Genomic DNA, 127,500 nt, shown 5'->3' with positions numbered 1-127,500 from the left:
TGACTGATAGCTCCGCCCTAAAGGACTGATAGTTCCGCCTTAAATGACTGATAGCTCCGCCCTAAAGGACTGATAGCTCCGCCTTATATGACTGATAGCTCTTCCCTAAAGGACTGATAGCTCTGCCTTAAATTACTGAAAACTACGCCCAAAAGGACTGACAGCTCCACCTTAAATGACTGATAGCTCCGCCCTAAAGCACTGATAGCTCTGCTATAAAAGACTGATAGCTACACCCTAAAGGACTAATAGCTCCACCTTATATGACTGCTAGCTCCGCCTTTAAATTTCTGATAACTCCGCCCTAAAGCACTGATAACTCAGTTATAAATGACTAATAGCTCCGCCTTAAATGACTGATAGCTCCACCCTAAATGACTGATAACTCCACCTTAAAGGACTGATAGCTCCGCCTTAAATGGCTGATAGCTCCGCCCTAAACCACTGATAGCTCCTCCTTAAATGACCGCTAGCTCCGCCCTAAATCACTGATAACTCCACCTTAAAGGACTGATAGCTCCGCCTTAAAGGACTGATAGCTCCGCCCTAAACACTGATAGCTCCACCTTAAACGACTGATAGCTCCGCCTTAAACGACTGATAGCTCCGCCCTAAAGCACTGATAGGTTTAAATTTCACGGTGCCTGTAGCTCCACTATTGACTGAACTGAAGCACTTGTAATCCTCATATGAGGCTTCATCATGACTGAATAAATGTCCATCTGCAGGGGATGAACAACTCCTCAAGCTGTGATACAGCACTCATTCTAGTCTTCAGAGCGTTCTGAAGGGCTTTGAGGATCCGGCTGAAATGTTGACTGCTGTAAACGTCTGTAAATGAGTCTGCGGCGGGGTTGGAGACAGCGCTGAGTTAAAGCACACAGTTCACAGCGACGTGTTGCTGATTTATCTGATGGAAGGAATTCGGTGAAGGGCTGAGATCTCTACTGTAACCTTTTACCCCCACCAGATGTTCCTCTGAAAACAGCGTCATGTTCATCCCCAAATCCCCACGCAAACATATCGAGTGGCCGCTGTGTGTTTGTGGCAGGACTCCTGCCACATGGGAAGAGGTAAAAGCTCCTACAGTGTGATCAGACGCTCCCGCTGCTCATATCAGCAGGATTATTAATACAGGACTGTGTTCCCTTACACAAACAGGAGCAACTGAAACATTAAACACTACAAGTGTAGGAAATGGAAATAAACTCACGGTAATAACACTTTCCTTACAGTTTCAGTGCTGTTACAGTCCAAATAAGTTCTGAAATCAAGAAGCATTTCCCAGACGAGTGAAACAAATCTAGTGTTGTGTTCAGAATAATGAGTCACAGTTAAACCAGTTCAACATGAACACCAGCAGAATAAGTGAACGCTGAAACCCTCACATATATGCTGCTGATGAACAGCTCTCCTCACTCTGACCCTGTGTCTGAACACAACACCACACTGTATTATTGTGCAGAAAATGCGTCAGGATTTCACAGTATTTACACATTTGGACTGGAAATAAGACTAAAACTCAAACTAACTAACAACAGACAGTTCTTTCTTTGTTTGTTCTTTCTTTCTTTCTTCGTTTGTTTTGTTCATTCATTTGTACGTTCGTTCGTTCATTCATCGTTCATTTATTTGTTAATTCATTCGCGCATCCTTTCTTTCTTTCTTCCTTTCTTTCATTTTTTGTTTGTTCATTATTCGTTTGTTCATTCTTTCTTTATTTCATTCATTTGTTTGTTCATTCATTCTTTCTTTCTTTCTTTCTTTCTTTCTTTCTTTCTTTCTTTCTTTCTTTCGTTCATTCATTCGTTAGTTTGTTCTTTCTTTCGATTGTTCTTTTGTTCTTTCTTTCTTTCGTTCGTTTGTTCGTTTGTTCTTTCTTTAATTTTTCATTTGTTCATTCTTTCTTTATTTCATTCATTTGTTCATGCATTCTTTCGTTTATTCATTTGTTTGTTCATTCATTCTTTCGTTCTTTCTTTCGTTCCTTTGTTCTTTCGTTCTTTCTTTCTTTCTTTCTTTCGTTCGCTCGTTCGTTCATTCGTTCTTTCTTTCTTTTTTTCTTTCTTTCATTTGTTTGTTTATTCTTTCTTTCTTTCTTTCTTTCGTTTGTTCTTTTTTTCTTTCTTTCTTTCTTTCATTCATTCGTTCGCTTGTTCATTCATTCTTTCTTTTGTTCGTTTAAAAGCCACGGATAGCTTGGAAGTTTTTTTTTCTTCCTATTCCGTTATCTTTAATGTGTCGTCTGTTTTGGACGCTATCAGATGACTGAATTGTCTCCAACTCAGGCTGGTAGTGAAAGCGTGGCCCGGTCCACATTTCTGGAGATGGTGAATGATGTAGTCAGAGGTGTGTATGGCTGCATTTCCTCTTTAAAGCCAACGCTACGGGCCGGGATGACGACGCTCCTCTACACCATACAGGGGTACATAATCAGAATAAGCCTGGGTTGATTGTCTGATACTAACTAAGAGTAGAGCTGAGAAGAGCGGTGGAGAAGGCCAGTTCCCCAGAGAGAGATCAGATCAGGGCTTTAGTGAGATTAGATTTAATGTTGAACACATCATTAGGCAGAACCCAGGAGCACAGTTTCCCACACACACACACACACACACACACACACAGCTGCTGAATAGCTGAAGTAGACACACACACACACACACACACACACACACACACTCAGTCCCGGTCAGTGTTTGTCAGTTCAGAGCGCATGAGTTCTTGATCTGATGTGGGTTAATTGATGCATCTCTGCTCAGACTGTCTGAACTCTGTCTGCAGGAAGGTCGTGACCTCTGACCTCTGCTGTGACCTCTGCCAAAACACGAAGGCTTCAGGACACAGGTGAACGATTGTGTCCTGAAGCCTTCGCCTTAGTAACTTTTCATATTCATAACTGCATGACTCAGTGGCTGATGAGTGTGAATATTAATATCACTCTAATAATCAAAGATCAAGATCTCACTGCACTGAACTCTCCTTTATTATCACCAATAATCCTTTATTTATTTTTATTTAGTAATGACTCATTTATTCCACTCGCAGTTATCATTCTGATTATGTACCCCTGTACACATTTCTGGAGAGCGCCGAATACATCTCAGGAGCTGCGTTCTTTTGCAGTTTGTGCCCAGCAGACGGCGCTGTCCACTGACTGACTGACTGACCCACCCTCCTCCTTCCCTAAACCCAGCCGACAGTGTTTTGAAAAGCAGTCCAGCAATAGAAAAGTCCTGGCCTGGTTTTCAGCAGGTTTTCAGATTTCCCTCGTCCTCACTCTGTTATTTACTTCTTTATTTTATTTTTCAGCTTCTGTTTTTGTCTTTCCTGCTTTCTGGAACCGTTCTTCACCAGACTCGACCCCATCGTCATGATCAACTCCTCTCTGCGTCTCAAATCCTCTGGCGATCCACTGGACAAACCGGTATCAGCAGTGAAGCCGTCCATGTGGAGGTGAGCGGTCAGCTGGTATGGTGTAGAGGAGCGTCGTCATCCCGGCCCGTAGCGTTGGCTTTAAAGAGGAAATGCAGCCATACACACCTCTGACTACATCATTCACCATCTCCAGAAATGTGGACCGGGCCACGCTTTCACTACCAGCCTGAGTTGACTATAGTAATTTATGTATTTTCGTATCTCTTTGTGTCGTATTCTTTCTTAATTTGTACTGAAATTATTCATATTTATAGCATGTTCACATTCTGGTGAAGGTTTTTATAATCTGAACACACACAGGGTCTGAGAGTAACGTCTCATTTCAGGTCTGAGGAACACTTCACTTGAAGGAGTGTTCATAAGACATAATGAGCTGTTGTGCATGCTTATAACACTGTTATTAAGTGTCATTGGCTCAGTTATGTCATTTAAAATGCAAAGATGACATTTGTTATGACAACTTGACATAAACTAATACATCACAACCTGTTCTCGTAGTTTTCATGACAGTGTGACTTTACCCAGACAACAAAACCTGTCATAAATCTGTCATCAACATGATGTTTCTGATCATGTTTTCAGTGGAACAAATGAAGTATCGTCATTAATATTTAATGTAATTGTATTGACTAACTCAGCCTGTATCCCTGTAGTTGAGGACGAAACACTTATTATCGGTGCTGGTGTGAAATGCATGCCCTTTATAATGCTTCATGACACTCACGATTATGCGCTAATCAACAACTAATGAGCAGTTGATATCTTAATAAAAGGCCAGTGTGAAGGGTGTGACCTAATGTAAAGTGTCAGCGTGTCGCTCAGATAATGCAGTTCTCCAGAACACACACTCGTCAGCTAAATCAGCTCCTCTGTATGATGTCTGCATGTTTCTGAGTAATAAACCGTCGTTATCATCTCGGCTCGGTTACTATGGTTTTCCTACCAAGGCTGGCGCAGGGCTTTGTGGACGCGCTTGCGTTCAGACATTGTTGTGCAGAATGAAGGTAAAATCCGTCATTTACCTTGGTGTGTTGTGAAAAGCAAACCCCCGTCCCCAAATTGATCGAGTCCTGCATCTGACAATGAGCTCTTATAATTGAGCAGCTCAGCGGACTGACCCTCCATGAGCAGAATGTGAAGGACAGTTTCCCCAATCTTCAGCAGATATAAAAATAAAGAGTTAATCATTAATCCTCAGAAACTTCAATGAGCTCCGCTGTCAGCAATGAAGAGAGGCTTTCTGTGCTGCAGAGAACAGGGGAGGAGGATAAAGAGATCTGCTTTCTGTAGATGTGACAGAGCCTTGGAAAACCAAACAGTTTTGGAGGAAATTATCCGCTCGTCCTGAAGAGCTCCTTATTATTATATTCAAGTGTGTGTCACTTCAGGCGCACGATACCGTAATCTCACTCCACTTCATCATTAATCCACAACCACTGATGGAGAAGAGCTTCTGTGTCCAGTGTCTGCTGTAAATATCTGCAGATTCCTAAATCAAGACAAGAAATAATCAGACATGACGTGACACTCCATTAAATCTGACAGAGTTCAGTAAGATGAACTTATTTCAGACGGCACAGTCTCTTAGTGGTCAGCACTGTGGCCTCACAGCAGGAAGGTCTCTGGTTTGAGTCTCAGCTGGGTTAGTTGGTGTTTCTGTGTGGAGTTTGCATGTTCTCCCCGTGTTGGTGTGGGTTTCCTCCGGGTGCTCCGGTTTCAGTCCAAACACATGCGCTATAGGGGAACTGATCAACTACACTGGCCGCCTCTGTGAAGTTGGCAAATATTCCCCAAACTTTGCCATTCGCTGGTGCTGATTTGTGCTGCAGAAATAAACGTTTGTGCTGGTTTGGGGTCTGAGATATTAAGCTTTGTGTTTCTGACCGTGTGACGGCACTCTCCACCCCAGTTCCTCTAAATCACACCAATCTGGTGTCATCCGTTTGCGCTCGACTTATGCTGGTTTGTGCTAATAAAGCAAACACTTTGGTAAATCCCAATTCTCCCCGTTAGCGCTTCCCCCTGGTTTTGTGCGTTTCCCGTGAAGGGGTAAGGTTGTCCCACTTCTCTTTAGCGTGAAGTTGTAGGGCTGAGGGGAAATGGTGAATAGCCATTACAATGAAGATTTTTCAGGAACACACTCGAAAGGGGTAAGAAAATTTCCCAGAATACACCAGCCTCAACGGCAGGATTGCTGCACCCGACAGTCAGGAGATGCACAATTAGTATTTTTGACATTATTAACATTTTTACAACAAACAAGCACATGTTTTAATATATTCACGTGTTTTACTGTCAAAAAAAACCATTTGGCGATCTATAATCCACAATAATAGCTCCTGTACAGCAGTCCCACAACATGCTGTAATGTTCATGCTGTTTTTGGTGTGTTTGCACAGATGAATATGGCCAGTGTAAATGCACAGTACAGCTGTGATCTCACTGTCACATTAGATCATTATGATAACATGACCTTTGCCTTCAGTCATTTCCTGATGATAAATACAAACAATAACACATGGAATACCTGCGCTCTCAGATATAACGGTGCGCGAGCTGTCACATTTTCAAAGGTACACATTTGTATTTAAAGGCTCCATATTGGTATCCTCAAAAGTAAATTTTAAGAGGAACAGTTTTGTACTTTGTAGGTACTAATAAGTGCACTTGAGGCATTAATATGGAGCTTTTTGGTACTAATAAACATCTTTTGAAATGGTACCACCCCGGTGACAGCTCACGTACCTTTAATTCTGACAGTGTACAGCAGTCGCCACCGCCTGATCTCCTGTGAAGTAAAGATCTCACAATGACGTATGATGGCGTGTGCAGGTGCTGTAGTGCTGTCCATTTCTTAGGGGTTAAACTTGAAACCCTTTTCCTTCACACTCATTGAAGAGCCAAGTGGAAGAAGACGGGGTAGGGGTCCAAAAATAGAATTGGGATTGGGCCTTTATCTGTTTTCTTTGTTTACACATAACCAAAATATTTCAGGAGCCATGACATCACTTCACCCCAGCGCCTCTAACTCGCACAGAAAAGGCTGTCACTCGGTTGTGCTGCTGATATGAACATTTCAATGCACAGATATATTCCTTTATTAGTTTGCGCGTGATTTGTGCACGTTGCTGCAAAGCAAAAATGTTTGTACTGCTTTATTATTAGTAGGCCTAATAAAATAATATCAGCTCATTCTCTCTGCCCCCGTTGCTCCATATTTACTAAAACCGTCTCGTCTGTGTGCTTCATTTGTGCTGGGTTATACCTATGAACGTTTTCTTAGTGCTGCTGGTATTCAAATATTGCACATTGAATCAAAGACAACAGCACAAACCAGCACAAATGACCTGTGCTGATTTGAGCAACATGGGGTGGAAAGTGACGTCACACGGTCAAAATAATAATGCTTAATATCTCAGACCCCAAACCAGCACAAACGCTTTCTTTTGCCGCACAGATCAGCACAAGACAATGGCCTAGTTTTGGGGATTATTTATTAGTAAGGGGTGCCAACATCACAGAACTAAACTGGCCGTAGTGTATGAGTGTGCACGTGTGAATGAGTGTGTATGGTTGTTTCCCAGTACTGGGTTGCAGCTGGAAGGGCATCCGCTGTGTAAAACAAATTCTGGAAGAGTTGGTGGTTCATTCCGCTGTGGTGTCCCCTGATAAATAAGGGACTCAGCTGAAGGAGAATGAGTGAACTTATTTCAAACTCAGTGCAGGATTCTTCTGCTTGTTCATCTTGACTCTCAGTCTAAAGGAAATGTTTTGTAGTGTATAATACAGCAAAACACACACATAACTAGACTCTTTTTAATGTGATTGTACCCAAGTCTGACTTATTCTTCCCAATGCACGAAGCAAAACTAAAAGAATTCATTAAATAAGATGAATAAAACATCCTGATGGAGCTGGAGCAGCTCCTCCACATCTGATCTAACGTCAGGTTCCGCTTGTGAATATCAGAGCTGAACTCTTCAGCCATAATTGCGTCTCGTTCATTCGCACTTTGGAAACTCAATGTGATCAGATAAGAGACTTAGTGGATGAAAAATGGATGATTGTCCCATCAAACTCTCCGTTCAGCCAAAGTTGTTGCTAATGTAAAAGTAGGAAGAGATGTTAAAGTCTTCTCGTCGTCCACTAGAGACCTGATGCTTTATTCAGCACGAGCCTTTTTACTCCTCTTGACCCAATCAGGAAATGCTCAAAGCTCCATTATTGTTGATTTGTTTGTACACAGTCACATCTGAAACGGGGAAAAACATTAAAAAGCAATTAATACAGCCAAACGCAGCTGAAAGGGGTCTCCGAGGGGGAGCGGGGTCTGCTTCACACCCAGACAAACACGGAAAATACGGCTTTTAGGGAAAGTCGCGCTGGTCCCAGCAGACGCTCTGACCCGGGACAAACAAAGGCAGTTTAGCATCAGCATAATCAATGTGACATTAGTGCGCACGTAATGGACGGCCGCTGGAGCGCACGCTTCACCAATCTGGCAACCCGCTCCGTCACAGTTTCGGGAGCTTTTAGCGAGCTTTCATCCACACCTTCATCCCTCAGAGCAGAACTGGAGGTCTCTGATGATGTGATGTGCTGTTTCCACTCTCACGCATGACCAAAATCTACATAATCAGTGCTGTTGCTGTTTATGATGCGGTTAGAGATCTGCACTGCACACTTCTTTGAGTTTTAGTCTGGATTTTAGTCTAAATGTCGAAATATTACTAAACCAAGAAGCATTTTCTAGACAAGCAGACAATATTGACTTGCTTGAGTCAAAATAAAGAGAGTTAATCAAAAACAAGCAGAATATTCAGACAATAGAGAAGCAGAATAATCTTAATTCAAAGAGAAAACAAGATTATTTTAAATCATTTTAATTATATTCTGTATTTTTTGGCATTATTCATTAATTCATTCATTTTCCTTCAGCTTAGTCCCTTATTTCACCACAACGGAATGAACCACCAACTATTCCAGCATTTGTTTTATACAGTGGATGCCCTTCCAGCTGCAACCCAGCACTGGGAAACACCCATACACACAATCACACACTCCGGCCAGTTTAGTTGATCAGTTCCCCTAATAATATTCATGACCCTTCCAAATATGGTCAATACAGACGTTCTGACTGTATGGGTGTCTTAAGGGAAATAAATGAGCACTTCTGGAGAGACCTGCACCATAACCCTACTCTATAGACATCAGGGAATAACTCATTGAATCAGAGTTCCTCCTCACTCTTTCACTGCTCGTGCATTGCTGATGTGCTCTTTTAAATAGCAGACTGCGTCTGATCATCAGCCATCGCAGATCAGACTGAGGGCCTGAATCAGTATTTGGGCTTGAGTTTCACGTCCAGCATCTGCCGTCCGGACATCAGGCACCAGATTCATCACATTCTGCACAAACAGCCTGAGGAAATGAAGTCTGAGGGCCAGAGCAGAATAAAATTAGCCTGATGACTGAGTTCCTCCATGGGGAATAAGAGCCGCCATTAGTTTTCATTAGTTCTCTGCTTCAGAGCATCAGTGTGTGTCGCTGTCTGAGATTCTGGATCATCACTATACTACACCTCCATCCAGAACTGCACTGCCGATTTCCCCATTTTGTGTGTTTTATGTGTATTTATGGATGTGAATTGTATTATGGGATGTTGATCTCTGCTCTGTCCACTTCTGATGTTGAAAATTCAACTCTACAGTTGAACAAAGTGACTTTTGCTGATATTTTAGTGGCGTGAAATAAAATCAGGAATATTCGATATCTAGAGGAATAAGTGTGTAGAATAGCAGGAAATGTGCTGCAGTTTATTACAAGGTTTCTGTAGAGTAATATACAACACCAGCACACACAATACAGCCCTGCACACCATTATAAATGTTCATGAAAGTCACTTTATTGAACTTTTTAAGGGTAAAAGTTGTTGGACGAAAGATCCCATAATGCAATTAAAAAGCAGAAATAAATGAGAAATAATTAAGGAAAATAATCGTATGTCGAAAGTGATCATTAATATTATAACTAATATATTTCGTACTTCATAGGCAGATTATTTTGCTTGTTTTAATGACAAACTCTCTTCACTTGACTCATTGTTTCTGAACACAACACTATATTTTAGTATTGTCCTGTACATGCTTCTTGATTTCAGAATCTTTGGATATTTGGACTAGAAACAAGTCTAAAACACAGCGTATTCTGCAGTACACAAGAAGTTATTGGTTAGTGTTAGGGATGTACTAATACTTAATAAGTGCTGATAATCTGTTAATATCCTAATAATAGGCAGGTAATAAATAGTGTGAATGTTTTCAAACTACAGTGAAGTGTAGCTTGGAACAGAAGAAGAAGGCGGTCAGGAAAATACACATATGAATGTTTAGTGAATGCGGGTCCTGCTCCAGTAACACACTCCGCTGACCCCACACACACACACACTGTCGCCATGGTAACTGGGTTAAATTACATTAGAGATGAGCGAATGCGATGGTCCGTTTCTACAGATTACATTCATCATGTCCAGCAGAGGAAGATAAAGACGTCACACATCAGGACGAAGACCTCAGTGTGTGTGCGGAGCCAGCCCGATCTATAGCAAACACTACAGAATACACCAGCGGGCCACTCGTGTAGATTTGAATAGGGAAATGTGTTACATTGATATGGTGAAAGAATCCCCGCCTACTAGTACAGGAGCCAATCAGTGATTACTATAGAGTGATTATTCTTTAGGGGAGGGGCTTGTTCCTGACGTGTGTGTGTGTTTAGGACAGTTTCTGCAGCTTCACTGTTATGAGTCATGTAGAGTTTCAGCCAATACCTGCTTCACACACATGAGGAATATATCCACAGACAGCTTCAGATCTCTACTGTTTAACCAACACAGGCTCCTTCTGGTTATGTATGTCACGTTTAGCGTGTTCAAAACAATAACAAAAACAGAAACAAAAGGTTGCGGATCCAAGTGCAGATTTGAATAATAAATAGTGCAGCGACAGTGAACAAAAATCCAAAATACCAAAGTGCAAAGTAACAAATAAACAGCAAAACAAGAAACTATGACAGAAAAACACGAACTAGACTTTAACAGGATACTAGAACAAGGTCAGGAACAACAACTCGGAATATCAGACTTACTGGGAACTGCGAACAAGAAAGACAAGGAAGACAAACGACGCAATGACCAACCGTGGTTGAATGACTGAATATATAGTCCTGGTAATCATGGAGAATGGCGACAGCTGTGGTTGTAAATCAGTGTCCATTGAACTACAACGCCCTCAGGTGGTCACTGACAGTCGTGACAATGTACCCCTGTATACATTTCTGGAGAGCGCCAAATACCCAGGAGGAGTGTTTCCCTGCAGTGTTTGTTTTGGTGAATCCACCAGAGGGCGCTGTGCACGCTTTTACACATCTCAGATTTCTCTCGTGAGTGCCTCTTCAAGCCTGCTGTTCTCCCCCCAACCCACAATGTTTTCAAAAGCACCGATTGAGCAGCGCCCACCCCCTTCCCTTCCCCCTCCATTTTTACCACATTTTACCACATTCTCATTCCAACAGGATGTTTATTTACTTGTTTATTGTATTTTTTAGCTTCTGATATTGAAACTATTCTCCTCTCCTGCATCTCAAATCATCCAAGGTATATGGCGAACACTGGACAAACTGGTGACCACAGTAAAGTCGTCCATGCGGAGGTCAGCTGGTATCGTGTAAAGTTCCAGCTTCATACCGGCTTGTAGCGTTTACTTTAAAGAGCCATACACACCTCTGACTACATCATTCACCATCTGCAGAAATGTGGACAGGGCCACACTTTCACTACCAGCCTGAGTTGATTGAAATGAACCAACTACACTTGAAAACAAATGATCTCTGGTTATGTAATCTGCATGAAATGAATATGAGGGACAGTCTGTCCGGGTCCGTCAAGTCGCCTTGCCTCCATCACTCGCTGCAGAAGTTATAAACGTTCAACTACTCAAGCACCAACAGAGTCATCATCCAATCAGATTGCTTTAATCAAACACCAGTGCAGACGCCAGCCAATTACATTCATGCAGTGCCAGAGAATAGCAGTCAGAATGAAGACAAAGCTTATTATCATGGTTAAATAAACCAGCCGCGAACTGCCGGACGTGTCATAGCAGAGGGAAGGATCCTGACGGTGTTAAAGCAGAGGTCTGGATTTACAGCTGCTGCTCACCGCTTATTTCCACTGCCAGATAAAACAAATTACACTGATGCTTCAAGCGCAGCTTTCCTCCGAGATACTACAATGTTATTGTTCCGTAAACGCTCTGAATTACTCCTAAATAAATACTATTACAGCAGGGATCAGCCCAGTCCTCTCTCTGCAGTGATTCAGATCAGGTTAGTGTCACACCGCAGACAAACTAAACAAACAGCTCCATTATCACAGTAATCCTCATCCTCACCTATCTGTCTGATAATCTAACCTCTGTATCGTTAGCAAATATTTGAGTAATGCAGTGAAATGACAGCTCGTGTGTGTTCATGGACTAAAACGTCATTTTCCAAAGTGTGCATTTGCACCGTCCACACCGCATCATGATTCAGCTCAAACCAGCAGGAAAAGTGTGCCTTTTAGAAAGAAGCTAACGGGAAACGCAGACGTGTGGGCATGGCCACAGCACATGAGGCGGGAGAATACAGCGGGTTGACTGTGACTGTGTGTTTCTGGCCGCTGGTAACCTGAGACGGGTTGAGTCGGACTCCACAGGGACCGGTGGTCTGTTTTTTCATGTTAACAATCAGAAACAGATGTGTTGGGAAATTACAGAGCTGCGGGTGTCATCACTCAGACTGCACTGGACCTGCCAGATACACGCCGTTAATAAACCTCAAATGATCTCGGCATTTCTCAGATGCATTGAGTCCAGGAGAGCAGAACGACTCGATGCAACTGCTGAAGTGACAGAGGCTTGAGTTGAGCTCCGACCGGGCAGTGCACACCTCCATCTGTGACAAATGAAGAGGCAGCGGAGACACGCTCTACTGGGGCTTAAGTGGACATCAGGCCCAGGACAGCTCAATGCAATCCTATTTATTTGTACACCAATATTCCAAAGCAGCTTTACAGAAAGTGCATGACAGAAAACCGCGGTCAAGACCAGAAGAGCTCAAGTGGTTTGAGATTCATTCATTATTCTGCTGTCGCTTCTCTACTTAAAGATCGCCCAGACTGAGATGACCATGTTCATTCTGTAAAAGCAGGTGTCCACAAATAAAATAAGTGTTTTGAATGATGTCTTCCCTCTTCTTTATGACCAAAATGACCAACCCAAGCTCATTCTCAATAACAGACGAGTGAACAGGCAGTAAATCGCTGGTTCATCACTGTCTCCGTGTAATGTGACGGGACGCAGAGGTGCAGATCCTAATCCAGGTTTATTAACATGAATGGTCAGGCAGGCAACAGTCAACAGGGTCAAACAGATACAGGGAATCCAGAGTCCTGGTCAAATAACAGGGGAACGGTCAGTACAGAAGGCAAGCAACGCATGTCAGGGGTGTCCACACTCGGTCCGGTGGGCCGGTGTCCTGCAAAGTTTAGTTCCAACCCTAATCAGACACACCTGAGCTAGCTAATCAAGCTCTCACTAGGCTTTAGAAACATGTGTGCACGTGTGTTAAGGTTGGTTGGAGATAAAATCTGCAGGACACCGGCCCTCCAGGACTGAGTTTGGACACCTCTGATATAAACAAACAGAACAAAGCGAGGGTCCAGGAGGCAAAGGAAACACGTCATAATCTTCACAGAACAGAGAAACAAGACTCAGCCAAGATCTGAGTGTGTGTGTGTGTGTGTGTGTGTGTGTGTGTGTGTGTGTGTGTGTGTGTGTGTGTGTGTGTGTGTGTGTGTGTGTGTGTGTGTGTGTGCACTGTATTTAAAGTCGATCTCATCAGTTTGTAATGATCCTCCAGCAGTGTGAGTGTGTAACCACTGGAATGAGGAACTGGTGTGTGTGAGCGGTGCATGACTGGATCTGTAGTCCTTGTAACAGTGGATTTGTAGTTCTTATCTGCGTTATTATCAGCAATCTGCATGGATTAGATCATTGGTGATTGTGACACACAGAGAGTATTTATACATTTATTAATGAGCAGAGTCGTCAATATAAACATCACAGCTGTTGTATACTTGTTTCCAGTCGGGCTGATAAAGATTACATTACCAGAGGAGAGATGGTGGAGCGCAGCTGAGTCTGGTTTCTCTCCTTCACTTTGGTCAGCTGGTGAAGTTTGTTCCTGCACTGTCCTGCTTGGTTTGGGCCATGTGGAGCTGTGCATGGATGATTTTGCTCTGTAGTGAATATTAAAGCACACTGAACTGAACTGATCTTCAGCTCTGAACACTGGCCTGACACAGCTTCAGTTCACTAGAGCTTCTACATTGTAGAACATTTCAACTCCTGGAATGCTGTATGTTTAAACCCATCAGCGGACGATCTGCAGAAGTGTTTTCAGAAAAGTGTGCCGTACGCATCAGACGTTTATCTACAGATCCGTAGGCGGTGCTCGGCGTGACGTCTGATCTCTGAGACTAATGCTTTCTAAAGCGTTCCAGCCCCAGCCGAGCCTCAGGAACCGTGGCATTGTGTTCTGGCCTTCAGACGCTGGTGCCAGGAAGGGTGTTGCGCTCGACACACACTTGGAAACACAGGCTTTGTCCGGCAGCCAAAGTTTATTACTAGTGACAGGTTTCACACTGGGGCAGTGACAAATCCCACCGCTCCTGACAAACAAGCAGACAGATTTGTGTTGTTGGTTTTTTACCGTTTGCTGACAAACAGAGCAGTAGGAGAGGTCATGCGCTGACATTTCTAGCCTTAGGTTGGTCTTAGCGAGTGTGAAGTGTGAGAATGCGGCATGTTTCTGGACGATTCTCGGAGCCTTCGACACTGAGGAGGTTTTCCAAAGCAGTGTTATTAATCTCACACACGTCACATTCAGCTCAACCAGGGTGTAGACTGTAAATATATATACATATACATAATAATAAATCAGGACAACTTATGTTTTTACCTTACTTTCACTCGATTAGCCATTTTTAACTTGTTTTTCTTCAGCCAGTTGATGCAAGATAAATCATTGTGAAGTTAAATTGGTTCGACTCACAAATTTAGTTAAGCAACATATCTTTAACAGTGTAGATGCAGCTTCACTAGTGATAATAATCCCTGATATTACATCAACTATATGTCTATATGTCAAACTTTGGACATTAATATTAACATTTAGACTAAGTATTTAAGATTAAAATTCATAATGTTTATTCCAGCAGAGCAATCTAAGGTCTTGTTGCTGTTTAAACAAATCTTCTGCTTATTATTAATATACATTCCTGTAGCGTACACCAGCACTATCCACACTGTACTAATCACTGTTGTATTGTTTCATTTGCTCATGTTTGTTGTATTGTATTGGGGCGGCACGGTGGCTCAGTGGTGTCGCACTGTGGCCTCACAGCACTCAGGTCGCTGGTTTGAGTCTCGGCTGGGTCAGTGTGTGTTTCTGTGTGGAGTTTGCATGTTCTCCCCGTGTTGGTGTGGGTTTCCTCCGGGTGCTCCGGTTACAGTCCAAACACATGCGCTATAGGGGAACTGATCAACTACACTGGCCGTAGTGTATGAGTGTGTGTGTGAATGAGAGTGTATGGGTGTTTCCCAGTACTGGGTTGCAGCTGGACGAGCATCCGCTGTGTAAAACATATGCTGGAATAGTTGGCGGTTCATTCCACTGTGGTGACCCCTGATGAATAAAGGGACTAAGCCGAAGGAGAATGACTGAATTCTGTCTCTGGTGTCTAAAGCACAAACTGACCCAACACAAGACGGCAGTGTTTGTCAGTAGCGGTCAGACACTTCCTACAGGTAGGTTCAGTTCGCAAAACTGCTTCTTTGGAGAATAACTAATGGCTTCCGGATGTTTCCAGACACATGCAGGCTGGCCAACAGTGCTCAAAGCTGCTGAAGATTTAAAGGTTTTTTCGCTGGCAGAGAGATTTTGGAGGATCAGCGAATAAAAACCAGGAAGTTCAGAAAGTCCTCGGCCAGATGAAATATGAAATTCATGCTATGACCAATTTCAGATGACACCTTTTATCTACAGTATATGCATCTGATTATTCCCACTGACATATTGAACTGCATCTGGGAATAATAGCATCACCTAAACTGATAATACTAGATACAAAGCAGTACAGAGCTCCACAGCAACCCAACATTAACCAGTGATTTATTGTTCACTAAAATTGTAGTGTTTGAGTTTAAGATGCTTTGACTGCACTTGGTATAATCAGAGTTTTACTACTATTACCATGATAAACCATGGTTAGATTTGCTAAACTATTGATAATTTGTGGTGTCTATGGTCGACTGTGATAACCCCAGATTATTAATGGTTGAAACACCAACCATAATTTTATCATGGTATTTGTAGTAAAATTGTACAAAAAGAAGTCAATACATAAAAAAAAACATGCATCCTACAGTATTACTACCAAAAAACCTTGGTTAGTTTGGTGTTACGATAGGTCAACATGGAAAAACATGGTTACTACTATTTTACTATCAAAATAACATGATCACTACAACTTTAAAACAAGAAAAACATGGTTAATTTGGGGTTAGCGTAGGTCAATGTGGAAATATATCATGGTTAGTACTATTTTATTTCATAAAAACATGCGTACTACAATATTACTACCAAAAAAACATGGTTAGTTTGGCGTTACCATAGGTCAATACAGCAAAAACATGCAACTGCCATTTAAAAAAAATGGTTCATTTCAGTTTTACTACCAAAAAACATGCTTACTACAATATTACTACCAAAAAAACATGATTAGTTTGGGGTTATGATGGGTCAATATGAAAAAAAACATGGTTACTGCTATTTTACTATCAACAAAACATGTTCACTACAATTGTACTACCAAAAAAACATGGTTAGTTTGGGGTTACCATGGGTCAATTGAGAAATCATGGTTACTGCCATTTTCCTATCAAAAAAACATGTTCACTAAAATGTTACTACCAAAAAACATGCTTACTACAATATTACTACCAAAAACACAAAATTAGTTTGAGGTTATGATAGGTCAATGCAGAAAAAACCAGGGTTACTGCTATTTTACCATCAAAAAAACATGTTCGCTACCATTGTGCTACAAAAAAAAACATGCTTACTAAAATATTACTACCAAAAAACATGGTTAGTTTGAAGTTACCATAGGTCAATACAAAAAAACATGGTTACTGCCATTTTCCTATCAAAAAGCTACAATTGTACTACCAAAAAAACATGGTTAGTTTGGGGCTATGATGGGTCAATACAAAAAAACATGCTTACTACAATAGTACTACCAAAAAACATGGTTAGTTTGAGGTTACCATTGGTCAATACAAAAAAACATGGTTACTGCCATTTTCCTATCAAAAAGCTACAATAGTACTACCAAAAAAAACATGGTTAGTTTGAGGTTACCATTGGTCAATGCAAAAAAAGAAAAGAAGAAAAAACAGGGTTATTACAATTTTATTACACAAAAACATGCTGACTACAATTGTAGGACCAAGAAAGCGGTTCATTTCTATAAGTGGAACTCTGCAACAAGTGTGTAGGGTTTGTCTGATTTGAGCAGCAGTTGATGGGAACGGGGCTGTAAATTAGCGTCCGTGTCATTGTGTCAGAGAGTAAAAATCAAATGAACCTTCCGCTCTGTAAAAGGGCCGTAAATACATGTGGTAACCCAAGGACACGTGAGCTGCTCTTTCGCCGGCGCTGTTCCTCTTTAGTGATTTGGGAATCTGGACATTCGCCTGTGCCTGTCCTTTCAAAGCCGCAGGAAACAAGAGCCACCTAAGATCGTGCATTTATTTGTAATTTGTTCTCAATGCCGGTCCCCTTCACCTTTATTCCAATCTATATTTCACATCTGGTCCCTCCCAGGCAATTAACCTTGGAGGAAATCAGCAACCCTAGCTCTGGAGTGTTTTTCCCTCTCCGCTCCTTTGCTCCTGCATGCTACTCTTCAGCGATTGAACCGGGGGTAATGACTCTGAAAGGAAAAAGAATGTTCTTTCAATAGATAATTAGGCAGATTGGTTTACCGGGCCCACTCCAGAGCCTTTCAGAGCCGGGGTCTGAGGACGGGGTCTCCGGGGACACATTCCCCACGGCTTCATTTCTCAGAGCAGGTGCCTGGCAGGTACTCGCTGGAGCCACAACTCAGAGGCCAAGTGGAGAGGTCAGAATCACAGGTCAAAGGTCAGGAATACAAGGTCTTAGGTCAACGGTTACGGCAGCGCACAGATGACATGCAAGAGTCTTGTGACATCTCTGTGTGGTAATGGATTTTACTGCAGGAAATTCCATACAGAGGGGTTTTCTCTGTGTGTGTGTGTTTTATTCCTTACCAAATGTCCCCATAAGTATAGCAACACCAGTAAATTATTAACCTGATGAGGTCATTGGTTCCCATGAGGAAAAGGGCTCATAAATCAGCCAGAATGAAGAATTCTGCACGTGTGAAACTGTTGAAAAAACTGTTGAAAACAATATATAGTCTGTACATTTTAAAGTCTGTGGTGGCATGACGGCTCAGTGGTGTCACACTGTGGCCTCACAGCAAGAGGGGCGCCGGTTTGAGTCCTGGCTGGGTCAGTTGGCGTTTCTGTGTGGAGTTTACATGTTCGCCCTGTGTTAGTGTGGGTTTCCACTGTGTAAAACAAATGCTGGTATAGTTGTGGGTTATGCACTGATGAAGCGCATGCGCAGACTTTATTCTGTAAAATTAGTTTATGCACATCTTTTCTCATCATATAAAAATTCATCCTACTCAATTTCAGAAGTTTATGTACATCTTGGTGTTTCCATTAAGCCTTTTTAATGCAATATTCCCAAATGAAAACAGGTGGAAGGAAACACAGCTACTGTAGCACCATCTCATGCACAGAGAACCGGAGACCTCCTCAACACTACTGCCAGCAGGAACATCTCTACACCCAACACAATCTCACAGCAATTCGTAACTTTTTCATTTAGTGGCTAATTCGTACAAATTCGTACGATCTAATTCGTACATTTTAGTACAATTTGCGTATCCCCCAATGACGGTTGGGTTTAGGGGTGGGGTTTGGTGCCACGCCTCCTTTTTAAAATCGTACATTTTCTTACGACTGAACTCGTACGAATTCGTACGAATTAGCCACTAAACTGCCAAAACGTAAAATACTTCTCATTCTGATTATGCACCCCTGTATAGATTTCTGGAGAGCACCAAATGCTTCCCAAGGATGTTTTTGCAGTGTTTGTTTTGGTGAATCCAGCAGAGGGCGCTGTGTACACGTTTACACTTCTCAGAGTTCCCTCGCGAGTGCCATTCACACCTGCTGTTCTCTCGTAAATCCAGCAGAGGGCGCTGTCCACTGACTGACTGACTGACCCACCCTCCTCCTTCCCTAAACCCAGCCGACAGTGTTTTGAAAAGCAGTCCAGCAATAGAAAAGTCCTGGCCTGGTTTTCAGCAGGTTTTCAGATTTCCCTCGTCCTCACTCTGTTATTTACTTCTTTATTTTATTTTTCAGCTTCTGTTTTTGTCTTTCCTGCTTTCTGGAACCGTTCTTCACCAGACTCGACCCCATCGTCATGATCAACTCCTCTCTGCGTCTCAAATCCTCTGGCGATCCACTGGACAAACTGGTATCAGCAGTGAAGCCGTCCATGTGGAGGTGAGCGGTCAGCTGGTATGGTGTAGAGGAGCGTCGTCATCCCGGCCCGTAGCGTTGGCTTTAAAGAGGAAATGCAGCCATACACACCTCTGACTACATCATTCACCATCTCCAGAAATGTGGACCGGGCCACGCTTTCACTACCAGCCTGAGTTGATTAAGCTCCTCTATAAGTGTCTTAGCTTGTGTAAGCTGAACATCAGATCCAGTTTATTCTCGAACTGTGTCTGATACAGTTGATGTGATGGTGTTGGTCCACTGGGACGCCTCATCGACGAGCTCTGCTTATAAATGTCCTGAGCATCTCGCCGGAGCAGGCATATGCCGCTTATAGGAATCCGTGGCCTGCGGAGGTCAAAGGGCCCTGAAGGTCAAAGGTTTCGTCCTCCCTCATCATAAAGTGCATTATCATCTCCTCTACGCCGCCGCTTCCAGATGGCGGAGATCATCCAGACGGCTGCGTTAACCATCTTGGGAAACAAAATTGCCATAGAGCATATTTGATCCGTCATATTTCAAAAAGGGAATCGTTAGCGGGACTTCTGAGCCGCGCCGTTCTGGAGATCAGCTTACCAAGGCAATTATTGGAGCAGTCAGTCGGAGTGAAGATGCCTGGTTATGTTCTCCAGAGTAAAGCCTCCACCTCTGTGTGTTATTACAGTGACGAATCTCACAGAGATGAAGCGCTCCTGCTCACTCGCTCACACACAGGGCAGCACATCTACAGCAAGAAGCTCTCTGGTTTGAGTCTCGGCTGGGTCAGTTGGTGTTTCTGTGTGGAGTTTGCATGTTCTCCCCGTGTTGGCGTGGGTTTCCTCCGGGTGCTCCGGTTTCCCCCACAGTCCAAACACATGCGCTATAGGGGAACTGATCAACTACACTGGCCGTAGTGTATGAGTGTGTGTGTGTGTGTGTGTGTGTGAATGAGTGTGTATGGGTGTTTCCCAGTACTGGGTAGCAGCTGGAAGAGCATCCGTTGCATAAAACATGTGCTGGAATAATTGGCGGTTCATTCCGCTGTGGTGACCCCTGATGAATAGAGAGACCAAGCCAAAAAAGAAAATGAATGGATGATGTAATCTCCACTAAAACATAAAGAGGGGGCGGGGCATACAGTTGCTCCCCCACCCGTTTTTTAAATCAGCCAATAGCGTTTTGTCACAGCTCTGCCAGTGGGAGTGGTCGGGCTCAAACACATCAAATGAACAGCCAATGATAAGAAGGGGGCGGGGCATGTCAGACACTAGAAAGCATCTGATTGGTCAGCAGGTTTGCTGAGAGACTGAAGTATGAGGAGACGCCAGTGAAGATCAAACTGCAGACTGATGATGATGATGATGATGATGATGATGATGATGATGATGATGATGATGATGGTGATGATGAAATGATGATGATGATGATGATGATGATGGTGATGATGATGAAATGATGATGATGATGATGATGAAATGATGATGATGGTGATGATGATGGTGATGATGATGATGATGATGATGGTGATGATGATGATGATGATGATGATGATGATGATGAAATGATGATGATGATGATGATGAAATGATGATGATGATGATGATGATGATGATGATGATGGTGATGATGATGAAATGATGATGATGATGATGAAATGATGATGATGATGATGATGATGGTGATGATGGTGATGATGATGATGGTGATGATGATGATGATGATGATGATGATGATGATGATGATGGTGATGATGATGATGATGATGATGGTGATGATGATGATGATGATGATGATGATGAAATGATGATGATGATGATGATGAAATGATGATGATGATGATGATGATGATGATGATGGTGATGATGATGATGATGATGATGATGGTGATGATGATGATGATGATGATGATGATGAAATGATGATGATGATGATGATGAAATGATGATGATGATGATGATGATGATGATGATGATGGTGATGATGATGATGATGATGAAATGATGATGATGATGATGATGATGATGATGATGATGATGATGGTGATGATGGTGATGATGATGATGGTGATGATGATGATGATGATGATGATGATGATGGTGATGATGATGGTGATGATGATGGTGATGATGATGATGATGATGATGAAATGATGATGATGATGATGATGATGATGGTGATGATGATGAAATGATGATGATGATGATGAAATGATGATGATGATGATGGTGATGATGGTGATGATGATGATGGTGATGATGATGATGATGATGATGATGATGATGATGATGGTGATGATGGTGATGATGATGATGGTGATGATGATGATGATGATGATGATGGTGATGATGATGATGGTGATGATGATGATGGTGATGATGATGATATCAGGGTTAGATCTGCTACAGGTGAACACTGTCAGCTCTGGAGGATAGAGACCCTGAATATCAGCACCGTGACTCTCTGATAAACACTCATTCTCAGAGTGTGTGTGTGTGTGTGTGTGTGTGTGTGTGTGTGTGTGTGTGTGTGTGTGTGTGTGTGTGTGTGTGTGTGTGTGCGTCCTCACTGTGTTTAATCTCATTACGTGCTGGTAAATTTGAGCTAGTGTCTCCCTGCGCTGGCTAGACGTCTGATTAGCATGCTAACCTCAGCGCTGGCGTAGCAGCAGGAATGTGTGCCTGTTCTCCAGGATAGCTTCAGCTCCTGCAGACTATATCAGCACCACTGATCAGCACAGAGCCTGGGGCCCGACACACACACACACACACACAGGACACTCCATCAAAACACACACATGCTGGACATTCTGTCTAAACAAACACACTCGGAGAGACAGTGTGTGTCCACTGATGACTCTTCCTCTTCTTCAGAAAGAGAGAGAGGGTGTGTGTGTGTGTGTGTGTGTGTGTGTGTGTGTGTGTGTGTGTGTGTGTGTGTGTGTGTGTGTGTGTGTGTGTGTTTGAGCTGCAGCAGCAGATTTCTTTGAGCAGCAGTTCTGCATTAACAATACGGTCTGCTCTGCGCTCCTCCGCCGCCGCCGCCGCTCCGCTCGCTCCACATTGTGCCCAGCGCTTTTGATTTCACTCGGCTTTCTCGGCCCCTTGTTCAGAATGGCATTAGGATCGATCGGGCCCCGGGGCCGCTCCTCCATTCAGACCATTCAGACACTAAAGAGAATTGTTTGCCCTTAGATGTCAAATCTGCTGCGAGACCAGGATGTCGATAGCAATTAGAGTGTGTGTGTGTGTGTGGGTGTGTGTGTGTGCTGCGGCGGCGGCTCTGTGCTCGGACAACAGCGTAACTGCATTACCTGCAACAGCGTGGACACACACACACTCGTGTCTGATGAAAGGTCAACTGAGTAAATGAGAGAGAGTGTGTGGATGTGTGTGTGTGTGTGTGTGTGTGTGTGTGTGTGTGTGTGTGTGTATGTGTGTGCTTCTATGTTTGTGTGTGTATGCATGTGTGTTTTACTTTTAACCCTACATTGGGTCATATACGTACAAACCCAATCATAGGTACACCTCACTAGTATCGGGTTGGACCCCTTTTTGCCTTCAGAACTGCTTTAATCCTTCATGTCAGAGACTCAACAAGCTCCTGGAAATATTCCTCAGAGATTTTGCTCCATATTGTCATGATAGCATCACACAGTTGCTGCAGATTTGTCGGCTGCACATCCATGATGCCAATCTCCCGTTCCACCACATCCCAAAGCTGCTCTATTGGATTGAGCTCTGGTGACTGTGGAGGCCATTTGAGTACAGTGAACTCATCGTCATGTTCAGCAGTCTGAGATGATTGAGCTTTATGACATGCTGCGTTATCCTGCTGGAAGTAGCCATCAGAAGATGGAGACACTGTGCTCATAAAGGGATGGACATGGTCAGCAGCAATACTCAGGTAGGCTGTGGCGTTGATGCTCAATTGGTACTAATGGACCCAAAGAAAATCTCCCCCACACCATTACACCACCACCACCAGCCTGAACCGCTGATACAAGGCAGGATGATCCATGCTTTCATGTTGTTGAGGACAAATTGTGAGCCGAGCATCTGAATGTGTGAGCAGAAATGGAGACTCATCAGAGCAGCAACGTTTCTCCAATCTTCTATTGTCCAGTTTTGGTGAGTCTGTGTGAATTGTAGCCTCAGTTTCCTGTTGTTAGCTGACAGGAGCGGCACCCGGTGTGCTCTTCTGCTGCTGTAGCCCATCCGCCTCAAGGTTGGACGTGTTGTGTGTTCAGAGATGCTCTTCTGCAGAGCTCGGTTGTAGCGAGTGCTTATTTGAGTTACTGTTGCCTTTCTATCAGCTGGAGCCAGTCTGGCCATTCTCCTCTGACCACTGACCCACAGAACTGCCGCTCACTGGATATTTCCTCTTTGTCGGAGCATTCTCTGTGAACCCTAGAGATGGTTGTGTGTGAAAATCCCAGTAGATCAGCAGTTTCTGAAATACTCAGAGCAGCCCGTCTGGCAGCAACAACCATGCCACGGTCAAAGTCTCTTAAATCCCCTTTCTTCCCCATTCTGATGCTCAATTTGAACTGCAGCAGATCCTCTTGATCATGTCTACATGCCGAAATGCAGTGAGCTGCTGCCCTGTGATTGGCTCAGTAGAAATGTGCTTTAATGAGCAGTTGGACAGGTGTACCTAATAAAGTGGCCGGTTGGTGAGTGTAAGATTTAAAAGATCCCATTTTTATAGGTAGTTGCTAAGGTAATACGGATGGTTGCTAAGCAGTTCCTACAGTGTGAATTTAACATTTCAAATGTAAAAAACTGATAAAAGGGAATAAAACAATGACTAAAACACAGCTATAGGCAATATTTAAGGGCCCAATAGCGCTGAGGGAAGACGCTGACTCTCCTCAAACTCATGCGTATGAAGACTGATCTGAGCTCCGGCGAGGTCAATATTTGGGCTGATCATTTAAAAGCTCTAATCACGACAGATTCAATCATCATAAAGAGCGCTGCGCAGACTCGGACGCTTGACGAATTGATCATTTGCTTAATAATGTGTAAAGTCAGAAGAGCTGGAGGCAGGCGCAGTGAGAGCGGGCTGTATTGTAAAGATGCCCGTCTGCTGATTTACTGCACTGAAGCTCTTTTCTCTTGATCTGGTTAGTCCTCATCTGCTGAATCAGAGCCCGGGACTCTCAGAGCGATTGCTTTCTGCCGCTAAACAAACCTTTTTCAGCTCACTCACAATCACAGAGGAGGAAAACGCATGTAATCTCACGCTAACATCTGGAGTTCACTGTGTGTGTGAACATGTGTGTGTGTGTGTGTGCGCGTGTGTTTATGTGCATGTTTTGATGCGGCTCATATTACATTACAGTCCTGAACTAAACACTAATGTGAATTTGGTGTCAGTCCTGATCAGTGTGTTCTGCTCTTTCCCACAGTGAAGTCTGAAATCCCTAATTTCAGCTCTGGACTGGTTTCTGCACAGGAAAGTGAAGTCATATGCGTGATTATTCCTCCAGAATCAGTGGGCTGCGCTTTGTTTTGGGTCGCTCACATTAAAGCCATTAAAAGCTTGGGCTGTTTGTGGATGAACTCGGTCTACAGGTGACCCTCAGCAGAGTTCTCTGGATTATTGTGGGTGCAGCGCGTCTTTGAAGCCTCTTCACCTCCTGAAACGCACAGAAACTCCAGATGTGAGCTTCTGTCCAGAGACGGCCGCTCTGTGTCTGCGCATTAATGAAGCTGGACATTCATATCTGCATCTGATGGAGACCATATGCAGATCCGTAACACATCTGACATTCACCGAGTCACATCTGGACACAATATCGAGACCGCGCTCTGCGACACACCAGACTCCGGAGCCGGCGGATTACTTATGAATGTAGTCCGTTACTCAGGACAAAACTGGCAGCAAGTAATATAATCAGTTAGATTACACATTTATCATAATGCAACTGGACTACTTTTAGATTACATTTAGATTACTTTATGACAACGCAGTCAGTCTACATTTAGATTACTTTTATGGTAGCAAAATCTCTACTTTTGGATTACATTTAGATTACTTTTATGGTCATGTAATTAACTATTATTGGATTACATTTAGGTTATTTTTTTGGTAATCTAATGTGTCTACCAATAGTAGACATATAATTGAATATGTCTACTACTGGATTACATTTAGAGTACCTTTATGGTCATATAATCTGACTATTTTTGAATTGCATTTAGGTTACTTTTATGACAATGTAATCAGTTTACATTTGGATTACATTTAGATTACTTTTATGGTCATGTAATCTGACTATTCTTGGATTACATTTAGCTTATTTTTTATTATTTAATATGTCTACTACTGGATTACATTTAGATTACCTTTATGGTCATGTAATCTATTTTTGAATTACAGTTAGGTTACTTTTATGATAGTTTAATTAAACTTCTTTTGTATTACATTTAGATTACTATTATGGTCATGTAATCTGACTATTTTTTAATTAACTTTAGGCTATCAGTTTACATTTGGATTACATTTAGATTACTTTTAAGGTTACATAGTCTGTCTACATTTGGATTACATATAGATTACTTTTAGGGTAACATTATCTGACTATTTTTGGATTACAAATAGATTACTTTTAGTGTACCGTTATTTGACTATTTTTGGATTACAAAATAGATTACTTTTAGGGTAACATTACCTGACTATTTTTGGATTACAAATAGATTACTTTTAGTGTACCGTTATTTGACTATTTTTGGATTACAAATAGATTACTTTTAGGGTAACATTACCTGACTATTTTTGGATAACAAATAGATTACTTTTAGGGTACCGTTATTTGACTGTTTTTGGATTACATATAAATTACTTTTAGGGTAACATTATCTGACTATTTTCGGATTACAAATAGATTACTTTTAGGGTAACATTCCCTGACTATTTTTGGATAACAAATAGATTACTTTTAGGGTACCGTTATTTGACTATTTTTGGATTACAAATAGATTACTTTTAGCGTACCGTTATTTGACTATTTTTGGATTACAAATAGATTACTTTTAGGGTAACATTATCTGACTATTTTTGGATTACAAATAGATTACTTTTAGCGTACCGTTATTTGACTATTTTTGGATTACATATAAATTACTTTTAGGGTACCGTTATTTGACTATTTTTGGATTACATTTAGATTAATTTTATGGTAACGTAATCTGACTAGATTACATTTAGATGACTTATGGTAACATAAATAACTACTTTTAGATTACATTTAGATTCTTTTATTAGGCATAAATTCAGGAGATGTAGAAGACTAAATGTCTGATAAATGTCGATAAACACTGTTGAAAAACATGTATTATCACTACAATATCAACAATAAAGCACTATCACTGCAATGTTAAATATTTAATATAAAAACATTAGTAGAGCAGATGACAGAATTAATGTCTGTAATAATGAACGTAAGTGGATATACGGTAAATAAACGGTAAGTGGCAGGTTTATTATGAATTACACTGCAGAAAATATTTACAAAGTAACCCATAAACAATAACTGTAATCTGCAAGTATTTTTAAAAGTAGTTTAATAACAAGTACTCGATTTTTGGAATCTGATTACATGATCCAGATTACATGTAATCAGCTCCTACAGCTCTGTGAGTCTTTCAGAAAGCCTGAGCTCAACAAACAGCACTGAAGCATCCCAGTAAATTATGCAATCATTGGCCAAATGGACTATAAGTGTACGTGTGTGTGACTGATCCAGCTCTTGCTCAGCTCATCATCAATGCACTCTGCTCTCGGACTAATAAAAACACAGCTTCAGAGATCTTGCATTCATTCAACCCCTAATTATCCTCATCAGATGGACGGAGACGCCGCGTCTTCACAAATAACGCTGTTTTATCAGGAGATGTTCCTATAGGTTTCGATAATGCACAGCGCAGACAAACACACACCTGCAATCAGCCGGAAAACACACACGGCTTCTGTGCTTTATTACTGAACTAAAGCGGCTCTTGACAGCGGAGAGCTCTGGAAGAGAAAAGAAAACTGCACTCATCATTTCCACAATCTCGAGAGGCTGCAGAGAGATTTTACTGCTGTTCAACACAAAAGAAATGTAAATCAGAGCATTTACAACTCTGTGTTAATAAACGCTCGTGTTGACTACAGTGAACTGATCAACTGTGATAAATACTGTAGTACACTTCAGATTTTACTACAGTAAGCTGTTGAGTATTGCAGTATAATATACTCTATAGCTGTACAGAACTACAGTACATTGCTTTTCATACAACATGAGTAACGTGAAAAGGTAGCTAATAGTGTTGCAGTGAGTCCCCTCATGGAAAATAATGTCTACAGTAACACAAAGATGTGGCGTGGCACTCTCAATAATGCTGCTAAATCATCAAACAAAAGGAAGAGCATTAGCGGATCATATATTACAGGAGAAGATCTCAGCATACCTGGAGTAGATTAATCCAGCCGTACAGACGGACTCATGTTCAACAGTGTCCTGTACAGTGTTTTATAACCATCTACAGTTATTATAACCATCTCTGAGTCTGGCGCAGCGGCTCATCTCACATTCACAGAGCAGTAAAACACTTCATCCACGTCTCACGTCAACTCATTCTTCATGACAGTAGCTCAGCAGACTCTGCAGACACACGCAATCACGGCTCGGTCAGTTTACAGGAGTATCTTCACATTACAGCACCACATGACCACGGCGTCTGCTTCTCAATGGGCTTTAACTCAAAACACTAAAGCTGTGAAATGTTGATGCTGCAGGACCAAACTCTTTTTGTTTAGTGGAAAAGGCCGTGCACATTTCCTCAGGTCTGTGTTCAGATCACTGTTCATGCTTAAATGAGATAGGGAGAGTTTGATTCTGTTGTAAATGTTCTTTAATCTAGTTCAACCATATCTGAGCTGACAGTAACTGAGTTGAGATTTTCCAGCATGTTGTGCAGCAGACTCCACCGGGCGTATATAAAACACAACCGTACACATTTTCAGCACATTATTGCTCTTAAACAGTGAATGATAAGTTGACTGAAATATCACAGTAACAGAGAACACATTTAAAATCCTAAACATTTTACACAAGTTAATAAGAGAAGAACAGCTCACTCGCATCAGTGCTTTACAGACGGTCTTTTATAAGTGATGGATATGGGCCAGACAGAATCTCAGCACATATTTTATTATTGCTTTGAAGGATTTTGCAAAAAATCTGTGGATTTATGCGGAATGATTTCGAAATGATTATAAAACTTAATATATACAAATGTTAAAATAATATCTTTTTAACTGTTATTTAATGTTTGCAAAGCAAATCCATCTAGATCCACAACAAAGCAGGTCTATCATATAATACATGAAGCAAATGACAGAAAACATTACTGCACAAACTGCACTGTAAATAAATCAAATCTAACAATTTCATAACAGTCAGTATTATTGCTGAAATTCATTTAAAAGCTGAACAAATGTCATTTTACACTCATTTACACGAGTAAATACAGACTCAATGATGGGCTGAAAATCTGCAGATTTCTGCGTGCACAGATTTTTATGTGGGACCACCGACGCAGAGACACACACTACATGTGTTTTTATTATCACTGAAGTCATAAATAACACAGAAAAGCAGCGGTTTATTCCAATAAACAGACTAAAAGATGAAAATCTGACTTAATTATTGGATGATGAAGCTGAATGTATGATTCAGGAGACAGAAAGAGTCAAAAACAGGTATACTGGATATATGGAGGAAAAATATGTGGAAATAGTTTAGCAACATTTTAAAATACTCTTTGTATTTCTGTACATATTTTTTTTGTTGTTGCATTTATTAGATTTAGCATTTAGTAAATCAAAACATGAACATGTGATTAGTGTAGACTGCCAATTATCAGATTTCTATGACTGCTGGAGGTTAGATTTCTGCATTCCGTCCAGCAGGAGCAGCAGTGCTGAAGCTGAAAACCATCCAGCCCGCTCTCCACATCCATCACACACACACACACACACACACACACACACACCACTATACCTGAGCACTCCAGTGTGTGTCAGTTTAAACTAGTCACAGAATATGGGCTGTTTTTACTCAAATTTGAGTAACATACTAAAATATGGAGTCATGTATGAAACACTGAATTTACACTCGATAAAAATGTTGGAATATTTCAACCCAAATTTGGGTAAATGTGGACAAATAAACCTTTGGGTTATACACAAAACTGGGCCCCACTTTATATTAAGTGGCTTTATTCACTGCACTCTCAGGAAAAATCATACAATGTTGAAGACACAGACCCCAGTCACTGGGGCAGCACCTTTTCATGGGCCAGATTTGTACCTTAAGACAGAAAAATTGTATAAAAATGTCCACCACTGCAGTTTGTACCTTTAAGGACATGATTTGTACCATTCTAAATGCATTGTACCTTTTCATTTGTGGCTTCATCAAAGGTACAAATCTGATCCATAAAGGTGCCACCACAGTGCCAAGACACGGTATACCATAACAGAGTCAAAACAGCTGACCAAACGTTCATTTAAAATGTCTTAAATGTTTAGTTTATAACACCTATAGTTCTGTTTTATCTGTTGTTCGGTATCAGAACTTGATAATGAATGTTGATGAGTTTCTTTAAACACATACTTTTAAATGAGGATTCTTGTTTTAATACAGAAAATTATTCATAGATATCTTTGTCTTTCCAGTCATATTTATTTTCATAGATTTTGTAATAATGAAGTTGTCCAACACTTATGCACCTTTAAATGGGAACAGTTGAGTATCTTCATTTCAATTGTACTATAAAAGGTACAGAACAGCATCATAAGAGCTCTTCATATCATATAAGGTTTCATTTCTAAAGGTGCAAAACTCGAGGAACCACTGTGGTATTTGTACCATGTGTACGTGTTTTCTGAGACTGCATGTACTTGCATCAGAAAATCAGAACAATACACTTATTGTGTTCATATAGTACAGTTGCACAACACTCCTGGTGCTCCTGAACTTGGATATGGGTACGGTTAGGGATGGGTATGGGGGCTTGGGTAGGTTTAAGGTAAGGATAACCCAATAGTGTAATTACAGAAATGAATTACAGATGTAAACAAGCAGATCCTTTAGAAAATATCATTACAATGTAAAAACATGTATGCTCATAATGAGTGCATTGTACTAAATAATTAATTTAAATGTAAATTCATGGTACAGTATAAATACAAACTATATAAAGATATATATATACAAAAAATGATGGGTTGTTGTTAGCCAAACTCAGCCAAATGTGAACAAATCCAATCCATTTTGGTTAATTCTAGATTTGTATTACATTAAAATGAAACCCACATTTAATAACCATTACCCATAATAGACCAAACCTTAGGGTACAACAACCAAGCATTTTTATAATTATTAACCCAGAGGTCAAGTTTGTCCATATGTGACCCAAATGCGGGTTGAAATAACCCAGCAGTTAATATGCAACAATTTAAACTAATCATTGAAGGAAGCGGTCCATATATATAAAACATTTTACTTTTTAATCTTTAATGATTTTTTAAAAAGTAACTCATCAGTTTTATAGTATATATATTTATTATTATTATTATTATTATTATTATTATTATTATTATATTTATATATTATATTTATGTGTACTATATTATTATTATTATTATTATTATTATTTTTATTATATTTAAATATTATATTTATGTGTACTATATTATTATTATTATTATTATTATATTATTGTAATGTAAAACTTTAAACATTTAACATTTTTAAACCCATTCAGCATTTATAGATTTTAGATTTGTTAATCAGATTAAGCACTCTATTCTACATTAAGATTACATATGTATATAGGTATATAAGTAACCCAGCATTTTTGTTGCAGTACACACTAACAATATATCAGTTGTTTTAACCCAACGCTAGGTCAAACATGGAAAAACTCAACATTTGTCTTGAAACAAATGAATTGAAGACATGAACCCCACCTTGAGTTTGGCCATGTTTGACCCAGCGCAGTGTTAAATCAACCCATTGTGTTTTAGAGTGCAGTGTGGGTAATCAGGCCACACTGACACCAGATCTCCGGTGTTTGCTCCTCAGTCTCAGGGGCTGCAGCCGGGAAAGAAGCCTCGCTCTGGAGCATCAGATCAGCTTTCACTCAACCCTGAATATTTCATGCAGCAGGTCTTACAGTAGTAACCCAGATGGGCTGTTGCAATGGAAAAGCTACATGTCCATAACTCACACCCCTCCTTTCACCCAAAGGGACAAGTTTCAAGAATGATGTCTGGATCGTGTTTCTGGCCACAGCAGCCATGTGGTTTCTGTAACCGTGTGTACAGCGGTAAAGTCAGGGATGTGATTATGATGCTTATGATGCTCTGGGTCATTATAACAAATCACAGCCGTGCAAAACTAGCCGATCCCAGAACAGCGCGGGAGTTCTGACTGATTAAAGTCAGCATGTTAGTGTTATTGATCGATATACTGATGATCATACAGCAGAGATATTCATTGTGTGAACACTCTTTTAAAATGCTGGGTTGTTTAAACACAATGTTGGGTCAAATCGACCAGCTAAAAATATCACTTAATTTAATTTAATTTAATTTAATTAACCCAACGTTGATTTTGTCCGTATTTGAGACGGTTTAAACAGCCCAGCATTATTGTGGAGTGATGTGTTGTATTGGCTCGCTGTAAGGCGTATTAATACATTACTGCACGCGTGTAAAGTAGAGCGCGGGCTTTACAGAGATCAAACAACATCATTAAACTATGAAAGCTTTTTAAGTATACTTTATTTAAATGTCCGCTTAATGAGCTGGTCGAGAATTAACACATCGATTGTTAAAGATTGCACAGAATGTGTATTATGTGTATTATTATGTGCGGATTAAATGTGCGGATTAAATGTGCGTGAATAAATGTGCGATCTGATTCACTGATGCGGATGTAATGAGTGGATCCATCAATCAGCCCTATAGTGTAGCTGCAGGCCATGCATGAAGGCGAACTGAACTGCATATTTCAGATGCACGCGTTCATCAATGTCTGAAACCTGTTGATCATTGAGAAAGGAAAGAAGAGCAGCTGTTTGCTGTTCTACAGTTCAATCCGCGATAACTGAGTCAGCTCACATACAGAACAGGTTTTAAAATAAATTCTGCATGCATGTTAATAATCAGATTTGCTATTTAATTAATGAAATACACCTTCCCCTTATAGTGCTATTAAATTAGAATAAATGTATGAGTTTTAATGCTGAAGTACTACAGAACTAAAACGCCAAGCAGAGGAGGTAATGAGATTAAATTAAATACTGCTCTAAAGTTAAATGAAAGGGAAATGCTTTGTGCATCTCAGTTTCCTAATTGTAAATCTTTTTAATGTGCAAAAAAAAGTATGTATTTCAATGCCTGTGACAAACAAATGATGAGTTCACTTAAGATGTAATATTCAAGCTGTATTAAAATAAGTTGGTTTTATTGTTAGGCGACCTAATGTTTCATTAGGCTAATTAATCATAATAAAACACACGTGTCAAATAAACGTTATAAATATGAGCGATTTCACTGGAGATTAGTGTAAATGAAATAGGGAAATTAGCATGACCTCAACCTGATGTACATGATACTGAAGATTGGAAGCGTGGAGCTTTTGCACGGGTTATTAAATTAACTTTGTATTTTCCGCAAGGAGTCATTCACAGATTAACTTTATTCTCTCTAAAACAAAAGGCTAATTAGAAAAAACTATAGTTTACTATAGTAATCAATAGTAAATAGGGTTATTAAATAGACTATTTATAAGTGTATTGTTCTTTAAAATGTTGTTATTTAAATACAAATTAGGCAAAATATGGACTAACCCAAACACTCTGTACATTATTAATTAAAGTGAACTCAATCATAATGCTGAATTTAGTTTCACTGTAGTTTACTAAGTCAATTATATTATAATATACACTATAGTGCACAAAAGTAGAGTATTGAGTCATATATACACTGTAAAAATCATCTGTTACCGTATTCAGTGATTCTCACGTGTTTTCCCATTATTTTCGGTGGTGAATTGCATTCTGCCCACTAATAATGTTGGAAATTCAACTCTACAGTTTAACAGTTTAGTTTTAAAGCTGTTTTAAATTTTAGCAGTTTAAAATAATAAAAGAAAACAACATCCAGAGAAATAAGTGTGTAAAACAACAGAAAATATGCTGCAGTTTATAAACATACAGAAATATACAACACCAGCCCAGAGAACACAGCACTGCAGATACGACTAATGTTCATGAAACTCACTTTTAGGAAGTTTTCAAGGTTAAAAGTTAACGTAAGAAAGATCAAGATCATGCAATTTAAAGCAGAAATAATCTACATGAATCGCGGAACACTGCAGACTATAGACGGATATTTCTCCCGCATGTTAGTAATGCAGCATGTGCTGTATCGCCGGCCGGCGTGTTCGGGGGGAACATGGGGAAGTCTGTCATAATACGCCTTCGCTTGCCAACTTAAAAGGCTTGTTGAGCAATGACTGCCTCTAACCGGGAGTGTCTTGCGTCCAGTGACCCGCATCGGACTGGAGCCTCGTATAATCTCCCGACATAAAACACTTTCCTGCGGAGCTCCGAGAGAAACGCGCGCGCGCTCATGTGGTGTTCCTGCTTCAGCTGTTCGGCGCAGCTCCGCTTCATTCTGCATGTAAGAGCGGCGTTTTGCTGATCATTTTATCATGTTTAATCCGGATTTAGGCTGAAGTAGCTCACGGGTTCCAGACAACCTGGCTCCAGCAGTCTAATCTATGGGCTGAAGGGCTGTCTGTTCGGGCAGAGAGACAGGTGTAAATCTCCTTGACAGTCTGCGCTGTTTGATTGCTCGGCTCATATCTGCAGGGTGTAGGGGACGCAGCGCGCAAATCAGCTGCTTTATTTGCGATATCTGTTCGCGGCTCTGTGCACTCTGGATGCAAATATGATGGGTTGATGGAGGTCAGTGTTGGGTCAAATGTGCACTAAAGCAACCGGTTGATTTCAGCTTTATAATAACTTTAATTATTTTATTTAATTAATTAACCCTGTTGGGTTTGTGCATATTGACCCAGCTTTGTTTAGTGTTATACGACAACCCAGACTTATTTTGATTCGTGAGAGAGAGAGAGAGAGAGAGAGAGAGAGAGAGAGAGAGAGAGAGAGAGAGAGAGAGAGAGAGAGAGAGTAGGTGTATTTGTGCGGGAGAGCGAGAGACATTGTGTATGTGTGTGTGTGAGAGAGAGAAAGTGAGTGTGTGCGTGTGTGTGAGAGTTTTTGTTGTTGTAACCCAGTGTTGGGTCAAATATGCACAAACCCAACCCGTTTGATTTAAAGTTGCAGTTTAATTTAGTTCTACAAAGCAAACCCAACTGTTTGGTTTCAATGACCCAACTTTGTGTTAAACGACAACCCAGCCTTTCCAGAGTGTGCTCTGCTGTATTCGTTGACATCAATAAATGCATTCATTAATGAAAAGCTATTGTGTGTTGATTATCATTCATAAGAGTTCAGTCTTATTTTCATCACTCATCGCTACACTAAATAAGCTGGCTTGTTTTAACACAACATTATGGACAAAAACAATCCTGGTTTAATTTTTTCAACCTAATTCTGTATTTATCCCAGAGTTAACCCCCAAAAATTAAACATCGGTTTAGAAATATACACGTGTTGGACAAACCCAACATTTAATTTCTAAAATTAAATCTAAATTATATTTTGCTGAAACTTTAGTTTAGTTCACAACTCACAGTATTAACTACTGGCTTATTACCTTAAGTTAACTGCTCATTAGTAGTTATAAAGTATAATTCTGCATGCCTAATCCTACCCAAAACTTAAACACAACTAATAGCTTATTGACTATTAATAACAGTTAATTATTCATTTATTAAGCTATTAGTAATAGTTAATTGTGTGTTAATACCGTGAACTGTGACCTAAACTTATAAATGTTGCCTGTATTTTAATCTTACTGTTGAGTTTGTCGTATTTGACCCAATATTTGGGTTAATATTATTAATTATCTGGTGTAAAAGTGTGCAACAAATCAATTTTTCAGCATAGCTTGGGTTTTTGGAGCAGATTTACCAGCAACTGTATTTTACGACTCCACAGCAGCAGTTTCCAGCATCCAGCGTGAATTTCAGAAGTTGTGGAGGATTAGAGAGTCGCGCTGTTTACGGCTGCTCATTCCGCTTTATGGACTCCAGCAGACACTGCGCTCATTCACTGATCTCACCGTGTGTGTGTGTGTGTGTGTGTGTGTGTGTGTGTGTGTATGTGTGTGTGTGAGAGAGAGAGAGTTTGGTGCCATGCCTGATTAAGGCTCTCCCCCTAAAGATGGCGGGAGAAATGAGATAATGAGCTCCAGTGCTGATCGGGTTTTTCCCATGGACCGGAGCTGCACAGATACACACTGTACACCGGCTCAGCGATACTCACTTCTCATTTAACACACACAAAAGCTGATCCCCAACACCACACTGGGGACTGGGGACACACCATGTAACGCTCAGCCTTATCCAGTCGCGACTAATTAACTGGGATCCCACCTTCCTCGTTAATATAGCGACCAATTAATTTCCATGTATGTCAGAGGGGTCCAGAGGCCGGGCCGGGTCGCCGCGGAGCTCTGAGCCTCTTTTGGGGCATGGATCTGATTAGATGGTGACCCCGGAGCGCGGAGGTCACGGGCTCTTCATGCCCTGCTCTCAAAACCCAAATGCTCCCTAATCGGATTTTAATTGGGGTGTTGAACGGTGCTCTCGGTGCTTGAATGGAGTGTATGCTCGCAGAGAGTAAGAGTGTGTTTGTTTTGGTTGGTCAGTCAGGATGTGTCGGAGGTAAACCCGGATTCTGATGGATGATACTGAAAGCTGGATAATAAATCAAGGCTGTACTGAACACAGCAAAATGGAAGCCTGTCTGTCTGTTTATTTATTTATTTATTTATTTATTTATCTATTTATTTATTTATTTATTTATTTATTTATTTATTTATTTATTTATTTATTTATTTATTTATTTATCTATCTACTCATCCATGAGCGTGGTTTTAAAGGACGGAAATTCTGAGTTCGTACTACAAGGATTATGCAATCCAATCGCAATATGGTATATTAGTAACATTAATTGTTTTTAATTAATTATTATGATGATGATTAAAACTAATTTATGTTTGTTACAGTTTGCTAATGCACTCTATGGGTTGCGTTTTGCAGCGTCCTATATTGCGTCTATATTTGAGTGTGCACATTAGCACAATACCTGAACTACACCTCAATCTCAAGATAAACGGGTTGCACTTTACATTAAATTCGTATCAGTTAATATTAATGTGTATACTAACATCAACAAAAGTGTACATTTATTACAGCATTTATTCATGATTGATAACGTTAATAAAATACAGTCATTCATTCATAATTGATGTTAACTCACAGTGCATTAACTATCGGTAACAACCATGCGTTTGGATGTTAATAATGCATTAGTAAATGTTGAACTATGTTTAATTAATACAAGTATTGTTTATAATTATTTCATGTTAGTAACATTAACTAATGAAACCTTATTGTAAAGTGTAACCGACAGGACCGATATAATCACCTTAATTTGATATGATCTGGTTATTTTACGTCATTTCATGGGTTGCAATTCGTACGAAAAAATAAATAACCCCACCCCAAGCCAAAATAAACTCATGTGCATGCATTTATAAGCAGGTGAAGGTTAAATGTATATATATAAGGATTACCCAGACAGTTTTGATGAGCCTGTTTTGGCTTTTTCCTTTTGGAGCGCTTCTGGTAGGCTGTTTTATGTAGTCAAGCAGCTGGAAATGCATTTAAAGCGTCATTAAAACGTTTGTTTTTACTTGATGCTTCTAAACAATGCAGTTGTGTGACTTTGAAATCGCGATGATGTGATGATGATGGTGTGTGTGTGTGTGTGTGTGTGTGTGTGTGTGTGTGTGTGTGTGTGTGTGTGTGTGTGTGTGTGTGTGTGTGTGTGTGTGTGTGTGTGTGTGTGTGTGTGTGTGTGTTAAAGACATTAAAAGGCGCTGGTCTGCTTATATTTACACGTTTAGACGAGTGAAGATATTTCTCCATCTTATTTGTCGCGTTCTGCTCCAATCAGCTGCTCTGGCTCCTGAAACACTCCCCCTGTTCATGCAAAACATCTGTGGTGGGAACTTTAATAGATGAAAGCTCCAAACCGCAGTCGACTTCCTTTTGTTTTCAAGAAGTCACTTTGCGTCAGTCTGTTTCTGAAATCAACCTTCCAAACCTTCAGCATGCAGTCCGCGTTTGATGTCAATCACCTTCTCAACACGCCTTGCAGCACAGATCATCTGACGTTTATCATAGAGAGAAAACTTTACCAACATTCAGACTCAAGTCACGTTTAAACAATTAAAATCTAAAATGCCCAAAGCAGCTTTCTTTAATGACATGACAGGACAGCCTCCTCAAGGCTTCAAAGTTAATATATTATACCTGTCCTTTAGCAAGCTTCTGAGAGGACAGTCACACTGCTTATAAACTTACATTTATAATATAACCATGACAAATAGAAACTATTAATATACCTCAGCCTAAAAGAGAGGGTGGACAATGTACATCTGGAGAGAAAAGAAAAGCTAAACTGTTCTAAACAGATTATTCGATGAGAGCACTAAAGCTAATGGTGTGGCAATGTGTTCATGTTTTCATTGTTAGACACACACTTAATGGAAATTTACATGTGGCAGACTCTAACACATAAATCTAGAGTTTAGACTACAGCAGGCTGCAGTGAGTATATGTATGATTGGGTTATTATAGCTTTAAGAAGCTTGATGAGCAGAGCAAATATTTACCCTTTAATAAACGACCCCATCAACCCAATATTGGGTCAAATATAGACAAAACAGGCTGTTTGGTAAAAAAAAAAAAAAAAGTAATTTAAATTGAATAATACATTGTTTTGTCCATATTTGACCCAACTCAGCATTAAAGCATACCAACATTTGTACAGTAAATATTTACCCTGAACATATACATGAAAAATTAACCCAATATTGGGTCAAATAGGCATATCCAGCTGCTTAATTTAACAATGTCATTTAAATTGAGAAAAACATTGTGTTTATCCACATTTGGCACAACACAGTGTTAAAACAACCCAACATTTCTAGAGTAAATAATAACTCTGAACATATACTTTAATAAATGGCCCCTATTAACCAAATATTGGGTCGAATATAGAAAAAACACGTTGTTTGGTTAAAAAATAATATATCTGATCAAACACAGTAAACACAACTCAAGATTTAAAAACAAATTAAAAATCCCCCTTATTAACCCAATGTTGGGTCAAATACAGACAAACCCAGCTGTTTAGTTTAAAAATGTCATTTAAATTAAGTAAAATGTTGTGTTTTACCCATATTTGGCCCAACACAGAACTCAAGCAACCCAACATTTTTACTGTAAATATTTGCCCTGAACATATACTTAAAAAGTTTAAAATAACAAAATGAACCCATGATTGGGTCAAATAGGCATATCCAGCTGTTTAATTTAAAAATGTTGTTTCAGTTGAGTAAAACATTGTGTTTATCCACATTTGGCACAACACAGCGTTAAAACAACCCAACATTTCTAGAGTAAATAATTACCCTGAACATATACTTTAATAAATGGCCCCTATTAACCCAATATTGGGTCGAATATAGACAAATGCTGTTTGGTTAAAAAAAATAACATAACTAAGCTAACACAGTAAAAACAACTCAAGATTTAAAAAAATAAATATAAAATCCCCCTTGTTCCACCCAATGTTGGGTCAAATATAGACAAACCCAGCTGTTCGGTTTAAAAAAGTCATTAAAATTGAGTAAAACGTTGAGTTTGTCCATATTTCACCCAAAACACTGTATTTTTAGAGTGTGTAGTTCATATGTAGAACTTTACTGTTATTCTCTTTGTAATTCTCCGTAATTTACTTTTCTTGATCAAGCTGTTCATATCTGAAGAGTAACATTATCAACATTTGCAGTGGATCGAACATGTTTAAGAAAAACGTCTAAAACTATTGAACAACTTTCATTTTGATCTTAGGAGAACGTTGATTAACTTCTTATGATCCATTTCAAATGTTGACCACTGTATATAGTGTATACCATAAACTTCATAAACTGCACTCTGAAGAATGCCGGGATCCACACAACTCATTCATGTTGTCTCAACACAAATTAATTGAGGTGATTGTAACAAATTGAAGTGTATAAAGTGTATAAAATAATTAGGTTGTCCTAAAAAAATCAGGAATTGTGTTGTTTCAGCTCATTTTAAATTAGTAGTTTGAACAAGCAGCAAAATTCCCTTTTTTAATGTGTACAAGTAAATTATGCAGAACAAAAAGCAACATGATGTGTGTTCTTCTTTTAAAATGACCCCGTGGAGAAATCAGCAATAATTACACACCAACTCAAACATCAGCTGAACGCATATAGAGAACAAATGTGCATCAGCTCAAACGGGCATCCTCAACACAGCAGTTCTGTAGAATTTATCAATGCACAAAAATCAAATCAAAGTTGACAGCCTGCGGCGAGCTGACAGGAATTTCCCGGCAGTAAATACCAGATCAGTGTAGTTCAGCGTCCGCGGCTCAGATCTGAGGCTTTTCAATGACCCAAACCAGCAGAGCAGGAGATCCCTTTGTTTATCAGCTCATCTGACTCAAATCTGGGTCTGAGCATGCAAACTCTGTGTGTGTGTGTGTGTGTGTGTGTGTGTGTGTGTGTGTGTGTGTGTGTGTGTGTGTGTGTGTGTGTGTGTGTGTGTGTGTGTGTGTGTGTGTGTGTGTGTGTGTGTGTGTGTGTGTGTGTGTGTGTGTGTGTTATTTAAAATAAAGTTTTGGCATAGATAAATTACTATTGGAAAGTTTGGAAGTTCTGCAGTGGCACAGAGTTCGCAGCATGCTTTAAACAGATTGAGCTCATTCTTGTATAATTATTATAGATTTGTGCACTCTAAAAATGCTGGCTTACTTCAACCCAAAGTCTGGGTGACTGGTTCATGTTTGAATATCATCTATAGGTGCATTTGAACCCAGCATTTGTTAAAGTTTTAAGTGTTCACGCTTTACAATAGGGTTTCATTAATTCATGTATTTACCAACATGAACCAAATATGAACGATAGTTGTACAGCATTTACTAGTTCAGCATTTATAAATGCAATATTAAAATACTACTGCATGCTGTTAATGCACAACAACTAACAATGACTTTACTTTCAATACCTTAAACGATCATCAATCAATACTGTGTTCATTGTTTGTTCATGTATATTAATTAATATAACCATAATGTAAAGTAAACATGGATTATTTCTACAGTCTGCATTGCATTTCTTTAACAGCAACATTTATATTAATTTAAGACAGAATGATGCAAAACGGCTGCCATTAACCTTCACTTATTGCTTCATTGTTTGTTTGTGCACTGTTTGAACACTCCGCACAATACATTCATATTGTCCCAGCACAAATCCACTACCTTTAAGTAACATATTGAAGAGGATTGAACATAAACTATTAAGTTGTCTCAAATTTAAGCTCATTTTACATGAGTAGTTTGAACAAGCAGAAACGGTTTTTGTGTTTATTTTAAGTTGTAATCTGCATGTTGAGAAAGCCTGATTTGTCAAAACTGCCTGCAGATACTGTCAGGATTCACAGCAGGAGTGCTCCAGTACGGCATGAATGGTGTGTGTGTATGTGTGTGTGTGTGTGTGTGTGTGTGTGTGTGTGTGTGTGTGTGTGTGTGTGTGTGTGTGTGTGTGTGTGTGTGTGTGTTGGAGGAAGAAAGCAGAATGACTTCAGTGTAGACTCTGCTCCTGAATGAAATATGCTTTACTGCAGTGCAGTTCTGAAGGAACACATTTGTGTGCCAATAAACTCAAACTTGTGTGTGAAACCTCGGTCAAGGGAAATACTGCTGAACACCTCTGAAGAATGCGGAGGATTTGCCTGCCTGGTATGAACATTCCTGGCAGATTTAGGAAAAGCGTATAATGGAGCTGCCGCATCACGCAGGATCTGTTTGTGCTGACTGATCGTGGAGGTTTCCATCTCAATGCTTGTGCACAGATTGGTTTAAAATGTAAATATTGTTATGAAGCTTGTACAAATTGTAAAAAAGTTGGGTTCAGATTGTGCAGATTGCATTCAGGACTGAGAGATTAAAAAATGATTGAGTGGATCCTGTGTTTGGCGTCGTCTATTAATCTTCCTTTAACTACATCGATGAAATAAGCTTATAGCATTATAGAAGCATCCACTCAAAGAATACAAGGTTGTTTTAATACTGCGTTGGGTCAAATATGACATTTTTTAATCAAATTTAAATTACAATTTTTGGTTTTGACCCATATAAGTGCTTTTTCATGCCACTTATTTTCTTCTGATTCTCGGGATGCATGGGTTATTATGCGTATACTATATGGCCAGCGATTATATTGTCATTAACTTGATAAATCCACTCAAAGACAAACACGCAACTGCTTAAATGTCAAGTGGAGATAAATGAAGTTAAATATTTCTGGAGGAATTAACTCTCTCCGTTGGTATGTTTACTATTTACAAAGTATGATCTTTAATTACGAGAAGCGCTCTCGGGAATTAGGATATTTTAAAATCCCCTCTGCTATAAACAAGACCGGAAAATAATCATCGTTCATTCAATGACTACACGCAAAAATTGTTTTTGTAAAATATAGAGTATGCCAAAAATGTGCGAGCCTCAGACACAATATCAGAGTATCTTTCATTAATAGTTGACACTGTTCATTGCTATCTCATTGCAGTGGAAGGAGAACATTGTTATTGAGCTTCTGCTTATTGTAGCCATCAGACAGGCCACGGCAGCGATAGTATTTGGCCCTCTGATGACGGCTGATAAATGCTTCTGTGCTGACTCGATAATTGAGTCAGTTTCAGGCACTGTTTAACTCAGATGTCTGCGTGTGTTGTTTACGTGTGAATGAAGGCAGTGTTTGTGTCGGGCGCCAGTGACAAACACACCGACCAGCGTCAGATCAACATCCATATCAACACAACAATGCGGCATTTCCAAACACACAGTTGAGCAACGCGCTGATAATGCAGTGAAAACAAGTGAAAATAACAGCAGCCTGAGCTCATAACGTGTTTTTCAGCGCTATTAAAAATAAAGACGCATCATGAAAACACTGAATCAGGGGAACATGCAGAGCTCATGACTGATTTTGCTCTTCTGAAATGTAAAAACTGACATTTATACACATTAATCCTCACTCTGTAAACGCTGGGTTTTTAAAAGCTCATTTTGGGTGAAAATGAACAGACAGGAGCATGGGGTTATGTTTAGTTCTATAAATTTAATTTTAAAAACTAAGCCAATGTTATTTTTGTCCATATTTACTCAACATTTTCAGAGTGTATTCAATTCAGTTCATCTATATTTCGCTTTATATGGCGCTTTTTACAATGCAAACTTTCAAAGCGGATGAAGAAACTTGTCATAATATGTCAAATGTTCAATTAAAAGCGTTTCAGTTGAGTTTAGTATGAGTGTCAGCGTTAAAGTTTATTCTATTTAAAATAAAGAAGTGACTGAAGGAAACATTTTAAAGGGGAGTTTAGTAGAGAGTGTTTGATTTACTAATTTAAAAAAACAAACTGTTATCGATCCTTTGGTTATTTAACATGTTCAGCAGTGAAACTCACATCAGGTGCATATTAATATAGTCTTTCTCATTTATGCACGCGCAATTTCTCTTGAAATATAGACAGGGGAGGGATGTGTACTCTGAATGAAAGTGGATCATGAATATGAGGTGATAATGCGACGCGTAAAAAGCTGCAGTGTGCTTTAATTAAATCTCGCTGGCGGCGCGGCGCGGCACAGTACTATATGGGTCAACGCGCATCGACTGGGTCAAATTGTTTTAGCTCACCTCAAAAAAAAAAAGTGTTTAAATAAAAACGAATGGGAGGAAGAATATTGAATAGCATTGAATAGAACTGAGCGAAAGCATTATGCTAGAAATTATTAGAACTAATTTCCTAAATAACACCACACTGGAGGATCCTCCGGTTAGTAATTTGCGTCGCTAATTTCGACGCGTGCGTCCGTGTCCTGTTGCGTTTCTCAGGTAGAGGAGCGCGATATTTGATCTGCAGTGCGCGAAAAGAGGCCAACAGTGACGCTGTGCGCACGAGACCGGGAAGTTCAGCTTCTCTGGGTCCCGCAGACCGACAGATGCGTGTCCTAATGATGTTGACATATTCACACAACAGAGAGCGAAGCAGCGCTGTTTCGCGGCAGCAATAGAGTTCTCAAACACCTCTTTATAAGTCTGAAGTCTTTTCCCTCCACCCGACCTGTTAAAACCACGCCTACGGAGCCACACAATTGGTCCGAAAGCGTCAAAGGGCCAATCAACAGAGAGCTGCGGCTCGAAACACGCAACACATCCACACCGCCGAAGCCCATGGAGTGCAGAAGCGCTGGGAATATCTGTGTGCTGGACGCGCTTCTGCTCTGCTGAAATGTGTGTGTGCGTGAAAGCACGGGAGAGAAAGTGTGTGTGCGAGCGTGTGAAGGTGTATACCTCCGACAAGTAAAGACAGAGGAATTATTCCGAGGCATCGAAATATTTCAACACGTCTCTTTGGCAGGACTTGGTCTGGACGATCTGATTATTAAGGGAATGTCTATTTTACTGACAGCCGAAGGAAGCGTAAATACGCCGCGAGTTGACGTACAGCGTCCTTCATTTTAGTGCTTTTATTATCATATATTTATATATTTTAAATTTCATTGTTCGGTGGTAAAAGACAACGATTAATGGATAGCTGTTTCTCACGACACTTTGCTGGAACTCAGAGTTAGGGGAACCGCAGATTTTAAGCGACTCTACATCCAGGCGATCGATTTAAGGAACACCGCACATCTGCAATCTGGACTTCCCGATGAGAGATCCAGTTATTCAGGGATCCAGTATGGCATATCACCCGTTTTTACCTCACCGGGGTCCGGAGTTTGCCATGAGCGCAATGCTGGGTCACCAGCCGCCTTTCTTCCCGGCACTGGCACTGCCACCCAACGGCTCGCTGTCGCTGCCCGGGGCGCTGGGCAAACCCATCATGGAACAGCTGATGGGCGCCGCGGAGACCGGCCTGCACTTCTCCTCGCTGGGACACCAAGCCGCGCATCTCCGGCCTCTAAAGACACTGGAGCCCGAGGAGGAGGTCGAAGACGATCCGAAAGTTCACCTCGAAGCCAAGGAACTCTGGGAGCTTTTTCACAAGCGCGGCACCGAGATGGTCATCACCAAGTCGGGAAGGTAAATGAAATTATCCAGCGCTTTGAATTCAATTAAGACAAACAGAAACCGAGATTTTATTTTGCAGCGATTGCTCCGTCGATGTGATTTGTAAGATTTAACTCGCATGTAGACGAGTTTTTAGTTTATTTTTGTTCTTTTCGGGAAATGTTTATCGTGTAAATGTTTTGTAACTAGGCCCATACATGTCGGAATCGAAATTCAGCGATCGGAACACTTTTAATTAGTGGAGGCACTGCTTAATATTGTAAATAAACGAACAACTCAGCTGATTCTAAACAGATAACTCCAAGAATATACACACTCCTAAAATGCTGGGTTATAATTAAGATATTTAAATTTCAGCAATTTAAAATACACTTTTTATCCCAGCTGTTGGGTTTCAGTGTATTTGTAATGTTGTGAAATTTGAGTTGTCAAATGGCCTTGCCTTTTAACCGTGAACTAGTTCACTATTATCCTTAAATCGCATGTACAATTGTTGCGCTGTTTTTATATTTTGGGGCATTTCACATGTTCAACCCAATGTCTGGGCCTACACGTGCACACAACTAAATCACGTCTGCACGCAATGCTGCTTCAATTCCGATCCACAGTAAATAAAAAGCCTCCAAATATACAGCTCGCTGTGCAGAGATGCAGAAATGTAACCCTGCTCGTTTATTTCTGCCCTCCTCTGTAGGCGAATGTTCCCTCCGTTTAAAGTCAGATGCACGGGCTTGGACAAAAAGGCCAAATATATTCTGTTGATGGATATTGTCGCCGCTGATGACTGCAGGTATAAATTTCACAACTCTCGCTGGATGGTGGCAGGAAAGGCTGACCCCGAAATGCCAAAACGGATGTACATTCACCCCGACAGTCCGGCCACTGGCGAGCAATGGATGTCTAAAGTCGTCAATTTTCACAAACTTAAACTGACAAATAACATCTCCGACAAGCATGGATTCGTAAGTTACAGTCATCAACTCCTATTAATGCATTATGATTAGCATTATTATTGCTGTAAGTATTAGAAGTATTGTGGTTGATATTGATATAGGTGTAATCTTTATACAGTTTATTTGTATTAATCGAAAACACTCGATGCTGTCTGGCAAGCTTCAGTAATAAGAATTTAAACTATTGGATAATTGTTTTTCTTTATTAATACTTTGTATTATATTTCAAATAAATACACGGATGTGTTTGAGCTGGAAAAGATTGTTTAGAGGAGAAAATAAATAAAATGTATTTGATTTGCACCATTCGTAAGTGCAGGATTACTAAATGTTATTTAAAAATCACGAATATTTAATATAACGTCAGGCTAATTTGTGTTTTAGACGATACTAAACTCCATGCACAAATACCAGCCAAGATTTCACATCGTGAGAGCCAACGACATACTGAAGCTCCCCTACAGCACGTTCAGGACCTACGTGTTCCCCGAGACAGACTTCATTGCTGTCACTGCCTACCAGAACGACAAGGTTGGTCAAAACGAACTTCTGTGTGTTTAAAATGACTGCGATGCATATCGCTGAATGCTTGTTGTAAATGTTTGGAAACCAGAAGAGCAGTCGTTGTTGCATTTCGGTCAAATATAAGCGAGTGTGTTGTTAAATGCTCCAGTGAGGCCTACATCATCACAAAAACTCGCACAGACAGAAAAACACAGAATCGCAGCCGCAGAAATTCAAGTTTGTTAGTGGAAGCGTGTGTGTGTGTGTGTGTGTGTGTGTGTGTGTGTGTGTGTGTGTGTGTGTGTGTGTGTGTGTGTGTGTGTGTGTGTGTGTGTTTAAAAGAATGAGAAGAGGGAGGAAGGAAGGGAGGACTGCTCACTGAGGGAGGTTCAGAAAGAACAAAAAGGAGACTCCGAAATTAGCGTGTGTGTTTATTAGAAAACAACTGAACAATATTACACAGTGACAACATTAAACGACGAGGAGGAAACTGAAGTCGTGTTGAGGGGTTGTAGATAATATAAAAGCCTCCCAATTTTTATGAGCTGGAAATGCTCTCTTTGTTTCCTGTGAAGTTGCTTCTGAGAAAGTAAAAAGTAGACAAGTTACTGCGTGCAGGCAGAGCTATATGAATATACAGCAAGCATACAGGACAGCTCATTACGTCTAATATAAGTCACAAAGACTTGTCTTCTGAAGTGCATTTTAGTGTTGCAATTAAGCTTATTGTATTTGCACAGAATGACGTAAATAAAAGCTCATGTTCTGTTTAAATGTGATTGCATTTTAGATCACACAACTGAAAATTGACCACAATCCTTTTGCAAAAGGATTTCGGGACACTGGAAATGGGAGACGCGAAAAAAGGTAAAGCTGGGCTCATTTAAAGACTGGACTCTGTTGGTTTTAATAATTGAATCGTGCATTTTCGTCGTAAAACGCGAGGAGAGCGGTGAACTCAAGAACACGCTCTTGTTTGAATCGTCTGTAATACAATTCTGAGTTTGCTTACAGAGGCAATTTCTCTTCTCAATGGCCTGTCTTGGAAATGTGTGTGATACAGGAAGCAGCTGGCTCTGCAATCGATGCGTTCATATGAGGAGCAGCAGAAAAAAGAAAACGGGACGTCAGACGATTCCTCAGGCGAGCAGGCGTCCTTCAAGTGTTTTCGCCAGGCTTCATCTCCTGCGGTCTCGACTGCTGGACACAATCATTTAAAAGGTACGACAGTCAGACAGACATGAGCCGTATGCATTTTCTCCTAGATCAAAATCGACATTTCTTTTTCTAGAGAATGTCCTTGGAAATGCGACAACAAAAGTAGCCTGCGATTAATTCTGTCCGGGAGACTAAAACAAGTCATTGCTAATTTAAGAGCACGATGATTAGTTTTGTACATGCAGTTATTTAGATGCTGGATGAAAGTGTGCTGCAGGAAGTCTGAGTCTGCTGTCCGCAGTGCACCATATTAGTATTAATGCGTGCGCGTTCTGAGTTGTGCTTTCGCCGTTTAAAACGATATGCATCTCGCTGCTGGTGTTTATAAAAAGTGACACATGTGTGTGTGGTGTAACCTTTCGGTTAGATTCGCATGATTAAACAATGAATGGTCTTACAACTTTCCCGATCTGTGTTGACAGATTTCTGTGACAGCGATGAAGACAGCGATGAAGAAGACAAAGACGCGAACGCAAAAGAAGGGCCAGACTCCAGCAAAATCTCCACCACCACCGAGGACTCCAAGGACCAGGACGCGGGTTTGGGCAAGAGTGTGTTCGGCGAGAGCGACTCCTCCTCGGGTCGCAGAAGCGAGAAGACCCGCGCGGACTCTCGGAGCCCCATCACCCTCATCTCCAGCACCACCCGCTCCGGAGAGGAGCTCAAGAGTCCGGTAAGAGAACCGGCCAAGACTACAGACGACTGCCGGACAGTGAGCAAGGAAAATTACATGCCATTGACTGTGCAAACAGACGGCGCAGCGCACTTAAATCAAAACCACTTGCACAATTTCGGATTTCCGCCGGGTTTGGCCGGGCAGCAGTTTTTCAATCATTTGGGTGGTGCCCATCCTTTCCTCCTTCACCCCAGCCAGTTCAACATGGGAGGCGCTTTCTCCAACATGGCCGCAGGGATGGGCCCCATACTGGCCGCGGTGTCCTCTGGTGGAGTAGGCTCATTGGACGGGTCCAGCCTGCCCTCGCCCTCACAGAGCCTCACCGGAGCCCCGATGCCGTTTCATCTGCAGCAGCACGTGCTGGCGTCTCAGGTAAGTCCATTAATATTAATGCACAGCAGTGAAAGTCATGTCATCGATGCTGTAGTCTACTAAAATAATGATTAATTTATTAGCACACTAAATGCTTTATATTTCAGTTATGGGTAATACAATAATATTCAGACCTAAAAAATAGTTTCCAGACTTGCTCTTTGAAAGTTTCCATAGGGAACACGATGGATTATTTTTAGGACATCACTGCGAAAATTCTGTCTTGGATTTATTTGTGTGCGTCTTTTTGAAAAATTTTACCCTCACTCAAAAAAACAACAAAAAAAAATTGTAAAATATGAACAATCCCGTTTTTTATTTCATTTAATTTCAAAACTGCTGGGTTTCTCAATGTGACCCAACGTTAGGTTAGCACAGCCCCGCTTTTTACAGTGTTGTTTGGCGACGTCGTCGTTATATTTAAGTGTTGTTGCAGAAAAAATGAGGTGTGGCATACCTTGGTGATTTTAATAGTCTTTGTTGTACAGTCCATAAATTGTCAGCAAATATAGAGCAACTGACAACTGTTGCTGGAGATCAGTAATAAAGCTGCGCTTGACGGATGTGTGCCCACAGCAATACTCCGCAATTAATCTGACGTAGAATTAAGAAAGAAAAGAAAAATGAGCTTTTCTTGGATGAACACAGCACCTAAACGAGCATTACAGAGATTGCATAATTCATTTAATTAAAAGTGTCAAACTCATTTAATTTCAGCAACAAATTGTAGGTTAGCTCAGGTAAAATTGATCTTTAATAATAACAATTAGTTTAACCTTTTCACCTTAAGTATGTATATAAGCTAATAATGTATAATAGTGTATACTCGTGTCAAGAGAATGAGGTGAATATAAATTGACGAGAAAACGAAAGCGTGGGATAAAAAATAAGGGAATATTCTTACTTTATATTCAACATATTTTAGATCTCTGGCATTGATTAAAATAAAATAAAAAACTACACTATCATGCTATGGTCAATTTATATCTACTCTACATTTATATCTAATATCTAACTCCGAAATAAAATATGCTGGGTTGTTGTAAGCAAACGTTGAGTCAAATAACCACAAAATCAAAAGTTTTGTTGATTATTTTTATTGAATTTAAATTAATTTGTTTAACCAAACTGTTGAGTTTCTCCACATTTTATCCAGCGTTAGGGTTACAGGACCCCAGCTGTTTTCAGATTGCACTGCAATGAACAGTTTATTTATTATAATTAATAATTGCCCGTCTGTCAATCTATTTATCTATCTGTAGGGTCTGGCTATGTCTCCTTTCGGGGGTCTGTTCCCGTACCCCTACACGTATATGGCCGCCGCTGCAGCTGCTTCATCCGCCGCCTCCTCCTCGGTGCACCGGCACCCGTTTCTGAGCGCGGTGCGGCCCCGGTTGCGGTACAGCCCGTACTCGTTACCGAGTGTCCCCGACAGCACTTTGCTCACGACGGCGATGCAGCCCATGGCGAGCAGCGGACTGGAGGTGAAGGGCGATGGGATGAACACCAGCCCCGCTTCCGCTGCTCTGGACTCTGAGGTCACCAGCCGCTCTTCCGGTTCTGTTTCACTGTCGCCGAAAACCTGCACCGAAAAAGATTCGAGCTCCGAGCTGCAGAGCATCCAGCGTCTGGTGAGCGGACTGGAGCCCAAGCCGGACCGAGCCCGCAGTGTGTCCCCGTAGGCCGGCGACTGGAGAGGAAATACACGACATTATACACCCGTTTACAGGAGGAAAAACAGGCTCAGAATGTACTTTGGGAAAAATAAAGAAATACAAACAAACACGTCAAATGATGCTATAGAGAAAGGCACAGTTCACTCAAAAATGACAAGTCTGTCATCATTTCCTCACCGGCCACGTGCTTCAAACCTGTGCGAGTTTCTTTATCCTAATGTAGAGAAAACCTGTAACCACGCTGAACAATTTATTTGTGTTGAATTTAAACAAACAAATTAAATTTAATGTAATGTTCAACTTGGTTTGTTTGTTTAAAATCAGCCCGAATAAATTGTTTACAAACCCTTAACTTAAAAAAAAAGTAAATCCAAGCAATCATCCTTGAATGATTATTTTCAGTGCATTGACTTTTTTCTTTCTACAGACGTTTTTAGCTTTCTCCAAAATATTTAATTTTGTGTCTAATTATTGTGAAGGAAGAAACTCATTTGGTCTGGAGCCCCTTGATGGTGAGCAATAGTGAGTGAACGCTCATGTTTGTGTGAACTAACCCTTTAAATGAAAACGGCAACTTTGATTCCCCCAACTATATTTGAATACCACTGAAGTATTGAACAGTTTGGCGAGAGACTGAATGAAGCTGCTCTTCTGTGTGTTTAATGTCAGGGTGACGGTAATTTAATTTAATATGCACTCTGAACAGGTTCTTACTTCAGCTTATACCACTTTATGAACACAGAAAGCACCACCGTCATCAGGACTGCCGAATTCATCATTTTAATAATATTTTACAATGTGACCGAGTCAGTACTTCTTTCAGTCTATACTTAGAATATATATATATATATTGCTTTTTATTTAATTCTTAAATTAAGGAAGGCAGTCTAGTCAAACAAATGTTTTGTTTTAATCTCTGTCCAAAGACCACTAATTACTTATTTGATTATCTGTGCGGTACTAAAATTGTTTATAAAGTCCAGCTTCGAGATAAACTGGGAAAAGGGATCATATGGATCGAGAATGGATCGTATGATAATAAAATGTAAATAGCGATATATATATATATCATATTTATGTAATTATTTCATAAGAATATTGCCTGTAAATATATCTGAGGTGCATTGTTTATTTGTTTGTTTGTTTGAAGGAACTTAATTTATTGTTGACATAAATGTAAAATAGTTTGTGAGCATTTTCCCTGTTGATTGCGTCCTCCAGACTCTGGATTTCACCCGTAACACCACAGTGCTAGTTTCTCTAGCGGAAAAAATAATGTGCCATCGTTTTGATTAACTGTTGTGTGTTTAAGTGCTTTGGTTCAAACAAATTAAAGACGTTAACACCATTTTTTCCATGACAGTCTTCTTTACCAGCAACTAAAAATGCGCGCGTGTGTGTGTGTGTGTGTGTGTGTGTGTGTGTGTGTGTGTGTTTTGTGTGTGTGTGTGTGTTAAAATTATTTTGGTGACATATGAGTCGAAACTGCCAAGAATAAATAAATAAAATAAAGCAAATAGCTTAGATAAAAGATTCAGGAAAGGCGGAGAGAAATGCAGATTTTCCATTCTGCTGGCATTATGTGCGGACTCCAGCGTGCTTAATTCCTATCATTAACAGTCTGATGACGAGGCACTTCTAAACACGTACACATGCTCTAAAATATGCTTTAAATGGTTCTAAAATGGATGTAAACTATTTCAAATGATTTGTGAGTTTAATTCACTACAGACGTACCAACAATTGAAGGATATAAAAGCGTTTATTCAAATATTGACCGATACTATCCCTGAAAACAGAGTTTATTAAAGATATACTCAGCAATTAAACACGAACGCGTTTATTTTTGCGTGTTGTTGAACACAAAAGACAATCTTGAGGAAACCAACATCCCCACAGACGTCAATGGTTAGCGATTTATCAGATTAGTGTTCATCAAATTATGTGTTCAGTAAAAACTAACCATGTTAGGAACAGCTGGAATATGAGCATGGCAGAATATTAATTTTTGGGGGGGAATGTTCCTTTAATTCTGTTCGTTCTTAAGTCGAAAAAGCGAAAGTATATTAGCACATCTCGTCAGCAGGTCCCTGAATTCTTTCCTGTACATTAGACATCTTTATGAGGCCTTTCTCGCATGTTTATGTGGACCGAAGTGAACCTGAAAGAATGTAAAATAACTTGACTGTCCACCCCGTGCAGCCTCGAGTCAGAGTTTATCAACACTATATCTTTATTTGTATAAAGTATGGTTAATAAGTAACGGCATTGGCGCTGAAGAACAGTGGTAAACACCAGGTAAACTATCGCAATTGCTCTTTCTATTGCTCACCTGGCGCCTTCGTTATCGGAGTCGTGTTTATTACACGGCGGCGACGGAGCGTCTGAGTTCTGCTGCTGATAAAGCCAAAGCTGGCGCCACCCAGCGGCCACGGGGCAAAGTACATGGCAAAGTGTCCTCCACACACACACGACGCATTTACAAACACACACATGCATGCATATATATGCAAAAAGTGTTAACTTAAAAATGATCAGTGTGTTATTTTTAGATTTAAAGGGATAGTTCACACGGAAATGATTAAATACTATTTACTCGTCCTCGAGTGTCACTTTTACAAGTTTCCCTTGTTGTCTTGAACACTACTATGTTCTGAAGAAAGATCTGCAACCACTGACTTCCACAGTAGGAAATCAAATGCGAGTCCTGCTTCCAGCTTTCTTCAATATATCTTCTTTAACTGAAGGTGTTTGGGGTTTGTAGGAGAGAGAGTGTTCATGTTTGGCCGACCTGTACCTTTAAATGAGGCTGTTATTTACAGTATTGATGGGTGAGCTGCTGAAAGACATGACAGAGATAAGAATATTAAATAAAAACCTAAATATGCATTGCTCCGGTGAACTTTTGATCGAGTAAGAAGGCACACTGATTCATTTAGCCTATGATTAATATTCTGTCAGAAGAGAATCTGTCGAAGTCAACACGACTCCATAGTTCACAATTAATAAATAAAACATGGAAATATGTGTAATAAATCACATTAAAATGCTGGGTTGTTGTAACCCACAATAGGTCAAGCATGGACAAGTGCAACTTTAGTTTTTTTGGTTGTTTATTATATTTAAATGTCACTTTGTAATGCAATGATTGAGCTCATATTTGACCCAGCGTTGGGTTACAACAACCCAGCATTTATTTATTCTTCTTTAGTGCTGTGAGCCATGTCTTTTATAAATCACTGGTGTAATAAAAGCCGAAAAACCTTCAAGTGTTTATTAAAATGCTGAATCTGTCATCCTTTACTAAACTCTGTTTCCAAACATGATGCATTATTTTATCCTTATACTGTCTGAGATGTGTTGTCTAATGTGAATTCAGACGAATTGAGAGGTGCTGTGTTAAAATATCTCACTTTTATACATTTATATACATAAACAAATGCATAAATGACAGCATTTACACGGTCTAATGATATAATGACATGTATAATAACTGGTATTACATTAAATAAAAAAGAATACAACACAAATCGAGTATATCTAACATTTATATTAAATTTAACATGAAATGGTCATGACTATTACACAATTATAGTTCTGAGATGAGTCTAATGTGATTACAGTAGTCTCCAGAATAATAATGCTCAATAAAGATTACACACCGCCAGCTGACACTAATGCAGGAATGAACCTATGACTGGCCTACATTGATTACAGTTTGATTGCCAAATCATTCGCGCTGTAAATGCAAATGTTTAACTTTCAGTCCATTGACAGCACAATAACGGTGAGATCTATTTGGGTTGATTAAGTATGAGGAGCAGTTTTGGTGAGCAGATCCGTCTTTGTGTCGGAGCTGGAGCACATCCGCGATATTGAAGCGCCACCCAGCGGTCATCAGCTGAAGCGGACAGAGGAAACACGCAGTCAGAGGAGCAGCTGCATGCTTTCCAGGCACATTTAGACAGAGCAAACACTCTAAAAGCGGGATCAAATATGGACAAAGCCAATGTTGTGTTAGTTTTTTGTTTTTAAATAAATTGAAATTACGCTTTTTAATTAAATTAACATGTAAACAACTCAGCATGTGTTTTCATAACAGGAAAACAAAACCATTTCATGAAGGAATACATTCAGAATAAATACTAAGAAATGTCAATTAAAATTTGTAGCATGCCAGATTTCTGTATTATTATTATTATTATTATTATTATTATTATTATTATTATTATTATTATTATTATTATTATTATGTATATATTAGTGCTGCACAATATATAGTTTCAGCATTGATATCACAATGTGAACGTTAGCAATAGTCACATTGCGAGATTATGTTGAGTCTGGATGATGATCATGTCGCAGGTGTTTTTGAGGCATGTAACTGAGGATTTTAAAAGCATTCAGGCTTCAGAAATTGTGCCGTTTGTAACTTTGACAAATGAAAAATGATTAATTGTATTGAACTGTTTATAAAACAAAGACTGCAGTATTACTTTACATTTGATTATTGATTACAGTATACCTGAACACAGTTCGACTCCTCAGAAAGCAATACAATGCAGTTTATTTCATCTGTTTCTTTTGAATTGAATTTATCCACATTTGTAGACTGTTTCTTATATTTTAAGCATTTGCATTCCCCTAAATCACAATCAATCTTAATAAACTCTTTCCTAATATAATAATATATATCTCAGAATAAAACATATCACAATGTTAGATTTGTTCCAATATCGTGGAGCCCTAATATATAAATAATGTAATTTACTAAACATTTTTAAGCCAACAGTTGAGTTACAATAACCCAGCATGTTTTAAAGTGTAGCCTTAATCTATTCTTCTTAAACTAACCATAATTAATATAATATATACAACATTATATTTAATTTCTAAACAGATTTAGAAATGTTAATTAAGTTGTTTAATAGAATACTACAGTTTTACAATTCTGGGCTGCTTTAACTCAATGTTGGGTCAAAAATGGACAAACCAGGCACTGGGTTAAAGCATGAACTCTACATTTAATTGAAAAACTTGACTTGGGTTTGTGCATTTACACTGAAAAAATATGATTCAACGATGATTACCAGGACTTACTAATGTTTTTAAGTTAACAACTTATTTGGGCTGAACTTACAAACAAATTGAGTTGAACATTACTACATTTAATTTATTTAAATTGTAACAATGCAGCATTCTATAGATAGTGAGACAACACTCGGCAGCGTAAGCAATAATTCAGAAAGTATTTAATAAACTATTTAAAAATGTCTGAATGTTTAGAAAACAAATGACAAGTGCTGTTAATAGCGGAGTCAATCACACAAACACCTCAGCAGATCCTAAAATAGATTCTCCACAATGTTCCTACATGCAGTGCAATTAAACGATCAAACTCAAGACAGAAAATCCTCATCTGGAGCTCTCCGGCGTTAATTCATCAACAAAACCAGCATTAATAAGGGGATAATCTGACTTTAACTTGTATTTATCACATTTTAATATATCCACACAGGATATTTAGTTGATTGATGATTTATTTTTTGATGTGGCTGTTTCCACCACACCCAGATATGGGAACAGTTGATGGCTGCAACACACACACACACACACACACACACACACACACACTTTGCACTCAATGACCAATGCGCTGCTCAGATGAGTCACGGTAAAGTTTACAGATTCTGCTTCAGTGACTCATCTCCATACTGCTCATCTCAGGGAAAACACACACACACATGCACACGCACACACACACGCACGCACGCACGCCATATTTACACCTCCACCCCTGCTTTCGGCGTTCACTCCTGCATTTCAGCAGTCTTGCCTTTCATGTGTTTCAGTCTGAGCACACACACACACACACACACACACACACACACACACACACACACACACACACACACACACACACACACACACACAGATTTGGCAGACGATCAAAAGAACAGTCAAATCTGCTGTAACACAAAGCTGCTGTGAACTGTTGGCTGATGTGTGTTACAACCTGTTGATCGAGCTCAGTTTGGAGAAGCAGAGACTCCTCAGCACAGAAACACCGTCTGCACACTGTTCACTATACAGCACACTTCAGCATTTACTACAGTAAAATACTGACAGTAATTACATGCAAACTGTACAATACTGAACTGTACTGTACTGTACTATATGTAATATAACTTTGAATGTTACTACAATAAACTAGTGTTCATTTATTTTTCATGAATAATAATAATAATAATAATTCATTTAGATTATTTAAAATATATAAATTACATTTATTTAAATTAAAATAATTAATTAATAAAATAAAACAACATTAAAACATTTTTAATTAATACATTATATTAATAAGTAAAATAAATCATCCATTTTTCGTCAGCTTAATCTCTATTTCAGAGGTTGCACAGCGGAATGAACCGCCAACTATTTCAGCAATTGTTTAACGCAGTGGATGCCTTTCCTGCTGCAACCTATCACTGGGAAACATCCATACACAGTGTTTGGACTATAGTGGAAACCGGAGCACTCGGAGGAAACCCACACCAACACGGGGAGAACATGCAAACTCCACACAGAAACACCAACTGACCCAGCCGAGACTCAAACCATGAAGCATCATAATAAATATTAATAGAATATGGAATAGCATAACAGAATGTTATATTATATTATATTATATTATATTATATTATATTATATTATATTATATTATATTATATTATATTATTATAATAGAACCAGGACATTTAAAATGTAAACATGCTGACGGAAACATCAACCTCTGCTCCATCAGTCTGCACAACTAAATACAGCTCCACAATCCGCCATGTGTGGCCAATCAGCGCCCTCTTCTGTCCACATCTGCTTACTGACGCACCATGTGAACAATTCATTCACTCACTCATTCTTTCAGCTTAGTCCCTTTATTTATCAGAGGTTGCACAGCGGAATGAACCACCAACTAATCCAGCATATGTTTTAGGCAGCGGATGCCCTTCAAGCTGCAACCCATTACTGGGAAACACCCACACACACTCATTCACACACACACACACTCTTATGCTACAGCCAGTGTAGTTGATCAGTTCCCCTATAGCGCATGTGTTTGGACTGTAACCAGAGCACCCGGAGGAAACCCACGCCAACACGGGGAGAACATGCAAACTCCACACAGAAACACCAACTGACCCAGCCGAGACTCAAACAAGAGACCTAAGCTGAAAATAAGATGAATAATACACTTTATTATAGGATGGTTTAATAACAATAGCCTTTTTCACATTGTGGAATGGAGGGCAGAGCAGCACACATCCTTCACTCACTAGAGGAAGAAATACTGAAATATTCATCATATTAGGGCTGCATGATATTGGAACAATCTGACAGTGTGTTATTTTGTTTTTATTGTGATGTACTTTGCTATACTTTAAAGGCTGTTATCTTAAGGTTCAACTTTGGCTCTTAGCAAACTCCTCATTTCCTCCTTATTATTAGTTATTAAGGTAGTTTAGGTATCAGGTTGCATTAGGGATGTTGAATATGGGCGTACAGAACATGAGCTTTATAAGTACTAATAAGCAGCCAATATCTCAATAACATGCATGCTTATAAGCAACTAGAGAGAACTGCACCCGAGAGTGTTACTGAATATTAATATTGACTGGGAGGATTTTGTAAAGGAGTCAATCATGCACAACATGTAAGAAATGAACTACAAGCGTAGATAAATGCAACAAAGCAAAGACAAAGCTGAGATAAACAGCGCATGCTTTATGTAAATGTAAAAATTACACTGCGAAGGCAACTCAGCATTGCATATCTTTGTGATGTGACTATTGTAGATGCACACATTGCGATGAAATCATATATTGTGCAGACCTAATCCACATATTGCACATTATGTTGATCATATTGGGATTATTTTTATTTAAAGTAAATCAGCGGAGGCCAACTGGAAATAAACATTTCATCAAACTATATTAAAAAGATCATCTTTATATATTTTAAATGCAAAATGCACATATGATATTGTAACAAACGTACAGTGTAAAGAGCGCAGTAGAGATAAAGATGGACTGAGTATTAATCCAACACCCGATCATGAGCAGAACACAAGACAAAGCTGCATTTCACTGTCATCCACAAACACTTTTCCCAAATATTACTGTAACAATAAAAAGTGCTGATTAATCATGCTCAATCAAACTGATGTCTGGTTTATTTCTTTAACGATCTACTACAATCAGCTGCCGTTTACACAGATATAGAGTATTTCAGTGTTATGTAAAGGGTAATGTACATCCAGCTGCTGTACATCATACAGAATAAACCCCATCAGCTGCTGGAAGACTGAGGTGATGAGATGTAAACAATTTACAGCAAACCGAGTCCATTACTGACGGAGAATAATGTACATGTACTCACTAATTCCTCAGTCTAACAGCTCTCCATGCTGCCTGTGCTGGTAGCAGGAGCTATTTTCATATATAATGCAAGCTCATTTTATTTTACAATTCAAAACATCACAGGAGATTAATGCACAACACAATGACGATGCATGAAAATATCTATAATACAAATGAAAGAAGCAACAGAAAAACACCACTAACACCTGAAGATGCAATGAATAAGAACGTAAATACGCTATTGCACACTTTTAATATGAGTTATTATGATGATGACTCTACCTTGGCACTGGCTATCAGTAATATTTGAAGAGTTCCAACTTCTTATAATAACAGCGAGTGTTCACGTGCACTGAGGTTTATTCCAGCAGAGTGTGTTCATGATGTGTAAGCACATATACAGCATCAGTGTTTCTCCTTGGTCAAACATGTCTATACATTTCCCAAACACTGCACATATTTACAAACTGCAGCCTCTATAAGCCGATACACACACCATCAGCACCAGTTTCCACAGCGCAAGAACACAACCAGCAGCTGCTGTGATTATAGTGGTGTTAGCGCCACCTGGAGGAACACATAATCTCTGCAGAGCCACAGGAGAAGATATTTTGAAGAATGCTGGAAACCTGTAACCACTGACTTCCAGAGGAGGAAAAGCAAATACTGTAGAAGTCAATGGTTACAGGTCTTCAGCGTTCATCTCCTTTAGTGTTCATCAGAAGAAAGAAACTCAGAGGGTTGAAGCGAGTGAGTAAATGATGACATGCTTCTCATTTTCAGGAACTGTTTATGTCAATGTCAATTTTATTTATATAGCACTATTAAACACAACCAAAGGTTGACCAATGTGCTGCAAAATACAAATCACAAAGAGAGCAATATAGCTAAAATAAACAATTCTCACTGATATAATGCCAAAATTAAAGAGGTAAGTTTTCAAGCTAGAAATAAAAAAGCAGACAGAGACGATATAGAGCTGATGCAGAGGGCCAGCTACTGCCAAAGCACAGTCAGCCCTGCATTTCAGCCTCGACTCCGGGATGCATAACAGTCTCTGATTAGACGACTGAAGAGACCAACAGGCTGATGTTCAGTCAACAGGTCTGACAGGTGAGAAGGAGCCAGGCCATTTAGAGATTTAACAACCAAGAGAAGCATTCTGACAGTGACTGGACAGTGCACAGGCAGCCCGTGCAGAGCGTCAGACGGCGGGGATGTGCTCATGGTTTTAGTAGCTTGCAGCAGCATTTTAAACTGTAGGTGGGATAGAGTTGTCTGACTGATCCATAAATATAGTGAATTACAGCAGCCCAATCTAGAAGTAAAGCATGGATTATTTTTTCAAAACTGTTTCTAGATAGAATAGGTTTGACTGTTTTAAAAGTCAAAGCTGAAAATAGCAGGATTTGACCACTGCGTTCCTCTGTCCATCAAATCTCAAGCCATCATCAGAGAGGACAGCCAGAGATTTGACTGCACATGTTTTAATATTCTTAATTTGTTTTGGTTTTAAGATTAAACTCTGTATTTTTTATTATTAAAGATGTATGTCGCAGACCTCTTGGCCAGATCACCCCTGTAAATGAAAAATAAATACTTAAATTAAATCGAACAATTTAAAAAATCTAAAAAATATATTATATCTTGATCTCTTTTTACTGGTAAAAAAGAAAATAATACTAAATATATATATTTTTAAATCTGAGATGAAGCGCCTGTAATACTGTGTCACACCACATGATGGCGATATTGACCCATTATTGGATTTGACTGATTAAACACTTCAGCCAATGTGTTTTTTTGCTTTCCTCATCCTCCACTGCGTCCAAACCTGCTGCAGTTTCTCTCTTCTGCTGAACACAAAAGAGGATATTCTGAAGAGTGCTGGAAAAAACAGCATTGACTTGCATAGTATTTAATTAACACACGCATGCCAATGATGAGTGACTACACGTGTCTAACATTCCTCAAAATATCTTCAACAGAAGAAAGAATTTGCAAATGTTTGGAAATACCTGAGGGTGAGTCAATAGGGAGGACATTTTAATTTTGAGGTGAAATAACCCTTAAAGTAGTGCTTATAGAAGCAGCTCACATCTGAGGAATGAGAGAAGCTTGAAAACAAGTGTACTTATCACCAATAAATGTACTGTAGCATGTTCAGTTGATCTGTGCATTATATTACGTCTGTACAGAGCGTTTTCAAATTACATTTAAAAAAAAAATACTGTGAATGACATTTTTTACATTTTATGACGATTTTTTTAAATGCAAATGAAGAATTAAGCCAATAGTTGAGTTTGTTATTACTAGTTCATTTTCTGATCTTTATTATTGTTATTATTATTATTATTATTATTTATCATTATTGTTATTGTTATTGTTATTATTATTATTATTATGTATCATTATTATCATTATTATTATTATTATTATTATTTATCACTATTATTGTTATTATTGTTATTATTATAACGATTATTTTATTATTATTTATTAATTATTATTATTAATTATCATTAGCATTATAATTATTATTATTGTTGTTGTTGTTGTTGTTATTTTTTATTATTGTTGGTATTATAATTAAATATCATTATTATTATTATTATTATCATTATCATTATTAATAGTAAAAATTATCATTGTTATTGTTGTTATTATTATTATTATTATTACATTACTATTATTTTTTGCATGAACGTTTAAAAATCATATATATGTTAAATAAAAATATGTAAACACATTTTATGTAAAACATCTTATTCACTACAATAGAAAATTAAATAAATATAAAAATTAAAAATAAATCATTAAAATGAAACGTTAATTTTTATGATGTGTATTATTTTGTCATAAACACCTACCTCTGACTGAACATGCACTTCAATATTTGAACTGTTTATATACTGTCTAACCTGCACAAGTCCTTTGTAAATGTTGACTGTGCTGCTCTGGATGGATGGTCAATCTGAAAAGCGCTCTACAAATACACCTGAACTGAATGGAGTATTGTTGCCTCAGATTCTGTAAGGGGTTCACAAACTTACGCACAACACTGTAATTGGTTGTTGTAAAAATAAAGAGCCAGCAGAGGGCGACAGATCAACACGAGAAAACGAGGAAACACTTCATCATCATCATCATCTTCACGATGCAAACATTCTGCACTAAACTATAAATGTATGATGACGGACTGTGGAAACTACTAACATCATAATTCAGCAATTATTTATTTACCAACAGCCATGGAATTCAAATGTGTTCCCCAGGTGCTTTTATAAAGTGTTGTTGACCTGCAGAATCTACACAACACTAGAAAATGCACTTCAATACATGACGTGTTATAATAATAATATAGATAAACCCAACGTCAGATTAATTATTCTATAATATATTATTCTATGAATATATTTTAATTAAACTTTTAAGCTCAACAGTTGCAGTTCTCCATATTTGACCCACTTTTTAGACTGTAATAAATTATGGGTTGTCGAAAACCAACACGGTGTCAAATATGGATAATTTTATTATTTTATTTTCCTTCAGCATAGTCCCTTTATTCATCAGGGGTAACCACAGTGGAATGAACCACCAACTATTCCAGCACGTTTTACACAGCGGATGCCCTTTCAGCCGCAACCCAGTACTGGGAAACACCCATACACACTCATTCACACACACACACTCATACACTACGGCCAGTGTAGTTGATCAGTTCCCCTATAGCACATGTGTTTGGACTGTGGGGGAAACCGAAGCACCCGGAGGAAACCCACGCCAACATGAGGAGAACATGCAAACTCCACACAGAAACACCAACTGACCCAGCCGAGACTCAAACCAGAGACCTTCTTGCTGTGAGGCCATCGTGTCGCCTGGGTTTTTATATTGTTATTAGTTTTAAATTACACTTTAACTCAACAATTGAGATTGTGCATATTGGACCCAGCGCTGGGTAAAATCAACACAGCATTGGCTAAACTTAACATTGGGTTACTGTTTTTTGTTCATTTAAATTACACTTTTTAACACAACTGTATTTAATATGACACAATGCTGGGTTAAAACACCCCAGCGTCTTATCGAGTGTGATCAATTATTGGTTGTTGTTAACGAACACTAGTCAAATGTAGATAAAGCCACTGAGTTATTATTTTTATTAAATTTAAATTACAAATTTTAACCCAACAGCGTAGATTGTCCATATTTTAACCAACTCTGGGTTAAAACAACATATACAGAATGTAGAATATGTGTGCATTAATCACATCATTGGGACTAGAAGTCGTGTTTAGGGAACATGCTCTTGACTTTGACCCTCCTGTTGTCTTCATATATTCGGATTTCACCGTTCGGATCTCCACTAAGCGTCTGAAATAAAAACACAGCTTGGTTTTTCGGTCTGCTGTTCTGCTGGTTCAGTTCTGACCCGTGAGTCAACAGGAGGATTAATGAACTTCTGAAGATGCCGACGGCTCCAGCAGTGTGAGCTCTAGTGCGCATGCGCGGTGAGGGGCGCGCGCCGGTGGGCTCGGGCTGCCGGTCGGAGGCTCTTCTGGAAGTGAATGGAAAAAAAACGCCAAGGGGACCGAAAGGCGGAATGCGGCTCCAGTGTGTGATGTGATTGTTAGCAGAATGTGTCAGGCCGAGCTCAGCGCAGGGGCCGCGCGCGGAGAGCTGTCGGGGACCCGCGCTCCGGTATCTTATCATGAGCCACCGGGCCGACATGCGGACATCAAACTCCCAGCCGGAGATATGCGACTTCTGCTGCAGGAAACACGCTAAAACGAACTTCTGCTGCGGGGAAAACACACTGAACACACACTCCTCCTGACGTGCTCTGAAAGGCGCAGTGTGTGTCCGTGCACGGAGGTTTCTGTAGTAAAGCAGCGGCCGCACGATAACAACACCGAACCTGCGCTCATCTAATGCACTATTCAGCTCCAGGACAATATAATGTGATCATTGTGACGGTGCCATATTAATATCCCACACTTTACCTCGTTTATACTTCAATTCTCAAATTCATTCAACGCAAAATAAGGCAACAATAATAGTCAATCGCGTTCCGCCCTGCGAAAACATGATCAATAATTCCGTGTTTTGTGTTAATTACAACATACTAAGCTAATTAGGTTTCTGTTTTTAACCTGTGTAAGTCAGTTTATTGATACTTAAGCAAAGATTACTGATGGGTAACTTACTAAACTTTAATTTAAGGCAATCAGTAATGTTTTAAATAGTATGTTTGCGTTGGACCAAATACGGATAAACCCAACAGTTGGGTTAAATACATGTAGATACATTTTGATTACCTTTTTTTAATAATTACAAACCCAACGTTGAGTTAAAACAACCCAGCATTTTCCGACAGTAATAATAATAATAATAATAATAATAATAATAAACTATTTTCCATGTGATGGGTTGCAGCTGGAAGGGCATCCGCTGCAGAAAACATGTGCTGGATGAGATAGCGGTTCATTCCACTGTGGCGATCCCAGATTAATAAAGGGACTAAGCTGAAAAGAATATGAATGAATGATGATGATGAACTCTGATTTTATTAACCCTATGTTGTGTCAAATATGAACAAATGTAAAGTTGAGTTAATATTGTACAATAAATTTAAATGACTTTTTTAACCCAACTGTTGGGTGTGCACAAACCTCCATATTTGACTCAGCACTTGATACAACCCAGCATTTTTAGAGTGCAATAATAATAATAATAATAATAATAATAATAATAATAATAATAATAAAGACGTAGTTAGCCATATCTACAGGTTTTTCGCTATGAGAGGAAAGGCTCAAACACTCACAAACACAAACACACACACACACACACGCGCGCGCGCGCTTGACGGTGTGTTCAGGCAGACTCACAGCACTGAAGGATTTCACCCTCAGGTTTGGAGTCCTTTAATTCTTCTCTGTAAGCTCTTGGTGTTGTAGTTTGTGTGTGTTTTCAGGTTTATCGAGGCGGTGTGTGTTGATTAAATGCGTTAAATCCTCGTTAACTGTTGTATAAAGGTATATAGGAAACACTTTGGAAACGTTTCACGGGCTCTACTTATGATCTTATAGTTTTATTGATTACTTACAAAGCTATTGTCATTTTATTAAGCGTTTATTCAAATAGCATTTATTTTAAATAAACGTAATAATAATAATAGTTCAAGAAACTAATAAGTTTAAATCTGCATTAACAAAGCCCGGCTAAGGCTCAAGCACTATGTGAGAATATCATGAATGTGTGTTACTGTTTCATTATAAATATATGTGTAATTTACTGGACTTTCTGAATATATGTTGAGTGAAATTCTCTTCATACATCTGCATGAGGTTTTCTTGTAAAACTTGATTCTTCATTGTTGAATAACAATAAACTCGAAGACAAACAAAAGTTTCCAATCGCCAATTTTGCGCTAAATACCTGCTGAACCGCGCTAAAACACGCAAGAGGGATCACACACACACACACACACACACACACACACACACACACACACACACACACACACACACACAATATATATATATATATATATATATATAATGCATAAATAATCCTAATAAGTAAGTTTAATAAATTTGCCATGCGCTTTTTGACCTGTATACCCGACATGTGGATAATACCGCTTTGGGGTCTTGGTAATTTATAAAGCGCGTCAATAAAATATTGATAATTATAATAATATAAAAGATAATTAAAAGAATAACAATAAAATTAATCTCTTTCTCGAGTATATATACTGTTTACAATATTATATTAGACTAACTCTATGAATTATCATTATATTTAATATATTTTGTTCTATTGATGCTTTGATTTCTCATTTATAAGTTTATTTGGGTGAAAGCGTCTCCCAAATTATTAAATATAATCATTTTAATATTGCTACTACCATTGCTACAAATAATAATAAAATATGTTTGTGTTATGTAGTGTTTTAATTGATTTTAGAGACCACACAGCAAATTTGCCAGTGTACATTTTACACCACAGGTGTTGAATTTAACACTTTTCTGGTGTCTATATGAGTCCCACCAGCCAAGTGTCCAGATTACACTTTGAAAAGTGTTGAATATGTACACCTCTGCAGTGTAAAATATTTTACACTTAAAGTGTAAAAATGCACACCACATTAAACATTTTTAACACCTGCAGGGCAAATTGTCCAGTGTAAATATAACTCCTCAGGTGTTAAATTACACTCTCTTCTGGTGTATATACGAGTCCCACCAGCCCAGTGTATAAGTTACTCTTTGTAAAGTGTTGAATATATACACTTAAGCTGAGTAAATAATTTTACACTAAGAGTGTAAAAACTATAAACTAGATATAGTGTATAGTAAATACTCAATCACCATAGCCAGGTCATATTCAGCATAAATTCTATTTTTCTTTGAACTAACATGAGAAAAATTAACATTTTCTACACATGAAACTCATAAAGATAAGTGTATATTTGAAAATTTTAACACCCTGGAATAATAACAAAATGTAAATAAATTCTTCTGTTACAGCCTTATTAAAATAAGTGTTTAGCGCATAAATTAAGCAATCATGGAGAAAGTTACAAAACAGAATTTATTTTCTTTAAAATTCACAGCACAGGCAACATTAAATCACTTTACAGAATATGCATTTCATACCTGAAAACTTTAATTTGTCATTAATGTCATTTTTTAGACAAACATTTGTCACATTGAAAAAAATGCAGTGGAAATGTTTAATATTTTACTTGTCACTGCCAAACATAAACAAGACAACACGAGCTAAAGCCCCATTCCTGAACCAAAATGCTTTATAAAAATATAAAAGTAATTTTTGCATACAGTTGTTTAAAAAAAATACATGGATTAAAACCACAGCAAAAATCACTCAAAAAGGGGGATTTCCTTGAAATTAGTAATGTTCAACAAAAGCACACTTTCAATTTCATAAGCAAGCAAAAAATGCTGTCCATCAAACAATATCAGACGTTTTACTGAGCACAGAAATAGCATCTTTCAAATCTAAACATACAGGAAAGCCTCAGCAATGTACCATCACTGAACTAAAGTGGTTCATATGAAAACGTGTACAGGAACTATATAAAAGTCATTTTCCTCCAATCCATAACTTCTCTGAAGGTCGAATGGCTTAAAAAAAACACAAGGTTTCAACATTCAAAAGGGAAACTTTTCTACAAAGCTCTTCCTTAACCTTTAAGGAGTGAAGATGTTCAACAAAGCATACAGTTTCAAATTCACATGTCAGCAAAAAATACTGACTGTCAAATGCAATAATATCAGTAATTTTACTGAACACAGGAATGTCATCTCTTAAATCTGAACAAACAAAAAGGCCTGACCGATACTCAGTTCCAAAACAAGTAATCCAAGAAAGATGATCTACATTACTTTCATTGTCAATTTGCAGTCTTTCTGCAATGAATTCACAGTCAATCAGGTCACAAAGCTGAACGCTTGTTGTAGGCCCACAGTCAATATTCTTAAATGGCTGAGATTCCCAGTGGTATGCAATACACATCTGGTGTTTTAGCGCTAAAGATTTGGTAATATTTTTGAAATTCTTCACACTTTTTTTGAAAAAGCGATGTTTCGCCTCATAACGCATTCCCCACACATGAACCAGCGGGCCTATCTTCCTGATGCATCTGGAATAATGGGTCATGAAGTGGTGCTTAGGAATGAGATTCCTTGGGTAAAGTTCTTTAAACAGTGTGTGGTGTTCACAAATCAGATGCTTTAAATAAATAGTCATGCCCTCTGAGATGACTGGAGAAAACACAATATTTATTATCTGAAGTAAAAGCAGTAGCAAACTCCAGTGTTTATCTCCAACTTCAACCAGATCTCCAAAAATTAAAGGCAGATTTCTAATAAGGCAAAATGTCTGAATAGCATTGAGACCCAAACCATTCCCAGCTTGTTCAAAATTAATCATTGTTGGTCTGTTCTTACGTTCAACAAAGCCATAGTTAAATGAGTAAATTCTATTGCTTGCAGATTGTGAAGATATAATGCTGCTGTGTGATAGATGGTTAAAAAGCAATTTCATTTCTAACTGTCCTACACCTTCTAATATATCATGCATTATATCGAATGCAAAATTGTCCGAAATATTAAAATACTGTAGCTCATTCAGCAAACATGTTTTTTTCACACCAAAGGATGATTGTGGACCAGCATCTGAAAAGAGGCTTTGACAATGTTGAGCATGTAGAAGTCTGTCACGCAGTATTATGTCTGGGTGGTCATCAGAGAAAATGTTCTGTGAAGCACATTTGTCAATCAAACAAAAACGACAAAAATAATTTGAGTTAAAAGATTCTACAAATCCAAAAAGTGTGTGCATTCCCAAATTATCTCCAGTTACTTGAGCTATAGTTCCATGGACAGGATCCTCTGAGATCGGTAATGTAATTCCAGATGTCTCAAGAATTTTAAAGTCACGCACAATTGGATCCAAAATGGCATTAAAGCCATATCGCTTTACATCTTGTGTGTGAAAAAGTGCCAGAAGATGAATATTCATTAAAGCAGAGTTTACCTTTGATGACAGGTTTCTCAAAACAAAATAAATACTTCCAATCTTATGGATTCCATGCTTAGAACCAAGGGGATTCGAAGTTTCAAAGTCATCATAAAAGAGTTGTATCTGAAGAGAATTTTGTTCTTTGGAAAAAAGAGGATGTTCTTTAAAATAGCTACCATCACAGAACTCTCTTAATATTTCTCCATTCTCACTTGGCTGGACAAAATGCTTTTGAATTTCTACATTTTTGAACATAAATTTCAAAGTCTGCAATAAAGGAACATATACAAATTTATCAGTAATTGGAACCTGATCATATGTGCCTGTAGTTCTATTGCGCCTACTGTCATATCTCACTCCTAAGGGTATTTCAATAGGTTCTACAACACCCCAGTTCTCAAAGAAATACTTTTTCCATTTTGTCTCAGTTGTGAAATTAGAGAATGGGTTGTCAAGATGGTCAAAATACTCTTCAACATCTGACCTGTGATCATCAGATACCAACTGAACAATATCCTCTCTGATGTTTGAATGCAATTCACTCACAAGCTCTTCCATATTTTCAGCCACTGATGTAATTACGTTGGAGGCTACTCCACTACTCTGTAATTTTGCAATAACTGATGCACACATTTCTTGGGTTCTCAACTTTCTCTCATCAGTGTTTGAAGATGTTCCTGGATTTCCTGAAACTAAGTTGGAAGGTTGTGTTACAGATGCTGGTCCACTTTCAACAGAAGGAGCCGGGGAGGATTCAAATAAAGACATGTCAGAGAGCTCACTGTTGTGCCTACGTTGAAGATGTTTTCTAAACCCTGAATATGAAACAAATCTTAGACAACAATCATCCTGATTGCATACCAACTGTAATCTTCTGCCAGGATAAAAAGCATGAGAAAGTTTTAGATGGCGTATTAGATCATTGACTGTACTGCAAGTCAACTTGCAAACAAAGCACCTAAACATTTTTAAGCTCTGCAGTAGTGTCCTAATTTAGAATCTTGGCTCGAAGATCCCTGACTCGAGGGCTTTCATGAGTGACACCAACGTCAATGTTGTAAACCGTTGTTTGAAGAAACGTGTACATACTGTGTAAAGCAGCATCATATGAAATCCCGAACACATAATGTGCTTTGAAAAGCTCATCAAAAGCAGCGAGAGAGGACATCGCCTTGCAAGGAATGAGTTGTCCATCCACAATGATGTAATAGTCATGGATGCAATTCTTCAAAGTTCCGACTGCCAAGATGTACGGCTGTGTTGTCTGTCCTGCCCTCAGCACGTCATCGAAACTGCAACAGGACTGAAAAAAAAAAAGTAAAACAAAAATTTCAGTATTTTACAAAAGAGGGTATGATGTACATCTAAGAATTACAGATCAAACGTAAATTTGCTCCAAACACGTCTGCAAAATAAATGTTTGAATTCAGCCACAAAGTGTGTACAGTAGGCCTGTCACAAATTCAAATTTTTGTTGTACAATATATTGTGATAAACAACATTATTGTTATGCAAGACTATTTTATGCTATTTAAAAAAAAAAAAACAACGCAAATCATATGGTTCATGAAAATTCATGGTCAGTGCAGCACTAGTCATTGCAAAATGTGCCTAGTTTATTAAATTATTTTATTTTTTGCAATCATTTACCACTATTTAAGTTAATATCCATTGTTAACTTGCATCTTAGAACATTTGGAACACTAATTAGTCCGACCCAAACACAAAGCATACCTTGTGGAACCTTACTATGTGGTTTAATGCTTCTTGGACACTGATCTTTACAATATTCTTCTTTCCACTTGAAGGTGGTGGAAGGAGATATAGAAGCAACAACAGTGAAGACATGTCACTGTCCCACTCTAAAAGTCAAGAAAAGGAAAACATCATGGCCCATTATTTTTAAAACAAATGCATATGATTAATCACATCCTTTCAGAAAACACCATGGCCCATAATTGTTTCAATCTACATGAATTAAATCAAGATAATCTATGTGTATGACTTACAATTACTTATAATAAAGCCTAAAAGCCATAAAAGAAACACGCAATTATTGTGATACATAAATAACTACCTGTAACTTCTTGACTGCTTTCACATTGCTCTGCAGACTCGATCAGACGACTCAGATGAAATGACTGGGTCAGGTTTTTGGCTTCTCCAATTACTTTGTGTTTAAGAGAAGATCCCCACTTCTCCAGAAGCTTTGCTGAAGTCTCTACTCCAAACAGCAACTCAAAGTCTTGAAGCACCTAATGTTTTATATAGATTAAAACAGAAATGTCATGTCACATCAGCAGATTAAAATCCATTTTAAACCACCATCAGTTGGTGCAGCACATACCAGGCCTTTTGTGTCAAGAAACCTAGGGAATATATTGAAAACAGATGACGACTTTTCAGGATTGCGGATCAGTTCCTGGCGATACTGGAAAGTAGATTTCATCTTTGCAGCCACTTGCTCCAGATCAGAACAGTGTTTTAGAAATGAAATGGCTTCCTGGCAGCTATCTCCCTCTAGCTGTATCTCCGTTGTCAAAAATGCTCTTTTAGTGATAGGGCCCCTCCTCTCAGAGATGCCTTGTGGAATGCTGGTCCTACTGACTAGACTGTTGCGCTGAACCGTTTTCAGTCTCCAGGCTATGTATCCAGAGTTACCTTCTGGATCATAAAAATGTTCCTGCAATAAAAAAACAAGATGTTTTAGTTAAATTAAAAAGACACTATTTATTTTTTTAGGGAAAATAAACAACAACTCACATAGCCTCTTTTGGAGTAGGGATCTTTGAGGGAGGGGAACAGAGTCACTATTCCAACAGCATATTTAATTCGTATTTCTTTTGGTGGAATGTTCCTATGAAGATAAATAAAATTATAGTGTGTAATATGTATTAAACTGTGTACTTTATTAAAACAAATAACTAGAACATGGGTGCTGCTTCTGCAGAGTTTAATCTTTAACAAGCAATACAGACTTATGCTGTGTACAAACTCACATAGTACACATACTACCATATGAAACAGTATGTAAGCAGAGTACCATTTCCAAAAACAAAGTATTAATAGGACACTGAGTGAGAAGTATTTAGATAAATTACCGTCACAAAGATTCTGAAATGCACATATGCACACTTTACTATCCCATGATGAGGTAGTGAAGTGATGCAACAGTTTTGCTGCACAAGGTAACACACTTTGTACAACCGATTTTCATTTATACCCCACATATTAACAATCATTTACCCAGACTTTACTTCTATCGAACCTGCTAGACTTTTTTTATGAACACAAAAAGATAATTTGAAGAAAGTTGAAAACCTGTAACCATTCACTTCCATAGTATTTGCATTTGCTACTAACAAAGTCAATGGTTACAAGTTTTCAGCTTTCTTCAAAATATCTTATTTTGTGTTCAACTGAATAAAGAAAGCCATAAGGGTCTGAAACTATTTAAGGGTGAGCAAATAGCAAGTAAATTTTCAGTTTTAGTTTAAATGTCCATTTAATATGCAAAATTGGACTCAAGTTTCTAGACAGTTCAAAGATTTTGATTTGAATGTTCAAGTCTGTTAAAAAGGGATGGGTCCCCCAAAATTTAGATTTCCTCTATTTACTCATTCTCAAGTTCTTTGAAACCATTGAGTTTATTTTTTCTAGTGAACACAAATTAGTGGTTTTAATAAATTCTTTTAGAACTCTGTAACCATTGATTTCCTTAGCACAATCAATGGTTACATGTTCATTCATTCATTTTCTTTTCGGCTTAGCCCCTTTATTAACCTGGTGTCGCCACAGCAGAATGAACCACCAAATTATCCAGCATATGTTTTACGCAGCGGATGCCCTTCTAGCTGCAACCCATCAGTGGGAAAATGGTTACATGTTTACAACATTATTCAAATATCTTCTTTTGTGTTCAGCAGAAAGAAAAAAAACAAGTAAATGGTGAGTAAATGATGACAAAATTTTCAATGCATTGTAAAAACAGCTTATATTTATATACTTTACCCATGTTTTTCAATCATGTCTCCAACTACAGCATTCACAAGAATTCGCCTTGTAGAATCTGTGATTTTCCCAGTTGCTCTGTACTCCTGAAAAATCTTCTCCCCTGCACTTTTTTTCCCCAATACATCTTTTACAAGCTTAAAAACAAAGATAAATTGATCAAATCATGTCATAAGGCAACATTTATATAGGTTTTAATCATGTAATCTACCTCCTTGGCCTCAGTAAATTGGTCGTCAGTTCGAGGTCTTTTTGTTGAGAGAACAGAAACACAGCTGTCTGTTGGTGACACCGTTTTCATTTCACTTGAAAATTGAGAGGGTGGTGGGGCAGTAGAATCTAACAAGAAAATGAAATGTTACAAATACATAACTATTTAAAACACACATATTTGCATTTGCAGCCTTGCAAACCTTCTGTAGCCATAGAATCAACAATTGTCCAAAGTGTGTCAGGCTTTTGTTCCATAATATCAGCAAAAACATCTTCATCCACTTCAGTTCCGGTCTTGTCTGCCAAATAAATGGTATGATCTGGAGATATACCAAATTTCTCCTTGACTACACAAAATGGCATAAAATAAATAATATAATTAGGTGAATAGAAAAACAAATATTTAAATAAATTACAATTTTCCATCAGTTGTTTCATAATATCTGTTTCTAAACGTGTTTTAGGCTAAACTAATATATAGAGACATTAGCCAAAAAACAAAAAAAAAAATGCCAGGTATCAAAAAAAATTGTATGAAAACTTACCTTCCCGTATAAGGGCATCATATTCCAATACTGGAAGCTTCATGTATCTCTTACGAGCTTGATACTGTACTTTAAACAGCATTCTGTAGATCATCTGGTTAGAAATAAAAGATATGATTATAATAGAGTTTGGGTAATAAACACTAACAAACAAAAAAAGAAAAACATTTACATAAATAAATATCAATGTTCTTCAAAATTCTAAGTCTGGTTTACCACATTTCTTTAACGACATGTAAAAGTAGACATCCAACTTTGCACAATATGGAGAGTTTAACATTATGTGGATTCTTGCAATAGTTGGACAAGTCACAAAAAACATTAGATTCAAATCTTTGCACAAAACCGGTCTTAGTGCAGGATTTTAACTCGAAATATAAAAAAAACATTGACTGGTTAGTACATTTTCCTTCAAACGTCGATGAAAAATAATATTAGTAAATAGTAACATTAGACTTTTCCAGGAGAAAGATGATAAAACGAATATTAGAATATATTATCAGTAACATTTGCAGTATTAATAAAACATTTACCACAGCAGCAGACGTCATACACTAAATTGCTATCCTTAATGTAAAACGGTATAACTTAAAGTTAAGCTAATGATTTTGTTTTCAAGCAAAAATGGAAAGGAAAAACTTACTTTTGATTCTACTTGCTTCATGCATAGTTCGTTATTTTTCCAGCGTGACACGCAAGGCGTCGAGTCTCCGTTTGAAAAAAGGAACACTAAATCAGTGTACATTAACCCGCCTTAAAATCTTTCAAAATTATACGCACTAGCTGACGGCAAACGTAAAAGAAATGCTGTTAACGGTATACATGTAAGGATACGAATTCATTCTCCACATTCCCAATCAGAATCACTTACAGACATCGTGTACCATGTGTAAAATGCTCAATAGCACATAATTTGCGACGTTAAATAATAAATTGGATTGCATTGGTTGATTCAATCACATTTAAAATAAGTTTCAACAACATACCCATACCATTTACGCACAAACGAATAAACAGACGGTAAAAATTTAGATTTTAAGCATGTGTAAAGATAGGAAAGCTGTCTAAAACTAAATTTATGAGTGACATTTTATGAGGCATTCGCAGTAACGTTAACGTTAAAGGCAGAAAGCGTAACGTTACACTCTGCAATACTCTCTTTGTTCAAATAAAATTACTACGTTATAATTTCGATAACACGTACAAAACAACTCACCTGTTTTGGCATTAAATGAGCGGAAAACTTGCTGCTGCCATCGCTCCGCTCCGTGTTGATGACTCACGAGGGGGTCCTGTATGTAAAATATACACTGAAGTGGTGTAGAATCCCGCGCCAAAAATCATTTAAAATGATTCGTGACATTAAGGTTTTACAAAAGTATTTAGGACAATTTGTGTAATTAACAAGTAGCCCAGGCGTATATATAACATTACAAATAAAAAAACTGAAGTTTGTGCTATTAAATGAGGAAAATGACGTACCTCAACACCTATGGCTTTGTGTGGCTGATGCTGTAATGATTCACGGGTATAGTCCCACAATCCCGGATTTTAAAGTTGCTAAACCGGCTTCTTAATTCTAAAATGTAAAAATTCCGACTCGCGTGTCTTTCGATTGCTTTTATGTCAAGTTTCCGGCAGGAAACTGTCCAGCAGGAGCAGCCATTAATGAAAAGTTTAACGTCAAATGCGGACCGTATTGACTCAGTCACCTCAAGTTCCCGTATGTGCAATTAACACCGATGAGGAGTATGGAAAGGCAACACCAATAATACACACTGTTAAAGTCACAATTTAACCCACATCAGCGTTAAACACAGTATATGTACACTTAGATTTTAACACTAAAACACTACATGAGCTTACACCAGAAATTCAACACCTCACAATTTGCTGTGCAAGTACTTTCGGCGAGTTTATAAACATTGGCACAGTGTTGCCAAAAAGGAATCAAATGGATTGTTTTTTCAGACAACACAAACAGTCATTATATGCTGTAGATTTAGTAGAGCCAAATATAGAATAATGTCAGGGTAAAAGCAGCTGCTTATAGCAGAAATGGGTCAACAAGTGTAGTGTTTCCTTTTAAAACTTTCAGAAAAGTTTTAAGAACTTGAATTGAACCGCATGTACTGCGCTCAGGAGAGAAGCTGCTTCATGCCACGTCAGTGGTCAGGTCTATATTTACATTCTCACATTAGTAAATTGTTTTGACTAAAGCAAGTTGGAGGGAAAAAAATAGAAGTAATCTTGCCCTTATCACATGGAGGGATTCAACAAAATAAAGTTTAATTATCAAAATCAACTAGAGAACTCCTGAACGATTCGACTATTGTTTTTATTAAGAAAGCAGGCATTACTTCATTAACCAATAAACTGCTCTAAACCATTATTTTGAATCTTCTATCTACTGGCCTGCGGGTTTTTTCTTTGCGTTTCTGACATTTAGTGTTTAATAATTAAAATGGTTGTTAATGTATAATTTACCCCCCCCCCCCCCCACACACACACACACACACACACATACCTTCACCAGGGGCGCAACTACACATATACTGAGAGGTATGCGGGTTCAAGTTTTGTAACTAAAATAAAATAGTTTCGAACAAAAAAAGTTACCAAAAGGCCTGATGTATCAATATGACACATAATAAATTTATAAAAACATGTATATTGTATAAACTGGATCTTGATAGAAGGATTAAAAACATTTCAGTTCCAAAAAATGTGAATATTCGGACAATTTGTTCATGTGTCAACTTTAACAGGGTTAAGAATCATTATAATCAAGTATATAATATTTATATAGGTGAATTTTTAATCCAAATATTTTATCTGAAATATCGGTTTATGTGAAATAGGTCTGTACTTACATAAACATACATTTTGTGTGATCCCTCTTATTTAGGCAAAATAATTAAATAGTTAATAATAAATAAGAATAAATAAAGAAAAAATTCATATTATTCTTATAACTTTTGACCTCACCTGTACTGTATGTATGATTTGACAGTTTTATTTTGATAAAAATTGTAAAAAAAAAAATCTAAAGTTACATTTACATGAACACTTTACACTTGGCTCTGCGACTGCATGTTATTGTGTTGATTTTGAATTAAAATGTGTGTGCCAACGTATGCAACTCATGGTATAATTTTTTATTTATTAAAATACAATATTATACTCATACAAAATGAAAAAAAAAACATTTTTAACAAAACATATTTATTTATTTAATTTTTTTATTTGAAACTTTTAGTAAGGATAATTTCAAAAATAGTTTTGGCACAATGGCGCCCCCCCATGTGTGGCGCCCCTATGCGCCGCATATACTGCATACCCCCTTTTTGCGCCACTGACCTTCACCTGAATCTAATTTAGAAGAACTCGCTGATATCCTGCAAGCAGATATTCTCTTGCACACGACGAAAAAGAGTTGGGATGATAATAATAATAATAATAATGCGTTACCTTTTTTCTACCTTCTGTCTTCCTTTAAACACTGATTATCACCGCACAAATCAATAAGGTTGTTTTACAAGAGAATACGCGCTTAGCATTTATTTTCTCAAATAGTTTGATAATAAATTTCCTCCGCATTTGAATCATTAAATCACATTTGTGGATTAAAGAATAAAACCACAAAATGCAGTCGTGATGTGATGTTTGTGATAGGAGCAGCTCATTGCACCAGAGGGCTGTAATTACACCATGAGTCAAAACATTGCATGCAAATGATCTGCTGCGTTTCAATGTTAATAATAATCATAATAATAATAATCATAATAATAATAATAATAATAATAATAGATGTTTGTGACGGATCCTCAGAGCCCGAGGCTGCAGAAATGAGCTCTGATTATTATCCATTAATAAACCTGTGGTTTTTAACCCACCAGTTTCTCCAGATGTTGTTTCTGAAGCGCAGGGTTATCAGCTGCTATATTTAGTTCATGGGTTGAAGCTTCTTGACTAGATCTGGCGCTTTACTATCCTGTGGTGTAACAAGTGACTCGAGAACGCGTCTGTCTGGTGGCCTGCGGGTTCCACATTTATATTCCTTTACAGGACATCTATCCCTATGACGATTAGCTGTTTATTTAAGCACTAGTTAATTTGTTTATTAAACTTAAATTCAACCTCGCAGGCCCACGGCGCTGTCAGTGAGCTCCCGGTGATTTCTAGGCAAAAAACTGGTGTTTGACTCCTTCGACATATTTTTGAGGAAATAATCAAATACCAATCCAGACAACATAACAGCCTGTCGAGGAAACTGGACGTGTGAAATGTTCAGTCATTTGGACACACCGCTGGCAGAGACACCAGTTTCTGGATCCTCCTCGAGCCACACAAACCAAACATTACACACGCTCCGAGACTAAAAGTGTTCGTTTCAAACGTCCTGCTGAATTAAATGCCCCGTTAAGCTGTTTTGCGCGTGTCTTTCTCTCACAGTAAGTTCCCGTCAACAATGCCTATTAATAGAGATCAAAAGTTTTCAGACATGCATCCAGATACGCTCATATTGCACTATAAAAGTTACTGGGATGCCGTATAACCAAACGCTGCATAAGATATGCGCCAGCAGCTGGGTTTAAAATTGTACTGTAAATTTAATTTAACCTAATGTTGCGTTTGTCCATATTTAACCCAACGCTGGGTTACAGCATAATCATTTTAGTGTTCCAGCAAGCATTTTTTGTATTTAAACAAACTCTAATACACATCTAATAGATATCAAAAACGTTTTGGCTAATAAAATGTTAAATTTAGGCATTCTGTAAAAATCTAATAGACATCTAAATATTGACGTTTTGGCTAGAATAAGTTAAATTTGGGCAGTCAGTCGCTATCACACGTCTAATAGACATCTAAACATAGTCGTCTTGGCTAAAAGAGGCTGGATTTGGTCAGTCAAAAGTCAGTCAAAAACCTTTGGCTAAAAAGACTAAATGTGGGCAGTCGGCAAAAGTCTAATAGACGTCTAATAGACATCTAAACATAGTCGTCTTGGATAAAAAAACTACTACTACACTTGGACACTCAGTATAAATCTAACAGACGTCTAGATATCTAAACATTGATGTTTTGGCTAAAATAAGAACTAAATTTAGACAGTCAAAATCAGACGTCTAATAGACATCTTAGCATAGCCGTCCTGACTGAATAAGACTGAATTTGGCCAGTCAAAAATCTAATAGAGGTCTAGACATCAAAACAGACGTTTTGGCTAGAAATACTTAATGTGGGCAGTCGGTAAAAATCTAATAGACCTCTAATAAACATCTAAATATTGACGTCCTGGCAAAAAAAGCTAAATTCGGGCACTCAGTGAAAATATACATCTTAGAATAGCCCAAAACTAAAAACTCATGTCTAATCTGTATTTCATCTGGTTCTCACTGATAGCCCAAATTTAGCCACTTTTAAACCAAGACATCTATATTTATATTTTATTAAATACAAAAATCGCTTTATTGGGTGTATTTCTTTATTTTTAATTTCAAGTCTGTGATATTTGCATGTTCCATTAAATTACATACTGCATATCGGTTGTGGTGTAACTGGTACATATGTTAAATGTGTGCTTAAAGGTCTCCTCGGAAGAATATGAGCTTATGTGGGCTGGGTGGGGGTGATGCGGGGGCTGCTGTGCTGTGGGTGGACCGACATTGTCACGGCACTGCTGTCCACATTGCAGACCGACCCATACAACCGACGTGCTTCATCCCAGAGCTTCCGTTTCCAGTTGGTTTGACCATTAGAGAGGCAGAAAGACACAGAGAGAGGGAGAGAGAGAGAGAGAAAGAGAGCGAGGGAGGAGGCGATCGGGCTTCATTTCTCCGGGAATACCAGCCGCTGAATGCGCGATACTGGCGATAGCGCAAGTCCCTCACTAGCACTAGCAGATCTTGCTTTGTTTAATCGATACTTTGGTGGATGAAGATTCCTGCTTCCTTGAGGACATCGAGGAAATCTATGGATTCACCGAGCAGAATCCCGTGAGCTTCGCGCTTGGAATATATTTATCATTCAAAGAGGGAAGTTCGCTATCAACCGCTAGTGCTGGGAGCTGATACGAGCTTTTAGGCTGTTTGTTTTGGTTGTTTAGGGATTCGACCAGCGGGATCGGAATTTAAGGTAATATCTAAAGCCAGATTTTCACGCTCGTTTAAATCTGATTGATTCACTTATAGGCCAGCAATCGCTTCAGATTCATGAACTATCGGTGTACAAACTATTAGTGATACACACATAATCATCAACTGTTGGTTATTTAATAGAAAACCAGCTATCGTTCACCAGTGCATTTGTTTTCCTGAACTACAATAAAGTTTTAATGGAGGCCCGTGTTTTGATTTTATCCACAGACTGGTTTTAAGAAAATATAAGCCGCATTGAAACCTCTTTGTGATGTGCATTTTAATGTGCGTGTTTGGTGCAAAGTTGAGTCCACCTGAATAATGTTTGTGCAGAGAGCTCCAAATTATAAAATGTTTAATAGGATCAGAGTTTTATTCTTATTGATAAATGTTTGCTTTTTTCTAATTAACACTGCTGTACTGTAATAAAGTTAATTTCGGTTGTTGTTGAATGTTTTCATTAAATCAGATTCAAGAGCACACTGATAAGTTATATCACCGTAATCAAATGCATACGGGCGTCTTGAAGTGATGCAATCTGAACTAAACTGCAGAAATATTTGATGTAAAATCTTTTTGTTTCTGTATTTAGGCCTCACGGTAGACATCGTACAGGCCTCTCCGACATGGCGGACAGTGAAGACACCTTTCGGCTCCAAAACTCTCCCAGTGACAGCGAACCAAAAGATTTACAAAACGAAGGAAAATCAGACAAACAGAATGCAGCCGTCAGCAAATCCCCGTCATCGCAGACTACATACATTCAACAGGTAACGTCAACTAGTGCCTCGATGGTGCGTGTGCGTGTGTGTGTGTGTGTGCAAGTGCTTTATGGTAAACTAAACCTGATAAACACCTCTCTTTTAGAATTATTTCGATCATTTTCATATTCAAAAACTTTTCATTTAGCTTTAGGTTAGTTATTTATATTAAAAACACTAGTATATAAGTAACTAAAATAAACATTCAACAGATAACTTTAACTAGTGTCTTGGCGTGTGCGTGTGTGTGTGCCCAGAGTCTTTAGTAATTTTAAGTATTAATAAAAATTTAAGAAATGCAATATGTTTTCACGTGGGCTACAGTTATTTATATATCTTTATTTAAAATAAGATTATAAGAAACTAAAATAAACGCGCGCGTGCGTGTGTGTGTGTGTGTGTGTGTGTCCAGAGGTAAGCTAAACTTGATAAAACCTCTCTTAAATTTTTTATTATTAATATTGTCTGTATTTTTATCGTTTTAAAATTAATAAGTGTTTACTTATTGCTTTTAGTTTATAGTTTTGTAAATGTATGTAGCTCTGATTAAAACAGTACAGGTGTGTGTGTGATGTGTAGAGAAGCTCGATGCAGATCTGCCGCTGATTTCAGAAAGGCTGTAAAGCTGTGATGTAATTTTCATCATTAATAATTTTAACAATATTTCTAAACAAACAACAGTAAGGCCGAAATATGTGTGTATGTCAGTCTGGCTCTGTGTTCCCGTGGGAATCGCTGACAGTTCTCGTGTTTTCCAACTCATCAATAAAACATTTTATAGAAAATGTTGTTTGTAAATTTGATCCGTTTTTGGAAGGAAAGAGTCAGGAAAGCTGAAATGGCAATAAACTCAAAATCTGACTCATTTCATCTCAGTAATATTACGACATTTGTTTGCTCAATGGACTTATTGAGTGGTTTACTCAAATCTTAATATTCTGCAAAGTAAAAATGTTCATTTCTGAAACTTTATTTCGGCCGTCCTTATAGTCTATAAGCCAGCATTATTTGTTTACAATCTGACTATCTATTTTGACTCTTCCATGCATTATAGTTTTATTATTTCGACGCATGTGTGCTCACTCTCTGTCTGCATGCTTCTTTAAAAAGGGAATGGAGGGAATCAAAGTTTACTTGCACGAGCGAGAGCTGTGGACAAAGTTTCATGAAGTGGGAACAGAGATGATCATCACCAAAGCAGGGAGGTAAGACGCGAATGTTCACAAATGTTTCGGTGCATCTTTGAGGGCATGTTTTAGATCGAATGCGCACAAACGCAAATTTATCCGTATAATAATTCTAATACTAATGATTATTACTTCTAATTATAACTTATTGACTTAGTGCTCACGGCAAATTATTTATCCGATTTGATTTTTTACAAAGCAAAGGGCAGTTATTAATATTTAATTTATAATCCATTCTTTATACTGACTTCAGCAACATTCCGATTTGCTTCAGGCGATGAGTTAAGATTTAGGCTAATATAGATTTATACATCATAATAACAATAATAATAATAATAACAACAACAATAATAATAATAATAATAATAATTTATTGTAGTGTTTAATTTTAATATGTTAATATAAACAATTTAAACCCATAAAGCTTTTTTTTTTAAATTAGGCTTATGTTTGTTTGTTATATTATTATTATTAAGCTATTATTATTATTATTATTATTATTATTATTATTATTATTATATACTAATTCCCGTAATTCAATATTCTGACTTTAGGCCTAAAAAATTTAAGTCTAGGCTATTGTTTAAGTTATTACTGGAGTCATTCATCATCTAAATTCTTAAAGTGGATTTTCTACACATGTTTGAGTCATATACTGAATTTGAATCAGTTAAAACATTACTAATGACTTTACCCACGAAATCTACATTTAGCGCGATATTTTTTCCTGTTGTAAGGACATTAATTGATCATAAACTAATTTTTATAATCAATAATTACTCTGGTGGTTTAAAGCGCCTTTGAAATTCTTCTGAAAAGTGCTTTAATAAACATGTCAATGTTTGTGATCAACTTGAAGACAACAATAATACAATCTGCTCTGAAAATTAATTCAGAAGCGGGTTAATTTTGTCAGCGTTTTCAATGATAAAAGTCCGTCACTGAGCTCTGCGAGTTGGACAGAGAGATTGTGTTGGTTTACCTCCATGAGTCTGTGTTCATGCGCACTTTCTGTCATTTATCATTATTATTAAATAATAATCACACCGCAGCCGCTTTCAGGTTTATAATATTTCACACGAGCTCGTCTTTATGCTAAAGTCATTACCTCGTCTGAAACTTGAACAGTGTTCAGATCTGAAAAGTTTTTTACTTCTGAAAGTGATCAAGTCAAAATGCATCACGTGTGCGTATCGCGCCAAACTCGCGCTAATTCTCCTCACTTGCTAGCCTAGCTTTAACTCACTCAGTGTTGGTTATTTTAGTTTCACGTATTCAAACGTGCTACTTTTCAATTCTGTGCTTCAACTGAGGTAGATCTGCAGGCATACACAAGACTTTGAATGATAGATTTTAGCTCAATCCGATTTAGCATTGTAGCACTCGCAGAAGTAAACATTTAGAATAAAGACGGATTAAAGCGATCGCTGCTTTGTTTTCTCCAGTCATAAATTAACACTAAATCTATCATTATTCTTGAGTTTAAGCTTGAGTATTGTGTAATATTTCGCTGTTTTCTCCACAGGCGGATGTTTCCCAGCTTCAAAGTGAAGGTCACCGGGTTGAACCCAAAAACCAAATACATTCTGCTGATGGATGTTGTGCCAGCGGACGATCACCGCTATAAATTCGCCGATAACAAATGGTTCGTGAGTCATGAATTGTTTTACTAACTGTTGTAGGTTATTATTTATATTGCCAATTATATTTTTTTACTCAAGTATAAGTTGTTTTTTTGCCGTCTTCCATCTTCTGACATTACGGAAACCTGGTCTTTACAATAGGTTTAGTTAAATTGTTTATTAAAATTAACTAAGAATTCATGTACATTTATTAATCACAGTAAGCGTTATTAAAATCCAAACATTCGCTATTCACGAGGACTAACAATGAACGGCTGTTTTCATAAATAACTAACAGTGTTGAATTGTTCTAGTAAACAGATAAACTGAAGTTAACTTTATTGTAAAGTGAGAACAGAACACCTTCTCGAATGTTTATACACGCAAAAAAAAAAGCTTGGTTATTTCAAATCAACTTTGGGTCAAGTTTGACCAAACTAATTGCTGTGTTAACTGTTTAAAATAATTTATAGACCCAAAATGTTACCCAGCCTTTATGCTGGTTCATATTTTATGCAACCTATCACTTTTTAAAGAGCAACATGATATCAACTTATTAATTGAATTAATATATTACACAATTGTATTATTACTAGTATAGTAGCTGATGGAGTTAAATGGTTGAAATATTACTAAATGGATCCACTTTAATCCCGTTTTCAAAATGACATGTTTATGTAAACTTTGAAATGCAATAAAAACTTTACAATTAAAATATTTTGGAGTTGTCACAAACATTTAGTTGATTATAATTAGAGTTTGAATGATTATTATTTAGGAGTTGATTATACATTTCAAAACAATAAAAAAAAGGCAAATAATGGCGTAATTCCAGCAGAAAGCAGAGTATTTCGAGCAAACGCTCTTGTTTTCTCCTCCTCTTTCTGGGTCAGTGGTTGTAAATGGTTGAGGTTGTTGAGGGAGGATGTCCACAAGCCAATATCCCTGATAATTACCCGTTCAGTGCACGCTCTGGAACTAATGGCCCTCTTGATCAACCATCATCTTAGCCATTAAGCAAAGAAATCGCCTGTTGAAAGACATTATGTACAATACACAAAGCAGCCATGCATGATGAATGGGAGGTTGGATCGCTTCTTGACAAGATTCGATTTCAATGAAGGAAACACATGTTGAGGGAACAAAACATCGGGCTTTAGCTTTAATGAAATTATGCTTGCAATAATGAATGCAAAGCCAAATAAAGAGACACGTGACAACATCAATAATCAGATCACAGGAAACTAAAATCAGAAAATGCTCAAGAATAACTCACAGTGATGCAGATGTACAACACTGGAGAAATACGCTTGTTGTTTGTTTAAACTACTTATCTAACTCAATTATTGAGGTTTTTAGAGACAACTTAATTGTTTTATGTCTAATTAAATTTGTATTTATAAAATGACCCAACACAAATGGATTCAGTGGAACCCAGCATTTCCTGCAGTGAAGTTCAAGATAATATTAATCACACTTTTGGTAAATTTTAATTAATTTAAAATTATTTCCCAAGTGCTGCTTAACACAGATTTATTTCAACACATTATTAAACAATAGTTTTTAATAATTCATTTCTAATCATCTATTTATTTAGTCTTTACCATGATGACGGCACATAATATTTGACTAGTTATTTTGCAAAACTCAGTATATTCAGCTTAAAGTGACATTTTAGGTTAACATAGGCAAGATAGGATAGTTAAGACAACTCATCGGATAACAGTAATTTGTTCTGCAGACAATCGAAAACAAATATTGCTGGAGCCGGCTAATAGTACTCAAAAAGTTATGTTTGCTGTTTATTTAAAATGAGCTGAAACAACATGATTCTTGATTTTTTGGGGACAACTTAATTGTTTCATGTTCTATACACTTAAATTTGTAAACACTAATAAGCTAAATTAATTATGTCGCAACACAAATCGACAGCATGGAACCCAACATTACCTTAAAATTAGTAAATTTCTAATCTAAAAACAGCCAAACTAAAATAAACAACGCTTTCTTTCTAATTAAAAATTATTAAACACTGAAAAAAATGTGTTCCACACAATTGCTTCATGTTGTCTCAACACAAATTAATGTGATTGTTTTCACAAATGTAAGTGGATTGAACATTAAACAATGTGTTGCTTCATCTTATTTTAGATAAGTAGTTTAAACAAGCATGTTTTGAGTGTAGGAATACGGTGAAACAGCACTGGGGAACTATTGGAAAAAGAATCAAAGTTTTACAGGAGGGCTGATGCTTTAGAGCTGGCCTGTGTGTGTGTGTGTGTGTGTGTGTGAGTTCAGTATAAATGAATATATCTGTGCGCTGCGCATCAGGTCTGTGACGGGGAAAGCTGAGCCTGCGATGCCCGGACGGCTTTATGTCCATCCAGACTCTCCGGCCACCGGCGCTCACTGGATGAGGCAACTGGTGTCTTTCCAGAAACTCAAACTCACAAACAACCATCTGGATCCCTTCGGCCATGTGAGTGAAAATCTGTCCTCTCGCCTTTACACTGTGTGCTTGTCTGATATTACTTTATATTAGCTTTTACACAGTGGGCAGCTGGTTATACACTTTGAGGACTTGTATTTGGATTTTCATGTTTTGATTTACTGTAAAGAACTTTGTGACTTCACTGAAAAATGATTTGTTGGATTTATTATTTTATAAGGCATGTGGTTGCACACAATTGATATTGGCTGAATTAAAGCGAACATATTAAAGTTGAACATTACTAAATTGAATGTGTTTGCTTACATTCAGCTCATATCAGTTGTTTGTAACCACATGCCTTATAAATAATAAATGCAGTAAATCATTTTTTCTTGTCTGTAAAAGAGGATAAATAAATTATCTTGACTTGTTATAAAAAAGCAGCTTATTTTTGACAAAACCACCAAATGCTGGATTATACAAATTTTCAGTTGCGACTCGAGAGTGTGAGAATACATTTATTTGATTTTGGCATTTGTGTAAATATTTGTACAGTTTATATTTCAACAATTTAGACCATTTAGTTATTCATCACTTTTATAAATGTAATTATTTGATGCAGATCAGTCTCGTGCTGTTTAATGATTATTCATCACTAATCCAACTCAAAATGTATATGTACAAACGTGCATGTCAATACTTTTCAAACATTAATGAAATATTTAGAGTATTTAACATATGAATATTGATATCTACATTTAGGACTTATATTGAGTGTGAAATTCTGAGTTTGTTGTCTGGTTAGGGTTGGTGGTGTTTGAAGGATAGTGGCGAATGATGAAGATTTCAGATTTTAAAAGATGAGTGTTTTTCTTAAAGATGGCTGTAAAGAATGCTGGGCTGTTGTAACCCAATGTTGGTTATATTGCACATTTCTTGGTTTGTTAATTGAAATCCACTTAAACTGATGCAAATGTTGGTGAGTGATGTTAAATATATTGCAGCGAGTTAATTAGGATGCTGCCGCTGTGTGTAGGGCAGCGATACAAAATCCTGAGCTAAAATAACGAGGATTTGTAAAATAACGAGGAAGGCTGATTTATTATTTACGAGATCTGCGTCTCACACATGTCGATGTGATCAGGTAAAGCTGCGAGCGAACAAGATGGTTGCTGTTGTTCAAAATACTTATTTTAAACGCTGAAACAACACAATTGTTGAGATGTTTTGGGGACAACGTAGTTGTTTTATGTTGTATCCACTGTTAACCTAACTGATTTGATTTGGGACAACATGAAGGAATTAAGTTAACTTAGTAGTAGTGCGGGGAAAAGGTTAATCCCGATTAATCATATCCACAATAAAAGTATATTTTGACATATATATATATAACTTAATTGTTTCATGTTCAATCCACTTAAATTTGTAAAAACTAATAAGTTAACTGAATTCCTTCAACATTTTTTCAGTGTGTACTTTATATTATAAACATGTTCTCTAATATATGATGCATGTGTGCAAACTTTGATTTTGAATATGATTAAAAATATTCCTTTGGATCTACTTAAGTTTTTAAATTAAGTGGCTGTAAACAATTGATATGGGCTGAATTTAAACACACATTAAGTTGAACATTACTCAACTTCATTTATTTATTTAAATTCAACACATTTACATTGTTTGCAACAGTTCTGCAGGATTTATTTTTGTCAGAGCACGATTATCTTTTGCTCTGCTCTACTTAGTAGTCTTTACAAATTTAAGTGAATCAAACATAAAACAATTAAGTCTAAACAACCTCAAGAATTGTGTTGCTTCAGCTCAAATGAAGTGAGCAGTTGGTGCAAGCGTCATTGTTTGAGTGTGTGTGTATGTGGAGCCCTGCTTATTTCATGGTGAAACTGGAGACGGGGAAATGCTGAAGAGGTGCTGCTGACGAACGCCAGATCTGCGTAATCACACGTCTTAAATCCAGTAATGATAATTGTGACAACAAAAACACCAGCAGACAGCCTCAGATGTGGAGCAGAGATTCATTCACTCGCTGTAAACTGCTTCCAGGTAGCAGAGATATTTACTAAAGTCCAGCATCCGCCTTCAGCCCCAGAGTCTCACACTGTAAACTGATTTTAATGCATTCACTAACATTTAATTAGACCTTGTTGTAGCATGTTGCTGGCTGAAAATCCTTCTGCAGTTGCATTTAATTTTACAATAAAGCAATGCATTAATAGTTTCAAAGTGACATTTCTCTACAGCTTTGGTCAAGATCTTGATAATACAATATATCAAATATAAATTAATATATATTTATATAATGATTAAAGCAATTTTTCAGTGTTCCCTATGATATTGTTTTCTATTCTGGAGAAAGTCTTATTGATTTCACTCTGGCCTGAACAAAAGCAGTTTTTAATCACATATTATCAGCCGTCTTCAGAAATGCTTATTTCTAATTGTCTACAGGTGTCCAGCGACTCGCCTAATTCACCTCAGTAATTGACTTTAAGCTGATAGTATGGAGTAAATATCCAGTCAAATATTAAGCACTGTCATGGCAAAGACAAAATAGATCAATAATGACTAACTCCTTATTAAAAGTAAAAGTTAGAGAAATGTTGCTTAAATTAAAATATCACACAGGAGAGCGGATAATAAAATCTCCAGCGATCATCACGACAAGACAAGCTGATTCCCTGATAAGCTTCAGAAACAGAGAGTGTGTGTTTGTGTGTGAGAGAGAAGGTGTGCGTGCATAAATGAGTGTGTGTGTTTTTCCATGTTTGACCCATCAGTGAGTTCCAGCAACCCAGCATTGATCAGAGTGTGTGTGTGTGTGTGTGTGTGTGTGTGTGTGTGTGTGTGTGTGTGTGTGTGTGTGTGTGTGTGAGAGAGAGAGAGAGAGAGAGAGAGAGAGTGCGTGCATGCTTGAATGAGTGAGAGTGTATGCGTGTGTGTGTGTGTGTGTGTGTGTGTGCTCTGATCACGGCTCGCGGTCGTTGTTCCTCTGCCAGACCTCAGATGTAACTGCAGTGAAACTGAAGCTCGGCTGAATGTGAAGCGAGTTGTAAATCTGAGTCCAGAGCTGCTCTGTGATTGGCTGCAGCGTTCCTGGCGTTCCTGCTTTACTGCTGAAAGGGAACTCTGGGATTTATAAATGAAGGACGGACGGATTCTTCTCCAGCAAAATAACAATCCCCGGGTTTGTTGTTCCAGGTGGTTGAAATAATTTCAGCCCTATTTATAATTACTGCTGTCTGAGAAGCATGCTGGAAACACAGCGGAGCGGCCAACACTGCCACAGCACTGCCTCTTAATGAGACGCCAGCGATGAGTTTAAGATGTCGGACACAAACACAATAACTCCCATGTGGCCCGCGCACACACACACACACACACACACACACACTCTGATCAATGCTGGGTTGCTGGAACTCACTGATGGCTCAAACATGGAAAAACACAACTGTTTGTGGGTAAATTGTTTACATCTCATTTAAATGACACTGACTGACCAAAATGTTGGCATTGTCCACATTTGACCCAACATTGGGTTATGACAACCCAGCATTATTTAGAGTGGAACCCAGAGTATTTTAGTGAATAAACTCTAAAGAAAAAAGCTGAGTTGTCGTAACCCAACATTGGGTCAAATATAGACAATCCCAACATTGCATTAATTTATTTGACCCAACACCGTGATATGACGACCCAGCATGTCAAAAGTGTAGAGTAAATGCAGAGCTCAAGGCATTTGCAGACAAAGGCTTTAATTGTTTTAGTACTTTCTACAAAATGCTGGGTTATTTCAAGTAAATATGGACAAACATCCCCCTGGGGTAATTCATTTTAAATTAAATTTACAGACACTTAAAATGGGTAAAATAAAAGCAAACCCAAATGTTGGGTCCTATAAATTAAGAAAGAAAACAAAAACAAAAAAAATAGGTTTAAATAACCCAGCTTGTTTTGAGTGAATTAACTCTAAAAGTTAATGATAAATAATGCCAAGATGATTTAATTACAAATGACACTTTTCAACCCATCTATTAGTCTTTCTCATATTTGACCCAACATTGTGTTACAACAACCCAGCATTCTGAGTGTTGGTTGAACACAAGTTTGTTTGTTTTTATTAAATTGACACTCAGAATCTGCTGGGTTATATCAACTCAAAATGGGTAAAATAAGGATAAATCCCAATGCTGGGTTATATAAACTAACAAAAAAAAGATTTACCCAAAATTTCCTTGAAATAGCCCAACTTTTTTAAAGTGAATTAACTCTAAACTTTTAAACAATGTTCAGTTAACCCAACACTGGGTCAAATATGGACAAACTCAACAATCTAACCAAAAAGAGTAATTTAATTATAGATTAAAGATATTTAACCCAATTGCTGGTGTTGTTCATATTTGACCCAACATTGTGTCATTGTTTAAAGAGGTTTTTAAAATTACATTTACACTCAATAAATGCTGGGTTACGCAAAATGGGTAAAACAAGGACAAACCCGAATGTTGAGTTTCATAAACTTATAAGAAATATTAACAATTTGGTTGAAATAACCCAGCTTTTTTGATTAATTCAACTCTAAAGTTTTAGGCAATGCCAAGTTGTTTTGTTACTCAACGCTGGGTCAAATATGGACAAACCCAACAATTAAGTTAGAAAGTGTTAAGTGTTAACTATTGGGTCTGTCTATATTTTACCCAATCAGTGTTGAAATAACCCAGCTTTTTTAACCAAATTAACTTTAAACTTTAAGTTCTGTTGTAACCCAATGCTGGGTCAGATATGGACAAGCCTACTAGCTCCGCTTTATAACCCACCTGCTATTGGGTTTGTCCACGATCAGTGTTGAAATAACCCAGCGTTCTGCTAGAGTCCAGCATTCGTCAAGTGCATTCTTTGCCTCTCAGATCCACGCAGAAATATTTGAGGCAAAATGGCGTGGTTTGGATAGCGCTGTGTCACACTGTTTATGTTGAATGAGCGAGTGTGAGGATGAGTGATGGACGCAGGTATAATCGGAGCGTTTCTGCGTCTCTGTGATGTCGGAACATGAAAGAGCGCTCGTGGCCCTCGGTGATCGCTCACTATCATTAAAAACCAGCATACAGGGCCAGCGGAGAAACACACACACACACACTGGGTGGTCCTGCAAAGAAGAAGAAGAAGAAAAAACATTCTGATGTGCGCTGAGATCTACAAATATTCTCATCTCAGCCCTGCAGAAGATCTGACCAACTACACCACACTCAAAAACACATTCATGCTGCTGCTTACCCGATTATAATGAGCTCAATCTATAGTTTGCATGAATTTAAAAGCTGTTTGGTGACTAAAATAATATTTAATAAGTATATCTGTTCAATAAATCTGTTCTGCTCAAATGCACTAAAACATTCATTGAGAAATGCACATTCACATTCAAACTCTCGCATGCAGAGCACTGCATCTGTTATACAACATATAGGACACGCAAATTAGTATTTATGCTGCTTACCCATTCAAAATGAGCTGAATCAACACAATTCTTGAGTTTTTTGGGGGACAACTTAACTGCTTTATATTCAATCAACTTAAAATGGTAAAAACAGTGAGTGAACTTGATCGATTTGCATTGGGACGGCATGAAGGGATTGTGTGGAAGCCTCATATATTGAAGTGCACAACACTGTGAAGAACGCAGAGCTCCACTCAACACTTTCATCTTCTCATTATTCAAAGCAGTTGAGTTCACTTCATTAAGTGGATTAAACATAAAACAGTGAAGCTGTCCCAAAAACAACCCTGGAGAATTGTGTTGACTCAGCTCTTTTCAAATAAGTAGCTTGAACAAGCGCAGAGTCTGCACTGTCAAAAACATCCCGAAATGAGCAGCTTTCTCTATTTTGTGTTTCATGTTTTTGTTTATTTCTGCTTCTGAATTGCATTATGGGGTCTTAATCTGTCTTCCAACAACCTGTGTTTGTGTTGTGTGTGTGAAAGCTTACCAGAAACACAATCGATTTAAGTTGGGTCAACATCGAGGATTTAAGTTCTCTTATTAGTTAGTTCTTACAAATTTAAGCGGATTGAACAAAAGACAATTGAGTTGTCTCAAAAAGGCTCAATAATAGCTGGATTTAAATAAGTATTTGACAGTGATGCATTTAGATTTTGTCTTCAGCAATAATTCATCTGGAAGAAAGGAAAAGTAAAGCAATATTGTGTGTTTAAAGTTTACCGCGAGTCTGTCCTGCTCTCCAGCTCTCAGTGTTGAGTTCGGCCAAGAGGGAGTGACCGATGACACGCATGATCAAAGCAGAAACACTGCAGTGTGTGTGTGTGTGTGTGTGTGTGTGTGTGTGTGTGTGTGTGTGTGTGTGTGTGTGTAAACTTGGCACTTGCACCCAGAATGCAAAGTTTAAACAAAATCCTCTTCGAGTCGACTACATTATAGACACACACACACACACACGCACACATGCGCACACACACACACACACACACACACACACACACACACACAAACACACACACACACACACATCTGACTTGGACGTCTGCACAAACCCACAAGAGTTTGGATAAAAAGTAATTTTAGCAGTATTTCATTAAAATCCAGAGTTATGGCCATGGACATTTTTTAGCACAAATATATATGAACATATGCGCTCTATAAAATGCTGGGTCGTCTAAACACAACGTTGGGTCAATTATGGACAAACCTAACACCAGGTTGATTATTTAAATTTTAAATTTAAATGATATTTTAAGCTAATAGTTTGGGGTTTAAAGAGTGATATGCAGTGCTGAGCATGAGTTCACCACTCAAATATCTCTCTTCTAAATTTATATTTCAATGTATATTTGTGCAAATACATTAGATTAGTCTAAACTGGAACTAATCTAACCAAAAAAAAACTTAAGTTCAAAAAACTGAGCACAATCAAATGTATATATCAGGGGAACATATCTTAAAAAATGTTAAAACATCAACATTATACAATAAAAACTACAAATTTATTAAATTCAGATGAAATGTGTGCAGTTTGCATGAATTCAAAAGCATTATCTTTCTATTCCCTAAGCTGTTTGGTGACTAAAATAATATTTTAATAAATATATCTGTTCAATAAATCTGTTGTGTTCAAATGTACCAAAATATTCATTGAGAAATTAATATTAATTTTCAAACTCATTTCTCTTTTTCAGACTCGCTCTCTGTTTAACGAGATACTTTACAGACCAAAATAAATAAATAAATAAATACATAAATACATAAATAAAGTGCGTCGATTACTTTTCTCAGAACATGAAGATGCTGAAAAATGTGCACCGCAAATAAAGGCGTTAATATAAAAGTTCAGATATACACTGCACTATTTATTAGCGTCATCGCCTTATTCATGCATGGGAAAATGATTGAACTATATATCGTGCATGAAAAATATGAATATATATCCGTCAAAAGAAAAGGTTTTAAATAGTGCGCGTGAAAATCTGATGCTGTTTACTCTGTCGATCGCGTTTGAGATTAATTATTTATATTTTTCCTCGCAGATCATCTTGAACTCCATGCACAAATATCAGCCCAGGATCCACATCGTCAAGGCGGATGAAAACAATGGATTTGGATCCAAAAACACCGCTTTCTGCACTCACGTGTTCCCGGAGACCGCGTTCATTGCGGTCACGTCTTACCAAAACCACAAGGTAAGAATTTAGATTGATTAATTAATTAATTCACTTATTCATTCATTTTTCGGCTTAGTCCCTTTATTAGTCTGGGGTCGCCACAGCGGAATGAATCCCCAACTTATCCAGCATATGTTTTACACAGCGGATGGCCATCTAGCTGCAACCCATCACTGGGAGAGTTATAATAAATTAATGAATGATTAAATTGATAAATAAACGAATAAATAAATAAATAATTTGATGAATTGAGAATTAGAAAATATGATGCAAGAAATATATCACAATTTGTCAGTCTAAGAAATTAGGATGGAAATATCTGCTGAGGTTAAAGACAGAAATTCGTGTAATATTCGTCTAATCTAAAGGCAAACAAGTTATTAAAATTAGCTGATCACATATTGTGTGTCAAATGTGTTCTGCTGTTTTGATTTGACTGTATGATTGTACCTGGTAGGCGCTGTAATTAATTATATGCTTATGCATCGTGTAAAAAAATTATATAGTAAGTTTAAGTGTGTGCTGGTTTATATTGTTATGCAACAACTTTATTAACTGACTTCGTTTTTTTTAGGAAACAGAATTAGGCTAAGTATTTTACAAGTCGGCTTAGTGTTTCTCCAGAACGCAAAGCTGTGTTGAGGTTAATAATACGCTAATACGTCTTTACCAGATAAGCGTGAATTATTACGCATTCGACTTCGAAAATAAGAATAAGCCTAATTAAAATAATAATGATATTAATAAATGTGTATAACACTACTGAAACTATTTTTCTCTAATAATTTTTATGTTGTTATGTTTGTCGGAATATTTCCATAATTCAAACATTGAAAATTCATAATTGGTTACGAGTGCATTAATGTTACACGTGTTGTCGATCTCTTACAGGTTGTCAAACTCTTAAAATAGGATAGGAAAAAATACAAAGAGGGAAAAAGCGTTTACAAAAAAATGTCTTAAATAAGTATATCCTTACGGTAAGATGCTTTGTCCCAGTAGCCTAGATTTAGGACGGTAAATGTAACTTTCATCCCAATTATTTATTTATTTATTTATTTATTTATTTATTTATTTATTTATTTATTTATTTTCTGCGCCTTCCGTCAATTGACTTCGTGATTCAGTAGATTAATAATTAATCTAAATATTAATAGGCCTATTTGCGAATAGAGAAATTATTATTTCAGATGCGCCGGGATTACTTCGGTTTCTGAAATAATAAATTAAACTTCAGAAAAATGCGAACATTCAGCACAAATAATAGTCGAAGTCATTTCTCTTGCGGTCTGAAACTTTCTTTATTTGAAGACTCCTAAAGAAACCTCCCGCCCGCATTTACTATAAAGCGAAAATAGTAATATAGCCTATACAAGCCTCAGGCCTTTTTGAAAACTACCCCTTTTAAATAAAAGGTAATTTAACCCTTTTTAAAAACACCACATTTTGTTCAAGTATGCCTCTGTCTGTGTCTGGAAATATATTTCGCACACACGCAACAGGTAAAAGCGCGTGCACCTGTACGCCATTAAAGATAATGGGTTTTGAACAACGCTTTGAAACCAACAATCCAAACAAGAGCACACAGAACAATTTATAAAAGCACATAACACATCCAGAAAGCAGCTCGGGTTGATGTGATTATTTCAGCTTTAAATATAAATACCGCACGAAATAAAAATAAAAACGCGACTTTAAGCGCATGCGCTTTACTGTTTTCTAAATCACATATAGACTACCATACTGAAGACAGTGAGATCAATAAAATTAATATAAGCTGAATATAAAAAACTGAATCGGAAATAAACACTGATAGCGTTAAAATAAAATGAAAGCGACTGTAAAAGTGCTGCGCTTCAGCTTGGGGAAAGTAACACGCAGGATTTGAAGGTTTGGGTAAAATGTAAACATATTCCGTCATCAGATTGTCATATACAACACGGGTCGCTTCGATAAAGTCTGCCAAGCAACAATGCGTTTATGAGCTCAAAGGTGCGTAAAACATGAATATTTTATAAGATCCCATCTCGAGTGAGAGCCAAAACAGAGTTAAAGAGTCAAAAGAGTCCTGTTAGGAAACACACCACAACAGCCAGATACACACAGAGAGAGAGAGAGGGGGACTCACACATACACATACTCAACAGAGAGAGAGAGAGAGACGCACCCACACATGCACAACAGCCAGAGAGAGATAGAATCATCACACACACACACACACACACACACACACACACACACGCACGCACGCACGCACAGAGGGATAGATCTCATTAAAAGACATACACCTGAACGGCTTCAGAAAGTGTAAGACATTATTTTTGCTGTGTGATATGTTTTACAAAATCCTTTGATCACATTAAATTTAACCTTGTGTTGATGTATGGGTAAAAATGACCCAGGTCAGGTGGGCATCATTTTAAAAGCAGAAACACACCTAAACTCTTTTTAATCTTGAAGTTTATTTTTAACTTAAATTAATTTGAAAAAATCTGAATTCACCCCAACATTAGACAAAAATCATCATTTTTCTATTTCCATGAAGTAAATTTATAACAGCGGTTGTCTTTTAGATCAGGTTTGACCCTAATGCTGGTCAAATATGGACAAACACAAATGTTGGTGCATCCAGAAAAGCTGTTATTTACATTTAATTGAAATAATAAAACGATCCAATAATTGTCCATATTTGACCTAAAACAACCCAGCATTGCCCGATAACTCACTATCCACATGGTAAATATTAAATCCTATATTTACTTACGTCTAGAAGCAGGGTTCATACACATTTAACTACTCTAACTCCATGACTTTTCCATGATTTTTCCAAGACTGTCAATTAAATTTTCTTGACCGAATGTTTCATGCATATGTGTGGTAAAAACAATACATGTTCAAGTTTATTACAGCATCTCGTAAAACATGCAACAATCTATTCAGTTTCAATTTATATTCATTCATTCATTCATTTTCTTCTCGGCTTAGTCCCTTTATTAAACTGGGGTCGCCACAGCGGAATGAACCGCCAACTTATCCAGCATGTTTTACACAGAGGATGCCCTTCCAGCTGCAACCCAGGAATGACACACACTCATTCACACACATACAATACAGACAATCTTAGCTTACCCAAATCCCCGTTGCGTAAAACATACTAGAATAGTTGGCGGTTCATTCCGCTGTGGAAAACCCCTGATAATTAAGGGACTAAGCCGATTGAAAATGAATGAGTGAAAAAAGTCACAAAGCAAAACGTAATGTCTAGTTAGACTTAATTTAAAGGTTACACATGTTCCATCTACTTACTATAGTAATTAAAGTTAATTATGCATAATCACACACAGCTCACCCTGACCATATAGTAAGAGCAGTAGTTAGATGAACATTTACACTTTAACACAGAGTACTGCACACTGTTCACCGTGACTTCATTCGTTCATTAACACACACTGATAGGGTTCAGATTTACGGTTAGTTCCATGTTATTATGCATAATTAACGACTATTACTATAAAAGGACATGCATTATGTGGAACAAGGACATTACGTGTTATTGAACAGTCTAGTGTTCAGTTTTAAATGTAGAAACACTGAAAGAAGAAACAGTTTACAGCAGACCACTGACACTATTTATAGTTTTGATCTCACAAACTGTAGACGATTAAGATTGAGGATGGGTTTTCCTCATATGTGAATTATTAGAAACTTTTTTCAGGCAGAAATCTGTGAGATGTTTCAGTACATTTGAGCAGCATCAAACCAACCACAGCGGTGGAGAAAATCCAAGCTGAATCCTCTCATTATCTGCTGACCTAACCCAGTAAATTAAAGGATATTACACTGTACAGACACTGGTCAGTCAGATATCGATTCAAAGACTGAACCGTCTGAAGTGATCCGTTTGAAAAGAAGAAACTGCAAAGAAATAAAAGAGTGTCCTCTGTCAAAATGAACCTTCTTCACATAGTCAAATTCACTATCAAGATCAGTGTGTAAACCTCATGGTTAATTTCAGACAAATGTAATCCTTATATTGTTGTTGCTTTGTCTAGATCACCCAGCTGAAGATCGAGAATAATCCCTTTGCCAAGGGCTTCCGGGGCAGTGATGATATGGAGCTGCATCGCATGTCACGAATGCAGAGGTGAGAAAACCACATCCATAAAGACAACCCGACTCATTTACAACACGTCCCTCCGTCCACATTACTCATTCAGTCATTCCCCTTCATCTAGTCTCTTTAATCATCAGGGGTCACCACAGCGGAATGAACCACCAACTATTCTAACATATGTTTTACACAGCGGATGCCCTTCCAGCTGCAACCCAGTACTGGGAAACCCCCACACACACTTATTCACACTCATACACTACGGTCAGTGTAGTTGATCAGTTCCCCTATAGCGCATGTGTTTGGACTGTGGGGGAAACCGGAGCACCCGGAGCACTCCCAGCCTGGACTTAATCCAGTTATCTTCTTGCTTTGACGCCACAGTGCTGCTAACCATTGAACCACCATGCCAACCTAAAAAAATGTTGCTCTGGTCAGGTTTTATTGGAGGATTCGTATGAAAAATCCACTAGAGGGCGCTGTATATGTTTTTGCAATACGCTACGGTGCTTTGTGTTGTACGTTTCAAATGACAAATCCACTAAAGGATGCTGTCTGCAATATTCCAAACCTGAAATATATTCATTAGGGTGTTTTGCTGTTAATTACAGAAGATGAAATCAATAGAGGGCGCTGTCTACATTATGCGTTACTTAACATATGGTTTGCTGTACGTTTAAGATGACGAATCCACTAGAGGGCGCTGTCTTCATTATTGTGAATCTGAAATATTTTGCTTAGGGTACGATTCATTGCGTGTTTCATATGACGAATCCACTAGAGGGCGCTATTTATTATTGCGAATCTGAAATGCGTTACTTGGGGTACATTTTCTTGTAAGATTATTATGACAAATCCACTAGAATCCACTGTCATTTACTCATTCAATTTTCACAAACTAAGCAGGGCTACTTGCTTATTTAAGGCAGTGAGTTGCACTATGGGATGTTGATCTCTGCTCTGTCCACTTCTGATGTTGAAAATTAACTACAGTTGAACAAAGTGACTTTTGCTGATATTTTAGTGGTGTGAAATAATATCAGGAATATTCGATATCTAGAGGAATAAGTGTGTAGAATAGCAGGAAATTTATTACAAGGTCTCTGTAGAGTACTATACAACACCAGCACACACAATACAGCCCTGCACACCATTATAAATGTTCATGAAAGTCACTATTTTACAACTTTTCAAGGGTAAAAGTTGTTGGGAGGAAGATCAAGCTCCTATAATGAACTTCAGAAGCAGAAATAAATGAAAACGCCTCAATCAAAGACTAAAAACCCAAACAGGACATAAAACACAATTTCAGGAAAGCTTAAGAGACCAAAACCCAAACAAATAAAAATATAGAGAGAGGCAAAACGTCACAGGCCAAAGAGAAAAGGCCAGAAACATGCGGAAGTGCAGTTCAGTTCTGGATATTTTACAGTGATTTTTCAGCTGATTCTCTCCAGATGACTGCTGTATAACATGTGGAAAAACACATTTTCAAAGCAGAAGCTGCTCGCAGGCGTCGTCCGCTGTAAAACGACAGACTTCACGATATGCTCGGAAAAAAACAGCAATGCTCTTTCCATGCCGTAGCTGTAACTTTCTCTGTTGTTACTTTCAAACAAGCACTGAGTAATGTTTCCCACGAGAGCCGTCTATTGACTTTCCAGATCATGACACAAGGACTACTCAACCAAAGCCGGAGCGGATCTCCTACTGAATTGGTTTTATGACTGTTCATTCAGCAGATACTTCTGTTAGTCATGGAAGCATGCATTAAAGGGTCAGTTCACGCAAAGCTAAAGATTCCTCATCATTCTCTACATCTGGAATGCTTCAAACCTTCTGTTTCCTCACAACAAGAAGGTCTCTGGTTTGAGTCTCGGCTGGGTCAGTTGGTGTTTCTGTGTGGAGTTTGCATGTTCTCCCTGTGTTGGCGTGGGTTTCCTCCAGGTGCTCCACAGTCCAAACACATGCGCTATTGGAGAACTGATGAACTACATTTGCCAAAGTGTATGTGAGTGTCTGGGTGTTTCCCAGTGTTGGGTTGCGGCTGCAAGGTCATCCGCTGCGTAAAACATATCCTGGATAAGTTGGCGGTTCATTGCGCTGTGGCGTCCCCTGATTAATAAGAGGATTAAACTGAAAAGAAAATGAATGAATGAAAACCAGTAACCCTTGACTTTCATTTGTTTTTCCTACTATGGAAGTCAATGGTTACCGGTTTTCAGCATTCTTTAAAATATATTTCTTTGTGTTCAATAGGATAAAAAACCACATGACTTCATGAAAATGAGTAAATAGTGTGTGTGTGTTTTCTTTTATTCCAACTTTATATATAGGATTTTCCATAAATGTAAAAATATCAGACATTTTAGAATATTAATGTACATTTTGACAGCTAAGGAGAGCGAAAGTAAACAAAGATCCAACATAATTGAAACAATTATTGATCCCCAAATATATATGATGAACAAACAAATTAATTGATTAAACCCCAAATACATCCATTAAAAACAGATATTTAAAGAATGCTGAAAACCGGTAACCATTGACTTTCATTTGTATTTCCCACTATGGAAGTCAGTGCTTACCGGTTTTCAGCATTCTTCAAAGTATCTTATTTGTGTTCAACAAAATAAATAATCCACTTAACCACAGGAGGGCCAGTAAATAGTAAGTGTGTGTGTTTTTATTTCCAAAAATGTAAAAATATCAGACATTTCAGATTATTATTGAACATTTAGACAAGTAGAAAGAGACAGAAAGTGAACAAGTATCCAAAATAATTGTGACAATTTTTGACCAGCAAATATATCTGATAAACAACCCAATAAATTGAACCAAAAATACATATATTAAAAATAAGATATTTTGAAGAATGCTGAAAGCTGGTAACCATTGACTTTTTATTTGTTTTTTCCCACAATGGAAGTCAATGGTTACCGGTTTTAAGCATTCTTCTATATAAATAAATGTATGCATATATAAATAAAATATACATAAATAAAACTTTTTTAAAAAGCTTGTGAAATAAGAACAATTGTTTAAACACCATATTAAAGCCTGGGCACATGAGCGGTCACATAATAATGAAATGAACTAGCATCCAGTATGCAGCGAGTTTCCACATATTCAAAGAGAGAACCCCAAATATTCTAAAGGTTTTTGTAAGAGCCCTTCAGCCAGTGTCTAATTCTCTCCAGTAAATGTGATTTTAGTGTGAACTGCCCCTTTAAAAGAGAAATGACTGCATTATTAAGGGACTGAAGAGACTCCCCCGCGCCGCTCTGCTGAAGTCAAAGGTCCTGATATCCTATCTGTCCTGCTCTGTCAAACGCTGAGACGGAGCGGGTCTGCTCTTACTTAAACTCAGACTGGGAAACAGGTCAGTGGTTCAAAAGAAAAGCCGAGGTATCAATGCAAAGTGCCACTTATGACTTTCACTGATTAATTGGCATGGAAGAGAGAAACCCTCCCGCCGCAGACAGATGGAGAAGAGATCACCGCTGCGAGACTTCAGACATGATTCACTCACGATTAAAGAAATCCTAAATGATAACTGTTATTCTGGTGTAAATCTCTGATCTTTGATTTGTTGGTTTGATTAATAAATGCTGTGATCAATTATTTTTCTCTGATGGAGTTCTGCCAGGAGATTTCAGACTCTTTCCTACAGTGAGATTCAGCTGATGAGCGTCAAACTAAGAGCCAATAGGAGCGCAGAATGTTATGAGTGGGAAATCACAGCCAATAAGAGCACAGAATCTGATGACACAATCAGGTTCATTCCACTGTGGTGACCCCAGATTAATAAAGGGACTAAGCTGAAAAGAAAATGAATGAATGAATATTAATAATGATGATAATAATAATAAGTAATAATAATATTAATAATAATGATAATAATAATAACAACAACAATAATAATACTAATAAATAATAATAATGATGATAATAACAATAAACAATAATAATAATAATAATAATAATAATAATAACAATAAATAATAATAATGATGATAATAACAATAAATAATAATAATGATGATAATAACAATAAATAATAATAATGATGATAATAACAATAAATAATAATAATAATAATAATAATAAAAATAATAACAATGAATAATAATAATGATGATAATAATAATAAATAATATTAATAACAATAAATAATAACAATGATGATGATTATGATAATAAATAATAATAATAATAATAATACATTTCATGGGAATCAAGATCTTAGACTGAAAGACAGCATGTAATTGATTGTGTTTATATGAGCATCAGTACTCAAATTATTGACCTTAATCTAAATAACCCAGTAATATGATTTAGGCATTTATGCGAGTTGCTTTTAGAATGTTCCTGTTTTACATGTTATATCATAAACATCCATTAATGTCATTACATCACCAAGCTCTCCAATGTTTCCTCCTGATTTTCATGTCATCTTAAAACTCCACATCTATAATCCTCTATCTAGAAACACATCTAGAAACACTCTAATGGCTAATGGACAGACGGCTGCTTCTCACTCAGGGCTGCTGTTTATGCTAATGAGATGGAGAGATGGGCACTAGTGGGCGGGGCTTTCCCCCACTGATTACACATACGAAGGGAGAATGTCAATCACAGAGTTTCTGCATCAAGTCTGATTAACACAACACAGTTAATTCATGTTGATCATCAGAGGCTGCTGGAGACACACTGCTGACACACACAACTGGGGTTAAAGTCCTTATAATACAGATCTCTGCAATATATGTCCACTTTAATCATATTAAAGTCAGAGTATTGGTGTCCACATACTGCATGTGTGCCATGAAACACTATAAATGTCATTTCTGTCATCTCTAGCACTAAGGAGTACCCGGTGGTTCCTCGCAGCACTGTGCGGCAGCGTGTGGGAAGCAGTCAGAGCCCGTTCAGCGGAGACGTCCAGGGTCTGTCAGCGTCTGGAGCCATAAGCTCACAGTATTCCTGTGAGAACGGCGTTTCCAGCACATCTCAGGACCTGCTGCCTCAGTCCAGCTCCTACCACGAACACACACAGGACTACCACTGCATCAAGAGGAAAGGTGTGTACAGCTTAAGCCGGCCAGCTGTAATCAGCATTACGTTTGTTAGATGTATTACTGTTACTGACAGCCGATCTCACGAGGTAATGTAACTATCTAACCTATCGTCAGAAGAGTGGCTAATTCGTTCTAAATAAAACTATTTAATTTATATGAAGGCATAAGATTTTAAAAATAGGTGTGCCTCTAAACCACACACTGATACCTGATCCTCATTGAAGGATAAGCAAACCACACTAATATGTACGAATGAGATCATCAGATTAAGTTACGGACTGCAGTGAGATTGCGTTGGTTAATGAAAATGGTTCGGAAAAAATCTGCAATATTTATGATAATTATTAAATTGTAAATGTTGAAAAATAAGTATATGTATTTTTTAAAAGTTGTAGATTGAACTAAACTGGCCTTTTTACGTAACCGCAAAGATCTTGTTATTAGCGCCACTGGTGGCCGTTCAGTGAACTGCAGATGGAATTTAAAGCTCATGCTTGCGCTCACACACACAGAAACAAAAGTCTACAGTCTGAGCTATAATTTGAATGAATTATTTTCTTTGCATGACACACTGACATTAAAGTACAGAACGGCCCTTACGTTATTATGCTGAACATTTTAATCATTAGTCTGGTGTGTCAGAGCACAGAAGAGAGACGAGAGAGCATGAAACATCTAGATTTTCCAGAGGCCTTCCCATAAATCACTCTACAGTCAGAGAACGTCTTGTTATTTCAGTTATTCACACACTGGCAACAAAAACATTTAAGTGAGTGTGTCACCAGAAACTGCTAGTCCTTTGCATAATCAGCACTTGTTGTGTGTATTGCCTCTTTTTGTTCGAAATGCATTCTGGGTAAAAAAAAACACATCTTTCTAATGAATTCTATATAAAAAGTGTGTATTTCCAATGCATTTAGGATAAAAAGTGTGTATTTCCAATGCATTTAGCATAAAAAGTGTCTATTTCCAATGCATTTAGGATAAAAAGTGTGTATTTCCAATGCATTTAGGATAAAAAGTGTGTATTTCCAATGCATTTAGCATAAAAAGTGTGTATTTCCAATGCATTTAGCATAAAAAGTGTCTATTTCCAATGCATTTAGGATAAAAAGTGTCTATTTCCAATGCATTTAGGATAAAAAGTGTGTACTTCTAATGCTTTTAGGATAAAAAGTGTGTATTTACAAAGCATTAAGGATAAAAAGTGAGTATTTCAAATGCATTTAGGATAAAAAGTGTGTATTTCCAATGCATTTAGGATAAAAAGTGTCTATTTCCAATGCATTTAGGATAAAAAGTGTGTATTTCCAATGCATTTAGGATAAAAAGTGTGTATTTCCAATGCATTTAGCATAAAAAGTGTGTATTTACAAAGCATTAAGGATAAAAAGTGAGTATTTACAATGCATTTAGGTTAAATAGTGTCTATTTCCAATGCATTTAGGATAAAAAGTGTGTATTTTCCATGCATTCTGTGTAAAACATCTGTCAAACTCTGAAGTGTGTTTGTTGTATCTACAGTGGAGGACGAGTGTCCTGCAGGAGAACACCCCTATAAGAAGCCGTATGTGGAGAGTTCCTCCAGCGAGGATGATCACTACTACCGGCCCCTAAGCTACTCTCAGTCTCTGGGTCTGAGCGGCGGCGCCCCCTACAGGCCCGAGTCCAGCCAGCGCCAGGCCTGCATGTACGCCAGCGCCCCGCAGCCGCCTGAACCCGTGCCCAGCTTGGAGGATATCAGCTGGCCGGGCGTCCCCCCATACAGCGTCCCGCAGATGGAGCGTCTACCGTACCAGCATCATTTCTCTGCGCACTTCGCCTCCAGGCAGATGCCGGAAGCGCACGGCATGTACGCGAGCTCCGTGTCCCATCAGTGCAGCCCCAGCGGCGGGATCCAGTCGCCCAGCGCCGGCCTGCAGGGAAACGAGTATCTGTACGCTCACGGGCTGCAGCGCACACTGTCCCCGCATCAGTACCACACCGTGCACAGCGTCAGCATCATGCATGACTGGAATGAAGCCAGCTAACATGCAGATGCGGATTACAGCAGGGGTAAAGGAGCACTGGACACATCACACATGTCTCTTAGAATAAAGACTGCTCTTTTATTGCATCTTTTTAAAATTAAAACACATTAAAATGAAGCAGCAAACATTGTGCTTTTTAAGAATTAATAAATAAATTAAATGAATGAATAAAATAAAAAAAAAATCTATTAATTAATAAATCATTAACATATAAAATTTAATTAATGAAAAATATTTATTCATTCATTTTCTTTTCGGCTTAGTCCTCTTATTAATCAGAGGTCGCCACAGCGAAATGAACCGCCAACTTATCCAGCATATGATTTACACAGCGGATGCCCTTCCAGCTGCAACCCATCTCTGGGAAACATCCACACACACTCATTCACACTCATACACTACAGATAATTTAGCCTACCCAATTCCCCTATAGCGCATGTGTTTGGACTGTAACCGGAGCACCCTTGAGGAAACCCACGCCAACACAGGGAGAACATGCAAACTCAACACAAGCACCAACTAACGCAGCCGAGGCTTGAACCAGCAACCTTCTTCCGTTGACCCTAATTAATTAAAATATATGAATAACTAATAAATGTGTAATAAAAAATAAGGAGATTAAAATTTAATAAATAGATCAATTTAATTATGACATACCAGACAACTATATTTCTTGTAATATTTTTATTAAAAACACATTCAAATGAAGCAGCAAACAATGTGCATATTAATAATGGCAATGAAAATAAAATGATAATAAATAAATAATCGGAAGATTAAAATGGGCAATATATGAGAATTACTAAAATAGAAAAATATAAATACTTAATAAAATATAAATAATAAATTATTAAATTAAAATAAATAAATATAAGTTAACATTTTTAAGAAATAAATCATTCAATTATGACATACCAGATAAATATATTTCTAAGATTCAGAGACATGTTGGTCGTCATATTTCTAATCATAATAGTGTTAATAACTCATCTTTAATAACTGATTTCTCTTATCTTCATCATGATGACAGTAAATAATATTAGTCTAGATGTTCTTCAGGACACTAGTGTTCAGCTTAAAGTGACATGTAAAGGCTTCACTAGGGTAATTAGGGTAAAGTTAGGGTAATTAGGCAAGTCATTGTATAACAGTGGTTTGTTCTGGAGACAATCTAACACTAATATTGCTGAAAGGGCCAATAATATTGACCTTAACATGAGTTTAACACTATTAAAAACTGCTTTTATTAGAGGAAATATTGTGAACATTTCCTTACTTTAAAATATTGCTTGAGAAATATTTATAAAAGAATGAATATTTTACAGAAGGGCGAATAATTAACCTTTGAGAATAATGGTGATGTGTTCAGTGCTGTTTAACCCGCTGTATTTACACCTTTTATACCTACAGCTTGTGTCAGGAGCATCATCAGTTTGGTCTGCTGAGATTGCGATGTGAAAACTGACTGCGAGACACAAGGACAGAGACGTTTTATATCAAGACTGAAAACGTTATAAGGAAACTAATCCAGTTTTATAGTCTCTTTTCTTCCCCATTTCATTATTGGAGATGTTTTCCATGTTGTACTTTGGAAGTATGAGGTGCGATGTGTTTAGGATGGTTTCTGTTAACTTGTAGAATAATGGGAAAAATGAAACCGAGCTTCATTCGTCTGTCCAACCACAACAGATCTGCTCACACTGCAGGAAAATGCCTCTCACTAAGAGTTTTACTCTCGTTTCTAGTCCAAATATCTATGAGATGTTAAATCGGGAAGCATTTTCTGGACAAGCAGAGAGTATTGTGTTGTATTTAGAAACAGTGAGTCTAAATAAAGTGAGTTTTTCATTAAAACAAGCAGAATAATCTGACAATGGGGAAAGCAGAATAATCAAATTATGTCTACATTATTTCACTTCTCCGACTGTCAGATTATTTTGCTTGTTTTGATGAGAAACTCTCTTCATTTTGACTCATTATTTCTGAAAATATATTTGTTGCTTGTCTAGAAAATGCTTCTTGATTTAAAAATCTTTAGATATCTGAAGTAGACATGAGAGTTAAACTCAAAGTAAGAGAAGCATCTCCTGCAGTGTAACCCTTAAAGACCTAGAGCTTTGGAGATTTGTGTTCGCCTGTATTTCTGTTGTTGTCTTCAGCAGTCTTATTTTTATTTCAGCATCAAGTGTCATATATCCTCTTAAACAGAAGAGCCTGACGTTTGATGTGGGCATACATGCAAGACATTTTACTCTGTGATCGCTCAGATTTCCCCAAAACAAACAGTCTATGTTCACTGGTTGAAAACAGTTTGGGGTATTGGGACGATGCATCAACAACCCAACAACTCATGCCATATCTCAGACCATGTCCAAATGGGCCACTAAAGAGCTGAGGATGTCTTCTTTATGTCACTGTTTGAATGGAACAGATCGGATCAGCAGTTCTTAAATGTTTATCAATAACACTTACTTTAGCCGTGAGAAGATGTGCGGGTCTTTAAGGGTTAAAGGGATAGTTCACTCAAATGTACTCATTTATTCACACTCGAGAGGATGCAAACATGAATATCATTCTTCTGTTGAACACAAAACAAGATATTCTGAAGAATGTTGGAGAAACATCCATGACATCAACAGTACAGACAAAAAAAAAGGTGCTTTTCAGTTCGGGTTAGGGTTAGCTTTACTTGATTCTTCAGAATATCTCCATCTAACGAAACAGAATTGGAACAAGCGGACGATCAGCAAACGAAGGCTGAATGTTCATATCTTGGGTGAACTGTCTCTTTAAGCTCAGTGTTTTACTTGGTGAATGCAGATTTTATTCAGGGATATATTACTTTTGTTTTGTCTTTAGAGAATCATTTATGTATCTGTGTCTGTAAATTAGCATTAAGTCTTTGATAGACTCTTTAAAAAAAGCTGGGTTGTTGTTTCTGCAACATAATATTGGGTTAAATAGCATTGAGATCATTTTATTTCATTTAAATTACAATTGAGCATATCCATATTTGACCCACCGTTAAAGCAGCCCGGCGTTTTTCAGAGAGTAGTCTGTGAGATGAATTGGACAAACAAGCACTTTTAATCCTCTAGATGATCTGGACTCATGAATCAGCACTCTAAACACAGCAGATTGTTAGACTAATAGTACTTATAAGCTAACGCTCTCAATATTTCTATATCTTCTGGACATCACAGACTCTTGAACTGCTAGAAGCTGAAGCATCTCTGCTATGGAAATGTTGATTTTGGACACTCGTAGTCAGCAGATTTTTCCTGTTAATAGTATTTATTTTTCCTGTATTATAAAACTCCTTCTTTCCCTTTAATCTCTGTTTGCTAGGTTGACTTTTCGACATTTGTTTTTCATCTTCATTTTGAGTTTGGTAGTCAAACATGTTTGTTTTTTTGTTTTAAAAAAAAAAAGGAAGAAATGAGCTGGGTTTGGTTTCAGATGTGTATGAATTACTGTCCAGACACACAACAGGAATTACAGAGCTGTACATACAACAACATGTACATAGAAAGCTGAATAAATGTCAAAGATTTTACCTGGAATTCTGAATTTATTGAATGCAGCTCAACAACGCCATACCACAAACACATTAACACTTACGTTTCATTTAGTCACTTATAAAGACCTTAACCTACATGACCTTATTGGAGCTATAGAATAAAAAAGCTCATCATCACACTAAACATGCTGGGTCAATATGGAGAAATGTTGGGTTATTAAGTGGCATTTAACTTTTGTGTGTTGTGTTGCAGGATTATCTGCTGTCATGGCTTTGCATTCAATAACTGGGATTATAATGAAAGTCAATAGGACAAAAACAGCACCAACGGGGAGTCAGTCAGACAGAGTGTTGATAAGTTCAAAGAATTTCCCCCAAAATATGTGTCAAAATAAGATTTGTCAGCAAAAATCATCACATTTGCTGAAACACAGAGAAAGCCGAGGCCATGTTAAGACTCATAACCAACCCAGAGTGGATGAAAATGACCCAGCAGCACACAGAAATTAAATTGAATTGAAATATTAACCCAGCACTGGGGTTGTCTATAAAATGTGTTAAGCTTTTTTAAATATTACCAAATTAAAACGAAGTGACTACGAATTAAATGTACTCCCTATTCACTCAAACATTTACAGTTTCGATCTTCTGAATAAAAGAAGATATTTTGTAGAATGCTGAAAACCTGTAACCACTGACTTCTATAGTGGGAAAAACAGACACAATGGAAGTCAGTAGTTACAGGTTTTCAGCATTCTGTAAATTATCTTCTTTTGTGTTCATCATAATAAAGAAACAGGGGCGGCACGGTGGTGCAATGGGTAGCACAATTGCCTCACAGCAAGAAGGTTTCTGGTTTGAGTCCAGGCTCGGTTAGTTACTGTGAGGAGTTTGCATGTTCTCCCCGTGTTGGCGTGGGTTTCCTCCGGGTGCTCCGGTTACAGTCCAATCATGCACTATAGGGGGATCGATCAACTAAACTGGCCATAGTGTACGAGTGTGAATGAGTGTGTATGGGTGTTTCCCAGTGATGGGTTGCAGCTGGAAAGGCATCAACTGCGTAACACATGCTGGATAAGTTGGTGGTTCGTTGTGCTGTGGTGACCCTAGATTAATAAAGGGACTAAGCTGAACAGAAAATGATAAACAAGTAGAGGTTGAATAAATGATGACAGACTTGACATTTTTAGGTGAACTATCTCTTTACAGTTTATTTGAATACATTGCTTTCAGAGAACATCCTGTATTTTGCATCAGATATTAATGATAGAGATGACAAATTAGCAATTGTGCAGAAAATCCTGAGGATTAAAGAGGGTTTAAGCAACAATCACAGGCCTCTCTGTAAATCTCCAACACGTCAGCCTTGAGAAAACAGACCATTCCGAGCCAACGTGGAGTTAACCATTGACCTCTAGTGGCAGGCAAACATGTAGATGTGAAAAAGATGAGTGTTTTGGGGGTAAAATGACAAATAGAGAAGCGTAGGCTGTGTTTTGGTTTAGTGAAACTGTAGGATTAGGCTAAACTGATAAAGTGTGATAAGGAAAAACTTTACATCTGCAGATGGAGGTGTACTGCGCTGATCGCTTTCTGATGACACTCCTGCAAAAGCTCCAGAAATTAAGCTGAAAGTGAACATTGACTTCACAAATATAACAGCAGATTTACTTATACAGTTCCATGGATCACCAAAACATGGAGGTAATCTGATACTATTTGATGATATAATCAGTGATATGATATTTGTTGATGCTCACAAAAAAATTCCTTGATACAATTAAAATTTAATGGAAATTCATTCATGTTTCATCAACTTAGTCCCTTTATTCATCAGGGGTCGCCACAGCGGAATGAACCACCAACTGTTCCAGCATATGTTTTACACAGCAGACGCCCTTCCAGCTGCAACCCAGTACTGGAAAACACCCACACACACTCATACACTACGGCCAGTGTAGTTGATCAGTTCCCCTATAGCGCATGTGTTTGGACTGTGGGGGAAACCGAAGCACCCGGAGGAAACCCACACCAACACGGGGAGAACATGCAAACTCCACACAGAAACACACTGACCCAGCTGAGGCTCAAACCAACGACTTTATTGCTGTGAGGCCACAGTGCGACACCGCTGAGCCACCGTGTCAACTTTACTAGAATATTGATCAGTTCAATTCAAGTGTATTTGTATAGCGCTTTTCACAATAACTATTTCTCCACAGCAGCTCAACGAAAGGTGTGCGGAATCACGTTACAAACTAATATAGTAATATATGGCGTGACTTATTTACAATAATATTCATGCACAATCGCAACCAAGGCATGTAAGATATACATTTATATACAACTAATGTTGATGTTTCTAAATTCTGTGTCAATTTCATATTCCGTATCACCCCGGGGTGGAGTTTGAGGACACGCCTCTTGTTACAACATTAAACGTTTTCATACAAATAAAATAGTACAAATTAGCCACTTTCTGAGAATAGGTAAAATAGTTACGTTTCCTCGTAAGATTGGGCCGATATACTGTGAAATGAACTGAATGCAGTAAACTAATCTCGCATAATTATTGTACATTTGGTCAGGTTAGCAGCTAATTCGTACAAACTCGATTTCAATTGTGTGAAAATTTACAATATAAGGAGGCGTGGCACCAAACCCCGCCCCTAAACCCACTGTAGATAAGCAAAAAAACTAAAAGTTACAAATGAGATCGTACAAATGAATACAAATTAGCAATTAAATCAAAAACATACGAACTGCCATGATCGCATTGAGGACAAGAACGTGTTCGCTAAATACGCAGATGGAGAGCCAAAATAAAAGTCCACGTGAAGCAGACGTTGCAGAGACGTTTATTTCATTATGGTGATTTACTTCCAACTAAGAGTGAATAGTGATGGGGCGGGGCTTTCATTTGCGCATCATTAATAGAGTATATTAATATGCAGTTGCTATGGAAACCTTCAGGTTGCTTTCAACAGAGGGAGCCAATCCAAACACGGAAGCACTGAGAGTTTATTGAAGATTTCCACAACAGACACCTTTACCAGCTGATTAACGTGCGCAGATTCATCATCACCTGAAGCATCATGATGTGAGAGCGCTAAATAAACAGGTGGCTCAGTGGTCAGCACTGTGTCCTCACAGCAAAAAGGTCAGTGGTTTGAGTCCCGGCTGGGTCAGCTGGAGTTTGCATGCTCTCCCCGTGTTGGCGTGGGTTTCCTCCGAGTGCTACAGGGGAACTGATCAACTAAATGTAGTGTGTGTGTGTGTGTGTGTGTGAATGAGTGTTTCCCAGAGCTGGATTGCAGCTGGAAGGGCATCCGCTGTGTGAAACATATGCTGGAATTGTTGGCGGTTCATTCCACTGTGGCGAGCCCTGATGAATAAGGGGACTCATCTGAAGGAGAATGAGTGAGCGGATGTAGATGTCATGCGGACTCTAACAGGTGATTGGTGGTCTCAGTAATATGCAAATAATGACATCACGTTATGTTAATTTGATTGATTGCTCGTTCTACATATAGAGTAAGAGTGTGTGACGTGTGGAAGGGCCAGAATGAGTGTGTATTAGTGTTTGGTGGATTCTGTGACCCCTTTGATCTGACGGATGATCCTCTCTGGACAACCTGCTCCTACGCCTGCAGTCGGACCCCGAGCGGCCCCCGAAATTCATTAACCTTGCAGCCCTGCGGCCCCGGCCCGTACACACTGCTTAGCGGCTGATTGATGAGCGCACCCCCCCACACATCTTCCGATCAGACAAACATGTGTGTGTGTGTGTGTGTGTGTGTGTGTGTCTGTGCATGTATCTCTGCATGTGCTTGTCTGTATCTGTGTGTGCGCATGTGTTTGTTTGAGTCTAAAGGTGTGTGTGTGTGTGTGTGTGTGTGATTCTGGGTCTGAGTCTGTGTGTTTGGAAGTGTGCATGTGTGTGCGTGTGTGAACGTGCATATGTCTGTGCATGTGAGTGTTTGAGTCTAAGGACGTGTGTGTTTGTGTGTGTGTCTGGGTCTGCATATCTGCATGTGTGTGTTTGAGTCTAAAGATGTGTGTGCATGTCTGTGCATGTGTGTGTATTGTCTGTGTGTGTGTGTCCATACATGCATCTGTGTGTCTGCATGTCTGTGTATTGTGTTTCCAAGTCTCTGTGTGTGTGTGTGTGTGCGTGTCTAAGTCTGCGCATATTTAAATGTGTGCGCGTGTGTCTGCATATGTGTGTCTGGGTCTGTGCATGTGTGTGTGCGTGCATTTGTGTTTCTAAGTGTGTGTGTGCAAGGATGTGCATGTGTGTGTGCGCTTGTGTGTATGCGTATGTGAGTTTGTGTACATATGTGTGTTTGAGTCTAAGAATGTGTGTGCGTTTGTGTGTCTCTGCATGTGTGTTCGAGTCTAAGGATGTGTGTGTGTGTGTGTGTGTGTGTGTGTCTGTGCATGTGCATGTATGTGTGTGTGTGGCTGTGCATGTGTCTTAGTCTGTGCATGTGTGTTTGAGTCAAAAGATGTGTGTGTGTTTCTGCGTGTGTGTCCGGGTCTGTGCGTTGGCGTCTGTGCATGCATCTGTGTGTGTGTTGCGCTGTAGAGAGTAACACTACAGGTCTCTGCAGACTCAGTGTGAGTTTATTTTTGCGTGTAATGGAAGATGCGCTGATGCAGGAATGAAGACAGCAGTTGAGGAAATCCCATCTTCCACATCAGCATCAGCGAAATCATCAGCTCTAATCAATGACCCTCACACACACACACACACACACACACACACACACCGCTGGAGTAAATGAAACAGTCAGAGAGCAGTTCCAGTGCTGACGTTCACATTAATATCCAGAGATGGAGAAGAGGCCGGCGCAGCACAGATCTACAAGAGCAGATACAGAGGGACGCTGGAGAAATGATGAACTACTGGAGCCCGAGTCTGAAAAGAAAACAAATCACTGTCACATCCTGCATGAGCACAGAGAAACCCAGAGAACAAGAGCATTCCAGAGGGAGGGAAAACCAGAGGGGGATTACTTTATTAAGATGTAGTGAAACGCGGCCCGCTCCTGACGGATGACTAGTTCAAAAAGCACGAGTTCCAGAGGCAGATCCGTCTGCAGGAGTCACACAGCTGCTCCACACTGTAAAAAATTTCCCTGTAAAAAAACGGTAATCTACTGGCAGCTGTGGTTGCCATTATCATACTGTAAAAATATGGTGCCTTACCGTTTTTTAAATTACCAGCATGATACTGTTTTTGTTAGCAACAGTATTCTACTGTTGTGGAACTGTAAAAATACAGTGCCCTACCGTTTTAAATTAACAGCATGATACTCTTTTTTTAGCCACAGTAATCTACTGTTATGGAACTGTAAAAATACAGTGCCCTACCATTTTAAATTAACAGCATGATACTGTTTTGTAAGATACAGCATACCACTGTTATTCTAATGTAAAAATACAGTGCCCTACCTTTTTTACATTTTATCTACAGCATGCATCTGTTATTTAGAAGCATAAAGCTGTTAAATTACAATCCATATTTAACCATATTATTTCAGATTAAAATGATTCAAAAAGAGAAATAAATCCAAGTTATATTTCACATTTTTTATTTTCAAACAACACAAAATAAAATCTGCATTGTGTTTGTGAAAATATTAAGCCAAAGAACAGGCAAAAATTGTAAGTTCTCCAGAAATGTTAAGATCGTATTCAGCATTGTACAACAGGAAGCAACTTACAGAATGTCATAGAAAAAATTAATAAATAGCCACTTTACAATTTAGTCTTGGATATAAAATATAAAAATATATAGCCCCAAAATGAGCTTCAGCAAATAAAGAAAAAAAGGCCTCTGTGTTGCAAAAGTAGGGGGTTCAAGCTAGCTGCATTTTAAATAAAGTCCCATTCAAAGTCCATTAGTTTCTTTAAAAGGTTTGAAACCTTGGGGTTTACAGTCATGGTCTTCTTCTGAACTGTCTTGCCAGTTGTTTTTGACGTCACATTTCCTCTCACAGCCTTGGTTCCCCTCTCTGGATTTATGCCAGCAAAGCATCTGAATAATAAGAATAAAAGATTTTCTGTGAACAAGGTATTTAAAACTGTATGACTTACAAAAAGAAATAAACTATCTGCAAAAGTGATTTTCTGTTCTGAAAGAAAATTTTAGTGAAAAAGCACATGCATTTTTGCAGCACTAAAATGGTTTTCCCTGAAAAAAGGTTATTATTATATGATGAAGATTAAAGACATGAAAAGGGCATTCAAATGTTAAAATGTTTGATTTTTGAACAACACCAGTGACGTGTGTGTACATAGTTAAAGTCCCTATTTGCTATATGTACAGTTGAAGTCAGAATTATCAGCCCTTTTTTTTGAATTATTTATTTTCATTATTTTCCTAATGATGTTTAACAGAGCAAGGAAATGCTCACAGTATCTGATAATATTTTTTTTTTCCAGAAAAAAAGTCTTGTTTTATTTTGACTAGAATAAAAATAGTTTTAATTTTTTTAAATATTGATTTTAAGGTTAAAATTACTAGCCCCTTTAAGCTATATAATGTTTAGATAGTCTATAGAACAAACCATTGCTATATAATGACTTGCCTGATTACCCTAATCAGCCTAGTTAACCTAATTAACCTAGTTAAGCCTTTAAATGTCACTTTAAGCTGTATAGAAGTGTCTTGAAGTATATCTCGTCAAATATCATTTACTGTCATTATGACAAAGAGAAAATAAATCAGTTATTAGAGATGAGTAATTAAAACTATTATGTTTAGAAATGTGTAGAAGAAATTCTCTCCGTTAAACAGAAATTGGGGAAAAAAATAAACAGGGGGCAAATAATTCAGACTTCAACTGTATATAATATAATATATTTTTTTTCCCCCAATTTCTGTTTAACAAAGAGAAGATTTGTTCAACATTTCTGAACATACTAGTTTTAATAACTAATTTGTAAAAACTAATAACTGATTTCTTTTATCTTTTCCATGATGACAGTAGATAATAATTGCCTATATTTTCTTAAAATACTAGTGTTTAGCTTAAGGTGACATATAAACGCCTAACTAGGTTAATTAGGTTAATTAAAGTCATTGTATAATGATGGTTTGTTCTGTAAACAATCAAAAATATGTATTGCTTTAGGGGACTAATAATATTGACCTTAATATATAATATATATATATTTTATATATATTTTATATATAAATATTCAAAATATTCACTGCCGTGTACTAAGTTTATTAGCTCCAATTTTGGCTTTGACTAATCTAATGTTTATGCACAAATATATAATTGTAAAGCATTCTATTCAAAATATTAATCTGAAGGACAGATTTTTTAGAGGTCATGTTTAAAAAGGCTATTCTGCTCACAAAGGCTGCATTTATTTGTTCAAAAATAAAGTAAAAATGTTGAATTTTAAAGTGTTAGTACTAGGGATGTAACAGTATCAGAATTTCACTGTACGATAATACCTCGGTATGAATGGCATACTTATTGAATAATTTACAGGAAAAACAAAACTAATGAAAAGACTCGAAAAAAGTGCCAAAAGTGTTTATTTACCTTAGCACTGAACACATCAATGACATACAAATTAGCCATCTATCTGTAAGTTTCGAAACAGGAAATTCAATTTTTAAATTTTAATAACAAAAAACTATTAAACTATATATATATAAAAAAAGTTTCAATTTAGTATTGTTGAAAACTCATCACATTCAACATTTAATCACTCACTCACTTAGATAGAGATGGGTTTTTTAAAGAAATGATCATATAACTATAATCTGGTAAAAGCTGGGATCTCTGGGCATGTCCCCTGCAACAGAAAAAACCCTCTCATTTGGGACTGAGGTTTCTGGGACAGAGATATGATTAAGCCAAGGTTGACAGCAGTGGGCAACGTTGTGCATTGTCTTTCCACCACTTGAGAGGACAAGCCATGAGTGAGATAGAGGTCTCTTTGCGGTACAAGTCAATGTCTGCATCAATCTAACAAGTGTGCTGTGTTCTGCAGTCTCCATGACTGTTGTTAGTCGTATTCCCCGACTTATATTTCACAACAGTCTGGCAGTGCCTGCATACTGTTTTTTTTTTTCTTTGTCTGTAACCTTTTCCCCTTTCTTGTATCTTTTTAGAGAGAAACCGAAATGCTTTCACACATCCGATTTGAAACCCGCTTTAGGTTCGATCGTTTCCAGCTCTTTTTCTTCCCCGCTACTAGCACCACACTCCATTTCCGCATTACTGGATCTGTAGCGACAACAGACTGCAAAGGATGATGGCCACGCCTGGGCTGATGGGAATTGTAGTTCCCGCTACCTCCCGTTCACTTCATTCGCCTAAGCAAACTTTTCTCAGAAAAATAGTTTTATTGAGTCATGCGCCTACGGTAATATTGAAAAAAATTACTATTGCGGTATGACGGTATTTACAATATTGTTACATCCCTAGTTACTACACAATTTAAATAATTCAAATTTTTCAATTGTTATTTTTTTTCTTATTGAACATAGTTTCACATTTAATTTAGTGTCACATGATCCTTAAGAAATCATTATATTGTTGGTACAAAACCCCTAATATTGATTCTTATAATGATCAGTGCTAAAAAAAAGCTTCAAAGTATTTTGGAAACTGATACATTCTTTTATGATTGTTTGATAAAAAAAATAAGTAAATTTAAAAAAAAATCTTTTTTGCATTATAAAAAATTTATTTACTTTTATTCATTCCTTCATTCATTTTCTTTTAGGCTTTTTCCCTTTATTAATCTGGGGTCGCCACAGCGGAATGAACCGCCAACTTATTCATCATATGTCTTACGCAGCGGATGCCCTTCCAGCTGCAACCCATCACTGGGAAACACCCATACACTCTCATTCACACTCATACACTACAGACAATTTTAGCTTACCCAATTCACCTGTATCGCATGTCACGCATGTGGACTGTGGGGAAAACCGGAGCACCCGGAGGAAGCCCACGCGAACACAAGGAGAACATGCAAACTCCACACGAAAATGCTGACCCAGTCGAGGCTTGAACCAGCAACCTTCTTGCTGTGAGGTGACAGCACTACCTACCTAGCCACCGCATTGTCTAATTTACTTTCATGCTTGAACAATTTAGTTTGATGAGTAAAAGTAATTAATTTTCAATGGTACTTTGAAATAGTATTGTATAATGTGTACTGACGTGGTGGCGCAGTAGGTAGTGCTGTCACCTCACAGCAAGAAGGTCACTGGTTCGAGACTTGGCTAGGTCAGTTGACGTTTCTGTGCGGAGTTTGCATGTTCTCCCCGTGTTCGCGTGGGTTTCTTCCTGGTGCTCTGGTTTCCCCCACAAGTCTAAAGATGTGGTACAGGTGAATTGGGTAGGCTATATTGTTTGTAGTGTATGTGTGTGAATAGGTGTGTATGGATGTTTCCCAGAGATGGGTTGCAGCTGGAAGGGCATCCACTGCATAAAACATGTGCTGGATAAGTTGGCGGTTCATTAAGCTGTGGCAACCCTGGAATAATAAAGGGACTAAGCCGAAAAGAAAATGAATGAATAATGTGTATTGTATTGTTTCACAAAGTTATGACAACAACAATAAATGTTTATTCTTAGCAGATGGTTATATTAAGCACCATGAGAATTATGTGACACTGAGGACTAGTATTTTTAATGATGATCAAAATTTAACTTTAAAATACAAGAATCACATTTTAAACTAAATACAATAAAATACCAGTACATGATTTAATTAGTTTATGATAAATATATACTATTTAACTGATATTTCCCTATATCACAGTTTTTGCTGTATTTGTCCTTGTTTCTATTACAGTATTGTTTAGCCTTTGTGAGCACAAGAAGCTTATTATATGACATATATATATATATATATATATATATATATATATATATATATATATATATATATATATATATATATATATATATATATATATATATTTCTGATTCCAAACTTTTCACTTGTAGTGTATACACACAAACACACATGTGACAAGTTGGACATAACAATATTCTATTCCATGAAGTCCTCATGCTAAATTAAACAAAAAATGCAAACAAGTGCAAACATATTACCTTTGAAGGAATTCCAGTGTGCATGCTCACCCTCACAGATTACTCTGCCTTCCATGCTGATCATCCATTGTTTTATCCACTGGCCCAAAGTATCATCTGAACCTTTAATAAATTGGTTGATTAAAGTATTATTTAGATATTATTCTGGAGATTAATTCTGTGATTTATCATTTGTTTTGAAAGGCTTGGTGTAGAAAGGGCCATGATAAAATTATGCAAGACGTGATAAAGCCATACAATATAATTTTTCAAAGTTAAAATAAATATTTAAATAATTATAATAAGCAACTACATGAAATCAAACCAGGTAATCTGAGATTCAAAGATAATGAAAAGTGACAGAATGTCTTAAGCATGTGTTAAAACATTGACAATAGTATGTCAATAGTAATACTAAAGGATAACTAGGCTTCTAAAAGGCAAGTTTATTTCTTTGGGTATCAGATCAAAACAAATACATACATTTCCAACTAAATGAGACTTTGCTTTAATGAATTAAAAATTTATGAATCTATTTCGTCAAATACAAACCAGCAAAGTCTATAGCGGGACACAAATTTGATTTTTTCCCTATCTTAATCACAAAATACTTACCAGGCAGAATCAAATGAGGAGTCACAGGCAGGTTACCCATCTTTTCAAGATTAGCAGTGGTGGCAGACATCTATTGGTCAAAAATGAATTGTAAAGAATTTTCATTATAATAGCAGTTACTCCTTACTCACATCATCAAAAAGATTAAAAGCTCTGCCACTTTAGGTAACATTACCAAGCATAAAATCTGATCGTAACTCTAGTCAATTTCTATATAAACCAACTGCAATAACGTAAAAATAACAAAGGTCTCACTCGATCTTAAAATGTTATTTTTAGAAGCACCGGAGTTGCAAATGAAAAGGTGTATCTGTAATAAAATGGACCAAATATGCAAGTTACACGTAACCACATGAAAAAAAAAAGAGTCTGTACAATCTTCACTCAAAGTTCATGTAAAATCTAGGTTTAACATTCTTACCTGTGTGTGATGTGAAAATGAGTCCTCCAGCTATTGTTAGCTTGCTAAATTAGGCTAAAGTTACCCCCTTTCTCTTCTCAAGACATTCACACGGTCGGATCCTGCAATTAAATAAACAGGTGCTTTGGTTATGTGTTGATTGGATGTTTATGGCATGATATTTAAATTTAATAAGTAATTTAAAGATAGTACGTTTACAGATATAGCTTCTTACCTCGTCGAAAATATCCAAATTATCCAATTATCCTTTCTTGTAAGTACCTTGGAGTTTCAAACAGAGGCACGCAGTTCAAATCTGTCATAAAATGCAGGGCAATGTTCCAGTTCATGTAACCACAAATTATAACGTTCAACATTTGCACTGTTCCTAAAAGTTCAGGTAAAATATCCATCCAGGCTCCAGGAGATGTGAGGACTAACGTTACTGAGTCCTTATGCTAATCTTGCTTTTCAAATTCACACAGTCAAATCATTGTTGCAGTTGTGTGTTTATTGGATGTTTACATGTGATTTTAAAAAATAACAGGTACTTTACAGATAGGTAGTCACATTTGGAGCTGCACACTTACCTCATGTAGATAATCCAAAATGGCGTCTTGTGTACACAGAAAAAAATATGGTATAAAACCGTTAAATTACAGTGCCCTTACTGTTGTTGCTCAACCACTCAAACTGAAGTGAGCAAGTCTTCCCATGATGCAATGTAAAAAATGGCAACTTGCTGTTTTTACATTAAAACAGTATTTTGCTGTTTATTTTCATCGTAAATTTACAGGAATTTTTTACAGTGCAACACTGAACCACAGCACTCAGAGCTGACATCAACACAACGGCTGAAGCACACACTGCGCTCTATATAGTGTGTGAGAAACAGTGTGTGAGTATAGGACTAAACAGTATACAAGAATTACCCGGATGATCTTAATGATTCTGTAATGATCAAACACTACACTGCACCATGACAGAATCCATGAACGTGAATTAACTAACACAACGGACTCAAGACGACTCAAGGGTTGATCATGTTTCTTCACTGGTGTTTGTTTTTTCTGAACACTTCCTGAATGTATAAGTGGGTTAAACTCGCTCAGTTTGAGGCAGGAACCGGCGGACGTGCAACAACTTTAACTATGAGGTAAACACAGAACAAAGCTTTCCATCCGGAGCTCCTTCATGCGACTCCACACTTGTAAACAATCACTCCATCGGGCTCCGCACGGCTCTCAGTCCTGCCCAGACTCATCAGCGCTACCAAGCCGACCAATCACAGAGCTTGCATTATGCGTCGTTATGACGTGTAGTTACATTTTTTGAGAGGTGCGCGTCAACGTCACCGATGGCTCGGTGTAGGGCTATGTGTCAACGCGTGGGCTGCACTGTAGCATATGCATGCGCCTGACGCAGAAGTATAAATCAGCCTTCAATACTCACATTCACACTCTAATCAACACACTTTCTTCGAGTAGTAAATTAACATTCAAACATACTACATGCTTAAGTAGGCAATTTCAGACGTGTAACAAGGAACCGGTAAAAGGCAGGAGTTAACAGGAATGAATCTGACTGTCTTTAGAGGAGTGTGTGTTCAATATTATCTGTTCTCTGAGTGTGCCTCTGAGAGATTCATAATACAGCTGCAAGTGTTGATTTGTTTACAGTGGTAACCAAGGAAACACTATACTTGCGTCACAATTCACACACTACACTACACACCTACACACTCACCCGTGGAGTGTTTGAGTTTAGTGTCCTTTCAGAAGTGACATTACCATCATTTGTCAACCAGAAATTCAAATAGTTCCCAAGTCGATTTATAATGGTTAATAAGTCAAATCTAACAAATAGTACAGCTCCTCCCCTTCATCATCATCAGCAAAAGCTCCTCCCCTTCATCATCATAAGCTCCTCCCCTTATCATCAGAAGCTCCTCCCCTTATCTTCAGAAGCTCCCCTTCATCATCATCAGCTCCTTTTCATCATCATCTTCATCTCCTCCTCTTCATCATCATCATCAGCTCCTCCTCTTTATTGTCATCATCATCATCATCATCATCATCAGCTCCTCGCCTTCATCATCATCATCAGCTCATCATCATCATCATCATCATCTCATTCTCCTCTTCTTCATCATTATCATCATCATCATCATCAGCTCCTCCTCTTCATCATCAGCTCCTCTCTTTCATCATCAGAAGCTCCTCCCCTTAATTGTCATCAGCTCCTCCCTTTATCAGCAGATGCTCCTCCCCTTTATCATCAGTTCCTCTCCATCATTAGCCCCTCCCCTTTATCATTAGAAGCTCCTCCTTTTATCCTCAGAAACTCCTCTTTATCATCAGCCCCTCCCACTCCCCTTTACCCTCAGCCCATCCCAATTGTCATTAGCCCCTCCCATTCATCATAAGAATCTTCTCCCCTTCATCCTCAGCCCATCCTCTTCATCATCATCATCAGCTCCTTCCCTTTAACCTCAGAAGCTGCTCTCCCTTGTAATCAGCTCCTCCCCTTTGTAATCAGTTCCTCCCCTTTATCCTCAGAAACTCTTCTCCTTCATCAGAAGCTTGTTCCCTTTGTTATTAGCCTCTCCACTTTGTTGTTAGCTCCTCAACCTCATTAGCTCCACCCCGTTGACGTTAGCTCCTCCCCTTCATCAGCTCCTCCCCATTATCCTCAGAAGCTCTGTCCCTTCGTCATCAGCCCCTCCCCTTTGTCATGAGCCCTAACCCTTTATCAGCAGCCCCTCCCCTTTATGATCAGCTCCTCCCCTTTATCTTCAGGTTTTGCCTCTAACTTTAAATGATAGAGCACAGACGCAGCCTTACTGTGCTCATATGAAGAGATTCGTTTATTTGCGTAACTAATCTACTGAGTAGCTTTTATGCACAGCAAAATGTAAATACTTTCATAATAATTGTCATAACTGCATAAGGTCTTCCATCTCTCTTTGTAAAAAGTAAATAATCATATGAAGTCGGGTCCGTGAGTTCAGTGAATGGTTACAGCCAGACTCGTCTGCAGATTTCTGATTGGTCTCTCAGTAAAGTGAAGTCGGGGTCAGACAGCGAGTGGACGGAGCGGAGAGCTGATCTGATAGCAGGTTTTCTGTGAAGCGCTCCGGTGTTTCAGCAGAGACATGCATCAGCTGGATCTGCAGCTCTCAGGCTTTCAGCACCGGCACAGAGAGGAGCTGGAGTGTTGAGAGGCTAAAAAACAGCCAGAGGACTTACAGATATCAGAGCGCACGCTCCTGCCAGAGACTGAACCACTGCTGTTACTGTGAAAGGGGCAGTTCATTAGTGTGTTTTATTTTTATTTTATCAGAGATTTTTTTATAATGTTTTTGTGTTTTTCTGTGAGTGAAATGACTTGCCTTTACATGTGTGGTGTTTACCTGTCGCATCTAAAATCTTATGGACAGCACGAGGCACGTCGCTTCCTTCACAAATGTCCTTGTTCTTTGTGCTCTTGTGGCGTCTGTCATTGCAAGGCAACCATAAACCATTTTCTCAGATTATGCAAACTGACAAACCCTCGCTTCAGCTCTGATATAAGCTTTATTTACTGGAGTTTGAGCGCGCTGCGTTAGTCTGAGGTAAAAGTATGAAGCTGATTGGTTAGTTCTAGTCACATGACTTCTATTGCTCCCTATTTGTGCACGCAGGATTTGCGCCTCCATTGGAAATGATGAATTTGCGTGCACAAGTATTTGAAAGACTATTTAACGGGACTTTGGTATAATACATATATATTACGGCTGCATAATATACCGTTTCAGCTAAGGCAAAAAATAAATGATCACAATTTAATGTTTCATATCATTCGTTATCGACATTTATTGAATATATTTTAACAATTAAATTTATGAATATTAGGATTTATTTTATATTTATCCTCTTTATTTTAACTTATCAACATTACAAAGGCAAAGAGTTTTAATAGTCAAAAAGAAAAAATCTTAAAACAAAAATATCTGATCTCTGTAATAAAATAAACAGAAGAGAGAGACTCTTAAAGTTGATGAATAAAATGTTATAAAGTGTGTGATGGTGAAGGTAGATCAACATCTGTCAGGTGTGAATAATAATTATCAAAAACACTAATTATGATCATTAAATCACATGTGTTCGGTCAATAAATATTGATACATTTTTATATTTCCCAGCCCTAGTTTTAGCATCGATATTGCAATGTGCAAATCTGCAATAGTCACATCGTTGAAGTAAGGTTGGGATTATAACTAATAGCGGTGGAGAAGCTGCGAGGAGCTGATGATGATGATGTTATAACTAAGAGGAGACAGAGTGATGATATGCCAATCATGATATGGGGAGGGTTAGGAGGCCATGATGGACAGAGGCCAGTGGGCAGATTTGGCCAGGATGCCGGGGTTAAACCCCTACTCTTTTTCGAAGGACATCCTGGGATTTTTAACGACCACAGAGAGAGTCGGGACCTTGGTTTAACGTCTCATCCGAAAGATGGTGGTGGATGAGGAGATTCCCCCCCCCCATTGTGTAAAGCGCTTTGAGTGCCCAGAAAAGCGCTATATAAATGTAACGAATTATTATTAATTATTATTATTATTAATCAGGAACCACAGCTCAGAAGATGGGAGGTTTACCCATAATCTAACAGCAAGAAAGATTTTCAACGTAAAATTATTCATTCATGCCAAACAGTTAATTAAGACATATTGTAATATTATATTAACAATATACAGTTAAAGTCAGAATTATTCGCCCCTCTTTCAATTTTTCTTTCTTATTTACATATTTCCCAATGATGTTGAACAGATTCAGGAAACTTTCACAGTATTTCCCATAATATTTGTTCTTCTGGAGAAAGTCTGATTTGTTTTATTTCGGCTAGAATGAAAGCAGTTTTTAATTTTTAAAACCATTTTAAGGTCAATATTATTCGCCCCTTTCAGCTATATTTTTTTCTGATAGTCTACAGAACAAACCACTGTTATACAATAACTTGCCTAATTACCCTAGTGAAGCCTTTACATGCCACTTTAAGCTGAACACTAGTGTCTTGAAGAATATCTAGTTTAATATTATTTACTGTCATCATGGCAAAGAGGAAATAAATCAGTTATTAGAGATGAGTTATTAACACTATCATGATCAGAAATGTGCTGGAGAAATCTGCTCTCTGTTACACAGAAACTAGGGGAAAATTAAACAGGGGTGAATACTTCAGGGGGGCTAATAATTCTGACCTCAACTAAACAGCAGAAAATCCAAATATCACAAGGTCAGAACTGTTCAATATCGCGCAGCCCTAATAGAAATGTCCTGTCTGTGCATTATTTTACCAGACTTTTCATTTCCGGTGAATAAAAATAAAAGGGAAAATGTTATATCGCAAGAAACATCTCTAATGCAATACTCAACAGAAACAATCACGCATTCAGGCTTTCCTCCATACTTCACAATCATGGCGACACAACAAGTCCATCGATCAGGACTTCAATGCGGGACGCTTTGGGTGATTTATGAAGACTGATGAACAGCCCCGGCATGGTTAAAATCATGCAGCCAGAGATAACCAAGAGTACAATCATGGCATTGATGTAAAATGCACTCATATCTGATGCTAATGCATGTCAGAACATCTCCATCTGTCCTTGTCTGGATGGTGCGGTGGGGGTTTGGGAGCCTAATCTGAAACTAGGACTGGAAAATAACTTCCAGCTGTCTAATCATTAGGACTGATAAGGCACCCAGGTCCTTTCCAGAAAAGGTTCGAGTCCCGCTGGATGGTCTGGTCCACCCGCAAACAGCGCTTCACCTGCATTTTTCCTCCATATGGAAAATATTGAGCGTCTATTGCGCAGAAGGTCTGCGCCGTCTCAGAGTCTGTCGTTCTCATTATTTGTTGACAGCATGTAAATGTGTCCGTCAAACTAAAACCCTTCAGATGTTACTTCAGCTGTAGAAGAGTGATCTCACTTCATGACCAACGCTGAGACTCTTACTAATGAGAAGAACGATACTGAACACCATACATTCAATCATCCAATCAATCCATTACTTAGATTTTTCCCTGCACTTTCCATGAACAAACATGTAATTTACAGTAAACTGGGACTATTATTGATGTGAAATAATTTAAGTTGACGATAACAGAGCTGATGATAGCAGAATTGACGGTAACAGTTGATGATAACAGAGCTGATGATAGCAGAATTGACGGTAACAGTTGATGATAACAGAGCTGATGATAGCAGAATTAACGGTAAAAGTTGACGATAACAGAGCTGATGATAGCAGAATTGACGGTAACAGTTGATGATAACAGAGCTGATGATAGCAGAATTGACGGTAACAGTTGATGATAACAGAGCTGATGATAGCAGAATTGACGGTAAAAGTTGACGATAACAGAGCTGATGATAGCAGAATTGACGGTAACAGTTGGCGATTACAGAGCTGATGGAAGCAGAATTGACGGTAAAAGTTGACGATAACAGAGCTGATAATAGCAGAATTGACGGTAACAGTTGACGATAACAGAGCTGATAATAGCAAAATTGACGGTAAAAGTTGACGATAACAGAGCTGATAATAGCAGAATTGACGGTAACAGTTGGCGATTACAGAGCTGATGGAAGCAGAATTGACGGTAAAAGTTGACGATAACAGAGCTGATAGTAGCAGAATTGACGGTAACAGTTGACGATAACAGAGCTGATGATAGCAGAATTGACGGTAACAGTTGACGATAACAGAGCTGATGGTAGCAGAATTAACGGTAACAGAGCTGATGATAGCAGAATTGACGGTAACAGTTGGCGATTACAGAGCTGATAATAGCAGAATTGACGGTAACAGTTGACGATAACAGAGCTGATGATAGCAGAATTGACGGTAACAGTTGACGATAACAGAGCTGATGATAGCAGAATTGACGGTAACAGTTGACGATAACAGAGCTGATAATAGCAGAATTGACGGTAACAGTTGACGATAACAGAGCTGATAATAGCAGAATTGACGGTAACAGTTGACGATAACAGAGCTGATAATAGCAAAATTGACGGTAAAAGTTGACGATAACAGAGCTGATGATAGCAGAATTGACGGTAACAGTTGACGATAACAGAGCTGATAATAGCAGAATTGACGGTAATAGTTGACGATAACAGAGCTGATAATAGCAGAATTGACGGTAACAGTTGACGATAACAGAGCTGATGATAGCAGAATTGACGGTAACAGTTGACGATAACAGAGCTGATGGTAGCAGAATTAACGGTAACAGAGCTGATGATAGCAGAATTGACAGTAACAGTTGGCGATTACAGAGCTGATGGAAGCAGAATTGACGGTAAAAGTTGACGATAACAGAGCTGATGATAGCAGAATTGACGGTACCAGTTGACGATAACAGAGCTGATAATAGCAGAATTGACGGTAACAGTTGGCGATTACAGAGCTGATGGAAGCAGAATTGACGGTAAAAGTTGACGATAACAGAGCTGATAATAGCAGAATTGACGGTAACAGTTGGCGATTACAGAGCTGATGGAAGCAGAATTGACGGTAACAGTTGGCGATTACAGAGCTGATAATAGCAGAATTGACGGTAAAAGTTGACGATTACAGAGCTGATGGAAGCAAAATTGACGGTAACAGTTGACGATAACAGAGCTGATGATAGCAGAATTGACGGTAACAGTTGGCGATTACAGAGCTGATGGAAGCAGAATTGACGGTAACAGTTGGCGATTACAGAGCAGATAATAGCAGAATTGACGGTAAAAGTTGACGATTACAGAGCTGATGGAAGCAAAATTGACGGTAACAGTTGACGATAACAGAGCTGATGATAGCAGAATTGACGGTAACAGTTGGCGATTACAGAGCTGATGGAAGCAGAATTGACGGTAACAGTTGACGATAACAGAGCTGATGATAGCAGAATTGACGGTAACAGTTGACGATAACAGAGCTGATGATAGCAGAATTGACGGTAAAAGTTGACGATAACAGAGCTGATGGTAGCAGAATTGACAGTAACAGTTGACGATAACAGAGCTGATGATAGCAGAATTGACAGTAACAGTTGACGATAACAGAGCTGATGATAGCAGAATTGACGGTAACAGTTGGCGATTACAGAGCTGATAATAGCAGAATTGACGGTAACAGTTGACGATAACAGAGCTGATGATAGCAGAATTGACGGTAAAAGTTGACGATAACAGAGCTGATAATAGCAGAATTGACGGTAAAAGTTGACGATAACAGAGCTGATAATAGCAGAATTGACGGTAACAGTTGACGATAACAGAGCTAATGATAGCAGAATTGACGGTAAAAGTTGACGATAACAGAGCTGATGATAGCAGAATTGACGGTAACAGTTGACGATAACAGAGCTAATGATAGCAGAATTGACGGTAAAAGTTGACGATAACAGAGCTGATGATAGCAGAATTGACGGTAACAGTTGACGATAACAGAGCTGATGATAGCAGAATTGACGGTAACAGTTGACGATAACAGAGCTGATGATAGCAGAATTGACGGTAACAGTTGGCGATAACAGAGCTGATAATAGCAGAATTGACGGTAACAGTTGACGATAACAGAGCTGATAATAGCAGAATTGACGGTAACAGTTGGCGATTACAGAGCTGATAATAGCAGAATTGACGGTAACAGTTGACGATAACAGAGCTGATAATAGCAAAATTGACGGTAAAAGTCGACGATTACAGAGCTGATGGAAGCAAAATTGACGGTAACAGTTGACGATAACAGAGCTGATAATAGCAGAATTGACAGTAACAGTTGACGATAACAGAGCTGATAATAGCAGCATTGACGGTAAAAGTTGACGATAACAAAGCTGATGATAGCAGAATTGACGGTAACAGTTTATGGTAACAGAGATGACATTAAAAGAGTTGATGGTAACAGAGTTGACGGTAATAGAATTGACTGTAACAGTTGACAGTAACAAAAATTACATTAACACAGCTGATGGTAACAGAGTTGACGGTAACAGAGTTGACGGTAACAGAGTTGACGGTAAC

General features: G+C 38.0%; 3 protein-coding genes and 1 long non-coding RNA gene across 8 annotated transcripts; 2 read left to right on the top strand and 2 right to left on the bottom strand.

Moving 5' to 3' along the window:
* The first annotated feature begins 43,790 nt into the window (after positions 1-43,790).
* On the top strand, positions 43,791-51,371 carry tbx3a (T-box transcription factor 3a). The gene is given in 7 exon segments (NM_001101670.4): positions 43,791-44,636; positions 45,319-45,586; positions 45,962-46,108; positions 46,872-46,948; positions 47,145-47,302; positions 47,722-48,347; positions 49,610-51,371. Coding segments are annotated over 7 exon segments (2,070 nt in total). The 5' UTR covers positions 43,791-44,262; the 3' UTR covers positions 50,030-51,371.
* A 12,913-nt stretch (positions 51,372-64,284) lies between these two features.
* On the top strand, positions 64,285-107,372 carry tbx5a (T-box transcription factor 5a). 5 transcript variants are annotated; one of them, XM_087251198.1, is made up of 10 exons: positions 78,462-78,905; positions 79,500-79,677; positions 80,779-80,873; positions 82,381-82,500; positions 84,809-84,956; positions 92,460-92,612; positions 96,647-96,738; positions 101,569-101,789; positions 103,311-103,841; positions 105,227-107,372. In XM_087251198.1, exons 2-9 carry the CDS (start codon positions 79,534-79,536, stop codon positions 103,814-103,816), a joined length of 1,479 nt encoding a protein of 492 aa, XP_087107324.1. In that variant the 5' UTR covers positions 78,462-78,905; positions 79,500-79,533; the 3' UTR covers positions 103,817-103,841; positions 105,227-107,372.
* Positions 66,024-72,874, bottom strand: LOC147844570 (uncharacterized). The gene is made up of 9 exons (XM_087253002.2): positions 72,765-72,874; positions 72,420-72,566; positions 72,218-72,345; positions 72,007-72,143; positions 70,759-70,852; positions 70,343-70,678; positions 70,073-70,250; positions 69,730-69,857; positions 66,024-69,298 (listed from the first exon to the last, which is right to left on the bottom strand). Exons 1-9 carry the CDS (start codon positions 72,856-72,858, stop codon positions 68,984-68,986), a joined length of 1,557 nt encoding a protein of 518 aa, XP_087109128.1. The 5' UTR covers positions 72,859-72,874; the 3' UTR covers positions 66,024-68,983.
* A 5,898-nt stretch (positions 107,373-113,270) lies between the features above and the next one.
* On the bottom strand, positions 113,271-118,157 carry LOC147844569 (uncharacterized). Its single transcript, XR_015492228.1, has 3 exons — positions 118,031-118,157; positions 117,437-117,538; positions 113,271-113,379 (listed from the first exon to the last, which is right to left on the bottom strand). It is a non-coding gene; the product is annotated as an uncharacterized LOC147844569 (long non-coding RNA).
* Positions 118,158-127,500: the final 9,343 nt, after the last annotated feature.

The sequence above is a fragment of the Danio rerio genome, chromosome 5, assembly GCF_052040795.2.
Source record: "Danio rerio strain M-AB ecotype USA chromosome 5, GRCz13ab, whole genome shotgun sequence".
Lineage (NCBI taxonomy): Eukaryota > Metazoa > Chordata > Actinopteri > Cypriniformes > Danionidae > Danio > Danio rerio.
Note: the sequence above shows the minus strand (reverse complement) of the source record. Positions and strands in the feature narration are given on the sequence as shown.

Excerpts from the sequence above, each read along its gene's own strand:
- tbx5a (XM_087251198.1), top strand. The coding sequence starts at position 79,534 with ATGGCGGACAGTGAAGACACCTTTCGGCTCCAAAACTCTCCCAGTGAC. Across the intron at positions 79,678-80,778 it reads AGACTACATACATTCAACAG|GGAATGGAGGGAATCAAAGT; the intron begins GTAACGTCAACT and ends TTCTTTAAAAAG. Across the intron at positions 101,790-103,310 it reads CCACTGCATCAAGAGGAAAG|TGGAGGACGAGTGTCCTGCA; the intron begins GTGTGTACAGCT and ends TTGTATCTACAG.
- LOC147844570 (XM_087253002.2), bottom strand. The coding sequence starts at position 72,858 with ATGATCTACAGAATGCTGTTTAAAGTACAGTATCAAGCTCGTAAGAGA. Across the intron at positions 72,346-72,419 it reads TGATTCTATGGCTACAGAAG|ATTCTACTGCCCCACCACCC; the intron begins GTTTGCAAGGCT and ends TTTTCTTGTTAG. Across the intron at positions 72,144-72,217 it reads AATTTACTGAGGCCAAGGAG|CTTGTAAAAGATGTATTGGG; the intron begins GTAGATTACATG and ends TTTGTTTTTAAG.